The sequence below is a fragment of the Myotis daubentonii genome, chromosome 4, assembly GCF_963259705.1.
Source record: "Myotis daubentonii chromosome 4, mMyoDau2.1, whole genome shotgun sequence".
Taxonomy (NCBI): Eukaryota; Metazoa; Chordata; class Mammalia; order Chiroptera; family Vespertilionidae; genus Myotis; species Myotis daubentonii.
The window spans coordinates 28,188,085-28,322,401 of NC_081843.1; the positions used below are offsets into that span (position 1 = coordinate 28,188,085).

The following is a 134,317-nucleotide window of genomic DNA, read 5'->3' on the forward strand; positions in this document are numbered from 1 at the left end:
GCCATACTTGGGGACTGGGGATCCTTCGTTGATTCACCCTTGCTACCACATCTGCTTGCTCTCCAAGTCCTCTTTGGTTGTATCTTGGAACCATTTCTCCTTTCTGCCTTCTCCCCTTCATTCCCACTGTCATTGTTTCCTTCTAGCTGTGATCGTTTCTGGTCTAGAGCACTGCCATAGCTCTTAGTTGTAGTCTTTTAAACTCACTATTTGAATCAAAGTTAGAGCTCTCTTCAAAACAGCTAAATTTAGACACGTGCTAGTATTATCACACTGCCCTTCAAATACTCCAGGTTGCATTCTTGTATGTCTAAAATGTGTAAGCATTTAATTACCATATGTTCCAAAAAGGACACAATTTTATTCAAAATGTATTGCATATTAAATGTATATAGATTTTATCTGTCAATCATACCTTAATAAAGTAGAGGAGAGGAGGACACAACTTAAAAAAAACAAAACAAAATATGTAGGTAGGTACCTTTTTCATTAACTTTAATCATTATTCACTTACTTCAACCATGATCTCACTAGACCATAATGAAAATGATCCCTTGTTACTTACTGGATTTTCTTAGACCCAAAGCTATTGCTAATGCATTTGACTATATCTAGAAGTGGAAAATCATTTTTCATTTCCACTTTGCTTAAGTTGCTCCCTGGCACATCTAGTTAAGCCTTGTTCTGGTTCATCAGAACAAAGGCATCCTTGGCTGCCCCGCAGTGAATGTTTGCATTGTCTGACTTCATTGTGTTTATTCCCACAGGGAAAATTCCAGAAGTGATGGGGGAGCAGATTGTATTAGCTCACAGCCTTCCTCCCTAACTAATTACATGAGGAACAGGCATGGACTTAGAAATATGAGAGAGAGCCAAAATAGGGCTTGAAATCCTTTCTTATGCAAAGTAGAATTGGAGGGGAGAACAGTGAAGCAAGGGCTTGCCCTGCCCTTAACTTTCTTGGTGATTTCCCCAGTTTTTGCTCAAATCCACCTTCTTTTTCTCTCTCCTCCCCCTGTCTTTTCTCCTCTCCTTTTTTGGTATTCTGGGATCCATAGGGAAATAAATATTGATCTTGTTTCCAGGGGTAATATTTTAATGGAGGAGAGGCCAATAAACATCATTTCTGAAAGAAATACCTGATCAACTCTGAAAATGTCCTCTTCACCCTCTACTTTTCCCTTTCCTTATCTCTTAGTAATGAATTTCATTGAATGCCTCTGGATACAACTTTCCTCCTGGTGTTTTCAATATGCTATCTTGCATTTCCATGTTTTTTCTTTTATATCTGGGACTAAAAGTAGTTTCGTTTGGGATGAAGGAAAATACACAGAAAAGCAGGCAAATTATTTCAATCTCTACTAGCATTAACATCAAATATGTTTTTGGGTTTATCCCCTGCCATTTGACCAGTTGTGAAGTGTCATACAGAGTGTAATCACGCAACGCTTTCCTCAAGTTTAAATGCCTTTATTTTTCTTTCTTTCTTTCTTTCTTTTCTTTCTTTCTTTCTTTCTTTCTTTCTTTCTTTCTTTCTTTCTTTCTTTCTTTCTTTCTTTCTTTCTTTCTTTCTTTCTTTCTTTCTTTCTTTCTTTCTTTCTTTCTTTCTTTCTTTTTACTTCAAGAGTAAAGTAACTTTTACTCCTACTTGATGAGCCTGGTCTCTTCTCAACTAGGAAAAAAGAAAAAAAGAGTTGTTTTTTTTTTCCGGTCACCTTAGGCATCTGGGAAAGCAGGGCCAAACCATCCCAGCCTTTGCCCTCAATTGCAAACAGAGTGGAGTGTCTCTTAGTTCAGGAGTTTGTGCTGCTCAAGAGTTTGCACAAACATAGAGTTGAGAAATACTGCTTACTGGAGCGGATGCAAAAGCAAAGGACGAACTGGTTCTTTCCCGAGGTAGAGACATTACTGTGTCGGCTTTAGCTGCTCCATATTGGATCCCTTGTGGGAATGCCTGGCTTAAGAGTTGCTCTACTCTACTTGGTAAGTTACTTAGTTCCTTTGGAACCCAGCTGCCTCATTTTTTTTTTTTTTTTAAAGAATAGTGATAATTTTTTTGAAAATATATTTTTATTGATTTCAGAGAGGAAGGGAGAGGGAGAGAGAGATAGAAACTGGGGACTGATCCCGAATCCTGGGCATGTGCCCTTGACTGGACTCAAACCGGGGACCTTTCAGTATGCAGGCTAACTCTCTATCCACTGAACCAAACCAGCAAGGCCAGTTTCCTTATTTTTAAAATTAGGGGTAAGAATACATGTTCCCTAAGATCCTTTCATTTTGGCTGTTCTTTGAGTTAAGATTTGTTTCCCAATAAGCACACACCCAAAATAGTGCTGTAGTCCTCAAGGTAGACCATACATATATTTCTATAGTCTTGTACTCACCCCAAATGAGGGAGTATTTGAGGAATGGAGGGCCTTCCTGCCTTCCTTCCTTTTTCCCTCTTCCTTCCTTCCTACCTTCATTGCTTTTTTATAGCCTAAATTACCTTCTACAATCTTTGAGGGTAGCGTTGACTTTTATAAAAACAGCCATTTGAGCCAGGCCTGGTGAATAAGTGAGTGATCAAGCATGATACCACAGCTTTGATGCCAACAGTTACCCAGAGAGTGTGCTGTGAACTCTAAAATGCTGGCTGCCAGCACTGGGCCACAGTTCACACTTCTTGCCAAATTCACAATTGCATATGAAAAACATCCTAATATTAAAGGAGTAAAGTACTAGGGCCTTCCCTTTCTTTTAAATTGTTTTTCTTAGTTCTGGAATTTTTAACTGCTTAACTTTTAACTGATCTCTGGTTTTGGTTATACCAGACACTCCTACTACTCTTTTCTTTAGAACTTACTGATTTGTCTAGCTCTTTAGGGAGATCATTGGTGTTTTATATGTCAAAATATGTGGATGACTAATTGCAGAAACATTCTACATGTTCTAGGTTGCTTTAAAAATTAGACCAATTTTTTATTTACAAGTCACTTTTCAGTTTTCATCAAAGCAGTTAACCATTATTTAAGAGAATGGAATCTTCTGACTTTTTCAACACTTTCATAGGTCATAGGGTGCCTACATGGGCATGAGTAAATGTTACAGTCTGATGTTTTCTAGCCCAGTATAACTAGGGTAACATTTATAACCATGTCATTGTGCAGATAGAATGAAAATCTCTTGGGAGGGGGCTATTTCAAGAACACAGGCATAATGTGGGTGGCTAGATTTATAGGGCCTTTTCTTTTCAACCAGAAAATCCTACAATTTTATGATTCTGACCCTTTCCCTACCTTCTGCACACCATCTGTGATAAGCAGCTGGTTGACATGGCTCTCAATAACCCCGCCTTCTGGTATTCACTCCCTTGTATAACACATTCCTCTTAAGTGTGGGTTGGACCTGGTGACTTGCTTCTAAGGAATAAAATACAGCCATATGCCACTTAGCAACAGAAGTGCATCATTCAGTGATTTTTTCCATTGTGGGAGTATCATGGAGTGTCTTTACACAAACCTAGACAGTATAGTCTACTACACACCTAGGCTATGTGGTATAGACTATTGCTCCTAAGCTACAAGCATGTACAGCATGTTACTGTAAAGACAACGCAAGAGGAGATGATGTAATCAAGAAATGAGGTAAACGCCGAAACCGGTTTGGCTCAGTGGATAGAGCGTCGGCTTGCGGACTGAAAGGTCCCAGGTTCGATTCCGGTCAAGGGCATGTACCTGGGTTGCGGGCACATCCCCAGTAGGAGATGTGCAGGAGGCAGCTGATCGATGTTTCTCTCTCATCGATGTTTCTAACTCTCTATCTCTCTCCCTTCCTCTCTGTAAAAAAATCAATAAAATATATTAAAAAAAAAAAGAAATGAGGTAAACATGAGATGTATGAGGCTGTTGCTGGCATACTATTTTATAGTAATATTTTTTTTTTAAATTCTCACCCAAAGACATGCTTTTATAGATTCCAAAGAGAGAAAGAGGGAGGGAGGGAGGGAGGGAGGGGGAGAGAGAGAGAGAGAGAGAGAGAGAGAGAGAGAGAGAAACATCAATGTGAAAGAAAAACATGGATTGCTTCTTGCACATCCCTGATTGGGGATCGCACTGCAACCTGGGCACCTGTCCTGATTGGGAATCGAACCCAAGACCCCTTGATGCACAGGAAGACACTCCAACCAAGTGAGCCACACCTGCCAGGGCAAACTTTTTTTTTTTTTTTTTTTAACAAGTAGAAAGAGTACACTCTAAAATCATGATAAAGCCTTGGCTGGTGACTGCAGTTGCTGGCACAAGACTGACTGGCTGGCTGTGCAGAAGGCTGCTAGTGTAAGCAGACTCAGGGGCAGAGTGTGCAGCTGTGACCCCTACAAGCTCCCCAGCACCTCCTCACTCTCCCATTCTGGGTGAGCTCTGACTCAAATACAGTTTGTTCTTATTGTGGGTCCTATTGGGGCATTATTAAAGATACTTCTGGGGTTACTTTTTATTATTATTATTGATTTCAGAGAGGAAGGGAGAGGAAGAGAGAGAGAGAAACATCAGTGATGAGAGGGAACCATTAATTGGCTGCCTCCTGCACATTGGACCAAGCCTGCAACCCAGGCATGTGCCCTTGACCAGAATCAAACCTGGGACCCTTGGGTCCACAGGCCGATGTTCTATCCACTGAGCAAAACCAGTTAGGGCTGGGGTTACTTTCTTGTTTCTTTTTCAAGAACATTTGAATTTATGGTAAATAAATTCCATTTTTCTTTCAAGGTCATTGAGGCAAAGACAAGGTAAGTGGCCCACCCATGGCCAGACTCTGGACTCCTCCCTCCATATGCCAGGACATCCCTAACCTTGAAGTTCCTTCACTGGGAAATGAACTTTAGGCCTCCCTTCTAATGGTGATGATGCTACCAGCACACCCTGAATCCCTTGACTTGGACATTTCATAGCTGCTGACATTCTTTAGAGTTGTATGAAAGTGAGACTGTCAGCTTTAAACTATTTTCGGCCTTTGTTTTTCTTTCTATTTTCCCTATTTTCTGTCCCTTTCTTCCTCTCTTCTTACCACCTTCTTATATCACCTGCTATAGGTAAGGGCATTAAAAGAGATTTTAAAAAAAAGATTGATAGTCCTTAATTAAAAATTTGTAGAAAAAATTTCTGAAATCTTTCTTTCTCAGCTCCAGGCATTCTAACAAACTTTGATGGACCCCATTTTGAGGTTACAGTCTGTAGCCAGGGCCTGCCCAACAGGTTCTCTGGTATATAGTGGAAGTTGTTGTGGAGTAACTAGCTTCCTGAGGGTGCATGAGTAAATGGAAGGTCATGTCAATAGTCACGAAATTCCAAATGTTTCTGGCTCTCACCCTCTCCTTGCTATTACGGGATCTTCCACCCTTGAAGGGAATCTTCTACTGGTGTTCCTGAGAACTTGTAGGTGTGCCACCCCAGATCATGGGTCATATTCTTGCCCCTGCTCTGGCTTCTTTGGTTGACATCCATAGCCCCTTAGCAGGCCTTACCCCTGCTGGGCCAGCAGCATCCGTATAGATCGGCGGTTCTCAACCTGTGGGTCGCGACCCCTTTGGGGGTCGAACGACCCTTTCACAGGGGTCGCCTAAGACCATCGGAAAACATATATAATTACATATTGTTTTTGTGATTAATCACTATGCTTTAATTATGTTCAATTTGTAACAATGAAAATATATCCTGCATATCAGATATTTACATTACGATTCATAACAGTAGCAACATTACAGTTATGAAGTAGCAACGAAAATAATTTTATGGTTGGGGGTCACCACAACATGAGGAACTGTATTAAAGGGTCGCAGTATTAGGAAGGTTGGGAACCACTGTTATAGATACTGGTGTCCTTGCTGAAGGCACTGTGCTCTGAAGTTTCTGGAGTTAAAAAATGCTTCGTGTCAGTAAAGGTCCTATGGGCAAGCATCACAATCAACTCTGGCTAATTTAAAAAGAAGAAAAAAGTGTTAAAAGGATATTGGATAGGATAGCCCTAGCTGGTTTGGCTCAATGGATAGATCATCGGCCTGTGGACTGAAGGGTCACGGGTTTGATTTCAGCCAAGGGCACGTGCCTGGGTTGCAGGCTCGATCCCCACTAGGGGGCGTGCAGGAGGCAGCCAATCAATGATTCTCTCTCATCATTGATGTTTCTCTCCCTCTCTAAAATCAATGAAATATATATATTTTTTAAAAAGGATATTGGATAGCCCTGGCCTAGTAGCTCAGTTGGTTAGACTGTTAGAGCATTGTCCTGACACACCAAATATGCCAAGGTTGTGGGTTTGATCCTTGGTCAGGGCACATATAAGAATCAACTAATGAATGCATAAATAAGTGCAACAACAAATCTCTCTCTCTCAAAATCAATTTAATATATTTTTTAAAAAGTTATTGGATACTTTGTAAAATTCCTGGATGGTCAGGGAAAAGATGGGAAGCTCTGTAGACAGCAATCAAGGCCCAGATCCCATCTGGAAGCTGCTCTGGTTGACACCTCTCCCTAATCCCCTGGTTGGACACCCGGCCTTCCCCCACAGCCACCAGAAGCCTGTCACTGTCACCTTCAGAAACTAGACATAGATCCTGCCCTCCCTAACACAGGCCTGTGGGTCTCCCTACATTCTACCCCCAGCAGTGCTGGGAGAAGCAAGTGTCCGGTGTTTTCAGCTCTTTCAGTGGGAGGTGGGCTCTGCTCCTCAGGTGGAGATTGATCAAATGTAAAAGAGAACCAGATGTCCACTGCATGCCATCCATACTCTGAGCCCCCCCCCCCCCAAACCACACCAACACGCATGGTATGGGCCCCAGAGCTCACAGAAGTACTTGTGACAACTGCTCCTTCAGCCTCCAGCTGTGGTCCCTCCTTCCCCAGGGTCGAATCTGATTCTGGGTGAGCTAGCTTTTCATGCTCCTCCTCACCTCCTTCAAAACACCTACTGAAATCTGTTCCTGGTGGGGCCATCTCATCTGTCCAGGGTAACAGTTCTCCCACCATATCAGAAGTTAAGGAAATCATGAAAACTCCCTCCCAAATACATGGCCACCTCCTGAACAGGGAAGTGATTACGGGGGTTCTGGTAGGGATAACAGGGCATCCTGGCAGGCAGGAGCTGGAACTTAAACATTCAATGTCTGCGCCAAAATGGCTTCCTTTATCTTAAGTACCCATCAGCATCTACTGACCTAAATGCGGGGCTATGGGGGAAAACCAACTTCAACCCTGCCCACCATTTAGAACTATATGAATATGTAGGAAGGACTTGTCAGGACCCTGTGGAATCTACCATATTCCTAATGGCACCTGCTGTGCTAGCCAGATATCCAACCAGAGCCAGGGCGAGGAGAGAGAAGTAGGAGTACAGAGGGAAAGGCACCGATTCTGATGTCAGATCCCATCTGGAAGTGTCTTGGCTTCGGAAGAGAGACAGTAGAGAAAATGATTTTACTACACAATTCTTCATTTTGGGGCCCAGACAGCAGCCTCCACAACTGAGCATAATGCTGAGGGAGAGAGTTGTTAGCTTATTTGTTTGATTGTTTTCATAGACATTCATGGCTGGGGGAACCGGCAGGACCTTTGCCCTTCAGGGGTGAGGTAACAGCAGGATATGGGGGGAGGTCAGTTCAGAGGTGGCTCCTCTGTGGAAATGTTGGCTTGCCTGCCAGAGTTTGCACTTGGTAGCAATAATTATGCTGAGGCAAATGGCAGCAGGGGATTGCAAATAGTCAGTGTGGGATCTACTCACTGGCATCTCAGAGAAGCTGTGGGGACAAACAGCTGCAGCATCTTGGCTCAGACAGCAGGGACACTAGCGATGGTAGAAGATTTACAGACAGTGACTGTGATTCAGGGAAATAAAGGTCAGAGACAGTGGTGTACTTCAGCTCAGAGAGACATTTCTAAGGCCCTGTGGGGGCTGTGACTGCACAATCTTGGTTAAGTGAGCAATGAAAAGATTGATGATGATAATGGTGATAATAATAGCTAGTATTTATGGAGCATGCCAGGTACTATGTAAGTGCTTTCCGTGTGTTTATTCACTTAGTTATCACTGTAACCCTATTAGGTAGATATTATTATTAACCACCTTTTACAGATGAGAAACTTAGGTTTGGATAAGTTGTTATGTGGCAGATTGGTTTTTTTTTTAATATATATATTTTATTGATTTTTTTACAGAAAGAAAGGGAGAGGGATAAAGAGTCAGAAACATCGATGAGAGAGAAACATCAATCAGCTGCCTCTTGCACACCCCCTACTGGGGATGTGCCCACAACCAAGGTACATGCCCTTGACCAGAATTGAACCCGGGACCCTTCAGTCCGTAGGCCGACGCTCTATCCACTGAGCCAAACCGGTCAGGGCAGTGGCAGATTTTTTTTCCAGAGTTGGCTGCCATATCACCTAACTCACATGGTATTCTGCAACGTAACCTTGATCCTTCTACCACTGAGAGATGGCTCTATTCCTCTCCACTTGAATCTGTGCAGGCTTCTGGCTCTTTTGTAACCTATAGAATGCAGCAGAAATAAGGCAGTACGACTTTCAGGGTAGGCCAGAAAAGGAAATGCACTCTTCACCTGTTTACTGGGATACTTATCCTGGAGCCCTGAGTTGCCATGGAAGAAGTCTGACTGCCCTGAGGCAGTCATGCTGTGAGGAAGCTCAAACTAACCCACATGGAGTGACCACACAGGGAGGTTCTGAAACTACATGAAGTGGGAGAAAGAGATGCCCAGCCAGCCCAGCTGCTCCCATTCCCATGTTCTTGTTCCAACCGCTGTCTGATTTCAGCCACATGAGAGACACTGAACCAACCAAGCTCTTCCAAAACTCCCAACCCAAGGAAACCATGAGAAATAATAAAGTGACGTTTGCTGTTTTAAGCCACCAAGTTTTAGAATAATTTGTAATGCAGCAACAGGTAAGTAACAGGTAACTTGCCCATAGCTTGTCCATGGAAGAGCTGAGATTTGAACCATCAGTCTGGTGAACCAAAAGACAAATACATGCACACATGAAGACACTTTTTTTTTGAGATCTCCAGATACACCTGGGGAGAAAAACTAAATTCTTGCATAATCATCTGGTGTTTAAAATTCACAAGATTCAGTTATAACTTTAATGTGGTCTTGCTTGTACCTATAAGTTGGTGAGGTCTACATTCTAAAATTAGTTGATAAATGTTCTACTAATGTGTTTCATGGAGTTATTAGAATATAGATCCAAAATTAAATTTTAAATAGCATTTACCCAATATGATCATTTTAGTTTTCAAATAGCACTTTATTTTAATTAATTGCTTCTGGGAGAATTTGTTTTCATGAAATGCTGGTCTTTTCTTTTACCCAATTTTAAACAAAGATTGAGATAATAATTGTTAGCACTTATTGAACACTTACTCTGTGCCAGGCACCATGTATTTAATCCTCCCCAAACCCTCTGAGGCAGGTACTATTGCCATCCCCATTTTATAGATAAAGATACTGAAGCAGAGGGAGTTTAAGTATCTTTGCAGGCAAATGCAGCTAGTAAAGAGGTAGAGCTGCTTTCCAACCCATGTTCTAATCCAACGCAATACTCCTCTCTGCCCTTAGTCCAGACCAGTTCCTCGATACCTTCATGTAATATGTTTTTGTGAAATGTATCTCTTATATAAAAGATTAGGCTTAGCTTGTGCTGTGTACAACTCATGGCCAAAATGTTGCTAGATGATTCCTAACACACAGAAGCCTCTTCAACAAGATATTATCTATGCCAGCAAGGCATAGAAAAGGTTACTGCTAAATTATGAAGGAAGGCAAAGCCTTTTGTTAATTATTTTTGAATAATTTATTCTGGGTTTCCTGTGACTTGTTGAGGAGTTCATAGAGAGTCTTGGGAAGTCTCTAGGAAGTTTTAAAATAAAGAAAATGACACATTAATAGGAGTTATATTGGAAGACAACTGTTTTTAACACATAATCCCACTAGGAATTCAGCATTTTGGCAGGGGTTTATTTATTATATGTTTTTTTAAAAAATATATTTTATTGATTTTTTACAGAGAGGAAGGGAGAGAGATAGAGAGTTAGAAACATCGATGAGAGAGAAACATCGATCAGCTGCCTCCTGCACACTCCCTACTGGGGATGTGCCCACAACCCAGGTACATGCCCTTGACCGGAACCGAACCTGGGACCCTCAGGTCCGCAAGCCGACGCTCTATCCACTGAGTCAAACCGGTTTCCGCTATTATATGTTTTTACTTTAAACAGAAAGCATGCAATTGATTAGCTCAAAAGTGTTCTTGTCTTCACATAGTAAAGAAAATGCATGCAAGAAAAGCAAGAGTGGTCCTGGTCTGGTATCTCAGTTGGTTAGAGCATCATCCCGATAAACCAAGGTTGTGAATTTGATCCCCAGTCAGGGCACATACAAGAGTCAACTGATGGGTGGAGCAGTGGGTTGGTGTTTTTTTCTCTCTCTTATCAATACATTAAAAAAAAATTAAGAAAGGAAAGTGTGGTGTGTAGAGAAAGCCAGGCATAGCTGGTATTTGGCTTCACTGCTTGCTGGAGTGTAAACTGTGAGCAAATTAACTCACCTCTTTATAAGTGACATATGAGCCTCTGCAGAGAATCTCAAAAATTATTAGGGAGGGAACCCCATAAAGTCAGGACTTGTTGCAGTCACATCAACTGAGTATTTAATGTGATAGAATACAGGAGATACAGAGACATTTAGGTTACCCAAGCAGGATGAAAAATAGTCTGGAAATAGCCATGAAGAGCAGGGAGATGCCCTGGCCTGTCTCTTGTTGGGATATGGAGAAAACATTGGTTAAGGCACAACTGGCTTCCAGAGAGAGACTAGGTTTGGTGAGTAAGAAAACTAGAGAGCACCCTAGTCAGTTTGGCTCAGTAGATAGAGCGTCGGCCTGTGAACTGAAGGGTCCTGGGTCTAATTCCGATTGAGGGCATATGCCTCTGTTGCAAGGTCCTCCCCGGCCTGGGCCACATACAGGAGGCAACCAATTAATGTGTTTCTCTCACATCGATATTTCCCTCTAAAAATCAATGGAAAAATATCCTGATAGCTAACATTTATATAGTAAAAATAATAATAAAAATAAATAAATAATAAATCCTCCGGTAAGGATTAAAGCAAAAACAAAAACTAGAAGGAAAGAAGGGTGTTTTAGTTACTCTTGCTGCATAATGTATAACCCCAAAATTTTAGAGGCTTAAAACAACAATCTATTTTTCCTCCCATGATTCTGGGAGTTGACTGGATTCAGCTAGGTGGTTTTCACACAGGTCTCTTGTGCTGTTGCCAAGTCCGGGGCTGGAGTTACCTCAAAGGCTTCTTCAGTCCTACGACTGGCAACTGTTGTTGGCTGTCAGCTAAGACCTGGGGCTGTTGGCTGGAAGAGCTATATGCAGCCTCTCTGTGTGGTATGGGCTTCCTAGCAGCATGGTAGCTGGTTTCAAAGAGCAAGCATCCCAAGAAGACAGAGAAGTGATATTAACTTTTATGATACAGTCTTGGAAAGTACAGAGCATCATTTTTGCCACAGTCACAGACCCTCGTGGATTCAAGGGGAAGGAACATCGACCTGACCTTTACATAGGAGCAGAGGCCAACTTCACAATGCAGAAGAGCATGTAGGATGGGAGATCTTGTTGCAGCCATCTTGGAAAATGCAGTCTTCCATAGAGGGAAGTACAAAGAGCAGAAGATTAGAGTTTAAGATTTCAGAAATATGGCCCTTTAAAGAGGATCACAAGGGCCATTCCTGTGGGCAGCTTACGTGGAATGGAAGCAAAGGTCATCAGAGTTGAGGAAGATATGGGATGATGAGTCAGGGGAATTGCATGGCCATCGTATGGCACTGACTCCTCAGGAAAGCAGAAGACTTGAGAGAGGTGTGGTGAAGGTAGAGACGGCAACCGCTATTGTAAAACCTTTCTGAGTTTTTTGCCCTTTGTTCTGGGATGGTGAAAAAACTAATCTCTGTGAGTCCCCTTATCTTTTATTTGGGAAAAGATTTTTTTGTGGGCCTATTGTTTGTGTAAAGTATTATTAGTTAACATTTTCTTTTTAGTGTTCATTCATTAATTCACTTAAACTGTACTTACTCTGTGGTCAAGTTCTATTCTAGATGATGATGCAGTAGTTAACAAAGGAGGCAAAGATCTCTGCCCTTGTGGTGCTTAACTTCTGTGGGAAGGACAAACATAAAGGAGATTTTTTTAAAACTATTATAATACATATTATGGGTTTTATGTTAATTTGGATTTTCATGGGTTGTTTTTTTCTAATATATCCTCAGGAAATGCATTTTATTTTTATTTTTTTCAAATGGGAACTTTTTTATTTTAAGAAAAATGATTTTAAATATAATAATGTTACATGCAATAAACATTAATATCTCAAGAAAAACAATTTTAAATACAATGTTACATGCAGTAAACACCAATTATTCCAGAAAAACGATCTTAAATATAATATTACATGCACTAAACATGAATATTTTAAGAAAAAAAATGATTTTAAGTATAATAATATTACCAAAACTGTACTAACATAGTATGATATCACAAAAGTTGTAGGAAATATTAAAAATCTGCAAATAATAGGATTACTTCTATTATATTCTAAAATATTATTTTTTCCCTCTGGCTCTATTTTTGTTCATCAGTTTATGTTGTTCATTATATTCCACAAATGAGTGAGATCATGTGATATTTATCTTTCTCCGACTGGCTGATTTCGCTTAGCACAGTGGTTCTCAACCTTCCTAATGCCGCAACCCTTTAATACAGTTTTTCATGTGGTGGTGACCCCCAACCATAAAATTATTTTCGTTGCTACTTCATAACTGTAATTTTGCTAGGGTTACGAATCATAATGTAAATATCTGATATGCAGGATGTATTTAGGCGACCCCTGTGAAAGGGTCATTCGACCCCCAAAGGGGTTGCAACCCACAGATTGAGAACCGCCTTAGCATGATGCTCTCCAGGTCCATCCATGCTGTTGCAAATGGTAAGAGTTCCTTCTATTTTATAGCATTATAGTATTCCATTATATAGATGTACCACAGTCTTTTAACCCACTCATCTGCTGCTGGGCACTTAGGCCTTTTCCAGATCTTAGCTATTGTAAATTGTGCTGCTATGAACAGAGGGGTGCATATATCCTTTCTGATTGGCGTTTCTTATTTCTTTGGATGTATTCCTAAAAGTGGGATCACTGGGTCAAATGGGAGTTCCATTTTAGTTTTTTGAGGAAACTCCATATTGTTTTCCACAGTGGCCGCACCAGTCTGCATTCCCACCAGCAGTGCACTAGGGTTCCTTTTTCTTCACATCCTCGCTAGCACTTGTCGTTTGTTGATTTGTTGATGATAGCCATTCTGGCAGGTGTGAGATGGAACCTCATTGTCATTTTGATTTACATCTCTCAGATGATTAGTGACTTTGAGCATGTTTTCATGTATCTCTTGGCCTTCTTTATGTCCTCTTTTGAAAAGTGTCTGTTTAGGTACTATGCCCATTTTTTGATTGGATTATCTTCCTTTTGTTAAATTGTATGAGTTCCCTGTAAATGTTGATTAAACCCTTATTGGAGATAACATTGGCAAATAATGTTCTCCCATGCAGTGGGCTTTCTTGTTGTTCTGTTGATGGTTTCTTTTTCTGTGCTTCTAGAAGCTTTTTATTTTGATGTAGTCCCATTTTTTTATTTTCTCTTTAGTTTCCATTGCCCTAGGAGCTGTATCGGTAAAGATATTGCTATGACATATGTCTGATATTTTGCTGCCTATGCATTTTTCTAAGATTTTTATGGTTTCCCATCTTACGTTTAAGTCCTTTATCCATTTTGAGTTTATTTTTGTGTATGGTGTAAGTTGGTGATCTAGTTTCATTTTTTTGCATGTATCTGTCCAGTTTTCCCAACATCATTTATTGAAGTGACTGCCTTATCTCCATCATATGTTCTTGCCTCCTTTGTCAAATATTAATTCAGCATAATGGCTTGGGTCAATTTCTGGTTTCTCTGTTTGGTTCCATTGGTCTATATGTCTATTCTTGTTCCAATACCAGGCAGTTTTGAGAACAGTGGCTTTATAATATAGCTTGATATTTGGTATCGAGATCCTTCCAACTTTGTTCTTCTTTATCAGGATTGCTGCAGCTATTCCAGGTCTTATTTTTTTTTAATTAAATCTTTATTCAGATTATTACAGTTGTTCCTCTTCTTTCCCCCATAGTTCCCCTCCACCCCGTTCCCCCCCCCCACCCGCTGCCCTTACCCACCTCCCGTCCTCATCCATAGGTGTACGATTTTTGTCCAGTATCTTCCCGCACCCCCTACACCCCTTTTCCCCCCTGAAAATTGAGTGTCCACTCCCTTTCTATGCCCCTGATACTATAATATTCGCCAGTTTATTCTGTTCATCAGATTTTTTATTCACTTGATTTTTAGATTCACTTGTTGATAGATGTGTATTTGTTGTTCATAATTTGTATCTTTACCTTTTTCTTCTTCTTCCTCTTCTTAAAGGATGCCTTTCAGCATTTCATATAATACTGGTTTGGTGGTGATGAACTCCTTTAGCTTTTTCTTATCTGTGAAGCTCGTTATCTGACATTCAATCCTGAATGATAGCTTTGCTGGGTAAAGTAATCTTGGTTGTAGGTTCTTGCTATTTTTCACTTTGAATATTTCTTGCCACTCCCTTCTGGTTTGCATAGTTTCTGTTGAGAAATCAGCTGACAATCTTATGGGTACTCCCTTGTAGGTAACTGAGTTTCTTTCTCTTGCTGCTTTTAAGATTCTCTCTTTGTCTTTTGCTCTTGGCATTTTAATTATGATGTGTCTTGGTGTGGTCCTGTTTGGATTCCTTTTGTTTGGGGTTCTCTGCGCTTCCTGGACCTGTAAGTCTATTTCTTTCACCAGGTAGGGGAAGTTTTCTGTCATTATTTCTTCTAATAGGCTTTCAGTATCTTGCTCGCTCTCTTCTTCTGGCACCCTGATAATTTGGATGTTGGTACGTTTGAAGTTGTCCCAGAGGCTCCTTACACTATCTTCATATTTTTGGATTCTTTTTTCGTTTTGCTTTTCCGGATGGGCGTTTTTTGCTTATTCATATTTCAAATCATTGACTTGATTCTTGGGATCCTCTCGTCTGCTGTTGGATCTCTGTATATTATTCTTTATTTCAGTCAGTGTATGCTTAATTTCTGACTGGTCCTTTTCCATTTTTTTGGCATTCTCATTAAGATCCTTGAAGGTCTCACTAAGTTCCTTGGAGGTTCGTAGAAGATTCTTGAGTAGCCTTATAACTGTGGTTCTGAACTCTATGTCCTCCATTAGTTTGCTTTCCTCCATTTCTTTAATTTGTGACATGTTTCTTTGTCTTCGCATTTTTGGCTGACTGCGAGGACCCACTGTGTCTATAAGAAGAACTGCTGTGCTGGAGACACCCTTATAGGGCAGGACTTGCTTCAGTGGGGCTTTGGTGCTCACTGAGTCTGCCTCTTGAGTGTGTCCCTTATGGATGTGAGGAATTGAAATCTGGTATCTGACCAGGGGTACCTTGGCTCCTGGATCTCCAAGTCAACCACTGTGTGAGTCCACCCAGCAGGAGCTACAGCGATATCAGCAGGTTCTTGTCTTTGTTTGGGATTTGGAAGTTTTGGAGCTCTTTGGCCCAGCTGCAGTTAGATTAGGCTGCAAAAGCCAAGGTGATTCCTTTGCACCACTGAGCACAGCTTGGGAGGAGATGTAATTTGAAGGGGGCAGGGTCTCAGAGAATCACCATGGCGGAGCACACAGCAATGGCTGTCGTCAGCGTCTCCGTGACTCCTCGCGTCTCCACAACTCCGTGTCTCTGCAGTCCCGCGCCCCCACAGCAACAATGATCCCTGCAAGCAGCTCTGCGAGAAAGCCACCCTTACTTTCCAAACCGCTGCAAGACAGTCCAGTTTCTCCCTGTAGGAGTCTGGGACCTCAGAATCTCGCCTTAAACGAGCTCAGTGCATTTGAGAACTTGTATCTCCTTCCAATTGAAAAAAAACGCGCATCCAGGTGCAGCCCGTCTCATGCGCACCTTTGTACCTCTGTTCGTGGTGCCTCTGCACCTCCTACCCGGTCTCAATGCGCTTCTTTCTTTACTTCTAGTTGTAGAACTTCCACTCGGCCAGCTTTCCCGTGGTTCTGGATGATAGCTGTTTTGTCTTATAGTTGTAGTTTTGATGTTGTTGTGGGGGGCAGCACGCACAGGTTTATACCTTATGCCGCCATCTTGGTTCTCTACTTCAAATAGGTTTTCAATTTCTTTCTCTCTTCTTCTGGCACCCCCATAATTCAGATGTTAGTATGCTTGAAGTAGGCTCCTTACACTATCTTCATATTTTTGGATTCTTTTTTTGTTTTGCTTTTCCGGTTGGGTGTTTTTTGCTTCTTCGTATTTCAAATCTTTGACTTGATTCTTGCAATCCTCTAGTCTGCTGTTGGATCTCTGTATAATATTCTTTATTTCTGTCAGTGTATGCTTAATTTCTATTTAGTCCTTTTTCATGTCCTCGAGGGTCTCACTAGATTTATCAAGGGTCTCACTAAATTTATCGGCGGTTTCTAGAAAATTCTTGAAAAACCTTATAACCGAGGTTTTGAACTCTATATCCAGTAGTTTGCTTTCTTCCATTTCTGTCATTTGTGACCTGTTTCTTTGTCTCCACATTTTGGCTGCTTCCCTGTGTTGACAGAGTGGCTTTCTGTGTTAGGTGTCCTATAGGGCCCAGTGGCTCAGCCTCCCCAGTTATCTGAGGTGGACACTCTTGGTGCACCCCTTTGTGGCCTTTGTGCACAGTCTTGTTGTAGTTAAGCCTTGATTGTTGTTGGTGTCAGTGGGAGGAATTGACCTCCAGGCCAATTGGCTGTGAGAATCAGCTGTGTCTACGGTGGGAGAACTTCTGTGCTGGAGACACCCTTCTGGGGCAAGACTTGCTTCAGTGGGGCTTTGGTGCTCTCTGAGTCTGCCCCCTGAGTGTGTTCCTTATGGATCTGAGGAGTTGTATCTGGATGGTCCCACTCCAACACTGGCTCTTGGCTCTCTAAGGAGGTGCTAGTTTTACCTCTGCCTGAGGCTACCTAGCAGGAGCTACGGAGAGATCTGCAGAGTCCTCTTCTTTGTTTGGGATTTGGAGGTGCCCAGATGAGGCCCAGCTGTGAAGCAATGCAAGCTGCTGTGGGGCCTTGGGCCTTCTTTTGGAAGTTCTAGGTCTCTCCGACCCAGCTGCAGTTTTTTAGATAATTTTCAGATTGCAAAAGGCCAGGCAATTCATATGCAAAAGCCTCTGCACACAGTTTGGGTGGGGCAGGGTCTTAGAGAATCAACAGGGCGGAGTAAACAGCTATGGCTGATCCTCAGCCCTGCCCTAAGAGGCCCCAGGTCTCAGTGTCCCGGTAATCACTGCAAGCACCTCTGAGAGAAAGCAGCCCTCGAGTTCTGACCGATGCCAGACAGTCCAGTTTCTCCCTGTATGAGTCTGGGTCCCTAGAGACTCGCCCAGAACTGGAGTTCAGAGCAGTCGGGAGCTTGTGCCTCCCTCCCAATTGAAAAAGACAACCGCGTCCTCAGTTGCCAGCTCTTTCCACGTGCGCCTCCATACCTCTGCACTTTACTTCCACACCTCCTCTGAGTCTCAGTGTGCTTTTCTCTTTCCTTCTAGTTGTAGAATTTCCACTCAGCCAGCCTTCCTGTGGTTCTGGATGATGTCTGTTTCGTCTTTTATTTTTTTATTTTATTTTTTATTTTTATTTTTAAATTAAATCTTTATTGTTCAGATTATTACATTTGTTCCTCTTTTCCCCCCCCATAACTCCCCTCCTCCCAGTTCCCTCCCCACCCTCCGCCCTCACTCCCCACCCACTGTCCTCATCCATAGGTGCACGATTTTTTGTCCAGTCTCTTCCCGCATCTCCCACACCCCTTTCCCCCTCAAGAATAGTAAGTCCATTCCCTTTCTATGTCCCTGATTCTATTATGATCACCAGATTATTTATTCACTTGATTCTTAGATTCACTTGTTGATAGATGCATGTTTGTTGTTCATAATTTGTATCTTTACCTTTTTCTTCTTCTTCCTCTTCTTAAAGGATACCTTTCAGCATTTCATATAATACTGGTTTGGTGGTGATGAACTCCTTTAGCTTTTCCTTATCTGTGAAGCTCTTTATCTGACCTTCCGTTCTGAATGATAGCTTTGCTGGATAAAGTAATCTTGGTTGTAGGTTCTTGGTATTCATCACTTTGAATATTTCTTGCCATTCCCTTCTGGCCTGCCAAGTTTCCGTTGAGAAATCAGCTGACAGTCGTATGGGTATTCCCTTGTAGGTAACTTTTTCTCTTGCTGCTTTTAAGATTCTCTCTTTGTCTTTTGCTCTTGGCATTTTAATTATGATGTGTCTTGGTGTGGTCCTCTTTGGATTCCTTTTGTTTGGGGTTCTCTGCGCTTCCTGGACCTGTAAGTCTATTTCTTTCAGCAGGTGGGGGAAGTTTTCTGTCATTATTTCTTCAAATAGGTTTTCAATATCTTGCTCTCTCTCATCTTCTGGCACCCCTATAATTCTGATGTTGGTACGCTTGAAGCTGTCCCAGAGTCTCCTTACACTATCTTCGTATTTTTGGATTCTTTTTTCATTTTGCTTTTCCAGTTGGGTGTTTTTTGCTTCTTCAAGTTTTGAATCTTTGACTTGATTCTTGCGCTCCTCTGGTCTGCTGTTGGGTGTCTGTATAATATTCTTTATTTCAGTCAGTGTATTCTTTATTTCAGTCAGTGTATGCTTAATTTCTAGTTGGTTCTTTATCATAACATCGAGGGTCTCATTAGATTTCTTGAGGATCTCACTACATTTATCGGCGGTCTCACCAGTCTTTTTGAGGGCCTTACTAAGTTTATCGGCAGCTTCTAGACAGTTCTTGAAAGACCTTAAAAGTGTGGTTTTGAGCTCTATATCTTCCATTTCTGACATTTGCGTCCTGTTTCTTTGTCTCCGCATTTTTTTATCTTTTCTTGGTGCACCCCCTAGTGGTCTTTGTGCGCAGTCTTGTAGTTAAGCCTTGATTGTTGTCGGTAATACCAGGGGTGATTTAACCTCCAGGCTAACTGGCTATGAGAGTCCGCTGTGTCTGCAGTGGGAGAGCTTCTGTGCTGGATCTCTAGGGCGGTGCTAATCTAGCCTTTGCCTGAGGCTATCCGGCAAATGGCTCTATGCAGGGCTTGGGCGGGGCGGGTCCCCAGGGATCTACAGGGCGGGTCCGAGCAAGCAGTTATGGCTGCTCTCAGTTCCGTCCCTAGGTGCTCTGCCTCTCAGAGTCCCAGCAACAGCTGCAAGCCTCTGAGAGAAAGCTGCCTTCGAGTTACAACCGAAGCCAGACAGTCCCGCTTCTCCCGTTTGAGTCTGGGTCCCCAGAGACTCGCCCGGATCTGGAGCTCAGAGTCTGAAACTCCCTCCCGATTGAAAACAACAACAGCGCCCTCCGCCGCCATCCTGCTCCGTGCGCGCACTCCGCACCTGAGTATTTTACTTCAGCACTGCGCCTCCTCTGAGTCTGGGTATGATATTCTCTTTCCTCCTAGTTGTAGAATTTCCACTCAGCCAGCCTTCCTGTGGTTCTGGATGATGTCTGTTCTGTCCCTTAGTTATATCTCTGAAGTGGTTGTTTGAGGCAGCAATCTCCGGCGTTAACCTATGCCGCCATCTTGGTTTCCTCTATATCTACCCTCCTGATTTTTAACCGCCAGATGTGAGTGTGAGACCAGCCTGTTCTGCTACTCTTACTAGTCTCAAAGTGGCTTCTGTGTATTTATAGTTATAGGACTTCTGCTCAGCTAGATTTCAGGCAGTTCTCAATGATGGTTGTTCTGTAGTTTGGTTGTAAATTTAATGTGGCTGTGGGAGGATGCCAGCATTGCATTTACTTACTCTGTCATCTTGACCATAACTCTAATTCTATATGCATTTTAGCTCATATCACAGGAGTTAAGAGCATGGATCTCCAAACCAGACTGCTGGAGCTTAGATCCCAGTTCTGCAACTTATTAGTTACTAGAGGCCTGGTGCATGAAATTCATGCACTCGAGGAGGGGGAGGGCTCCCTCAGCCTAGCCTGTCCCCTCTTGCAGTCCAGGAGCCCTCAGGGAGCAGGCCTTAGCACTGCTGTGGAGGCGGAAGAGGCTCCCGCCACTGCTGCTGCTCTCGCCAGCCATGAGCCCAGCTTCTGGCTGAGCGGGGCTCCCCATGTGGGAGTGCACTGACCACCAGGGGGCAGCTCCTGCATTGAGCATCTTTCCCCTGGTGGTCAGTGTGCATCCCAGTAACTGGTCATTCTGCTGTTCGGTCAATGTTCATATTAGCCTTTTATTATATAGGGTGTGATTTCTGGCAGGTTACTTAGCCTCTCTGAACCTCAGTTTCCTTATCTGTAAAACACAGAAAATAATGGTTCTTTCAGCAAAAGTTATCAGGATTAAATGAGTTAATACAGGTAAAGAAGTTAGGACTTGAGGCCTGGTGGGGGAAGTCACGGGCTTCAGAGTTCCTACTGGAGCTTTGGGACTAAGCTTAGGTTAGTGAGTAATTCATTCATTACGTTTTGGGAACAAATGGAACATCCATGTCAAATTGAGGGGTGGTTTCTCGGAGGGAAGCTACATAGGCTGGTGTAAATAGGAGTCACACTTGAATAGCACAGGCCTGGATAATAAATGAAGATCTACCTCTTATGTAATTGGGCAAGTTACTTAATCCTCTGAGACTTACTTTTTTCTCATGAAAATTTCGGGTAATGATACCTATCTTGTACAGAGCTTATAAAATTTATATATAACATATCAAGAGGCTGACAGTGTCTGGTATGTAGATAGATGCTCATTTAATCACCTTTTCACTGGGTAAGTCAGCAGGTCATTTCTATACATAGAATGTTTACTGGTCTACTCATGCAGTGTTTAAAAGTGAGCATTTCCTCTGTACTCACAAGAATGAAATAATATCAGAATCCATTACCCATTGAATGAGAAAATGAGACATCCATTCCCTCTCAATAGGACATTCACTTTGAGTGGTGTTTTCCTGAAGGACCTTGGGAGGCCTGGGCTTTCACCGATTCTGCTATAGAAAAATTTCTGGCCAGCTACTGCCACACCTCAAGGATACTGCTGTATCTTGCTGTGACCTTTTCTAAAACTTTGGCAGAAAAATGTAGAGTATAGCATTCTAACCCAGCAAAGCAAGTCCGGGGTAATGAATGAGCTCATAGAAATCTTTTGTGTATGTTTCTGGCATGGTGGATTGAGCCAACACAGAAAATACAAATATAGAAATACAAGGTAAAATATTCTAAGGAAAAAAGCTTAAACACATACTTGAGCTTGGCTGGAAGAAAGGCTGGCTGTGGGGGTGAACTTAGAAAAGGATTCTCCAATCTTGAAATGCCTCCAGGCTTGCCAATACCTTGACTTGTAGTCTTGTGAGAGATCCTGAGCCAGAGTTACAGGGCACTCAAATTTCTGACCCACAGGAACTGTGAGAAAATAAGGGGTTTTGTTTTGTTTTGTGTTAAGCTGCTAAGTATGGGGTAATCTGTTACCCAACAATAGATAATCAAAGGACAGTGATTACTCAAAATCACTATATAAAGCTTCTGAAATATCTTTGAGAACTGTGACCAGGAAAAAGCTAACCATCTCCAAGAATGGTTTATTTCTTCTTAGAGACAGTGAGAATAACATACATGTTTTCCTTGTAGTTTTGGTCACCAGGACTATCAGAGCCAAATTTATAGCCCAGTTGTAATAATCATGAAAGACCCCATGGCCTATTTATGTGTGTTCTTACTCCTGGTCTTTTCTTTTATTCTGACTTGCTTGGTTCTTCATCCCAATTTGTTTTATTATTATTTTTAATCCTTTTTTTTAGTTCATTTTTATATTTTTCTATATCATATGAATTATGTTAAGCCATCTCAAATTCAGTTTACAGAGACGCAAGGCATTCAGAAATATTTTTTAAAAAATAGTTTAAGTTCACACCTGTTGAACAGGTGGTGTCTGGAGGCGGTGGTGGTGAAGATCAGGTAATGCAAGCGTGGCTCAAGAACGGGCATTTGGCCAGGGTTAATTTGGATTGAGTCAGAAAATAGCAAGTGATTATGAAAAAAAAAAGAAAAAGAAAAAAAAAGGATGGCAATTGATCACCACTCCCAGGGGGAGGGGCCAAGGGTTTACCAAGTCACACAGGATTTATTCATTGCCCGAGTCCCCAAGGCCCGCCCTCGACACCCCGCCCCCGTCCCCTCCCGGGGCCCCGCCCCCTTCCTCTGGCCCCTCCTCCGCCCTCGCCCTCTCGCTGCGCGCGCGCGCCGCGCCTTCTAGCTCCGCCGGGCGGCCAGGCCTCCGGGACGGTTGCGCGCTCCGCTCCTCCCTCCGAACGCGCGCGCCTGACCGCCTCGCTAGGCTCCCTCCTTTCGGGGCGGTTGGGCCGCGCGCCCGTGGGGGCGGGGCCTGGAGGAGATGGTGGAGCCAATGGGGCGCGGCGGCGGTGGCGGCGGCGGCGGCGGCCGCGGAGGCGGTGGCGGTAGTGGCGGTGGCTGGGTCGGGCCCCGACGGGCGGCGGCTGCTGAGGTGGAGGCGGAGGGAGGCGGCGGCGGCGGCGAAGGAGGCGGCGGCGGCGGCGGAGGGGGGAAGATGGCGGCGCCCGTCCTGCTGAGAGTGTCCGTGCCGCGGTGGGAGCGGGCGGCCCGGTATGCAGTGTGTGCCGCCGGGATCCTGCTTTCCATCTACGCCTACCACGTGGAGCGGGAGAAGGAGCGGGACCCCGAGCACCGGGCCCTCTGCGACCTAGGGCCCTGGGTGAAGTGCTCCGCCGCCCTTGCCTCTAGGTAGCCTGGCTGAGGGGAGCGAGCCGGGAACGGCCGAGTGGGGTGCGGGCGGGGGCCGGGGGTGGGGAGCGCGTGGCGGGAGCTCGGGCCTGGGGGTTGGTGGGGGCCGGGCCGCGGAGGGAACCCTCGGCGGGCCGGTGTGGGTAGGGGGCGGCGGCCTGGGGCTCGGGTCCCGGGGCGGCCCACGAGCAGGCCGCCGGGGCGGAGGTGGCGGGGCCGCGAGACCGGCGAGGAGGGATGAGGTGGCAGAGTGCAGCCGGGAGGCCGGCGCGGACCGGGGCAGCTGGGCCGGCGGGGGTCGGGTGGGAAGGAGCGAGAGGGGTTCGCGGAGAGGGGCTCCGGCGGGCTTGACAGATCTCCTCGTAGCCGCGGGAGGCGGGTCGGGGTGTCGGACCTGCCGCGGAGCCGTGAGGTCGGAGCCCACCGTGGTCTGGGGTCGCCGCAGCCGGGGCTGTGCGTCGGCAGCTCAGGGGCTGCATTGCCCGCTGTGGTCCCGGGGCCGGGACAGGTGTTTCCGCGGCCAGGCCTCTTTGTACTCGGTAGCGCTCAGGAGAATTGGCGCTTACCGAGCCGGTGACATTTGCGGGCAAACACGAATCTGACCCTACTCTGGAAGAAGACACCAGCACTTAACCTACCTGATTTTTTGGATTCCCCTCGTATAGTTCAGTGTTTAGGCATGGGGAAATGGTCCGAGTTTGGGTCTAGCTAGCTTAAGCTTAATATGAGTATGTCATGTGTAGTGCTGCTTTGGGCATTGGGGTGACTTTTTAACGTTGTTGGTTAGTATAATGGGATCGCCACAGAAGATTAAAAGTACATGCATTGCTAAACTGGAGGTATTGGCCAGCTTATTGGTTTGTTTTAAAAAATGATGTGGTTGATTTACCTATTACATTTTATTTTCTGCATTAGATTTACCTAGACAGATTACTTAATAAAAGAGGAATTTATATCTTAAAAGTGGTTGGTTGCTTTTTTTTTTTTAATTTAGGAAGATTCGTTTTAAAAAGTAGCCAAAGTGAAAGAAATGGTTTCAAAATTGATAGGTTACAATTTTAATAGAGACATACTATGCCTAATGTTAACTGTAGTTACCTTTGAACAGTTTCTTCCCCTCCTGTAAATTGCTAGGTAAACAATTGTATAAGCTTACCTGTTTTATTTTGACATACATATTAGTGACTACAGGAACAAGCTAGCATTGGAGTTAGTCTTGTAACTATTTACAAACTTCATCTATTTAATGGAGATACAGAAATTTATAAATTAAAGTGACGAGTCTGATTTATAGGCCAGTTTTCTTTTGGAATTGGGTAGAATAAACATCATTAAAAGTTTTTATTTTGCTGAAGCGAAAAAGGCTTTAAGTAAAAGCAGGTTATTGGAGACTGCAAGTAGTTTTAAAAATTCTACTTAAGTATTGATTGCCAGTTAGCAGTAGTAGTTAAAAACATGACTATTTTAGGAAAAGTAAGTTTGAGCTGAAGTTTGAGTAGAATTGAAGATAAAGGATGAGAAAAATTAACTGATGAAAGGAATCCTGAGGAAAGTGTTCTAGAATCCAGCGTTAATTCATGTGACTTGTTGAAACTCATGTTATTTTCATTTCATCAGTTCTTAAGTGTCCTAATTTAAATAGAATGAAGTAGAGATTGATGAGAATCATGAGTGTCTGTGTGTGAGTGTATATGTGTGTAAAGCCTTGTAGTGTTTTGGAAAGCAACACTAAGAGGATAGATCCCAGACTTTTGGATTTCAAAAGAAATATTTCCCCCCAAAATTGGGACACTGGAATAGAGTTGACAGTTTTTTGTCCTGCCAGGTATAGCCAATAAAAACAGCAATAATAACCCACCAGTATTTACTGCCACCGGAATTTCATTTTAAAAAAGGGGTATTTTGCCTGGAAAGCGTGACTTAGTGGTTGAGCACCGACCTAGGTCACGAATTCCGGTCAGAGCACATGCCTAGGGTGTGGGCTGGATCCCCAGTGTGGGGCATACAGGAGGCAGCCGATCAGTGATTCTCTCTTCATCTTTGATGTTTCTATCTCTCCCTCTCCTTTCCTCTCTGAAATCAATAAAAATACATATTTTTAAAAAATAAAAATAAAGGATATTTTAACTCAATTTGAAAGAACAATATCTCAGAATAAAAGCCCTTTAAATAGAATCATTTAATTTTATTAAAAATTTTGCTTTCTTTATTTGTCCTCATTTTAGTGTAAATTAGTAAAAACTGGCAAACCTGCACCAGCCTGCCAGCTGAAATTAAGTATCTCCTAATGTGGTCTCAAGCTAGTTATCTTCCTACAGCCTCCTTAGTTCATGTGTTAAATGGGAGTATTAAAACTTGCTTTACCAGATGAATGGTAGGGTTAAAGATGATACATGGTATCAAAACCTGGAATAAAGTATGTACTCAGGTATAGCTGAGTTATAGCTGCTAACTAGATTGGAGGTGTTTTTTTAGTGTCTGATAAACACCTTTAAGTAGTGTAAGTTCTTGTTTAAGGTCTAGTCATTTATGTATTTTAAATGTCAGTTGTCTTTGTGTTTATTGCTCACTCCATGACAGACTATAAAGACTTAAAATCTATTTAAAACTATTTTAAAAGTGTGGCAAGAGAAAATAATGTGCAGACTATTCCTTATAGGTATTTCCTTTAAATTATATTAGACCCCTTCTAAGAAAGGTTTCTATGTAAAAATAATACAAATGACCTCAAAAGATTAATAGACTTGACCATTCTACAGCTTAAATATATATATATATTGATTTCAGAGAGGAAAGGACAGGGAGAGATAGAAACATCAATAATGAGAGAGAATCATGGATTGGCTGCCTCCTGCACCCCCTCCACTGGGGGGAGAGCCCTCAACCGGGCATGTGTCCTGACTGGGAATTGAACCATGACCTCCTGGTTCATAGGTCAGTGTTCAACCACTGAGCTACACTTGCTGGGCCATACTACAGTTTGTAAGTGGTAGTAATAGTATTTGTCCTGTCTGGTTTGATTCAATGGCTAGAGCGGTGTCCTGTTGCCTGAAGGGTCGAGGGTTCTATTCCCGGTCAAGGGCACCTATGTACCTTGGTTGCAGGTTCCTTGGATCCCTGGCCCTTTTGTGGGAGGCAACCAGTCAAAGTGTCTCTCTCACGTTGCTGTTTTTTTTCTTTTCTTCTCTCTCTTTCCCTCCTCCCTCCCTTTTACTTGCTCTAAAAGTCAATGGGAAAAATATCCTTGGGTGAGGGTTAAAAAAACACACACACACAAACTCCCAACATTTAAATGGTAATAATAGTATTTGAAAACCATCAAGTCCTCAAAAAGCTGCCTTATTTTGCAAAATGTTGGACTAGTACCTCTCATCTGTCTTTAAAAAAAATTAATACCATATATTTACTAGCTCCCCTTCCCATTGAGATCATACATTTTTAGAATTTGTCCAGTTGCCCAAGGTAACACAGTTAGTGCCAGATTGGGGCTAAAAGTCTGGCTTCCAGAGTCTTGTTTAGGGTCTCCCTCTGCCTGCATTTTTTCAGTTAAAATTTTTTTTAAATATATTTTTATTGATTTTAGAGAGGAAGGGAGAGGTAGAGAGAGATAGAAACATCAATGATAAGAGAGAATCATTGATTGGCTGCCTCCTGCACACCCCCTACTGGGGTTGGAGCCTGCTCAGTTAAATTCTTGTATAAGTAATACAGTCATCGCTCCCAATTAAAAAAGATACTAAAGTATATATAGGGAACAGACTCCTTCATACCCATTCCCAAAAAAATGTAGTTCTCCCTCTTCATAAGCAGCCATGAAACTTTCCAGAGCTGTTTTATGCCTATACAAGTGTAAATATGGTCATATTCTCCCCATTTTATAAACATGAAATTACATATTCTGATCTGTACTTTATTTTTGCTAGCATTTCCATCACCACCATATTATTATTATTTTTACTATATTTTTATTGATTTTATTTATTGGTTTTTTGTCGGAGAGGGAGAGAGAGATAGAAACATCAGTGATGAGAGAAACATTGATTGGCTGCCTCCTGCACACCCCTCACTGGGGATCGAGCCTGCAACCCGGCATGTGCCCTTGACCACAATCGAACCTGGGACTGTTCAGTCCGCAGGCCAGTGCTCTATCCACTGAGCCAAACCGTAGGGCACCACCATATTATTAAGTGCTTATTACCTTCATATTTGGTGGAATGTTAATAACTGCTAGTATGTAAAAGAAAATTTGTTCTAGTAGGCTTTTTGTTGTTGTTAATCCTCACCTGAGGATGTTTTCGCATTGATTTTTAGAGTGGAAGAAAAGGGGAGAGACAGAGAGAAACATTGATGTGAGAGACACATTGATTGGTTGCCTCCCACATGCGCCCCAACCAGGGCCAAGGATCCAGCCTGCAAATGAGGTACGTGCCCTTGACCAGGATTGAACCTGGAACCCTTTAGTCTGCAGGCTGATGCTCTATCCACTGAGCCAAACCATCTAGGGCTGTTCTAGTCGTTTTTTTAATAATTAAATTTTTAAAAAATTACAGTTGACCTGCAATATTATATTAGTTTCAGGTGTACACCATATTATTAGTCACTTATATAACTTATGACCTGGTCACCCCGATAAGTCTAGTACTCATCTGACACCATACATAGCTATTATAATATTGTTGACTGACTATATTCCTATGCTGTATTTTACATCCCCATGTTTTGTTTTGTTTTTGTAACTGGAAATTTGTACTTAATCACTACCCTTTTTTCACTTAACCCTTCAATCCCCCTCCCTTCTTGCAACCATCAGTTTGTTTTCTGTATCTATGAGTCTGTTTCTGTTCTGCTTGTTCATTTCTTTTGTTTTTTAGATCCTACATATAAGTGAAATCATATGGTATTTGTCCTTCTCTGACATTTCACTAAGCATAATTCCCTCTAGGTCCATTCATGTTGTTGCAGATGGCAAGATTTCATTCTTTTTTATGGCTGAGTTATCCGTTATATATACAAAGTGGGGCAAAAGGAGGTTTACAGTTGTGAGTATGCAAAACACAGAGTTTATTCTTTTATTATTATTTATTACTAGAGGACTGGTGCATGAAATTCGTGCTGGGGTGTGGGGGGGTGTCCCTCAGCCCAGCCTGCACCCTCTCCAATCTGGGACCCCTTGGGGGATGTCTGACTGCTGGTTTAGGCCCGATCCCTGTGGACATCCGGCAGTCGGACATCCCTCTCACAATCCGGGACTACTGGCTCCTAACCCCTTGCCTGCCTGCCTGCCTGATTGCCCCTAACCACTCTGCCTGCCAGCCTGATACCCCCCTAAATCACTCCCCTGCCAGCCTGATTGATGCCCAACTGCTTCCCCGCCGGCATAATTGTCCCCAACTGCCCTTCCTTGCTGGCCCGATAGCCTCCAACTGCTGGCCCTATCGCCCCCAACTGCCTTCCCCTGTGGGGCTGAGGGGACTGGGAGACTAAGGCTAGATGAGGTGGGGCTGAGGGGACTGGGGACTCTGTCTGGTTGAGGCAGGGCTGAGGGGACTGGGCGCTGCCATCTTGTGAGGGCATGACAGTTAATTAGCATATTCCCTCTTTATTAGATAGGATTGTATTATTTTCTATTTGAATAGTTGTAAACCTCCTTTTGCCCCACCCTGTATGTACCACATCTTTACCCATTTGTTTGTCAATGGACACTTGGTTGCTTTCATATCTTGGCTATTGTAAGTAATGTTACAATGAACACAGGGAGTGGACACATCATTTTGGATTCGTGTTTTGGATTTCTTCAGATAAATACCCAGAAGTGGAATTTCTGGGTCATATGGTAGTTCTGTTTCTAATTTTTTGAGGAACTTTCATACTGCTTTCCATGGGGGCTACACCAGTGTACAATCCTACTAACAGTGCACGCAGGTTTCCTTTTCTCCACATCCTCACCAAAACTTTTTTATTTGTTGACTAGAGGCTTGATGCACAACATTCGTGCAAGAGTAGGCCTTTCTTCCCCTGGCTATTGGCACTGGCTTCCCTCTGGCACCCAGGACCCAGGCTTCCCTCCACCTGCTGGCACCTGGGACCCGGGCTTGCCTCACAGCCCTGATTTCATCCAGAAGGTTGTCCGGAAGGATGCCCGGTCTAATTAGCATATTACAATTTTATTATTATAGACTAGAGGCCCAGTGCATGAAATTTGTGCATGGGGGGAGGGGGTCTCCTCAGCCCAGCCTGCTCTCTCTCTAATCTGGGACCCTTTAGGGGATGTCCAACTGCTGGTTTAGGCCTCTCACAATCTGGGACTGCTGGCTCCTAACAGCTCACCTGCCTGCCTGCCTGATTGCCCCTAACTGGCCCCCCACCCCCTGCCGGCCTGGTCACCCCTTACTGCCCCCCCCCCCACCGGCCTGGTCACCCCCAACTGCCCCCCCTGCTGGCTTGGTCACCCCATGCAGCCTGCCGTTCAATCGTTTGGTCGTCCCTCACTAACCCCCCTGCTGGCCTGGTTGCCCCACACAGCCTGCTGTTTGTCATTACTGTGACAGCATCCCAGACAATTTGCATATTTCTCTATTATTAGTATAGACTAGAGGCCCACTGCATGGATTCGTGCACATTGAAAGGAAATTAATTAGAAGGTGGCCGGCGGGGTGGGACTGGGCGAGACGGGTCAGACACACCCCGGAGCCAACCTCCCATGGTCCCTCCCGTGGTCCCTCCCTGGGCGGTTGCACCTGGGGTGGCAGTGGGGTTCGAAGGGCATCTGCGGAGTGAGTGGGGTCCCTCCAGCAGATGGTGTTCCTCGGCCTGGCCTGCGGGGTTGGGGCCGGCAGTTCGACATCCCCCGAGAGGTCCCGGAGTGCGAGAGGGCACTCTGCAAAGTTGCTGTTGCTTGGCAGCTCCTGCGTTGAGTGTCTGCCCCCTGGTAGTCAGTGGGTATCATACCTGCCTGTCGGTCAGCCAGTCACTTAGCCTTTTATATAGATAAAATGTGAGGTAATATCTCACTGTGGTTTTAATCTGCATTTCCCTGATGATTGGTGATGTTGAGCATCTTTTCACATATCTACTAGCTATCTGTATGTACTCTTTGGAGAAATGTCTATTTAGGTCCTCTGCCCACTTTTAAGTTGGATTGATTGATTATTTATTTAGTTAGTTAGTTATTTTGGTGTTAAGTTGTATGAGTTGGCCCTGGCTGGTGTGGCTCAGTTGGTTGGGCATCATCCCAAACAACAAAAAGTTTTGGGTTCAATTCCCAGTTATAGCATATGCTTGGGTTGCGGATTTGGTCCCTGGTGGGTCGGGGTGTGTGCACGAGGCAACTGATCGATGTTTCTCTCTCACATTGATGTTTCTCCCTCTTCCACTCTCTCTTCCTCTCTCTCTAGAATTAACAAAAACCAATTTAAAAAAAGTTGTATGAGTTGCCTGTATGTTTGGAATATTAGTCCCGTTATCAGATATATCATTGGCAAACGTCTTCTTCCATTCAGTAGGTTGTCTTTTTTGTTGTTGTGTTAATCCTTACTCGATATTTTTCCATTGATTTCTAAAGAGAGTGGAAGGGAGGGGGAGAGACATAGAGAAACGTCAATTGGTTGCCTCCCACATGAGCCCCAACCAGGGCGGGGGATCGAGCCTGTAATCGAGGTATGTACCCTTAACTGGAATTGAACCTGGGAGCCTGCAGTCCACAGGCCGACACTCTCTCCACTGAACCAAACCAACTAGGGCAGTAGAATGTCTTCATTTTGTTGATGGTTTCCTTCACTGTGCAAAAACCCTTTAGTTAGATATAGTCCCATTTGTTTATATTTTCTTTTGTTTCCCATGCCTGAGGAAACATTCACAAAAATATTACTAAGAGTGATGTCGGAGAGTTTTCTGATAGTTAGTTTTGAGTAAGAAGAATTGAATAAATAAAGTATGCTTATGTTATCATTAGTTCTTGGTATGGAAATTTCAGAAGCAGTATGAACTCAAAAAGATCAGGAGGAATAGCGATGACAAAGAGGCGAATCTGGGCTGCCATGTATTAAAGATAACTTAATATTTAAATAATGCTTACTGTGTTCTAAATTCTTTACATATATTATTTTTCCCACAATGGTCCTTTTTATAACCATTTTACAGATGACAAAACTGAGTAACAGAATGTAAATGAAATACTCACTACGTAATATGTATAGGTAATCTGGCTCAAGAATCCAAGCTCTATAGATTCTATTTAGGTCTAATATTGATACAGTGATACCCACATTTTTAAAAATTTGACAAATATTGCCCTAGCTGGTGTTGTTAAGTGGTTAGAGCATAGGCTTGCTCACTGAAGGATTGTGGGTTTGATTCCCTGTCAAGGGCACATTCCTGGGTTGTAGGTTTGATCCCTGGCCCTGACCTGGGAGTGTGCAAGAGGCAACCAACTGATGTGTCTCACATTGATGCTGCTCCCTCCCCCCCTCCCTCCTTTCCACTCTCTAAAACTCAATGGAGCCGAGGCCAGTTTGGCTCAGTGGATAGAGCTGCGGACTGAGGGGTCCCGGGTTCGATTCTGGTCGGGGGCATGTGCCTGGGTTGCGGGCACATCCCCAGTGGGGGATGTGTGGGAGGCGACTGATCGATGTTTCTCTCTCGTCAATGTTTCTGGCTCTCTAGCTCTCTCCCTTCCTCTCTCTGGAAAATCAATAAAATATATTAAAAAAAAAAACTCAATGGAAAAAATATACCCTGATGAGGATTAACAAAAAAAATTAAAAATGCAAACATTGGTGCCATTTATTATTATTTTTTACTTCTGTTTGCCAAAACACTGAGTTTGTATTATAGTTTTTATGTGTTTAGAGCAATTTTATTTGATTTATATTTTTAAAATATATTTTTATTGATTTCAGAGAGGAAGGGAGAGGTAGAGAGAGAAACATCAATGGTGAGAGAGAATCACTGATCAGATGCCCCCTGCATGCCCCACCGGCACTGAGGATCGAGCCTGCAACCCGGGCATGTGCCCTGACTGGGAGTCGAACTGTGACCTCTTGGTTCATAGGTCGATGCTCAACCACCAAGCTACCCCGACTGGGCTTTAGAGTGATTTTAAAGCAAGGACATTATTGTGAAGGGATGGTGTTCAGGAAGTAAGTTCCTGAAGTATTTACCTTCTAAGCCTTAACTTAGGGAGATACGGCATTTGTAACACCTAGTTAGAGAACAGATATATAGTAGAGTGAATTATCAGGAAGACTTATCAGAAAAGCCAAGAGAAGAAAAATAAAGTGGATCTAGCATATGAAGTAGAGGGGGGGGGAGGAAAAAATTAGTTAGTTTGAACATGTACTAGGGTGGTGTAGCCCTTTCTGTGAGAGGTGTTGAGTCATATGGACCCACTGCACAGAGATAGGAGAGTTAGACCTACGGTGTGGTGCTGGCTACACATTATTCAGAACTAGGAATTTAAGAGGGATTCATTTCCTTGATCATTCAAAAGAACTCTAGGGAACAGCATGAGGAAAAGCAGAAAAGAGTGGCCATTTGGGGGAATATCAGGTGATCATATTTGAATGTAACACAGATCCATCTGGGTTGGGAAAGGACTGGAATCTATAGTTTGCCCAGAAAAATGAACTAGCTATTTTTACAAATCACATGTTCTTTAAAACACAGATAAGAGTTATAAGCACTGAGCCTTGGGTTTCTTTTCTATATAGTATTTGTACTAGATTGCGCTAGACTTGTAGTAAGTTACCAGTTTTTAAGGTTTGTTCCCCAAAGTCCTAGCTCTGTGGTGATATAACAGGGATTTCATAAGCATTTGATTCACATTTTAACATTTTATTTTACAAGATATATTTTTACTGATTTCAGAGAGAATCACTGATTGGTTGCCTCCCGCACACCTCACACAGAACCAAGCCTGCAACCCGAACATGTGCCCTGACTGGAACTGAACCATGACCTCCCGGTTCATAGGTTGACACTCAACCACTGAGCCACGCTGGCCAGGTGTGATTCACATTTTAATATTTTAAACTTAAAACACTATAAACACAGATTAGTGGTCACCAGGAGTTAGGAATGGGGGAAGAGGGAATGTGGTTATGGAGATAGTATGAGGGAACCTTGTGTGGAGGGAATAGTTTTGCACTTCAGTTGTGGTTGCTCGAGACTACAAAGATTTTGTAGAACTACTCACATGTGCACATGGATGCACGAACACACACACATACACAGTGCATGTAAAATTGGTGAAATTGGAGTAAACTCTGGATTGTACACTGTCAGTTTTTGGTTGTGATATTATTGTACTAGACTTAATGGAAGATGTTACCACTGGGGAAGGTTAGGTGAATGGTGCTTAGGTAATTATTTTATTTATTTATTTATTTATTTATATGTATATATTTTTTGTTAATCCTCACACAAGGATATTTTTCCATTGATTTTTAGAGAGAGTGGAAGGGAGTGGGAGAGACAGAGAGAAACATTGATGTGAGACACATTGATTGGTTGCCTCCTGCATGTGCCCTGACCAGGGCTTAGGCTGGGAAGGAGCTTGCAACCGAGATATGTGCCATTGACCGGAATTGAACCCAGGACCCTTTGGTCTATAGTTCGATGCTCTACCCACTGAGCAAAACCGACTAGCGCTGTAATTATCTACACTAATAAAAGAGAAAGATGCAAATTAACCATCAATCAGCCACTCCCACAAGCCATGCCCACCAGCCAATCAGGAGTGCATATGCAAATTAACCCAACTACGATGGCGGTGGCCACGGAGCTGGAGCAAGCAGGAGGGTTGGATTGCCCCCAGCTTCCCGCCTGCCCTGGCTAGCCCTGGGCTCTGCTCAAGGCTACAGAGTTTCAATTATAGAAGATAAATAAACCCCAGATACCTGCTTCCAGCCAGCTATGGCCTCTGCTCAAGGAGGCACTGAAAAAAAAGAAAAAAGAAAAAAAGGAGAGGCTGGGAGCTTGGGTTGCCGGGGGGCGTGGCCAGCCTGAAAACAGCCATTAACCCCTCACCCAGGCTGGCCAGGCACCCCAGTGGGGACCTCCACCCTGAAGGGGGTGTGGCCAGCCTGCAAACAGCCATCAGCCCCTCACCCATGCTGGGCAGGCACCCCAGCAGGACCCCACCCTGATCCGGGATACCCTTCAGGGAAAACCAACCGGCCCCCACCTGTGCACCAGGCCTCTCTCCTATATAATAAAAGGGTAATTTCAAATTGACCCTAATAGCAGAGTGACTGGGAATGACTGGTCACTATGACACACACTGACCACCAGGGGGCAGACGCTTAATGCAGGAGCTGCCCCCTGGTGGTCAGTGCACTCCCACAGGGGGAGCTCTGCTCAGCCACAAGCCAGGCTGATGGCTGCCAGCACAGTGGTGGTGGTGGGAGCCTCTCCTGCCTCAGCAGCGCTAAGGATATCTGACTGCAGCTTAGGCCTGCTCCTGGCTGGCAAGTGGACATCCCCCGAGGGCTCCCGGGCTGCCAGAGGGATGTCTCACAGCCAGCTTAGGCCCCATCTCCCAGGGAGCGGGCCTAAGCCAGCAGGTGGACATCCCCCGAGGGGGTCCCAGACTGAGAGAGAGCACAGGCCTGGCTGAAGGACCCCCCAAGTGCACAAATTTTTGTGCATCGGGCCTCTAGTTTTAAAATAAAAAGTCAAAAGGCAAAAAAAAGACAAAACAATAAAATGTAGTTAGAATATTGGAGGGAAATTGAGCAAAACTAAAAGTTAAAATTATCCATAATGCCAACACCCAGGATGACAATCCTTGTAATAGGGCAGTGGTTCTCAACCTTCCTAATGCTGCGACCCTTTAATACAGTTCCTCGCCCTAGCTGGTTTGGCTCAGTGGATAGAGCGTTGGCCTGCAGACTGAAGGTTCCCAGGTTCAATTCCGGCAAGAGCACATGCCCAGATTGTGGGCTCCATCCCCAGTGTGGGGCATGCAGGAGGCAGCCAATCAATGATTCTCATCATTGATGTTTCTGTCTCTCCCTCTCCCTTCCTCTCTAAAATCAATAAAAATATATTTTAAAAAAATACAGTTCCTCATGTTGTGGTGACCCCCAATTTCATTGTTACAAATTGAACATAATTAAAGCATAGTGATTAATCACAAAAAAATATGTAATTATATACGTGTTTTCTGATAGTCTTAGGCAACCCCTGTGAAAGGGTCATTTGACCCACAAAGGGGTCGCGACCCACAGGTTGAGAACTGCTGTAATAGAGTTTCTTGCTTTTTTTGTGCATGTACTTGAATTTTAAACAATTCTATTGATTAGAAGGATTGTAGCTTTATATTGGTATTTTAAAAATTCAGGCTAGTACTTGTTTGCCAATGTAAAAGTATATAAGCAAATTCACTGCTGTAGAGCACACACTACATTATGTAATAACATGTGATTGCCTTATGCATAATATCCTGATGTCATAGTGTCTTTAAGATTTTTATTATTATTAAAATATATTGTTATTTATTTAAGGGAGAGGGAGAGAGAGATAGAAACATCAGTGATGAGAGAGAATAATCGATTGGCTGCCTCCTACATGCCCCCTACTAGGAATCAAGCCCACAACCCAGACATGTGCCCTGATCAGGAATCGAACCAGGAATTGATCTGATGACCTCCTGGTTCATAGGTCAATCAATGCTCAATCACTGAGCCATACCAACTGGTCATGATTTTTCATTTCCCCCCAAAATATTTGTGTATTACCAAGTATTCTCATTTCTTAATTTTATTAGAGATTTAACTTAGAATTGTTCTACTTTATTATACCTTGAGAGGTATAATAAAATTATTAGCTATCATTAATATACTATTTAAAACAAACAAAAAACCCTTGTATTTGCCACTGCTAATATCTGTGAATCAGGTTTTTCTTGATATTGTGCAATCAAAACAAAACTAATTTGACTGCCCCAGTCTTCCATGATTTAAAGTTTGTGTTCATCAGAAGAGCTTCATTGTAAATGTTATGAATTTGAACTTTTAAAATACATTAATAGAATAAAATGCTGCTTTAATCTGTTTCTCATTGCAGATTTACATAAAATTTTATTTAGAAAAATGTTCTTTTGCTAAAAAAGTATTTTAAGCTATGTATTATGATCTATAACATTTCTTTAACAACAAAAAAAAAATGTCAAGGATGCTGTTGTTGCTGTTTGACTGTTGACCTTTTCAAAAACAATCATTGTATTTGAGAAGTAAAATAGTGGAAGATTAATGAAGTTGAGTATACTCAACCCCACACTGTGTTTTAAGAGTTTTATTTATTTCTTCCTGTGCATCGTGCTAAGAGTTAAGATCACAGACTGTAGAGCAAAAATACCTTGGGTTGAAATCTTGGCTCTATAACTTGATCTCTTTTGTTTTAGTTTCCTCCATAAAATGAGGAAAATAATAGTGTCTAACTTAGGATTACTATGAATATAAAGTGCACCATTGTACCAGTCCCTGTAAACAATTTAGCACAGTGCCTGTCACAAAAGTAAGTGCTCATAAAACTTATTATTTTAAAGCAAGGCTGAGCCCAGCTGTAGTGGCTTAGTTAGTTGAGTGTTGTCCTGTGCACAGAAAGGATGCCGGTAGGATCTTAGTCAGGGGACGTACGTGGGTTGCGGGTTTGATCTCCAGTTGGAGCTTATGTGGAAGGCAACCTATCAGTGTTTCTCACATTGATGTTTTTCTCTCTCCCTTCCTCTCTCTAAACATGTCGTTTGTGAGGATTAAAAAAACCCCAATGGTTGCGATTATATCTTTCCCCCTCACTTAACATGTTACAGCTGCCCAGGTGGCGTGGCTCAGTGATTGAGTGTTGACCTATGAAACAGGAGGTCGTGGTTCAATTCCTGGTCAGGGTACATGCCCAGGTTGCACGCTCAGTAGGGGGCATGCAGGAGGCAGCCGATCAGTGATTCTCATCATTGAAGTTTCTATCTCCCTCTTCCTTCCTCTCTGAAATCAATAAAAATATCTTAAAAAACACACGTCACAACTATTTTCTTACGTCATGACTCTACCATTAATGTAACTATGTCAAGTGTCCTGTATCTTTGCCACTATTGGGCATGCTCATTGTTTTAGACCTTTATCAATTTGATACATGAAAATGTCATCTCATTGTTTTCTTGTGCATTTTCTCTCCAACCATAAGCAAGGTTTAATGGTTTTCACATTTTTAACTGTTTGCATTTCTTCTCTTGAGTCTTGCCTGCATATATCTTAGAATTTTTTATGTTGATATAGATAAATGCTTTATATCTTAAAGGATAGGAATATCTTATATTTGATGCTAATATTTTTGCAATTTTAGTTCTGTTTTATTAATTTTTGTAGTGTATACTTTAAGTATATAAAAATTTATTTTCTTTGTAATTTTTTAATATGTTTTAAGTTTACAAGAGCGTTTCCAATTCTGATATCAGATGAATGTGTATTTCTAATTTCTTTTAGTTTTGAAAAAAATTCCTTAATCATCTAGAACAGTGATGGCGAACCTATGACACACGTGTCAGAGGTGACATGCGAACTCATTTTTTTGGTTGATTTTTCTTTGTTAAATGGCATTTAAATATATAAAATAAATATCAAAAATATAAATCTTTGTTTTACTATGGTTGCAAATATCAAAAAATTTCCATATGTGACACGGCACCAGAGTCAAGTTAGGGTTTTTCAAAATGCTGATACGCTGAGCTCAAAAGGTTCACCATCACTGATCTAGAATTTAGTGTATCTCTACATTAGATCAGTCTGTAACCTAATTTTTGTACAGATCTATGTTTAATGAATTTTTGTATTCTGGATATTACCTGTTTATACCTTCATGTTTTCTGCCTTCTGGGTTGTCTTTTTTTACCTTATTGGTAGCAGGAGGATTTTATTTTATTTTAAAATCTTTATTGTTGAGAGTATTACAGATGTACAGTAAAACAGCTTGGGTGGGGTGGGGTCTCAGAGAATCACTAAGGCCAGGTGAACAGTGTGAGCCAGGTTGATGGAAACTCAGAGATATGGTGTCTATCAGTTGTTTTTTTGGTGAGGAAGTTCTCAGCATAGGACAGTGACATTTGCCAGCACTTTTGTCTGGAAGAAAGATGCCCCCCACCCCCACCATAACCTAGTTCTTGTCCTGATTCTCCCCTCCAATTGCGCCCCTCCACACGGATCCCGCCCAACCCCAGGCCTTCACCATCCCATTGTCTATTTCCATGGGTTGTGATTCAATTGTTGATAGATATGTATTTATTGCATTTTATTGTTTGTTTGTTTTTTCTTCTTAAAGAAGACCTTTTAACATTTCATGTAATACTGGTTTGGTGGTAATGAACTCCTTTAGCTTTTGCTTGTCTGTGTGCTCTTTATCTGACCTTCATTTCTAAATGATAGCTTTGCTGGGTAGAGTAATGTTGGTTGTAGGTCCCGCCTTTTCTTTCTTCTTTTTTTTTAAAATCTTTAAATTCTTTATTCGTTAAGGAATTACAAATGTGCCCTCATCCCCCCCCCCATTAACCCCCTCCCCCACCCCCCACACTTGTGCTCTCATCCCTCTGTTGTCCATGTCCATTGGTTTGGCTTATATGCATGCATACAAGTCCTTTGGTTGATCTCTAGGTCCTGCTTTTTCATCACTTTGAATATTTCTTGCCACCTTCTTATTTGGCCTGCAAAGTTTCTGTTGAGAAATGAGTCGACAGTCCTATGGGTGCCCTTCTCTAGGTAACTAACTGCGTTTCTCTTGTTACTTATAAGATTCTCTCTTTGCCTTTAACCTTTTGCGTTTTAATTATATGTCTTGGTGTGGGACTCTTTTTTTGAGTTTCTCTTGTTTGGGACTCTCTGTGCTCCCTGGACTTGTATGTCTATTTCTTCCACCAGGTAAGGGAAGTTTTCTGTCATTATTTCTTCAAATAGGTTTTTAATTTCTTGCTCCCTGTCTTCTTCTGGCACCCCTATGATGCAAATGTTGGTATGCTTGAAGTTGCCCCAGAGGCTCCTTACACTTTTCTTTTTGCTGTTTGGGTGGGGTTTTTTTGCTTCCTCATATTCCAAATTGCTGATTTGATTCTTTGTGTCCTCTACTCTACTGTTGATACCCTGTAAATTATTCTTCATTTCAGATAGTCTATACTTCATTTCTGACTGGTCCTTTTTTATGTCATTGATGTTCTCTCTAAGTTCCTTGGTGTTGTCATTAAGTTCCTTGAAAATGTTACTAAATTCCTTGAAGCTTGAGCATCCTTATAACTATTGTTTTAATCTCTGTATTTTGTAGTTTGCTTGTTTTCATTTCACTTAGTTCTTTTTCTGGAGATTTCTTCTGTTCTTCCGTTTGGCACATTTTTCTTTGTCTCCACATTTTGGTTGTTCCCTGTGTTTATTTCTATGTATTAGGTAGAGCTGCTATGTCTCCTGGAATTGGTAGAGTGGCCTTGTGTAGTAGGTGTGCTGTACGGCCTTCCCAGTGGCTCAGCCTCCCCAGTCACCTGAGCTGGGCACTCTAGGTGCACTCCTGTGTGTATTCTCCCACTGTAGTTTACCCTTGCTTGCTGTTGGCCTCACTGGGAGGGATTGACCCCCAGGACAGTTGGCTGTGTGGACCAGCAGCTACTACAGTGGGAGAGTTGCGGGCTCAATCCCCAGTGGGGGGCATGCAGGAAACATCTCTCTCATCATTGATGTTTCTCTCCCCCCCTCTCCTTTCCTCTGTAAAATCAATAAAATATATTTTAAAAACAACAACTGTATTATGGGATGAGTAAAATACAGAATGATCTAAGACAGTGGTCGGCAAACTGCGGCTCGCAAGCCACATGCGGCTCTTTGGCCCCTTGAGTGTGGCTCTTCCACAAAATACCACGTGCGGGCTCACACGTACAGTGCGATTGAAACTTCGTGGCCCATGCGCAGAAGTCGGTATTTTGTGGAAGAGCCACACCCAAGGGTCCAAAGAGCCGCATACGGCTCGAGAGCCGCAGTTTGCCGACCACTGGTCTAAGACATAAAAACAAGACAAAACTTACCCAGCATGAATGCCCTAGTGACAAATGGAAATAAAATTAAGACTCACACTCCTTCATGTAGTACTCCAAGAAATGGAAACATGATACTTTTGGCACAGGTAAATGCTTCACAATAAAGTCTTACCTTGATAAGTCTTATTACATAGTATTGTTTATAATTGTGATTGTTTAGGATTGCTCTTAGAGGCTAATGTTTATGCTGATTTCAAAAAATAAGTCATGGTAAAAGGGTATAGACTTTTTTACCAATGAAAATATGTAGATACTGATCTGGTCTTATCATTTAGACCGATTACTAAAATAGTAAATGCATGAAAATAATTTAAAACAAAAACATAATTGCCATGTGACTATCTGACTTACAAAATTATAAATCTTCCTAAAGTCAGACTGTATTGCTCCTTGATAGTTACTGTAAATTTTGAATTTTTCATAGCCAAGACAATATAGACAAAATATTTAACCAAAGAGTTCAAAATAAATTCATCCCAATTACCTATTTATCACTTTATATGTAGTAATTACTTTTTTAAATTCTTTAAGTTTTATCTAGGAGGATAATCACTCTCCGAGCATCATAACTAAGTCACAAGGAACTTCAAAAGTTAAAAAAAAAATCATCCCTGCCCTGACTGGTTTGGCTCAGTGGATAGAGCGTTGGCCTGCAGACTGAAGGGCCCCAGGTTCGATTCCAATCAAGGGCACCAGAAAAAAAAAATTAAAGAATAAAAGATGCAGCCACTATGGAAGACAGTATGGAGTTTCCTCAAAAAACTGAAAATGGAACTCCCATTTGACCCAGTGATCCCACTTCTAGGAATATATCCCAAAAAACCAGAAATACCAATCAGAAAGGATATATGCACCCCTATGTTCATAGCAGCACAATTCACCATAGCTAAGATCTGGAAACAGCCTAAGTGCCCATCAGTAGATGAATGGATTAGAAAACTGTGGTACATCTACACGATGGAATACTATGCTGCTGTAAAAAGGAAGGAACTCTTACCATTTGCAACATCATGGATGGAACTGGAGAGCATTATGCTAAGTGAAATAAGCCAGTCAATGAAGGAAAAATACCACATGATCTCACTCATTCATGGATAATAGAGACCATTATAAACTTTTGAACAATAATAGATACAGAGGCAGAGCTGCCTCAGACAGATTGTCAAACTGCAGCGGGAAGGCCGGGGAGGGTTGGGGGGCAGGAGGGAGGGGGGTAAGAGATCAACCGAAGGACTTGTATGCATGCATATAAGCATAACCAATGGACATAAGACACTGGGGGATAGGGGAGGCTAGGGGACTGTTGGGGTGGGGGAGGGAAGGACACATGTAATAAATACCCTTTGTAATACTTTAATCAATAAAATTAAAAAAAAAGAATAAAAGAAAAAAGAAGAAAAGATCATCCCTGAGAAGTGAGAGAAAAAGCTCTAAAAACACAGAAGTGACAGTCCTGCACCCTTTGAACAATCTTTACAATAGCACAAACTTTTATTAACAGCAATCAAATGTATTCCAATCCTGGATAATTGCTGCCTCTGATGATCTGATCTTTTTATAATGAAACTATAAGTGCAACATTTTTAAGAATCAGATAAATAGGGACTCTGGTTTTATTATCATATTTACATTTTTTTCAAGTCCAGGGACAGCCAGCTAAGATATGTATATTCCAATAAAGATCAAAGTAATAACTTCTGCTGGCAGCTCTTCTGAGTCTTCATTTCCTCCATTGACCTTCACCTAAATAGTAAAAGCAATACAATTGCAACTGAGTTTACTATTACCAATGGCACTCATTAGGGTTCTTACAGATCGAATAAGGTTCATTAGCTGATATTTAATTCTTGGCTCCTCTCCAAACCCGCCAATTCCCTGGTCTGTTCCCCAGCCAATGTTCTTGAGGAAACGCTCCTCCTGCAGCCGGCGATGGTGTTGACTCAGAGCAGGGCCACCTGCAGCAGCGAGTACAAGGTGAAGGCCATGATCACCAGGAACCACCCAAAGGCCTAGCGGATTCCTCCGCAGCCACCTCAGGGAACGTGGGCAGCGTGTGGGAAGCTCTTTATCTGTCCTATTCTAAGTGATAGCTTTGCTAGGTAGAGTAATATTGGTTGTAGGTCCTTGCTTTTCATCACTTTGAATAGTTTTTTAAAAATACATTTTTATTGATTTCAGAGAGGGAGGGGCAGAGAGAGAGAGAGAGAGAGAGAGAGAGAGAGAGAAACATCAGTGATGAGAGAGAATCATTGATCGGCTGCCTTCAGCACATTCCTCCACACCCCCACTCCCCAATGGGGATCGAGCCTGCAACCCAGTGCCCTGACAGGAAATCAAACCAAGACCTGGTTCATGGGTTGATGCTCAATCACTGAGCCATTCTGGTCATGCTCATCACTTTGAATATTTCTTGCCACACCCTTCTGGCCTGCAAAGTTTCTGTTGAGAAGTCAGCTGACAGTCTTATGGGAGTTTCCTTGTAAGTAACTGTTTTTTCTCTTGCTACTTATAAGAGTCTCTCTTTGTCTTTAACCTTTTGCATTTTTATTATGATGGGCCTCTTTGGGTTTCTCTTGTTTGGGACTCTGTACTTCTTGGGCTTGTATGTCAATTTCTTTCACCAGGTAAGGGAAGTTTTCTGTCATTATTTCTTCAAGTAGATTTTTAGTTTTTCTTTCTCTCTTCTCCTTGTACCCACATGATGCGAATGTTGTATGCTTGAAGTTGTCCCAGAGGCCTCTTACATTATCTTTATATTTTTGGATACTTTTTTCATTTTGCAGTTCTGGTTGGGTGTTTTTTGCTTCCTTATATTCCAAATTTCCAATTTGATTCTTAGCTTCATCTACTCTACTGTTGATTCCTTATAAATTATTCTTAATTTCAATTAGTGTAACCTTCATTCTGACTGATTTTTTTTATGCTGTTGAAGTTCTCACTAAGTTCCTTGAGCATCCTTATAGCGATTGTTTTGAATTCTGTATCTGGTATTTTGCGTGCTTCTATTTCATTTAGTTCTTTTCCTGGAAATTTCTCCTGTTCTTTCCTTTGAGACCTGTTTCTTTGCCTCCACATTTCTGTGCTTCTATGTTTTAGGTAGTGCTGCTGTTTCCCAGACTAGGTAGAGTGGCCTTATGTAGTAGGTCTCTTGTATGACCCAGTGGTACAGTCTCCCCAGTCACCTAAGCTGGGCACTCCTGGTGTACTCCTGTGTGAGCTGTGTGCCCTGACCTGTTGTAGTTAAGCTTTAATTGCTTTTGGTGTCACTATGAGGGATTGTCCCCAGGCTAATTGGTTGCAAGAATCTGCTGCGACTACAGCACAGGAGTTGCTGTACAGGGACTGACCCTACGGAGTAGGACTTTCTTCAGTGGGGCTTTGGTGCTCACTGAGCCCACCCATTGAGTGTGTTGCTCTTGTAGGTGTTAGGGTTGTGATCAAGCATGGTCTGAAGCTGTGCTGGTTCTGGGGTCTCCTGGGAGTTGCAAGGTCAGCCACCACCTGTGCCTTGCCTGGGGCTACTGGACTTGAGTTATAGAGATATCTGCAGATGGCTACTCCTTGTGCTGGGTTTGGAGGTGCCCAGGAGAGGCCATGCTACGAACCAAGTATGGCTGCTGCTAGTGTCAGGCCTGGAGTCACTTAGCAAGAGGTATGGGGTATACAGAGGCCAAATACTGCTTATTTGAGAGATTTTAGGAAAGTTCAAGGCATGAGGCGAGAGAGGTCATTTGTATGGAAAAGATACTGAAAACAGCTTGGGTGGGCCCCCAAGTTGGGTGGGGCAGTCTCAGGGAATCACTAGGGTGGTATGAACAGTGTGAGCCAGGTTGATGGAGACTCAGATATGGAGCCAGCCTGCTGGCGGGGATGGGATCTCAGGAAAGGAATAATGGCTTCTGCCAGCACTTTTTCTGGCTTAAAGCTGTGCCCCCAGCTCTCTGATGGCAGACAATTCAGTTTCCCCCCATATGTGTCTGGTTCCTTTCAAGCTGCTGAGCCAGTGCTGGAGCTCCCACGGAGTGAGTCTTAAGTCCTTGCACGGGCCCTTTAAGAACTGACTGGGATGCCAGCAGCCCTCAGCCTCAGTCAGAATTTCTGCTGGTTTTTATAGTCAGAAGTTATGGGGACTTCTCTTACTGGTTCTAGATCTCCGGGTGGGGAGGCCTGGTATGGAGCTGGGAACTCTGGCTTCTTTCTCAGGGGGGACCTCCACAGCTAAGATATCGCTCTCAATTTTAAACTGCCACACGTGGGTGTGGGACCAGCTGGTTTCTGTCTCTGACTCTACCAGTCTCGATGTGGCTTCTTTAAATCCTTAGTTGTAGGACTTCCATTCAGCTAGATTTCAGGTGGCTCTGAATAATGGTTCTGTAGTTGTAATTTTGATGTGCTTATGAGAAGACTCGAGTACCTTACTTATCTACACCACCATTTTGACCCCATATAGTTTAAACATTATGTGATTCTATCTTTGATTTATTTGTAGCTTTTGGGGGTGTGTGTGTGTTTAATCTTGTGCAAAACATACCATTCCAAATATTGTTTTAAAGGTATTAAAATTTGTTTTCATATCTCTTTTAATTTGTGTGGAATTTACTTTGTATCTAGTGTGAGGTAGGGATCTTGTTTTTTTTTCCTAAATTGATAGGTTTTTGCCTATTTCCATTTGTTGACTTGGCCATATTTGAAATGCCATAAGCATTTCCTTATATACCTAGGGCCTCTTGCTGGATTATCAGTTCTGTTCCACTGATAATTATGTTTCCATACAATTCCATGACCACCGTCTCCTTCTCCCCTGTGGCTTTATATAGTAAGTTTGATATCGGATAGGGCAAATATTCTCATTTTCAAAAATTCCCTGGCAATTTTCATGTATTTACTGTTTCGGGAGAATTTTAAAATTTATTTTAATGAGTTCTGAAAAACCCCCATGAGATTTTCATTAGAATTGTACTGAATGTATAAATGAATTTTGGAAGGAGTTACTCTTCACCTAAATCTTCCCTTTAAGAAACAAAAATATTGTATATTTCTATTTATTTTGGAGTTGCTAATCTGATGCAATTTTAATCTGTATGCCAATTGTGGTTTTATTTTGCATGTGATTATGTAGTGCTAGAAATTGAGAAATTTTATGATGGTATTTGTTGGGGATCCGAGGAATATTAGAAGTCTCTTCCGTCAACAGCCACATATTTTCAATTCTGTAGGGTCCCTGAGAGAGAGATTTGTATTTAAAATTGTACTGACAAATGAAAACCCCAAATGCTTTGCATTTTATTCTTAATTAGGTCTTGGGTACCAAACTCTTTTAAGATGAAGGCTAGAATGAGCCCAGTTGCTCATGTGGAGATGCTCTTTTTAAAATGTAGTGAAGCTTAATTTGTTTCTAACTGTAACAGGCTATAAGATGGGACCCCTACAGCTCCCCAATTCTCAAACAGCTAGATCTTTCCTTGTGATGTGAACAACGCCTGCTCTAATTAATTTCTATCAGTGCTCAGGGCCATGTAACCAGAGAGAACCCATTTGATCTGGCTGACTGCTGATCTGGCCTTGGCCACCTGCCTCAGGCCTTTTCTGTCCAAGTAGTAGGTTTGGCCCTGGCTCTTGAAAAGCCCTCTCTTGAAGGCTTCTCATACCACTTCAGTCACAGGAAAGGAGCAGAAAAGTGAGCCTGGGCCTGTGTGCTAACCTTTTAGTGATGATTCTACCCAGTAGCACACAGATCCAATAAGTCCTCTCAAATCTGTCCTCTTCTGGAGTTTTGATTTCTCACTTCTCAAGACTACAAAAAGTTTCAGCCATTCTCAGAAGTATTCTCTCTTGGGTTGTTGCTTGTCTCAAATTAACCAGAAAGAGGTGGAGTAAAAACTGGCTTGTTGAGTATTGCACATAACCCATATTTTTTCTTAACTATGCATAACCCTGCAGTGAATAACTTATTACTCGTGAGACAATTCTTCCCTTGCTTAATGGTTCATGACAAGTTCTTAATTTTCGTCTTACCACTTTGTTCCTTCTCAGTTTTCTTTACTGGCTTATCCTCCTGTACCTGCCCATTAAATGTTGATGTACTCGGAATCAGCCCTACACTCTTGACAGTCTTCTTTCCTAGTCACATTCACATTGATGGATTCACTTATGGATGAATTAAAAATTTATATTCAAGCCTGGATGTCTTTTAGCTCTAGTTCTGCGTATCTAATTGCCATCCAGACATTTCTATTTGGGTGTCTCAAAAGTACTATAAATTTAACATATCCAAGATGTTTTCTATCTCAAGTGAAAAGCATAATCACCCAAGCAATTGTGCAAGTCAGACACTTGGGAGTTGTCCTTGGTTGTTTCTTAACCCTCCCCTACCCCCACCAAATCCAATCAGTCACCAGTTCCAATAGATTTTTTTTTACCTTTTTTGTTGTGATTTGTAACACACATACAGAAAAATCATTGAGCTTTGCATATGTGTGTGTGTGTGTGTGTGTGTACACACACACACACACATTTTTTAAATTTTTGCTGAAATAATTACAAAGCATAACCCTTGCAACCAACATTCAGGTCATCAAATAGGTGATTGTCAGGACTCCAGAAAGCCCTCCTTAAATTCCCTTCTCCTTTTTAAGAGTAACCTGTGTCCTGAATTTTATGATACATAACTTACTTTCTTATTTTTCTACCTAAGGTTGCATCCAAATTTGTTAGTTTAATTTTGCCTACTTTTTCAACTTTATATAAATGGAACCCTATAGTTTATATCCTTTACTCTGGCTCCTTTCACTCAACATTATTTTGTGAAATTTATTCATGTTTTATGGAGCTGTAGTTTGTCATTGCTGAATATTCTATTATATGAGTATATCAATTCATTCTTTTTTTTTTCAGATGGACATTTAACTTGTTTTCACTTTGCAGCAATTATGAATAATGCTACTCTGAACATTTTTGTGTAATTTCAATTTTTGTTGGTAATGCCAGACTGTTTTCCAAAGTGGTTGCACTAGTTTAGATTCCTGCTAGCAATGTACTATAAGAATTCCTGCTTTTCTGCCTCATTGCCAAGCATTAGAATTGTCAATCTGTCAAATTTAATAATCTCCTGATTTTATATATACATATATATGTAATGGATTTTTATGTGTAATTGGGGTATATTTTTATATATAATACAGTGCAAAAATCTTAAAATATATATGTTGATGACTTTTTTACATATACATTACTTTTACCCAGATGAAGATAGAGAACATTGCCATCATCCCAGAAAGTTCACTCATACTTCTTTCTAATCAGAAATTGTTATTCTGGCATACTCTCTTGTTGTTGTTGTTAATCCTCACCTGAGGATATTTTTTCTATTGATTATTGATTTTTTTTTTTTTTTTTTTAGAGTGGAAAGGAGGTTGGGAGGGGGGAAAGGAGAGAGTGAAAAACATCAGTGTGAGATTGAGATATCAATTGGTTGCCTCCACACATGCCCTGAGTGCCCCAGGAATGAACCTGCAACTCAGGTATGCCTTGACTGGGAATCAAACATGCAATTCTTTGGTGCAAGGACCAATGCTGTACCACTGAGCCACACCAGTCAGGGCTTGACATACTATTTTGACTTCCACCTCTATAAATTTGTTTTACCTATTCTTGGACTTCATGAAAATGGGCTCATAAGAACGTGTGCTCTTTTGTGTCTGGCTCTTTTTGCTCAGCATAATGGTTTTGTTTGTTTTTGCAGTGCATTCAAGTTATTGGTTTTATCAGTTATTCTTTCATTTAGTTTTTAAAATGTTATTTTTTTATTTTTTATTTTCTGTAGAGAGAGAGGAAGGGAGATGGAAACACCGATGAGGGAGGAACATCATTATTTGGCTGTATCCTGCATGCACCCCCACTGGGGATTGAGCCGTAGCCAGGCATGTGCCTTGACCAGGAATTGAACCAGCAAGCTCCTGGTTCCTGGGCCGATGCTCAACTGCTGAGCCACACCGGCCTGGCAATTACTTTATCATTGCTTAGTTCCATTGTGTGGTTGTCATTTTCTTTTGAGTATTTCTAGGTTTTGGCTATTATGATTTAAGCTGCTTTAAATAATGTCATGCAAATATGTGTGTGTAGCTATAGACATATACTAGTGGCCCAGTGCACGAAATTAGTGCACGGTGTGTGTGTGTGTGGGGGTGTCCCTCAGTGCGGCTTGCACCCTCTCGCAATCCGGGACAGCTGGCTCCTGACCACTCGCCTGCCTGCCTACCTGATCACCCCTAACCACTCTGCCTACCAGCCTGCTTGCCCCCAACTGCCCCGCCCGCCAGCCTGATCACCCCCTAACTGCACCCCTGCCGGTCTGATCATCCCCAACTGCCCCCTTGCCAGCCTGATTGCCCCCAATTGCCCCCTCTGCTGGCCTGCCTGCCTTAAACTGGTCACCCCCCCGCTGGCCTGCTCACCCTCAACTCCCCCTGCCCCTGGCCGGCCTTATCACCCCCAACTGCCCTTCTTTCCTGGCCTGATCGCCCCTAACCTCCTCTGCCTCAGCCCCGCTACCACGGCTTTGTCCAGAAGGATGTCTGGCAGATCTCCCAGCCTAATTAGCATATTACCTTTTTATTAGTATAGATGTGTGTGTGTGTGTGTGTGTGTGTGTGTGTATATACTCAGTTCTCTTGGGTATATATTGAGGAGTGGTTTTTTAGGTCATAGGTTAGGCGTTTAATTTTATTTGTAACTACAGAACAGTTTCCCAAAAATGGATGTACTATTTAACATTCCTCTTTGTGTTTTTTGTTTGTTTGTTTTTTAATATATTTTATTGATTTTTTACAGAGAATAAGGGAGAGGGATAGAGAGTTAGAAACAAAGATGAGAGAGATCGATCAGCTGCCTCCTGCACGCCCCCCACCGGGGATGTGTCCGCAACCAAGGCACATGCCCTTGACCGGAATCGAACCCGGGACCCTTCAGTCCACAGGCCGACGCTCTATCCACTGAGCCAAACCGGTTCGGCTCCTCTTTGTTTTTAATTTGCATTTCCTGTTTACTGGTGGTGTTGAGCTGCATGTCATATATTTATTAGCCTTTGAAAGGTTTATTAAAGTCTTATGAAAATCTTTTGCCCATTTTTCTACCTGGTGTTCTGTCTTTGTCTTATTCATTTGTAGTACAGACATCCTTTTCCACTGTGGCTTGCCTTGCCTTTCATTTTCTTGAATGTATCTTTTGATTAACAGAAATTCTTAATTTTAATGAAGGAAAATATGTCATATCATTTTCTTTATAATTAGAACATTTTGTATCCTGGTGATAAAGATATATCCTATGTGGAATTTTAATGGTGTGAGACGGGTCAATTTAATTGTTTTCTTATATGACTATCCAGTTATTTTGGCACCACCACTTATTGAAAAGACCATTCTCCTTTTCTCTGTAGAGTCACTTTAGTTATATATCAGCTGATTGTATATATACAAGGATTTGTCTGGGCTCCCTGTTCCATTCTTCTGTTTGACCATCCATGTGCCAATGTGCCACTGTCTTAAATTCTCTATTCCAGTAGTTCTCCAGAGATCCTTTTAGAGGTTTTTTGAGGTCAAAACTATTTTCATACTAATAAGATGTTATTTGCCTTATTTACTCTCATTCTTTCATGAGTGAGCAATAGGTTTTCCAGAGGCTGCATGATATGTGATACTGAAACAGATTGACTCCAGAAGCAAATATGAGAACCCAGCTATCTACTATTAAGCCAGATATTTAAAAGATTTACAAAAATGTAAAATAGTTCTTTATATGTATGGGTCTTTTTTTTTTATTTATTCCTTCAGTCACCCTATGTAATAGGATTGGAGTATTCATTTAAAGTAATTATTGATAGGTAAGTAGTTATTGCCATTTAATTTTTACTTTTGATCTTTTTCTTTTTAAAGAAGTCCCTTTAACATTTCTTATAATACTGGTTTTGTGGTTATGAACTAGTTTAGCATTTTCTTGTGTGGAAAGCTCTTTATCCTTTGATTCTAAATGATAACTTTGCTGGTAGAGTAATCTTGGTTACAGGTCCTTTCTTTTATCACTTGGAATGTTTCATGCCAATCCCTTCTAGCCTGTAAAGTTTCTGTTGAGAAATCAGCTGATAGTTTTATGGGAATTCCCTTGTAGGTAACTAATTGCTTTCCTTTTGCTGTTTATAGGATTCTCTCTTTGTCTTTAACTTTTTGCAGTTTAATTATGATGTGTCTTGATGTGGACCTCTTTGGGTTCATCTTGTTTGGGATTCTCTGTGCTTCCTGGGCTTGTATGTTTATAGATTTAAAAATATATATATTTTATTGATTTTTTACAGAGAGGAAGGGAGAGGGATAGTTAGAAACATCAATGAGAGAGAAACATCAATCAGCTGCCTCCTGCACACCGCCTACTGGGGATGTGCCTGCAACCAAGGTACATCCCCTTGACCGGAATCAAACCTGGGACCCTTCAGTCTGTAGGCCGTCGCTCTAGCCACTGAGCCAAACCAGTTAGGGCTATGATGTTTTTAATGTATTGCTGAATGCGGTTTGCCGATTTTTTTTTATGTGTGTGTGTGGTAGAAAGGTGTATTTGCATGAAATTATATCCCTTGGTTTCCAAAGTCCCATTTCCCTTAAATCAATCCTGGAAAATATGCAGCTGGGGCTTCAGCAGAACTAAAAGCAAAGCCAGTGTCCAGAGTTTCCATTCCATGGTGGAACTGAGTACTGCATAGCATCAGGCTAATAGTAGATTTTGCTGATACTTTGTTGAGAACTTTTGCATCTGAGTTCATCAGGGATATTGGTCTATCGTTTTCTTTCTTTGTAATGTCTTTGTCTGGTTTTGGAATTAGAATAAAGCTGGTCTTATAAAATGAGTTTGGGTATCTTCCCTTCTTTTGAATTTTGTGGAGTAGTTTGAGAAGTATAGGTGTTAATTTTTCTTTGAATGTTTGGTAAAATTAACCTGTGAAGTCATCTGGTCTAGGACTTGTTTGTTGGGAGTTTTTTTAATTTGCTGCTTCGATTTTGTTGATTGTAATTAGTATTTCAGATTTTGTTTCTTCTTGATTCAGTTTTAGAAGATTGTATGTTTCTAGGAATTTATCCATTCTAGGTTGTCCAATTTGTTGGCATATAGTTGTTCATAATATTTTATTGTAACCCTTTGTATTTCTGTGGTATCAGTTGTTATTTCTCCTTTTTCATGTCTTATTTACTTGAGTCCTCTCTCTCTTTATGAGTCGGTTAAATGTTTATCAATCTTGTTTATCTTTTTAAAGAACCAACTCTTGGTTTCATTGATCTTTTGCTTTGTTATTTTATTACTAGAGGCCCTGTACATGAAATTCGTGCACTGGAGGTAAGGGGGTCCTTCAGCCCGGCCTGCGCCCTCTCGTAGTCCAGGAGCCCTCAGGGGATGTCCGACTGCCGGCTTAGGACAGTCGGACATTCCTCTCGCAATCTGGGATCCCTTGCTCCTTACCGCCCACCTGCTCAGTCCTTACTGCTCCTTAGCGGCAGGTTCCTTACCACCGCTCAGCTCGGCTCAGCGCGCTGCTGCGGATGCAGGGGAGGCTTCCGCCACTACCGCCGTGCTCACCAGTGTGAGCCCAGCTTCTGGCTGAGCAGTGCTCCCCCTGTGGGAGTGCAGTGGCCACCAGGGGGCAGCTCCTGCGTTGAACATCTGCCCCCTGGTGGTCAGTGTGCATCATAGCGACCAGTTGTTCTGATCATTCTTCCATAACGGTCGCTTAGGCTTTTATTATATAGATTTTTTAAAAAATTGATTTCAGAGAGGAAGGGAGAGGGAGAGAGATCATTGATCAGCTGCGTCCTGCATACCCCCTACTGGGGATCAAGCCTGCAACCCAGGCATGTGCCCTGGACTGGAATCAAATTAGGGACCCTTCAGTCTGCAGATTAGGGCTTTTTTTTTTTTTTTAAGACACTATTTTGTTTATTTCCACTGATCTTTATTTCCTTCTTTCTACAGTAAAACCTTGATATAGCAGACTAATTCAGGTGAGAGGTTGTCTGTTAAAGCCAAAAGTTCATTATAGAATAAAGTAGGTTTTCCAAATGCGTATGATAAAAATTCGATAAATTAGTTAACTTGTTTTTGTAGACACACTTGTGTAATTAAAATTAAGCATATGTGAAAAGTTTAATTTCACAGAAATGTTTTCTATACGTATTACTGTAATTTTTAATTCATATTGAATAGATCGAAATGTGTTCCTTCACCAGTCACCATGAGTAAACAAATGCACACGGGTGGAGTGTGACATAGTGCTCATTGAAACATCAACCACAGCAGAGCTCTAGCTGGTTTGGCTTAGAGTGTTGGCCTGTGGACTGAAGGGTCTCAGTTTTGTTCCAAAGGCGGTTGCAGGTTCCATCCCCAGCACTGGTGGTCAGGGTATATGCGGAGGCAACCAATTCATGTGTCTCTCTCATATCTATCTTTCTCTCTGTCTCTTCCCCTCCCTTCCACTCTCTCTAAAAGAACAAAACAAAACAGCAACAAAAAACTGCTGCAGAAAGTTACACCATGGGACAACAGAACTAATTACCGTGCATGATACAGTGTGATCACATTCTAATCATTCGCCAAATGTTATTTATGAACAGTGACTCTTGAATTTAAATATGTAGACTATAGTTGTAGATAATGTAATATTTATGTCGATGAAAAGACTACAGTGTTTTTTCTAGCATTATGGTTTATTTGCTAAAATTTAAAATTAACAGTGAATTAATACCAAAAAAAAACCCTGTTCATTAATTGTAAGCAAATCTTGGTTAAAAGCATTTAAAAGTTAACAGGGTGTTATTTTTCACATATGACATACAGACTGGAAAATTTGTCCATTATATCTGAAATTTGTTAAATCAGTGTCTGTAAAATCAAGGATTTACTGTACTCACTTTGGTCTTTGTTCTTTTTCTCATTAAGTGAAAGGTTAAATTGTTTATTTGAGATTTTTCTTGTTTCTTAAGGTAGGCCTGTAAGGCTATGAATTTTCCTCTTAGGACTACTTTTGCTATGTCCCATAGACTTTTTGTTGTATTTTTAGTAAATTTTTGAGATATTACAGCTCAATCCTAGACCATGGCAAATGCACCAAGCTAAAATGGGGCGGGGGGTGGGGGTGGGGCTGGGAGGTAATGTGGCTTGGGGCTTAGTCTTTATCCTCTGTTAATCTGGACACTCTGTCTTTACATCCTGTGACTGCATACCCTTTATCAATAGTGTCCTTATTCTGGTTAGATACAGGTGTTGGCTGACTTTTTCTTAAAGGGCTAGATACCAAATATTTTAGTTTTGCAGGCCATATGATCTCTGTCCCAACTAACTTGGCAATACTATTATAGTATGGCAGCAGCCAGAAACAGTGTGAATGAGAGTGGCCATGCTCCAATTAAACTTTATTTATAGAAACAGACAGTGAGCGGAATTTGCTACATGGATTGTATTTTATCAACCTCTGGTCAAATAAAACCTCCAGAGTATTTTTCACTGGAATTGCCAGACTTTGACAATGTTCTTCATAGTAAATTTTTTGTGTGCCACATAATCTTCACATTTTGTGTAAATCTGTCTAGCATTTTTTGCAAATGTTATAACAGACAAACATTCAAATGCTTAGTTTTATTTATGAATTTTGTAGGTGGTTACTGACAGCTATGCCTAGCCATTCTTTTAAGTCATGGTTTCTCGCTAGCATAATTGCCAAATTTAGGAAGTACTTTTTATACTCTGTATTTTACTTACCTATTCCTTAGGATTTGATATTGAATATTGTGTTTTTCCTTAAATTGTGTTTTCCTCATGTCTTCCTATTATTATACCCTCTCCTGGTTCTCCTACTGCTCTAGGTCATTTTTAGTCCCTTCATGGAATCCTTCTCTGTAATCATTTTTCAGAATACTTGCCCTGAGTTTTTATTCATGACCATAGTTTTTTTTTTTTTTTTAAATATATTTTATTGATTTTTTACAGAGAGGAAGGGAGAGAGATAGAGAGGCAGAAACATCGGTGAGAGAGAAACATCGATCAGCCGCCTCCCGCACATCCCCCACCGGGGATGCGCCCGCAACCCAGGCACATGCCCCCGACCGGAATCGAACCTGGGACCCCTCAGTCCGCAGGCCGACGCTCTATCCACTGAGCCAAACCGGCCCCGGCATGACCATAGTTTTTAGAACCATACTTCTAAATTCACATTATAGACCCATTTATAAACCTTCAGATTTTAATTTTTGGCTGCTTTGTAATACCTTAACTAATAAAAAATAATAATAGCCGAAACCGGTTTGGCTCAGTGGATAGAGCATCAGCCTGTAGACTGAGGGGTCCCAGGTTCGATTCTGGTCAAGGGCATGTACCTGGGTTGCGGGCACAACCCCAGTGGGAGATGTGCAGGAGGCAGCTGATCGATGTTTCCCTCTCATTGATGTTTCTAACTCTCTATCTCTCTTCCTTCCTCTCTGTAAAAAAATCAATAAAATATATTAAAAAAATGATAATAATAAAAATACTTTGAATTAATTTTTGGCTGCTTATTAAACATAATTATCTGTGTGGCTCAGATATATGTGAAAATTCAACATGTCAAAAGTAAGCTCAATCATCTATTGTTTCTTCCATGTTCTTTGTCCCATGTATTGCCTCACCATCTACTCAGTCATTCTAGTAACCTGGGAGTCAGTCATCCTTCCTTCATTATTCAGTCACTTATCAAATCTGTCTATTTCTCATTTTTTTAAGGAACCTCCCTACTATTTTCCTTAGTAACTGCACCAGTTTGCAGTCCCACCTAAATTCCCTTTTCTCCACACTCTGCCAACACTTTCTTGTAGATTTATTGATGACAGCCATGCTGATGATATCTAATTGTGTATGATCTTTTTAATGTATAGCTGAATTTGGTTTGCTAATATTTTGTTGAGAATTTTTGCATCTTTTCTCACCACTAATAATGACCTGAAATTTTGGGGGGTAATTTCTTTGTCTTGTTTTGGAATCAGAGTAATACTGGCCTTGTAAAATCAGCTTGGAGCCTTCAAGTCTCTTGACTTTTTTGGAATAGTTTGAGAAAAAAAGGTATTAATTATTTGAACCTTTGGTAAAATTCACCTGTGAAGCCATCTGATCCAGGACTTTTGTTTGTTGGGACTCTTTTTAAGAATAATTTTTAATTTTTCAATTACTGTTGACATACAATATTATATTAGTTTCAGGTTTACAATCCAGTGTTTAGACATTTATATAACTAATGAAGTGATCACCCCAATAATTCAAGTACCATTATAACACTATGTATAGTTATTACAATGTTATTGACTATATTTCCTATGCTGTACTCTACATTCCCATGATTATTCTGTAACTACCAATTTGTACTTATTAATCCCTTCACCTTTTTAACACATTTCCTGAACACCTCTCCCATCTGGCAACCATCAAAATGGTCATTATATCTATAAGCCTGTTTCTGCCCTACCTGTTTGTTTATTTTGAATTTTAGATTCCACATAAAGTGAAATCATAAGGCATTTGTTTTCTCTGTCTCGCTTATTTTACTCAGCATAATATTTTCTAGGTCCACCCATGTTGTTGCATATGGCAAGGTATCTTTTTTTGTTGTTGTTAATCCTCACCTGAGGATATTTTTTCCATTGATTTTTCAGAGAGAGTGGAAGGGAGGGAGAAAGGAGAGAGAAGAGAAGAGAGAGGAAAGACACATACAGAGAGATACACAAATCAATAGGTTGCCTCCTGCATTTACCCCTACTTGGGCTACACATCATACCTGCAACCCAGGTACATGCCCTTGACTGGGAATTGAACCCATGATCCTGCAGTGAGTAAGCTGATGCGCTAACCGCTGAACTATGCTGGCCAGGGCAAGGTTTCTTTTCTTTTTTATGGTTGAATCACACATTTCATTGTAAATTGCTGGGTCTTCATTGTCTCTTGTTATCGCCTTTGCTTTAAAGTTACCATTCTATTCCCAATCAGGTTGTGGGCTCGATTCCCAGTAAAGGGTGTGCAGGAGTCAACCGAGCGATGCCTCTCTCTCTTTCTCTCTCTCTCTCTCTCTCTCTCTCTCTCTCTCTCTCTCTGTCTCTCTGTCTCTCTGTCTCTCCTTTCATCTCTCCCTCTAAAATCAATAAAAACTTAAAAAAGAAAAGATAAGTGTTGTATGATTCAACTTATGAGAGGTATCTAAAATAAAGTAGTCAAATTCATAGAAACAGAAAATTATGAAAAGGTGCTTATCAGGGGATGGACACCAGGAGAAAAGGGAAGTGTTTTGTTTTTTTTCAAATCCTTACCCAAGGATATGTTTTTCACTGATTCAAGAGAGAGAGAGAAACATCAATCGGTTGACTCATGCACCCACTCTGACTGTAGATAGAACCTGGGTAATTGTCCTGACCAGAAATCAAACTAGCAACCCTTGGGTGCACAGAATGATGCTCTAACCAGCGAGCCACACTGGCCAGGACAGAAGTTTTTTAAAATGGGTATAGAGTTTCAGTTTTGCAAAGTGAGAGGTTCTGGAGACCTGTTTCACAACAATACAATACAATACATTTAATATTCTTGAACTGTACACTTAAAAATGGTTAACATGATAAATTTTATGTATTTTAACCACACTTAAAAAAAAGTTTACTTAAGGGTGCAGCTTTATTTAGGCAGATAGATCCCAAAGAAGGACTAAAGAAGGGTCTTATCCACAAATGCTCAGTTCCTTCTTGTAAATTGATTAACCAAGTAAGTTTTTGCTATTGGCCTAGCGAGGAGTAAGTGAATGGAAAGAAAAAGAGGCTAGGGATATTGTTCAAAGGGAGGTCTCTCCACATGAAAATTTGAGGAATAGGGAATACTATCACACACAAAATTTAAATATCTGTGTATATAGAAAATTTTTAAATTGTTATCAAAGACTAAATATTGATAATGTTAAAATATAATAGTAAAAGGAGGATAACTATACATTTATTGGTAAAAACTGTGTGAGCCACGTCCCATGTGGTTCATAGTTCGGGATCTGGAGAAGAGCTGCGTGCAAATGACAGAGATGAGACAAGAAATAATATTTGGAAATATTGGGGGCCAGGCGGGAATCCCAGTGTAAGGGGAAGGACTTCCACTGGTGCCCAGGCCTTGCCCACCTTTTATTCAATTTTGAATACACATATAGCCCTTAGGCAGGCAATTCGGTAACAGACAGACTATCTTAAAGGTCAGTAAAGATTTATTCTGAGACTCTTTGGTCAGGAAATTGCTTGAGCTACCATTGTCTCGAGTAAACAATCGATGCATAGCTCTGGCCCTTGCTAGGGCTCAAGGTTCACCAGCATTCCGGGCTCCTTGTTTACACTTCTCTGATAGTGAAGACAATGGGTAGCTTCCAACAGTAAAAGTAAGATAACTATACATTTATTGGTAACAAAAACTGAAATGCCAAAGGCAAAAAGCATGTGATTTCCAAAATATAAATAAAAAATAAGGTAATCAGAATTTAAACTTATGAACATAGCCCTAGCTGGTTTGGTTCAGCGGATAGAGTGTCAGCCTGCAGACTGAAGGTTCCTGGATTCGATTCTGGTCAAGGGCACATGCCCGGGTTGTGAGCTCAGTCCCTGGTAGGGGGCATGTAGGAGTAGTTGATCAATGATTATCTCTCATCATTGATGTTTCTTCTATCTCTCCCTCTTCCTTCCTCTCTGAAATCAAAACTATATTAAAAATAAAATTGTGAGTATATTTTTCTATTTAAGTGTAAAAGCAGGTTTACCATTTGTTAGGTAGCTATATTGTTAAAGAAGACATTTCAGGGACTGATAATAGAAAAAAATTGGTATAACTTTTTGCACAATAACAATAGTTTTTAAGATGATTATGACAGAGAAAACCAAGATGGCGGCATAGGTAAACACCAGAGTTCGCTGCCTCGAACAACCACTTCAAAAATACAACTAAAAGACGGAACGGACATCATCCAGAACCACAGGAAGGCTGGCTGAGTGGAAATTCTACAACTAGAAGGAAAGAGAAAAGCATACCAAGACTCAGAGGAGGCACAGTGCGAAAGTAAAATACTAAGGTACAGAGGCGCACACGGAGTGGGCGGGCAGCAGAGGGCGCGGTTGTCATTTTCAATTGGGAGGGAGTCTCAGGCTCTGAGCTCCAGTTCCAGGCGAATCTCTGGGGACCCAGACTCATACGGGAGAAGCGGGACTGTCTGGCATCGGTCAGAACTCAAGGGCAGCTTTCTCTCGGAGGGGCTTGCAGTGATTGCCGAAACACTGAGAAGCTGGGCCGCTGAGAGCTGCCATAACTGCTAGCCCCGTCCTGTTGATCCCATGGGACCCGCCCCCACCCAAGCCCTGCAGGGAGGCTTTTGGTGGATAGCCTCAGGCAGAGGCTAGATTGGCACCTCCCTAGAGATCCAGGAGCTAGTGTACCCAGAGGTCAGAGTGGGATCATCCAGTTTGCAGCTCCGTGGAACCATAAAGGACACACTCAGGGGGCAGACTCAGTGAGCACCAAAGACCCATTGAGACAAGTCTTGCCCCAGAGGGGTGTCTCCAGCACAGAAGTTCTCCCACTGCAGACACAGCTGATTCTCACAGCCAGTTGGCCTGGAAGTCAATTCCTCCCAGTGATACCTACAACAATCAAGGCTTAACTACAACAAGACTGTGCACAAAGACCACAAGGGGGTCCACCAAGAGTGTCCTCCTCAGGTAATTGGAGAGGCTGAACCACTGGGCCCTAGAGGACACTTAGCACAGAAAACCACTTTATCAACACAGGGAAGCATAAAAAATGCGGAGACAAAGAAAAAGGACACAAATGACAGAAATGGAGGAAAGCAAACTACTGGATATAGAGTTCAAAACCACACTTTTAAGGTTTTTCAAGAATTTTCTAGAAACTGCTGATAAACTTAATGAGACCTACAAGAAATCTAATGAGACCCTCGAGGTTGTGATAAAGGACCAACTAGAAATTAAGCATACACTGACTGAAATAAAGAATATTATACAGACTCCCAACAGCAGACTAGAGGATGGCAAGAATCAAGTCAAAGATTTGAAATATGAAGAAGCAAAAAACACCCAACCGGAAAAGCAAAATGAAAAAAGAATCCAAAAATACAAAGATAGTGTAAGGAGCCTCTGGGACAGCTTCAAGTGTACCAACATCCGAATTATAGGGGTGCCAGAAGAAGAGAGAGAGCAAGATATTGAAAACCTATTTGAAGAAATAATGACAGAAAACTTCCCCTACCTGGTGAAAGAAATAGACTTACAAGTCCAGGAAGTGCAGAGAACCCCAAACAAAAGGAATCCAAAGAGGACCACACCAAGACACATCATAATTAAAATGCCAAGAGTAAAAGACAAAGAGAGAATCTTTTTTTCTTAAAATATATTTTATTGATTTTTTACAGAGAGGAAGGGAGAGGGATAGAGAGTTAGAAACATCGATGAGAGAGAAACATCGATCAGCTGCCTCCTGCACACTCCCCACTGGGGATGTGCCCACAACCAAGGTACATGCCCTTGACCGGAATCGAACCCAGGACCCCTGAGTCCGCAGGCCAACTCTCTATCCACTGAGCCAAACCAGCTAGGGCCAAAGAGAGAATTTTAAAAGCAGCAAGAGAAAGAAAGTCAGTTACCTACAAGGGAACACCCATACAACTGTCAGCTGATTTCTCAACAGAAACTTTGCAGGCCACAAGGGAGTGGCAAGAAATATTCAAAGTGATGAATGCCAAGAACCTACAACCAAGATTGATTTATCCAGCAAAGCTATCATTCAGAATTGAAGGTCAGATAAACAGCTTCACAGATAAGAAAAAGCTAAAGGAGTTCACCACCACCAAACCAGTATTATATGAAATGCTGAAAGGTATCCTATAAGAAGAGGAAGAAGAAGAAAAAGGTAAAGATACAAATTATGAACAACAAATACACATTTATCAACAAGTGAATCTGAAAATCAAGTGAATAAGCTGATGAACAGAATGAACTGTTGATTATAATAGAATCAGGGGCATAGAAAGGGAGTAGACTGACTATTATTGGGGGAGAAAGGGGTGAGGGGGATATGGGAAGAGACTGGACGAAAATCGTGTACCTATGAATGAGGACAGTTGGTGGGGAGTGAGGGAGGAGGGTGGGGTGGGAACTGGGTGGAGGGGAGTTATGGGGGGGGGGAAGAGGAACAAATGTAATAATCTGAACAATAAAGATTTAATTAATTTAAAAAAAGTTAAAAAAAAAGACGATTGGGACAGTTGAGCAGGTCATTTCTCTTTTTCTAGTGCATCTTATGGGAATAATGTAATATGCAAGCAGACTTTTGCACACTATGTTCATTTAATGCTTTATTACGGGTTGGGGACGTACAGCTCATGGGCTGTATGAGGCCTGTGAAATCATTGATTCTGGCCCTGCCAAGGCATTAGAGGTGAGTTAATTAAATGTTTGACCAAATATAGCAGACTACGTTAATTTAATAATTTTGTATGACCCATGATTGATAAATATCCAAATGGCTCTTGACAGAAAAAAGGTTTCCCACACCTACTTTATAATCATGAGAAATAGAAATAACCTAATATTCACCAACAATATCTTCAGTTAGTTATAGTATTTTTATGAAATATAAAGCGTAATACAACATTTAGGATCAAATTTAAAATATATATAATAAAAGCATAAGCGACCATCATGGCTGAACGATGGTCACTATGATGCGCACTGACCACCAGGGGCAGAAGCTCAATGCAAGAGCTGCCCCCTGGTGGTCAATGCGCTCCCACAGGGGGAGTGCCGCTCAGCTAGAAGCCGGTCTCATGGCTGGTGAGTGCAGTGGCAGTGGTGGGAGCCTCTCTCTCCTCCAAGGCAGCGCTAAGGAGCAGCGAGCAGGCGGGTGGTAAGGAGCGAGGGGTCCTGGACTGCAAGAGGGATGTCTGACTGCTGGCTATCCCCTGAGGGGTCCCGGACTGTGAGAGGGCACAGGCTGGGCTGAGTGACACAACCCCCCGCCCCCGGCCCCAGTGTACGAATTTCATGCACCAGGACTCTAGTGTTTTTATAAAGTGTACAAATGTTTGTGAAAGAAAAAAAAAGCTTTATATAAAGGTATGCTATTTCATAACCATTGGGCCTTGGAGAATGCCAGATAGCCAGTCTTGTGTATACATGCTACTTATATTTTTATATTAAATCACTACATTATTCTTAACAATGATTTCTCACAACACTACTGTGAATTAGGTGCCATAATCATCTCCATTTTACAAATGAGAGGATTCATAATTCCAGATCAAGTCACACAGCCTGTTAATAACAGAACTAAGATTGTCTGACTCTAAGCCCATACCACTTCTAGCACTGGGGTTTCTGTATGTCAGGAAACTATGGTCCATGGTGGGTAGCCATTTCCTGTGTGTAATTTGCATGGTTAGTATTTTTCTTGAAGATGTCCAACTTTTTGTCATATCTAGTAGGCCTCTTTAAAATGCCCCAACAAACTTTTGAAGCCAACTGGATCTTTATTTGTATTGCAGTTTACTTAGGTGTGTTTGCTTATTCAGTAAAATGGACTCCACAGAATTTTATAATCATCAAACACAATTTGATTTAAAGTAATGTTTGAATAATTTATTATATCAGTAGGCCATTACAAAATGCTCATCCCAAATTAGAAAATTATAGGCCAAATGTATTTTCTTGACCAAACTTGAACTTAACAGGGGGGGAAAAAAAGAGAGAATCAATAATCCAACAGTCTTACATGTATTTGTAAGTGAGAAGAATATTTGTAAGTGGTATATATGAGCCAACATCCCAATAAATTTTTCCTTCGAGTAGGAAAATATCAAGAGAACTCTATTATTATTAACTTGTCTTCACTAATATTGTATTACTGAATGTTTTAGTCATGATATTAGGGCCGTAGTAGCTTCCCATGAGGAAACAGATTGCAGTGAAATTTAAATTTGGTTGAGGGGGAAGAGAGTTGAGTTGGGAAAACATTAAGGGTCATTATTCATTAATTTCAACTGATTGATGAACTTGATAAGGCATTCTTTTTTGCTGCTGTAATTATAAAAAGAAAATTTACAAAATATAACAAAGAAAACTCTTAGCCACCATTCAGAAAATAGTGATATTTTGTAGTATTTATTTTCTTTAGTTTATTCTTTTTTTCTGATTATTTAGTTACACATGTGTTTTGTAGAAAATTAAGAAAATACATAAAAGTTCAATAATGAAAATAAAAATTACCTGTTCTCCCACTACACAAATTCTTTTCTTAAATTTGTTAGAAAACTAAACATTTTAAAGTATACATTCAGTGCCATTTAGTAGTACACTTGCAGTGTCTTGCAACCATTGTTGCTCTGTGTATTTCCAAAGTATTTGCATTACCCCCAAACGTGATACTGTACCCACTAAGCAATCACTCCTCACTCCCCCTCCATAGCCCCTGGCAACCACTAATCTACTTTCTGTCTCTGGGTTTGCCTCTTACGACATTTCATATCAATGGAATCATACGATGTGTGACCTTTTGTGTCTGGCTTATTTCAGCATAATGTTTTCAAGGTTCAGTCATGTATCAGTACTTCATTTTTATGGCTGAGTAATATTGCATTGTATTGGTGTATGACATTTTATTAATCCATTCTTCAGTTGATGGATACTGAGTTGTTTTCATCTTTTGCCTATTGTGAATTGTGTTGCTGTGAACGAGTACTTGTACTTGCTTGAATACCTGCTTTCAGCTCTTTTGGGCACACACCAAGGAGCGCAATTGCTGGGTCATATGGTAATTCTATGTTTAACTTTTTGAGAAACCACTAAATTGTTTTCCGCAGCAATGCACCATTTTACCCATCAACAATGTACAAGGGTTCCAATATCTCCACATCCTCACCAGCTTTTGTTATTCTGTGTTCTTTTAAAAAAAATATTACAGTCATGAAAACTTTTAAAAATATAACATTATAACACATATGTGTTAATTATTTTTAAAAGTTCTGCCTACTTTATCCCTCCCCAATATTTAAAAGTGGTTGGATGTGTTCTTTGGGGGCAAATTGGTTGAAAGCAGTGATTTTCAAACTTTTGGATCTCAGGACCCCTTTATACTTTTAATATTTCTAGAGGAACAAACTGTAGGAACAAATACTATAAAAGTTTGTATTTATGTGTGTTATATCTTTGGTATTTACTGTACTAGAAATTAAAAACAGAAATATGAAAAATAACTTTTCCCAAACACATACACATACAAAATAATGAAAAGGGTGAATAATTTTCTCTTTGCACAAATCTCTTTAACTTCCGCCATAATAGAAGGCTGTTGGATTCTCACATCAGATCCTTATTATCACATGTCATCCATGTAGCCTTTGGGAAACTTCCTTATGCACTTATGAGAGAATAAGAGTGAAAGAGGCAAATAACGTCTTAGATTTATTCTCTGGGACCTAGGAGATCAGAGTTGGAGAAATGTTGGTTTTTTTTATTTGTTTCTGGCAAAATTAGGAGTGAACTTTCAACAATTTCTCATTCATACCTTAGGGAAGTGGGGTTGGTTGTTTATGCCCCCAAATACAAAATATTTAAGGAAAGTACTATTTGGGTCAAAGATGAGCCTTTTCTAAGAATCAAAGATGAAAAGGAAATTCTTTTGTATAATCACTTCATTGCTGTCACTATACTGAAACAAAATGAACATCTATATAACGCCAATTTTAAGAAAACATTTCTTTTTGCTCAATTGGTTAATACAGATGGGACAAGAAGAAAATGGTTAGAAACTAAGATAAAGCCAGGCATAAAGGTAGCACATAAAATCCTATCTAATAAAAGGTTAATATGCAAATTAACTGTCATTCTGTCACAAAGATGGTGGTGCCCATAGCCACAAGATGGCAGTGTCCGTCCTTTCAGCCCTGCCGGAGTCCCCAAGTCCTGGGAGGGGGCGGGGGGTGGCCACTGAGAGTGGACAGCGTGAGCGGCCTGACGGAATGCTTCCACCCCAGTGGCTGCTGAGGAGGCAGGAGAGGCTCCCACCACCACCACTGTCTGGAAGCCATCAGCCTGGCTTGTGGCTGAGCAGAGCTCCTCCCATGTGGGAGCTCACTGACCACCAGAGGGCAGCTCCTGCATTGAGCATCTGCCCCTTGGTGGTCAGTGTGTGTCATAGTGACCAGTCATTCCCAGTCTTTCTGCTGTTAGGGTCAGTTTGCATATTATCCTTTTACTATATAGGATAGAGGCCTGGTGCACGGGTTGGGGCCGGCTAATTTGCCCTGAAGGGTGTCCCGCTTGGGTGCCTGGCCAGCATGGGTGAGGGGCTGAGGGCTGTTTTCAGGCTGCCCGCACCCACTTTTGGCTGGGGGTCCCCACTGGGGTGCCTGGCCAGCCTGGGTGAGGGGCTGAGAGCTGTTTTCAGGCTGGCTGCACCCACTTCAGGGTGGGGGTCCCCATTGGGGTGCCTGGCCAGCCTGGATGAGGGGCTGAGGGCTGTTTGAAGCTGGTCACACACCCTTCAGGGTGGGGGTCCTCACTGGGGTTCCTGGCCAGCCTGGATGAAGAGCTGAGGGCTGTTTTCAGGCAGGCCAAGCCTGCAACTGAAGCTCCCAGTCTCTCCTTTTTTTCTTTTCTTTTTATTCTGGGATTTATTTGCCTTCTGTAATTGAAACTTTGTTGCAGCTCCAGCTCCTAGGCCGGCTGGCTGAAAGCAGGTTTCTGTGGTTTGTTTAGCTTCTATAATTGCAACATTGTTGCTTAGAGTGCAGCTCAGAGGCCAGCAGCAGCAGGCGGAGAACCTTGGCTTCCTCCATCACTGGAACAAGCAAGCCTCCTGTTTGCGTCAGCTGCCTGGCTGCTGGCCGCCATCTTGGTTGGCAGTTAATTTGCATATCGCCCTGATTAGCCAAAGGGAAGCGTAGCGGAGGTATGGTTAATTACCATGTTTGTCTATTATTAGATAGGACTGGAGTCCCAGTGCACAAAAATTTGTGCACTCGGGGGTGTAGGGGGGTCCCTCAGCCCGGCCTGTCCCCTCTCGCAGTCTGGGACCCCTCAGGGGATGACCACCTGCTTGCTTAGGCCAACTCCCCGGGGGATTGGGCCTAAGATGGCAATCAGACATCCCTCTGGCAGCCCAGCAGCCCTCGGGGGATGTCCACTTGCCAGCGGGGAGCAGGCCTAAACTGCAGTCGGACATCCCTAGCGCTGCTGAGGAGGCAGGAGAGGCTCCCACCACCACCACTGTACTGGCAGCCATCAGCCTGGCTTGTGGCTGAGCAGAGCTCCTCCCATGTGAGAGCGCCCTGACCACCAGAGGGCAGCTCCTGCATTGAGCATCTGCCCCCTGGTGGTCAGTGTGTGTCATAGTGACCAGTCATTCCCAGTCGTTCTGCTGTTAGGGTCAGTTTGCATATTACCCTTTTACTATATAGGATAGAGGCTTGGTGCACGGGTGGGGGCCGGCTAGTTTGCCCTGAAGGGTGTCCTGGATCAGGGTGGGGGTCCCACTTGGGTGCCTGGCCAGCCTGGATGAGGGGATGATGGCTGTTTGCAGCTAGTCACACCCCCTTCAGGGTGGGTGTCCCCACTGGGGTGCCTGGCCAGTCTCTGCAGTTTCTTTGGACAGGCAGCAGGTACCACAGCATTTTGCTAGCTCTGCACTCTTTCTGCCATACCCGCTGGCTCAATCTGGGTAGTGGGGCCCCTTGTATGAATGCTCCATTGCCCTCCTGTTTTGCTGGAGCTAGCTCTGGGAGAGCTTGCTGGGTACCTGCCAAGACAGCCCTGCAGGTTGGCCAGAGAACCTGGATAGAGTTCCCACCTGCTGTCCACGTGCAAGGGAAAGTAAACAATGGCTCTCACAGCTTCTCTGTTCCTGGAGGGTTCCTGCAACTTCTGAAGAGCTCTTGTGTTTCCCCAACCTTCTCCACGTGGTCTCTGTTGTTTGTGGTGCAGAAGCTGTTCTGTTGTCTCTCAGGAGGAATTGCCCTAAATATAGGTGTACATTGGATGTGTTCTTGCGAGGGGCAAGCTCAGCATCCTCCTATGCCACCATTTTGGATCTGCTTCTCTGTCTACATACTTTGAATGAACAAATAGGACAACTTACATTAATGGCTTTCAGTTGGGGGATATTTTGCTCCAGAGGACATTTGGCCATGGTTGCTAAGCACCCTGTGATGCACTGAACTGCCCCTACCACAAAGAATTAGCCCAAAATGTCAATGGTGCCACTGCTAAGAAACCCTAGCTGAATTTGAGAGAGCTGGGCCCTGATCGAGTAGCTCAGTTTGTTAGAGTGTCATCCAAAATGCCAAGGTTGCAGGGTTCCATCCCTGGTTATGACACAAGAATCAGCCAATGTGCATAAATAAGTGAACATCAATGTGTCACTGTCTCTCAAATCAATAAATAAAAACAATTTTTTGAGAGAGTCCTTCTGTAAATACTAATGCCATCAGAAAAAGAATACTTTGTGTCCTACCTTTTAGAAAAGAAGCTATATAGAAACTGGCAATTTAGAGATTCGGATGGGTATATTGGCATAACATTCTCAAATAATTTTACACTTTTTAAAATAGGAAAATTCAAATACAGGGTTACTGGTTTTCCTTATTTTACAGATGGGGCCGAGGATTTGGTCTTTTGGGTTCCATTTTTGGAAAGGATGGTGCGTTGAACCAGCCAAACAGTGTCTTTGGACTTATATTTTATATACTACAGTTATTACTTGGTAAGTATTATACAGCAATACAAAAATAAGTTTTTTATTATATTCCACTTAGTACTTTGTGTCTTTGCTCTGATGTGTGTGTCTTTATCTTAAATAAAAGCATATGTTAATGATAGAACCTATAGTTTGTTTTACAATTTTGTTTTGTGAGACTTGCTTCACTATGATTTTGATGAAACTAATGCTGAACTTGGTATCTGTTGGTATTTAGTCAGGGATAGTGACATTCCATGATGTCAGTAAAAACTAGTACTATTTAGAGAAATTATTACTCCAGCCTTCCCTCTAAACCTTTCTCCTTACTATTTTATATACTTGTTAGCTACTTTTAAATCTATGCTTTGGGAAAACATTGATGGTTAATGATATTCATAATTCCACCACCTTACCCACTATTTTCCATTGTCTTCTGATTTTTTCACTTATTTTTATACAAACTCTTATATTGTCTACCCTCTTAAATGTTTTGTTATTGTTGACATCAGGTTTCAAAGTTTTTGATGTCTAAATAACACAGATCAACTTTAAGTCCCATTCCCCCTGCCTTCCCTCCCCACCCCACCCCACCCCCGCCACACACACACACACACACACACACACACACACACACTACCTTCCTTCTTTGAATTGTTTCCATGGATAAATTTCCAAATGTGGGATGAATGAGTCAAAAACAAGATTTTTAAATGGAGTTTAATAGGTATTAACAAACTGCTTTTCCCTCAATTGTCAGGTTTCCCAGAAGCTCCATCACCTTCATTTTAAGAAACTGTTTTCTGTAAAATACCTAATATAAGTTACATATTAGTAGCTATTATTTTTATTTTACTATATTTTAACTTTCTATTATTTTCAATTTAGTTATTGGGATCCTGATTATAGCCCATTTTCATAGTTGTTACAAATATTTAACCTGTTCTTTATCCTTTTTTATCTTAGCTTTGTGAATTTTGAGTGTATAAAAGTTTTCATACTTTTAAAGTTAAATTCCTTTATTTTTGCCTTTGCATTTCAATTGTTATTATTTCATCCTATTATCTGCCAGCTCTTCTGTGCTCTTCTAACTCAAGTTGATTTGTTATGAGGCAAATTGTGAATCTAAAGTTTTCTCAATGTCCTAGTAAGTTTTTCAATTCCATACTTATATATCCTGTAGAAATAGAAAAACATGCACAAGAATATTCATTGGTGCCCTAACAGGTTTGGCTCAGTGGATAGAGCGTCAGCCTGCAGACTCAGGGGTCCCAGGTTTGATTCCAGTCAGGGGCATGTACCTTGGTTACGGGCACATCCCCAATGGGGAGGTGCGGGGGGTGCAGGAGGAAGCTGATCGATGTTTCTCTCTCATCGATGCTTCTAACTCTCTATCCTTTCCCTTCCTCTCTGTAAAAAAATCAATAAAATATATTTTTTAAAAAAGAATATTCATTGCAGTATAGTTTAAAATAGCAAAGAATTGGAAGCAGCTTAGCAAAACATAATGGTTGAATAAATTAAGTTACATCCATACTAGAAAAGTGTAACCATTAAAAGAGAAAGTAGGTCTGTATGTGAAAAGATAAAGGCATAGTTTAGTGAAAAAAGCAAATTGATATAATGTTTATACACACACACACACGTAAATGCATAAGGGTCAGGGGTGAGACTTTCACTTTTTATTCCATTTATTGGTTTTGTTTGGATTTCTAAGCCCAAATTAAAATAGCCTAAGAAATGTTTTTGGAGAAAGAGGTGGAACACATTTCTATTTATTATATTTAATGTCATTATGTATAGATATTTCAAATCATGTATTATATGTATTTTTTTCTATTCACATTTTATGTTTGTTTGTTTGTTTAATCCTCACCCAAGGATATTTTTCCCATTGATTTTTAGTGAGAGTGGAAGGGGAGGAATGGAAGGGGAGGAGGGAAAGAGATGGGGAGGGAGGGAGAGAGACATATCGATGTAAAAGACACAATGATTTGTTGCCTCTCGCACACACCCCAACCAGGGCCTGGGAATGAACCTGTAACACAGGTAAATGCCCTTGACCAGGAATCAAACCTGCCACGTTACGGTGCGGGACCGACACTAACCATTTAGCAGCACCGGCCAGGACAACATTTTATGCATTTTAAATGTCAGGGTCTTTACCATTGGAGGCACATGTGAACTCATCTACAGTTGCCAGAGCACATCATTTTCACTTCTAAATTGTTTGAGATACAACATTTTAAATTTAATTTATTCATAGGCAATCACATGGTTCAAAAGTTTTTTAAAAAATGTATAAAATTCACTTCCCACTGCCTCTCATCCCTGACTGTAGCTTCTTGTTGCGGTTGTTAAAGAATTTCTTTAGGCATATGGTACAAGAAAATACAGATATATAATCTTAATTTTCTTTTTAAAAGGCAAATGCTATACACACTGTTTTACATACTTTTTGTTTTGCTTGACTGACATATCACGGTGATCTTTCCATAGCAGAACATTAAATCTTCATTGTTTGTCACAGCTGCAGAATATTCCATTGCTTGATCCTCTGTTTACAGCACATTTTAATTCCACTGGGAGTTTATCCCAAACCACCGTTACATTACATTAGAACAAGTTTGGTACAATAGTATTTAACTAATAGCTAGTGTTTATAACGAATTCTAAGTATTTATACTTATTAGCTCTTTTAATCTGCACAGTGGTATTAGGAAGTAGTCATGATTATTATCCCAATTTTACAGGTAAGGAAACGATTGGCATGGAGAAAATAACTTGTCCATGTTATTTGAAACTAACTTCCTTAGGTTAAAATTAAGTGGCAGCATAATTTTTAAAAATATATATATTTTATTGATTTTTTACAGAGAGAAAGGGAGAGAGATAGAGAGTTAGAAACATCGATGAGAGAGAAACATCGATTAGCTGCCTCTTGCACATCTCCTACTGGGGATGTGCCCGCAACCCAGGTACATGCCCTTGACCGGAATCGAACCTGGGACCCTTCAGTCCGCAGGCCGATGCTCTATCCACTGAGCCAAATCGGTTTCGGCAGGCAGCATAATTTTTGAAGTTTTAGATGTTTAGCATAGATGAGATACCAAACTCTTTTAGCATAGAGCTGGAAGAAAATAATTGAGGCGCCTTGCCCATGTCGCTCAGTGGTTGAGCATTGACCCATGAACCAGGAGATCTTGAAATGATTCTCAGAGAGGGCTATGGCTGGATTGTGGGCTTGATCCCCAGTAGGGGATGTGCAGGGGGCAGCCAATTGATGATTCTCTCTCATCATTGATGTTTTTCTCTCTCTCTCCTTCTCCCTTCTTCCCTCTGAAATAAATAAAAACATTAAAAAAGAAAATAATTGAGGCTTTGCTAACTGTCACAACTACTCAACTCAGCCACTGTAGTGTGAAAGCAGCAATAGGCATTACATAAATCAATTAGTGTAGTTGGGTTCCAGTAAATCTTTATTTACAAAATCCAGTGGCCAGTCAGATTTTCTAGTCCCTGGCATAAATAATCCAACAGCATCTTGGTCCTGAAAGCTTCCCTTATTTTATTTTTTTAAAATATATTTCTATTGATTTCAGGGAGGAAAGTAGAGAGAGAGATCAAAACATCAATGATGAGAGAGAATCATTGATTGGCTGCCTCCTGAACACCCGAGCATGTGCCCTTGACTGGAATGAAACTGGGTACCCTTCAGTCTGCAGGCTAACTCTCTATCCACTGAGCCAAACCAGCTAGGGCAAGCTTCCCCTTAAAAAAAAAAAAAAAATGCTTACCCAAGGTTGTTTATTGATTTTAGAGAGAAAGATTGAACTGTTGCCTCCCGTACATGCTCTGACCAGGGATTGAACTCACAACCTTTTTGGTATATGTGACAATGCTCCAAATATATATATTTGCATATAAAATCAATATATATATATATATTATTGATTTTAGAGAAACACTGATTGCTTCTCGTGCACCCACCCCGACTGGGGATTGAGCCTGCAACCTGGGCATGTACCTTGACCAGGAATCTACCCAGCGCCCTTTCAGTGCACAGGACAATGCTCAACCAACTGAACCACCCCGGCCAGGGCTTGAAGAGCCTTCTTCAAGTGTCATATTTTAGTACTAACTGGTGGCATGCGCAAGTCAGGCCCCTGTGGCTAGGCTGCGTTCCACAGGCCACTTCGCTTTAACAGGCAGCATGGATTTTAGCTCCTTAACTAACTTCTTCAAACCTACCACCACTTTTTTTGTTTTTTCTGTTGCTGTTATTCTGACTCATTAGTTGTTGGGTAAGAGGGTAGTTTAATATTCGGTGCTATTTCTTTAAAAATAAATGCACATGTTCTCAGTACTGTTGGATACAGGAAATTACAAAATAGTACATGTAAAGATGTCTGATGGCATCAAGAATTCAGGCAAGGTTTTGTCAGGGGGGCCCCAGCCTAGCACACATAACTGCCTTTTTTCTTGATCTGGTTTGACCCACATGTGGTCAACTGGCCAAATGTGGTTTCCTTATCCTCTGGGTTGAGCCTTTTCTGCATGTTTTATTTTTTTCCTTCTTCAGCATGCTGGTGTAATCATCTCCCATTATGGATTTTTTATAAATTTGGTCTAAACATGGGAAAGCAAATTTTATTTCCCACGTATGAGGAGCCTGTAGTGAGAAGGCCAGGGAAAATGTGTCCTGCTAGGGAGAAAGGTTGTGGTCCTAAGGTGGCCTTATTCATTAAGAAAGGTGGCACTGTGGTTTCACACGTCAGCTTCATTGCATGTGATTGCAAGATTACATATTTTCTTTGTGTGCCATAACTAAGGCTTATTTATGAAATAGTAACATGTCATCTAGAACAGCGGTCGCCAACTGGCAGTCCACTGGTGGTCTGTGAGGTCCAAAAGGTTGGCAACCGTTGATCTAGAATATTGACAAGTCAAAAACATTGCAGCTATAAAACTGCTATCATGTTATGCAAAGTCAACCTGCATGATCTTAACAAAATAGGCTGGTAGTGTTCTCAAATTTCATAGTGTTTTTCTGTAAGATCAATATTTTCAACAGTAGCAAATCACAAAAGATTACCTTTTAACTCAGAACCTTTCTCTCCATTGTCAAGGTCTGATTGAGCCAAGGGTCTCTCTCTCTTGCAGGCATGACAGCAAGTGCAGTTGCAGCTTTAATCCTCATGACATCCTCCATCGTGTCTGTAGTAGGGTCTTTGTACCTGGCCTACATTCTGTACTTTGTGCTGAAGGAGTTTTGCATCATCTGCGTCATCACATACGTGCTGAACTTCATTCTTCTTATCATCAATTACAAACGACTAGTTTACTTGAACGAGGCCTGGAAACGGCAACTGCAGCCCAAGCAGGACTGACAGCCTGATGAACTCTTACCTGACAGTCCCAAGTCCCTTTTTCCATTAAGTTAATTTCGCAGCATTTTTTTTATTCTTCACAACAGACACTTTCCCTAAGAATCTTAAACTGATTTTTAAAATCTTGTAAATTAGAAGGGTATTTTCTGTGTCAATCTTCATTTTAAATATGGATACAAAAAAAAGCATACGCCGAGCCAATCAAAGACAAGCTTTAACTTTACTTTGAAGATGTTTCTGAAATAATTAAATGTAGCCCTCCGTTGTAAAGTGAGCAACCATTGCTAATAACTCTACAATGTGTATAAATTCAATTTCAGGTATAACAGATGTGATCATGACATGAAAATATTTTAGAATAGATACTGTATTAAGTATTGCCATGTTTACAATATGTACTATGTTTTTAGCCAATGGATTTAAACATGTAGATTCAACTAGAATTCATTTCTGTGATATTTGTAAATAAAGGTAGAAATATTGGATCCATCCCTGCAGAACTTGCTGTACAGTTGAGTTGAAGTGTAACAACGAAGAGTTGTCAGCTCAACAATGACTGAAGAAAAAGTGAAAATAGTTAAGTGCATACAGAGTCTTGTGAAAAGTACTGAGAGCTGTGGGTCCAGGATTGACAGCAAAAATAATAGGGTAGTTGGTTCCCTTTTATCTCCTTCCTCTTCAAGGAAGAAACTCCTTGGACATTCAAGTCAAACTTGTGTCTAGTCATAAAACTGGATCAGTTCTACCTTACAGAGTGAGTCATGTGACCAAACCATCAAGTCCAAGGCCTTCAGGACACTAAAGATGGGAAAATGGGTACATTTCTTTGGAGAAAAGCTGGAAATATATGGAATTTTAAGGTAAAGTCTCTTACAACAGTAGAATTTTATTTAGATCTTTTTCCTTAACATTGGTGCCAACCAAACAGTATTATGGCTTTGAAATAATCAGTATAAGCTCAGTCGTTCCAGAGTAGGATTGCTCTTGGGTAGCTCTGTGTGTTTCCTGTTCCTTTCTGCACTAACTAATTGGATTTCTAAGTTAATTGTTTTAGAGTAAAATATTGGATATGTAAACTTTAGGGCTGATATGCTGCTCAGTTTGCTTAATCGGGAGTACTTCAGGTAGAAATACCTGAAGGTGAAATACTAATGTTGTCACTACTCTTTCTAATAACTATACAAGGGCAGAATTTTTTAAAGTGATTTGAATAAACCCAAATAAAATTGTGACAGTATGCTTCTAAGGTTAACATATCAAAATGTTAAAAGTGCCTTCTGTCTTAAATCGCAAACCAAATACTTTCTGTTGAACTTGGGCAGAAGTGTCCTTCCTTCCTTTCTTAGCATGAAATAGATAACTTGCATTCGATATACAGGTTCTGTATGATCAATTTAGTCCTTAGATTGAGAATTTGTAGCAATAATTTTGCTTTCAATTTGATTAATCATTATATTAAAAATAGACCGGTAATTTAAGTGCTGTATTTGCCTTTTTGAAGGAGGGGACAGGCTCTGCTCTGTAAACGTATGTGTAGAGTCAGCAACTGTTTCCAACTAACTGTCATAATTGATGCAATGTATTCTTCTGGTCCAAGGCAGGTATAAAATCTGAATTGTAATGAACTATTGAATTTAAACCAGTTTTGTAAAAAGAGAGCTTAATTCAGATTTCATCCAGGCTGATGTTTTCCCATGAATGTGAATATTTCAATGCCTGTTTTATTATGTATGTATTGTTCTTATTTCTGTAGTTAAAGAACTCTAGAAAGCATTGATTAGATGCCTCGTGTGGATGGAGAAACAAGTCCTGATATTGAAATGAACTGTACAATGAGGTCACGTCACAGTGCTTCCAGTTCTACGAGCCGTTTACTGCTTCTCTTTTCCCAGCTACAGTGGCAATGGCTCAACGGTTAAGACTTCTGTGGTATATACAACACGTCGTGCTAAAGTTCCTCGTGTCCCAATTTAAAATGTGGTGGGGTTTTTTACCGTCATATTTTGTATTGATCAGCAGAGTATAGTTAAAGCTTGTCTTGATATTGCCCTCTTGAAAATATTTGTCTTCAACTCAAAGAGAAAATGTAAAAATGTTCAGCCAGACCCTTCAAGTTTTTCCTTTGTTGTCCTAAGCCTGGGGGGAAACACCACTGGTTCAGTTGTATTAAAAAATGGCCACATTCCTATGACCCAGAACTAATCACTTTTTGTCACTGAGCGATACACACGTGCTGCCTGCACTACAGCTCATAACGCCTGCCGACATCTCAGTAAGCAGCAGGGCCCTGCTGGGTGCTATTGGGTACTTGTGCCCTGGAAGAGTGTGGGCTCCCTCTACATCCTCTATGTCACCCCGGAAGAGGCGGAAGATACCATGTTTTAAAATTCCAGTATTGTTATGACTATTTTAAAATTACTAGCCACCAACATTGAAGAACAGATTAGAGGAAAAAACTGAATTCCTGTTTTTGGCTTCTTGATTTTTGAAATGATTTGTAAATGCAGCCTCTTACTAACTTGACAGTCACATCATTTGAAGAAATAAGAGAAGAAGTGGTTAGATGATACATTTTAGGGAAGCTAGGTGGTTTGGAGAACCTCATTTGGTGTTTCATTACAGCTAGGTGCTGTCACTAAGGGTAAACTTATGGTGAAATGACTCAGGTTTAACTAGCTGTGTGCCAGGGATTACTTTTACTTGATGTATGTAGCCTCTCCTGAAATCCGTTACTTTTAAAGAGGTGAAAGCAGTGACTATTTGCATTCTAAGCAACAAAGATCTTTTGGCACAAAGTTCTTTGGACCAACGAGGTAGGATAGAGGACCAAGACTACAGTGAAATGAAAATGATTTGTTGCCTTTAGTTTGCTTATATTTCCTTTTAAGACTATCAGCAAAAGTGCAAGGGTACCTTCAGCACTTCATAACTTAGATTGGTATCTCTACCTGACACCAGGGAATGCTGACAGATCTTGAAAATCAGTATTAAACAGATGCCAATAAGAAACCCACTACCTTTTTTGGTAACCTATTTGGGAAGGAGCACCTAATATGCAAACACTGGAAAAATCTCTCGCTACTCAGACATGTTAGGCAGCACTATGACTCCTCATCTGTGAGAACTACCCTTCAATAAAAAAGGGGTGTGGTGTGGTGGGAGCCCAGGCCAGTTGGGTAAACATGTTTTTGACAAATTAGCCCAGAAAAGATGAAATGTTTTCTTATGAAACTATTAAGCATGGCCGAAGTATGAGGTATATGATCTGTATAGTATGTCCCATCAAAAATATTTATTACTAGTGCTTTAAACTCCAGAGTAAACATTCATTTAAAATGGAGTTCACTGGGCAGATATCCCCTTTAATATTAGATAGGAATATTCTTTATCAGAGATTTAGGACAGTTTTGTTAACTGGTAAAAAAAAAATGTAAATATGTAAGAATGTTTATTTGTTGCACATAACTCTTTTGGTATAAAATAAATGTAGAAGTTACCTGTGGAAGTTGTGCTGCCATCATTCTTATGCTGCAGTATTACAGGTCAAAAAAGAAGCAGAAACGAATCCACTCATAAACTACTCTTAAAGTAACCTCATACTGGAACCTCACATGTACAGGTGTACTGAGTTGATTTTTTCTCTCTTAAATGATATGTAACTTACAGAATATAAAAGCAGAATTCTTAGAGATTCTAGTTCCTAGAATGTCTGTAGGTTTATAATTTATGTGGTTAAGAATGAATACGGTGTTACAGCCAAGTGGTAGTTCTTGCTTTACCAGGTAAACCGGCTCTTTCCCAGATACTATGGCTTCTCAGCTGGTGGGTGTACCCTGTCTCATTAGCAAGTTCCAGAAGCACAAAGAATGTATGAGCCAACTGTTTCCCACTGCTCTACTTTAGTTCACTTTGAATACTCCATTTTTACAATTATCTAAAAGTCACAACTGCAAGAAAGACGAATCAATTTGAAATACAGTTTAGCCATATTTTATTGACTAGGACAGTGGTCGGCAAACCGCGGCTCTTTGGCCCCTTGAGTGTGGCTCTTCCACAAAATACCGGCTCTTCCACAAAATACAGACTTCTGCGCATGGGCCACGAAGTTTCAATTGCACGGTACATGCGCGCCCGCACGTGGTACTTTTGTGGAAGAGCCACACTCAAGGGCCAAAGAGCCGCATGTGGCTTGCGAGCCGCGGTTTGCTGACCATGGGTCACTAGAATAAATGCTTTCTGTGGTAGAACCTTAGGACTTAAGAAATGGGCCTGACAGACACATCATTTGTGTTGATCATTGAAATGTTCTTTGTGAGGATACATTCCCTTCTACATGAAAGGCAGTGTGGGAATTATAGTCTGAAAACCAGAACCATCTTTTCAAATGTACCCGTTTCCTTTGACCCAATTTGGATATTCATTTCAGAAAATACAAAATAAAGGATGACTAAAAGCCTCAAAGTAAAATGAGCCTTAAAACTCTGATTAGAAGTGATGGTGATGAGGCATCAAAAGTGAATGGGACACCTAGCTTGGGAAGATAAAAATACTTTGGTCCAAGAATTGAAGTATATCAAGAATTTACCTAAATGTAATGATCTGCCTGCAGGAAAACAAAAAATGGCATGCCCTATCTGTAATCTGGAGGCATCCTTGAATGAAAATAATGTTCTACCAGGTGTATGAGGAAGTGGACACTAAACAATAGGGATAACATGGGAAGAATTTGCAGTGAATGGCAGTGCTAAAGGACAAAAGTAAAAGGGTAATGGTCTGTTTTGGCTTTTAGAAAACAAAAAGATTTAAAGATCTAATTCACTACTTTGCCTTTGTTTTTGTTAAGGACAGAAAAATCCCTGATAGGCAACAAATATCAGGTTTGCAATTTTATTCCTTTGGTACAAAACGGTGGAGTACCAGGCTGGCAAAGCAGCCAGGCATTCATTTACGATTAAACGTTTTTTACCAAGAAGGCACTGTGCTGGGTATTGTAACCCCACCATAACTAGGTAGGTATTTCTTCCACTGTAAATGATTGGGGGTTTGGTACAAAGCTGTTTTATGTGTTAGCCTCTTGCCCCGATCTGAGCAGTCCTGGGGGAGGTCACCCCTGAAATTCCAGAGCCATAATTTTCTACCAGGGTGTTATATTTGAGGGGAAGAAAGATGGAGATCAAAGTTAGCCACCTCGCTAGTGTTGTTAAAAAAAAAACAAAAAACCTCGACAGGATGGAGCAATGTCCTGGAAGAGCTGGTTACCTCTAAGCTCCCTTCCAATTCTGACATTCCTTAACTCTTACCTGTGGCAACTAGTACGCGTGTTCATTATTCCAGCATATCACTTGCTATAAATCTGTCAGGATTGCAGCTCACCTGTGGAGTTTTACAGGGTGAGCAGGGCGGCCCTAAGGCAGGGGAGCTACTCCTGCAAAGCAGTCTGTAACCAACAACTCTGAACTTGTGTGAGTGTTGAAGCGAAGGTTTCTCAAAAGTCTGTACCCAGTTAAGGCTATGTAAACAGCTTGACACAAAAATAACTTCAGATGCTTTTCAGCAGTACAGATCATCTTCAATTTATGGAATAGTCACTTCTGAGCCAACTCTAAATTCCAGTATTACAAAATCCTTTATTTTCACTTCTAATGTTCCCTTCTAGCAAACTAGAGGCCCGGTGCACAAAAACTTGTGCACTCGGGGGGGAAAGGGGGGTCCCTCAGCCCGGCCTGTGCCCTCTCGCAGTCTGGGACCCCTCGGGAGATAACGACCTGCTGGCTTAGGCCTGCTCCCGGGTGGCAGAGGGCAGGCCCAATCCCTAGGTGCAGCCCCTGGTCGGGCTCAGAGCAGGGCCGATTGGGGGGTTGGGGCACCACCCCGTCACACTCAAGGCAGGGTCGATGGGGAGGTTGCGGCGCGACCCCGTCACGCACAGAGCAGGGCCAATCAGGGGGGTTGGGGCTCTGTACCCTGTCATGCACAGAGCAGGGCCCATCAGGGGGTTGGGGAGCTCCCCCCTGTCACTCACAGAGTAGGTCCGATAGGGGAGTTGGGGCACTGTCCCCTGTCACCCACAGAGCAGGGCCAATCAGGGGATTGGGGCGCCGCCACTGTCACACTCAGGGCAGGGCTGATGGGGAGGTTATGGCTCTACCCCGTCACACACAGAGCAGGGCCCGTGGGGGGGGGGGGGGCGGGGGTTGGGGTGCCGCACCCTGTCACACAAGCAGGGCGGATCAGGGTGTTTGGGCGCTGCCCCCTGTCATGCTGATCCCGGTGCCGGGAGCATATTACCCTTCTACTATATAGGGTAGAGGCCTGGTGCATGGGTGGGGGCCGGCTGGTTTGCCCTGAAGGGTGTCCTGGATCAGGGTGGGGGTCCCCACTGGGGTGCCTGGCCAGTCTGGGTGAGGGGCTGAGGGCTGTTTTCAGGCTGGGGGTGACTGAACTCCCAACCTCTCCTTTTTTCCTTTTTTTTTTTTTTATTCTGGGCCAGCTTTAGCTTGAGGCTTGGCTCCAGCTCTTAGGCTTCTGCTCCTGAAAGTAGGTTTCTGGCCTTTGCATACAATGTTGCGAATCTGCTGGCTGACGTCCGGTGGTATTTGTTACAGTGTTTGAAACTGCAGGCTCAGAGGCTTGCAGCCGCAGGCGGGGAACGTTGGTTGGTTTCCTCCGTCACTGAGGCAAGCAAGCCTCATGTTAGTTTCAAGCTGCCTGGCTGCCAGCCGCCATCTTGGCTGACAGTTAATTTGCATATCTTGCTGATTAGCCAATGAAAAGGGTAGCGATCGTACGCCGATTACCATGTTTCTCTTTTATTAGTGTAGATGACTACAAAATCCAGACCAGAAACTCCTGTCTGCCACACACAGGCCAGGAGGCACTTTGTCTGTCGGCGGTAGCCACTGCCCTCACCTGGGAAGGGGGGGCTGACAGCTGGTGTCAGCCAAGAGAGAGTTCTTGCTTTACCAGGTAAACGGGCTCTTTACCAGATACGGTGGCTTCCCAGCTGCCGGGTGGTACCCAGTCTCGTTGGCAAATTTCCAGTATCTCTCTCGCAAGAGGAATGCTGCACCTTTTGGTTGTCTCTGGCGAGTGAAGATCCCCTTTTTATTTCCTATTACTCTCTGCGGTGCTAAAAACAAGCAAGAGATGATTCAGATGACTCCAATGGGCCAAGCTGGAGCCCAATTGGGCACTAAGAAATAGCCTTATAGTTCAGGGTTGTTTGGTCTGATGTGGCCTCTTAATGGGCTAGAGATTTACTACTGCTCCCCAAAATACCTTGGCTTACCGGTGTCAATTTTTCATCTGTTAGGGGAAACCATCCAAAATTGTTTATCTTTTACTTGCAAACTAAGGTCTAAAACATTAAGGTACCCAGCTGCCTGGAAACTGGAGGGAGCTGAGATGAAAAGTTACTCTTCCCTAGTGGGAGCCAGAGTCCTGACCAGCCTCAGGTGCCTAGGTGGGACCTCCTAGCAGATGTCCTCCAGGCGCCTTCCAGCTGGGCTCCCTCTCCTGGTGGCTGGTCTGCCAGAGCTGAAGCTGGGAAGGGAGTGGAGCTGGCGAGAGCCGTCGGGGCTGCGCTCTCAGCACACCTCCTCTCCACTCCTTGTGAAACCAGTTTCCGTAAAACCAAAGTAGATCTTTCCCACCAAGAAGTTCAAACAACAGGGATCTCTTCCACAGTAAGCAAATGGCAGGCACTGTACCAAGCATGTCATCAAATGGCTCCCTACATCAACCTGCAAGGTGGTGGGCACTGACCCACGGTACAGGTTTATGAAACTAGGTCACTTGTCCAAGGTCACTAACTCTCCCCACACGAAGCCGGGGCACCTGCTCAGGAAACTCGACTGCCACGCAGGGTATTTCCAGAAGCCGTTCATCTCATCAGCCAAGCAGAGTAGAGGCTCATGTTCTCATTCTTCTGTTTGCCTCTTTCCATTCTAACTTTTAATTAAACTTTAACCTTCCAAAGACCTGTCTTTCCCCTTAAGTAATGCACACTAATTCCCACTACCACCAAACCCTTTCCACCCCCAAACTGCCATCCTAAGTTTATGGTCTGGAGCAGCCCTATGTGTCCCACTTGTGAAAGGAGTACAGATGTATTCTCTGGAAGACGTTTGAACACTCCCACACTCAAAGTGCTTGGACATGCCCGGCCGGTGTGGCTCAGTGGTTGAGCGTCGACCTATGAACCAGGAAGTCACAGTTCAATTCCCAGTCAGGGCACATGCCAGCTGTGGGCTCAATCCCAGTGTGGGGCGTGCAGAAGGCAGCTGATCGATGATTCACTTTCATCATTGATGTTTCTATCCCTCTCTCCCTCTCCTTTCATCTCTGAAATCAATAAGAATATATTTTTTAAAAAATGCTTGGACCCTTCCCTGTATTTGGCGAACCTGCCTCATACAAGTGAATAATATCTTACATTTCTCAGGCATTGTACCGTACTCCGGAATAATGAATGTATCCCACAATGCCCACTTTTCCTCATACTGTTCTGAAATAGACATGGCAAGTTAGCCATTCGACCTCAAGAGAGTAGGCTCTCCCATTTGCTTTTTTACTGTAAAATGGGGAAGCAAGCAAGCGATTATTGCTCCCTAAAGGCAACTTACTTTTCCTAGGAAATGCTCTGTGAAGCCTCCATGGATTAGACCCGCTTTCCCCCTCTCGTTTCCAGTGTTCCTACCACCAAATGTCCTGAACTGAAAGGCAGTATGTTCCATAAACCCAATTGCCACCTACTTTGGTCAGTCATAAAATCGGCAAAATTCCAGATGAGCTCTCCAATCACATATTCTTTGCGTTTTTGATCCAGAACCAAATGATACTGCTCGAGCACACTTTTCTGGTACTCTTCACTGAACATCAGAGGTGGATCCTGGAATTCAAGGCAAAGAGAGAACTTAAGAATCGGAACTGGCAGAATTGTAAATGTCAGATAAAAATAAAGATCCATGTGATGATGACCAAAATATCTGTCCTCAGGGTGGGCCGCTGGTGGTGTAGACAGCCAGGGTATGATGAGCCCAGAGTAAAAAGAGATTTAAAAAAAAAACCCACACAAAAACAACCCTTAATCAGTAACCACTTTATTTATCAACAGGATTTGATACTTGCTTTATCTTTTCCATCTCTATTCACCAGCTGAACTACACTGGAATTAAAAATGTCTTTGACTAATTTAAAGCTCAAGTCTTCAGCAGCTGCATCGTATAATTTGAGAACTAGTGTGACTCACTCAGGTTTACTCACCTCAGGCTCACCTTTATCTCGTCTGGGTAAGTAGCCGCTGTTTAGCACATTCATCCGTTCAACAAATAATCATTTAGTATCTGCTTATATGGCAGGCATTGGAGATAAAGTGATAAGCAAGAAAGATAAGCGGCCTCGCCCTCACAGGCTTTCCAATCCAGCAAGAAAGACACAGGGAAACGTAAGGAGGTGAGCGAGCGGGGAGAGCAAAGGAGCTGGGGATGTTTGGCTGAAGGGGCTAATGGACTCGGGGGCCACAGAGAGCTCCCTGAGGAACACTGAAGCCAAGACCTGCCAGGTGAGGAGAAGGCCATGGCCACAGACCCATCCAACCTTGGTGAAGAGCTCCTGTGTGTCCCGCACTAAGATAGAGATCTTTCAGACGTTCCTGGGTCTGAGTTTTCATCTCATGGGAACCCAGGCCGGTGGGGAGTCGGGGCGGGGGTGGGAGGCTCTAGTCTTACTGGTAGATGCTGAGGGATGCGGAGACCAGTCATTTGTGAGAGAACAAAGCCCTGTTGGCTTTGCCTTTCTTTTCCAGTGAGAAGGATTAAAATGCTGTAGAAGCAGCACTGAAAATAAAACGGTACAATTGAGGCACAGTTTTGTTTCAGGTCCAAAGTTGAATTTGAGGGCAGGGCAAGATGTAGATTTTCTTACTTTGCTTTAATGGAAATGACCTTGCATTGTCCAGTACTACTCACACGTGGCCATTTAAATTTAAATCTAAATTAAACCAAATCAACTTGGGCAAATTAGTCACATTTCAGGTCCTCAAAGGCCAGGTGTGGCTATGGCTGCCCTTGTGAGCAGTGCAGATACAGAACACTTCCATCGCTGTAAAGGCTCTAGCAGACAGTGCTAACCTAGGCTGAGTTTCCTAAAAATTCAGAGTTGGCACCTTTTCAAAGAGGGAGGACAAATGTGCATAGACACTGTCTTCATGAGCTAGTTCCCTCCTTTGCCAGTTTGCAGAAGTGGAATTCTGTGTAAGCAAGATGAATTTAAGGGTGTGAACAGAATAATACAGTTCATATGAGTAGCTGTTTGACACACCATGAATCAGCCTACGAAGGATTGTGTGGCAACAGATCCCAGTAGCTGTGATGGCAGTGTGAGGTGGCTGGGGTGGAGACGAAGGGCTGGCTGTGGTTCAAGAATCCCTATGAAGAAAGTCACCACAAGATAAAGCAGCATATCTCTGGTGAGGAAATGGACTAAACAATGAGAAAAGAGCTAGTGATAAAAACTTGCTCCAAGATTTCATGCATTCCCTTAACAAACATTGGTTAGCACCGATGGCGTGCTGACCACTGCTTAGTGCTGGCAAAGCAACAATGAATAGGGTTCAGCCTCCCTCCTAGAGCTCACAGTCTGGTCAAGGCAGAGCCAAAGAAATAATGATAGTGCCAGTGAGAGACAGCAAGACAGACACCAGCCTGGCAGATGGGGTACAGGCCACTGAAGAGGGAACATCTCAGCTGAGACCTGAACATAGGGTAAGAATGCACTGGTTGGCGATTGTGATGCTAACAAGGGCATTCCGGGCAGAAGGAGGCCAATAGCTTTAAAGAGGCTGCCTCTGAGGACCAAGTGAGGGAGGCCTGCGTGGTGGGCAGTGTGCGTGCCGTGCGGAGGGGCAGGCTGGGTGAGGCTAGAGAACTGCAGGGAGGTCGTCGGGACAGGTGAGGGCGGGAAGAAGATGCATTTCTAACCTGGGGCAATGAGTGACATCACTGCCCAAGACAGAGAAGAAGGAACAGAATGTTCTGCACTACTTACATGGTGAAGCCCTGTGATGGCATCCGCCCCATACTCGCTCTGAATAATCGGCTTCTGATACGTCCTGTACCAGTTCTCAAACTGGGTGGCCAGCTGCACCTGAATCACCTCCAGGTGCCCGTAGTCATGATACCAGGACAAGTAGCTGTTCACACAGATGACATCCACGTACGGTGCCTAGGACAAGAGCATGAAAGCTAGTCGCTGCACCAGAAGATGGTGGAATAGTCAGGACTCTCCTACTCAGGGGCCATTCTGACAGAGCAGGTAAAAAGGGGACATGGAAAATGAGCTGGATGCTTACATGTGTAGTCAAGGAGTGACCCCAATGGACAAGTCTACACTCCTGGACGGACGCTCCTGACCTGGCTAAGGTTCTGGCGAGGGCTGAGGCTGATCAGGCGCCCAGGGAGCTGCCCTCAGTGGAAGCCCAGGAACCATCCAACTGGATTCTGTTCCTCTCTAGCTAGTGCTCCTGTCACTAGTCCTCCCCCATCTGGCCCTGCAGAAATGTTCCCAACAGATGCCGTTTCCCCGTACTGTTTCTGCGCTTGTACTGTGGGCCTTAAAGTGGTTAGAAGACTCCCTCCTAGCAGGGTAGCCAAGATGACGGAGCGAAACAGCCTGGAGTCTAATCAACACAGAGCTCAGGAGTCAGCAGCAAAGACTAGACAGCCCGCCCTCGCCGGTTTGGCTCAGTGGATAGAGCATCGGCCTGCGGACTCAAGGGTCCCGGGTTCGATTCCAGTCAAGGGCATGTGCCTTGGTTGTGGGCAAATCCCAAGTAGGGAGTGTGCAGGAGGCAGCTGATCAATGTTTCTCTCTCATCGATGTTTCTAACTCTCTATCCCTCTCCCTTCCTCTCTGTAAAAAATCAATAAAATATATATATATTTTTTTAAAAAAAGACTAGACAGCCCATTGTCGAGTCTCTAATGCCCAGCTCACCTCCGGACCCTGCATCGGGACTGGTATGGCCTGTTTTTCCCACGTGACCGTGGCCTCTTTCCAAACTGTGGTGGTGGGAAATGCAGAGGAAGAGGAAGCTGGGGGGACCTCTGGGTGGACACATGTACAAGGATCACACATCCCGCCAGATGAGTCTGGCAGCCTGAGGAGGCCTGCGGGTGCTTCGCCATCTTTATGCTTCTCGGAAGGGGGTTGTCTCGACAGATGGCAGGGGAGCACCAGGGCTCTGAGCTTCTTTCCACCGGTGATCACAATCGATATTTCTGTAGAGTGTTTTCCCATCCATTCTTTCTTTAGATGATTTCTCTTTCTATAGCACTTCCCTCCTAAGTACTGGCCTTCAGCTCTCCAGGGGAGCATTTTCTTTGTGGCCGGGCACAGTGAGGGAGGCCACTGGGCCAGCCAGCTGTGGGAGCCTGCCCTTCGATCCTCAATCTAGATCTAGCTAATCGTTCCCAAAGCTGGCTGATGACCGGAGTTCACTGCAGAGCTTTTTACAACTCAGATTCCCACCTTGGACTGACTCAATCACAATCTCAACATCCAGACACCTTAGTGGTTCTGATGATCAGCCAGGTTTGAGAAACAATTGACAATGATGACTTTAGGTTCCCTTAAACCTTTGCCGTTGTATGAGCACAGTGAACTGAGGTGCATACAATTAAACTGAGGCACCTAGAATCTGGACTGAGAACAAATTAATTCTCCCTGTGCCCAGCCTCCTTGGACGTAGGAAGCCACACTGCCCAGTGAATAGCAGGTAGTTATCTCTGACCTACAGCCCGTCTATGAAAATGCTGGACTGGCGGCTCATGGTTCTTCCGCTCACGTGGCCCAGAAGCCCCCTCCAACCTCAAGGATTCTCCTGTACACAGTGTTCCCCTAATGACCTGGGCCCACATCAGGGGGAAGGACTAGAGGACAGGACAGAGGAGACGAGAGGTGTGGGGAACCCCCAGACTCACCCCGAGGTCTGTGTCATACTTGGAGTTGGTCACAAAGGTCACAGGCCGGGAGGGGTCCAAGGCTTTGGTGTGAGCAATCAGCGTCCTGTCGTGGAGGGCAGAAGACAGGGCTGCTGTCAACTGGGAAGGGCTATCAGCCACCTCTCAACCCCTCCCTCCCATCCCCTGCCCCGCCAAACCCACCGCTCCCCTCCTTCCTCTAAGTGTATTTTAGGTACGCAAACATGTTCCTCTAGTCTGAGATCATGTTCCCTGACATCATTCCTTCTCCCTCCCCAAATCCAAGCTTCCCCTCCTCCAAAGAGGCCACCTCGCAGGGAGAGCTGGGTCCTTGGGCTGGGCACTGCCACAAACTGGGTTTGCAATCTCTGAAAAAGCTCTTGACAACAGGGCTGGATGGGGTGTTGATTAGAATGGCTGTTAATTTAACAAATAATTAGGGAGTGGCGCTAGGACACAGGGCGTGTGCTGTGTGCGGGGCACTCACAGAGACCTCACAGCTGTGCCACCGCTTTACGGAGCAGTGGGAGAGGGGCACTTGCAGGTGTGAGAAATTGCAACTACAAGCGGTAGCAGGAAAGAGGGCTAGGAGACAATCCCAGGGCACACACTGACGGGGGGGAGTCAGTGTTGGCCTATCTGAAGAAATGGCATTAATGCTGAATCGCATTAACCGAGGAGGGATGGCAAGGAGAGGCTTCCCAACAGAGGAACCTGTCAGGTCTCCCAGGGCAGGTCACCTGCCCTCACTGTTTAAGCCTATGTTCCCCTACTCTTTCCTCACAGCTTTTCTTTGCTTTACACCCTCTCCCCATAACTGCTTTTCTCATTCTGAGGCTGTGGTTTCCACAGGCCAGAACTGTACCCCTTATCCTCAAGCCTCAAATCCACACTCCGAAATGGCCTGTTTGTCACCTGGGAAGGTTCAAAGCCTAGCTGAGCTCCTCCAGCTCAGGCAGCTCTATCCACACCCTGCCCCATCCTGCTGCTCCAAAAATCATGCATCTCCCTCTTCCCACTTCCAAAAAAGCCCATCTGGAACTTCAGGCACCCGTTCCTGGGAGCCTATCCTTTCACACTCACAACAAAAATTCTGTCCACCAGCCCTGCCTCAACACACCACGGGGCCCCATGCACTCTGGGGCTGGGTGTTCAGAGCTGTGGGTCATTTTGCCCAGGTGGGTCACTCCTCAGAGCCTTCTACAGTGTGGCTCAGCTGAGAGCACTCCATGAAACTGGCATGCAGTGTGCCTCAGGGAGTGTCTGATAGCCTCTTGCAGCAAGTGAAATAATTTTCCTGTGCAGGCAAAGTTGTGACGGGCAGGAATGTAAGAAAGAGGAGGAACCCAAGTCCTGGCACTAGCATCAGCCTGCCTTGCTTCACAGCTGGGCCTCGCCTGGGCACTTCACCAGCCCAATACAAGTAGCAACCATCTACAGATCTCTCTGTAGCTCCTGCCAGGTGGCCCCAGGCAGTGGCTAACTTTGCACCTCCTGGGAGTCTCCAGAGCCAGTGCACCAGGTAGGTGAACAGCTTCAGGCTATACCAGATTACAATTCTGCACATTCACAAGCGACACACTCAAGGGGAGACTCAGCACCAAAGCCCCACTGAAGCAAGTCTTGCTTCCTAGGGAAATCTCCTGCTCAGCTGTTCTTCCACTGTAGTCGTAGCTGGTCTTCATGGCCAATTGGGCTGGAGGTCAAGTCCTCCCAGTGACACCAATAGCAATCAGGGCTCACCTAGAGTGCCCAGCTCAGGTGACTGGGGAGGCTGAGCCACAGGGCCCTACAGGACACCTACTACACAAGGCCACTCTACCAATTCCAGGAGACATAGCGGCTCTACCAAATACATAGAAATAAACACAGGGAAGCAGCGAAAATGTGGAAACAAACATGTCAGAAATGGAAGCAAGCAAACTACTGGATACAGAGTTTAAAACCATGGTTTTAAGGTTACTCAGCATCTTAATGAAACCTTCAAGGGACTTAAAGAGTACTTCCAGGGACTTAGTGAGACTTTTAAGTATCTTAATGAGAATGTTGAAGACATGAAAAAGGACCGGTCAGAAGTTAAGCCTATACTAACTGAAATAAAGAATAATTTACAGGGATTCAACAGTAGAGTAGAGGATTTTGAGAATCAAATCAATGATTTGGAATATGAGGAAGCAAAACACACCTAATCAAAAGAACAGAAGAGTGGGGCTGAAGGTGGGGGGTAAGAGATCAACCGAAGGACTTGTATAAGCATAATCAATGGACATAAAACACTGGGGTGTAGGGGAGGCAGGGGAATGTCAAGGGGGGGAGGAAGGAGACATATGTAATACTCTTTGTAATACTCTAAGCAATAAAACAAAATTAAAAAGAACAGAAGAAAAAAAATCCAAAAATATGAAGATTGTGTAAGCCTCTGGGATGATGTCAAGTATACCAACATTTGCATTATGGGGGTGCCAGAAGAAGAGAGAAAGGAAGATATTGAAAACCTATTTGAAGAAATAATGACAGAAAACTTCTACCTGGTGAAAGAAATAGACTTACAAGTTCAGGAAGTACAGAGTCCCAGACAAGAGGAACCCAGAGGCCCACACCAAGACACATCATAATTAAAATGTGAAAGACATGCCGAGACCGGTTTGGCTCAGTGGATAGAGCATCGGCCTGTGGACTGAAAGGTCCCAGGTTCGATTCCGGTCAAGGGCATGTACCTGGGTTGCGGGCACATCCCCAGTGGGAGATGTGCAGGAGGCAGCTGATCGATGTTTCTCTCTCATCGATGTTTCTAACTATCTCTCTCCCTTCCTCTCTGTAAAAAATCAATAAAATATATATTAAAAATAAATAAATAAATAAAATGTGAAAGACAAAGAGAGAATCTTAAAAGCAGCAAGAGAAAAGCAGTTACCTACCTACAAGGGAGCACCCATACAACTGTCAACTGATTTCTCAACAGAAACTTTGCAGGCCAGAGGAAGTGGCAAGAAATATTCAGAGTGATGAATAGCAAGGAGCTACTCTATACAGCAAAGCTATTCTATATCATAAAAGCCTAATATGCTAAGTGTCCAGTCCGTTGAACCAAAGTGTAATATGCTAATGATATGCTAAGGCTGCTCAACAACTCACTATGACGTGCACTGACCACCAGGGGGCAGACACTCCAACTGATAGCTTAGCTTGCTGCTGGGGTCTGGCCAATTGGGGCTGAGCAAGATGGGCTGGACATGCCCTGGAGCCCTCTTGCGGTCCCTCCCCAGCTAGCCAACTTCCAGCATCTCTCCCCGGCATTGTCGTACACCGGTGGAGTCCCTTGGCCTGGCCTGCACCCTCTCACAATCTGAGACTCCTCGGGGGATGTCGGAGAGCCGGTTTCAGCCCAATTCCGCAGGTCAGGCTGAGGGACCACACTGGTGTACGAATTTGTGCACCGAGCCTCTAGTCATTTAGAACTGAAGGTCAGATATAGAGCTTCACATACAAGAAAAAGCTAAATGAGTTCATCACCCACCAAACCAGTATTACATGAAATTTATGAAGAGGAAGAATAAGAAAAAAAGATAAAAAATATGAATAATCAAATGGCAATAAATACATATCTATCAATAATTTAATCTAAAAGTCAAAATAAATGAACAAGAAATCTAATGAACAAAATAAACTGGTGAATAAAATAGAATCAGAGGCACGGAAACATGGAACAAACTGACAAATCTGAGGGAAGCTGGGGGGTGGGCAGGGAGGGGCAGGGGGGAGGAGATTAGCCAAAGATCTTACATGCATATATTCATTACCTATGGACAAAGACAATAGGGCGGTGAAGGTCTGGGATGGGGTGGGAACCGGGTGGAAGGTGACAATGGGAAAAAAGGGGGACATCTATAATACCCTCAACAATAAAGATTAAAAAGAGAGAGAGACAGAACCAAGGAACACAGGGAAAGGAGGACCCCTCCCACTGTGGAAACACTGCCCCCAAGTGGTGGTTCTTTCCATTGCAATGCAGTGAGAGGGGAGCAGGGAGGGAGGAGCTACTGGAACCATGAACTTCAGATGGCCTGGTCCTATCCAAATGTAACTTTAGAATACTCAGAATATGCATGTTGTTGAAAAGCCTGTTTATAATTATGTGGGCAGATAAGCTGGTTTAATGAAGCCTAGCTTCGCTTTATAGATGAACCCAAAGTATCACAAAGTGGATGGGGTTTTTTTTGGAGTTTCAACACACACCAAATTTCCCAGGAATGGAGACACCTTTAAAAGTGAGGGTAGATTGATGAGAAACCAAGATGGCGGCATAGGTAAACACCGGAGATTGCTGCCTTGCACAACAACTTCAAGAATACAACTAAAAGACAGAACGGGCATCATCCAGAACCATAGGAAGGCTGGCTGAGTGGAAATACTACAACTACAAGAAAATGAAAAAGCATACCGAGACTCAGAGGAGCTGCGGTGCGGAAGTTAAGTGCACAGGTATGGAGGCGGACGCGGAAAGGGCTGGCAGCTGAGGACACGGTTGGCTTTTTCAATCGAGAGGGTGTCTCAAGCTCCCGACTCCTCTGAACTCCAGTTCTGGGTGAGTCTCTGGGGACCCAGACTGATACGGGGAGAGGCTAGACTGTCTGGCATCGTTCGCATCTTGAGGGCAGCTTTCTCTCAGAGGTGCTTGCAGCGATTGCCCGGACACTGAGACTCGGGGTCCCTTAGGGAAGGACTGACGATCAGCCATAGCTGTTTGCTCTGCCCTATTGATCCCCTGGGGCCCCGCCCCGCCCAAGCTGTGCACGGAGGCTTTTGCAATCTGAAAATTACCTAACAAACTTGCAGCTGGCCCAAGGCCCCAGGGCAACTTGCATTCCTTCACAGCTGAGCTCCTGCTGAGTAGCCTCAGGCAAAGGCTAGATTAGCACCTCCTGAGAGATCCAGGAGCCTGTGTACCTGGTGGTCAGTGTAGGACCATCCAGATCACAACTCCTCAGATCCATAAGGGACACACTCAGGGGGCAGACTCAGTGAGCACCAAAGCCCCACTGAAGCAAGTCTTGCCCCAGAAGGGTGTCTCCAGCACAGAAGTTCTCCCACGGCAGACACAGCTGATTCTCACAGCCAATTGGCCTGGAGGTCAATTCCTCCCAGTGATAACTACAACAATCAAGGCTTAACTACAACAAGACTGTGCACAAAGACCACAAGGGGGTGCACCAAGAGTGTCCTCCTCAGGTAATTGGGGAGGCTGAGCCACTGGGCCCTATAGGACACCTAACACACAAAGCCACTCTATCAACACAGAGAAGCATAAAAAATGCAGAGACAAAGAAACAGGACACAAATGACAGAAATGGAGGAAAACAAACTACTGGATATAGAGTTCAAAACCACACTTTTAAGGTTTTTCAAGAATTTTCTAGAAACCGCCGATGAATAGTGAGACGCTGGAGGATATGAAAAAAGACCAACTAGAAATTAAGCATATACTGACTGAAATAAAAAATAATATAACAGAGATACAACAGCAGACAAGAGTATCCCAAGAATCAAGTCAAAGATTTGAAATACGAAGAAGCAAAAAATACCCAACCAGAAAAGCAAAAAGAAAAAAGAATCCAAAAATATGAAGATAGTATAAGGAGCCTCTGGGACAACTTCAAGCGCACCAACATCCAAATTATAGGGGTGCCAGAAGAAGAGAGAGAGCAAGATATTGAAAACCTATTTGAAGAAATAATGACAGAAAACTTCCCCTACCTAGTGAAAGAAATAGACTTACAAGTCCAGGAAGCACAGAGAACCCCAAACAAAAGAATCCACAGAGGACCACACCAAGAGACACCATAATTAAAATGCCAAGAGCAAAAGACAAAGAGAAAATCTTAAAAGCAGCAAGAGAAAAACAGTTAGTTACCTACAAGGAGTACCCATACGACTGTTAGCTGATTTCTCAACAGAAACTTTGCAGGCCAGAAGGGAGTGGCAAGAAATATTCAAAGTGATGAATACCAAGAACCTACAACCAAGATTACTTTATCCAGCAAAGCTATCATTCAGAATTGAAGGTCAGATAAAGAGCTTCACAGATAAGAAAAAGCTAAAGGAGTTCATCACCACCAAACCAGTATTATATGAAATGCTGAAAGGTATCCTTTAAGAAGAGGAAGAAGAAGAAAAAGGTAAAGATACAAATTATGAACAACAAATACACATCTATCAACAAGTGAATCTAAAAATCAATTGGCCGAAACCGGTTTGGCTCAGTGGATAGAGCGTCGGCCTGCAGACTGAGAGGTCCCAGGTTCGATTCCGGTCAAGGGCATGTACCTGGGTTGCGGGCATATCCCCAGTAGGAGATGTGCAGGAGGCAGCTGATCGATGATTCTCTCTCATCGATGTTTCTTACTCTCTATCTCTCTCCCTTCCTCTCTGTAAAAAATCAATAAAATATATATATTAAAAAAAAATTAAAAAAAATAAAAATAAAAATCAATTGAATAAATAATCCGATGAACAGAATAAACTGGTGATTATAATAGAATCAGGGGTATAGAAAGGGAGTGGACTGACTAATCTCGGGGGCGGGGGAGGAAGGGGTGCGGGAGATACGGGAAGAGACTGGACAAATATCGTGCACCTATGGATGAGGACAGTGTGTGTGTGTGGGGGGGGAAGGCAGAGGGTAGGGTGGGAACTGGGTGGAGGGGAGCTATGGAGGGAAAAAAGGAACAAGTGTAATAATCTGAACAATAAAGATTTAATTTAAAAAAAAAAAAAGTGAGGGTAGATTAGCCCTAGCCTGTTTGGACAGCATCGGCCTGTGGACTGAAGGGTCCCCCGTTCGATTCCGGTCAAGGGCATATGCCTGGGGTTGTGGGCTCGATCCCCAGTGTTGGGCTTTCAGGAGGCAGCCAAGCAATGATTCTCTCTCATTGCTGATGTTTTTATTTCTCCTTTCCTCTCAGAAATCAATTGTATATATATATATATATATATATATATATATATTTTTTTTTTTTTTTTTTTTTCCTAAAGTGAGGGAAGATTATACTTGGTTTTGTGTGTAACTTTACCTAGAGTGGTTCACCATTTTGGAAATGCGTGGCACCGAAGGGAACTCCTCGCGGTACCAGTGCCAACATGGCACCACTGCTGTTAGCTTTTGGAGTTAAGCTTTCAGGGGGTTCTGTATGCAGGAGTAAGCATTGACCCTTCACTGGGTCTTCTGGGGAGTCAGGCCCGTGTATTCATGTATTATTTTATAAACGACTCTCCTTGATATCACAGTCAGGCCATGCCACTATTTTTTTTTAACTTGAAGGTATATGTATAAGTAGGTTAAGTTACCTCTGGATTTCATTTCAGGTGTGAAAAGCAGACTCTGAGTCTCACTGGGTTGAAATTACAACAGGCAGGTATGGATCTGGTCCCCTGAACTAACCAAGTCTGGATGCACTCAAGTCTGGGCTGGGAGCTGGAAGGCAGGGTCTCTTCTCCGGCCCAGGCCAGGGCAGAGGAGGGCACTCACTTGAAGTAGTAACCTGCAGGTTCCAGGAAGGAAGTGGGCTCATTGGCCACAGACCACATCACGACGGCTGGGTGGTTCTTGTCCCTGCGCACCAGCTCCTCCATCACCTCAAGGTGGTGCTGCAGAGAATGGTTGCTGTAGCTCTGGCTATGGGTGGGGAGAAAAGGGAGTGTGTCATCACCTGACAGGCTGGGCAGCATGGGCAGCATGGGCAGTGGGCACTCACCTTAGCTTGATGCCCACGCCAGGGCTCTCATCAATGACCACGATCCCATACTGGTCACAGAGCTGCATCACCTCCTCCGCATAGGGGTAGTGGCTGGTACGGAAGGCGTTGGCACCAAGCCAGAGAAGCAAGTTGAAGTCCTTCATCAGCAGTGGCCAGTCGAAGCCCCTCCCTCGGATCTAGGGGACAGCAGACTAGAGTGACCCCTGCCCCCCGTCCCCGATGCACTTCCTTCTAGAGCTGGACCCATCAGCCCTCTATCCAGCCAAGCACGGACCCCATCAGGCAGCAGTTTTGAGCAGTTTGCTTAACTGCTCTGAGCTGCCCGCAACCACTGTGGGGGCAGGGGGAAGGGAAGGACGAGAAACAGCCCCCACAGGGACCCAGGAGCCCCAACTCACGTCTGAATCCTCATGCTTGTTGACCCCATGGAAATAGAAAGGTTTCCCATTAATGAGGAACTGGTTCTTTGTGACAGCCACGGTGCGAATCCCCACCGGGAGAGTGTAGAAGTCAGACATGGATCCAGCTGCCGTCTGAACAGTCAGCCTCACCTAGGAAAGCCAAGCACTGGAGTGAGGCATCCTTAATGGCCTGAGTCCCACACAGCCGCCCAGCAGCAGGACGGCCCCGTGTAAACCACAGCAGCCCACCCCTGGGACACAAGGTGGAGAGATTGAGAAATTACAGGCTTCTGCCATTAGCAAGGAAGAACCTTTCCCCACCCTGCTCCTCGAGCCTACTCTTCAAATCTGGGCTGCCCCACCCAGCCCAGAAAAACTCAGGCTGGGAATGCTTCAATCCAATTGACTAGGAAGCTCAGACGCCCATGCCTGCCTGTCCACCTGCTAAAGCCAGGGAGGGTTGCTGGAAGGGGGCAAAAGGCCTCCCACAGCCCCAGTCTTAACCACCATTACCTCCAATGAGTACAGGTAGGCAGGGTGCTCATGCATCAGGTATGGCCACCAGAGGTGGGCATTGGGCACCTGCAGCTGGCCGCGGCCTCCAGTCCCCCGGGCCACAATGTTGCCTTCCTCATCCTGAAGGTACACTTCCAGCTGGAAGTGTTCACTGCCCTGGATGGAAATCTGGTAATGCACCAGCCCTGTGGGAGACAAGAGATCAGAGAAGAGAGAAGGAAGGATGTGACCTGGGTCACACAGATGAGAGGACCCTGAAGCCACCACTGAGGAGTCCACTCAGGCCCTGAGACTCCAGCCAACAACTGTTTATTTTTTGAGATTAACCTGCAGTGAGGAGATTGAGGGCAGCACAGTGCGGAAGGGACATGGGATCCCCATGTATCCTGAGTGATGTGATTTTAGACAAGCCCCATTTCTCATTGGGCTCTATATCCTCATGAAAGGAGGTCAGACCAGATGGGTATTTCAGAAGCCCTTCCCAGCTTACACAGGCTGGATTTTAGCTCCTCAGGTAAATGGGAACCTGTGAGGGTTAAGAAATGCTGGGAGAACCTTTCTCCTGGAGCATCTTTCAAAACTGGGAACAGAGCCACTTGGGGCCTGGCGGAGGGGAGATCCTGCCAAGAGCCCTCACCAGTGTTTTGGTCCACGCTGGTGGTGACGTCGATGTCATCAATGTAGGTGGTGGGCGTGGTATAGAGGACCACCGGCCGGTGCAGTCCCGCGTAGTTGAAGAAGTCAAAGCTTGTGTCCTGGACAAAGTAACCGTTGGGGTACCTAGAGAGGGAGGACAGTGGCCAACTGGGGTCTTGCCCTGCGGCCTTCACCTCACCGCTGCTAAGGCAGGTGGGAAGACCCTGGGCAGGGTGGGGACTGGAATGGGGGAGCAGGTTCTGCTCACATGGAGGTATCTGTCCGGTAGAGGATGGTCCCTGGCGGCAGGGTGTGGGGGGCGAGTGTGTTGTTGACGGCGATGGTGATGCGGCAGGAGGACAGGGGCCCGCTCTGGACCAGCTTGCTGATGTCAGCCTCGAACGGAAGGTGGCCCCCCTCATGCTCTGCCACATGGACCCCATTCACCCACTGCAGACACAGGAAAATACGGGGAGGGGGCCAGAGCATGAGGAAGGGCCACTGCCATCTCAGGTACTCCCTCACACAGAGGTGCCCTGCCAGCTTCTACCTGCCTCACCAGCCTGATGGGAGGAATGGAGCTCCACGGAGATTAGACAGCCCTCCCCAGTGTGGGGCATGAGCGCTTCCCCCCACCCACCCCAGAGGGCAGGCTGTCAGGTGACAGCTGGGAGCCAGGCACCCCAAGGAAGACCCATGCGTGCTCAGCAGCCGCACCTGCCCGCTCGCCCTGCCTGCTGCTCGCTGTACTGACCACAATGGCATAGTAGTGGGCGCTGCCAATCCTCAGCACCACTCTTGTGTTCAGGTCCTGGGTCCATCGCTGGGGCAGCGTTGCCTCTCGTTCATACCACACCCAGCCGACAAAGCCACGCAGCTGCCCATCCTGGCCCACATCATTGAAGCTGGAGGGAACAGGCATGTCCAGGGTGGGACCCGACTGGGGAAAGAAGGGCCAGGATCAGGTCCAGACCACCTGGGAATCTAAGACCAGGGCCCAGGCAGCCCCCTTCCCCAGAGGCCAGGTACCCCTGCAACCCTGCCTTCAGGAAGCCTTCGCCAGACCCTGGAGGTCTAGGCCACCTCCCCATTGTAATTCTTTGCCAGCAACTGGCCAGTCTATGGAGCTCGTTTAATTCTCACAACTCCGTGATGTAGACATCAGTCACTCACTCGTTCACTGGACAGTGCAGGGAACACCCGCAATGTTGTTCTGGGCACGAGGAGTAGACGCTGAACAGGTCTCTGTGCCGACAGGGGCAGGGGACTATCTCAGGAGTCAGGGAAGGGCTTTGGGGGCCAGGGCCATGGGATGCTGCCTCAGCACAACCTGGCAGAACTGGGTGAACCTGAGCCGGGCAGGGAATCCCTTGAACACCTCAGGTCCAAGGCAGGGCAGGGGTGAGGCAGAGCGCTCAGCGAACCTGGACGGGGAGGTGGCACCTCTAAGGAGGGGATTTCCTCTGTCCTTCACAGCTCTATCCCCAGGGTCTGACACAAGCCCTGGAACCCAATAAATACTGGCTGAATGGATGGATAACTTGCAGATGAGGGGTCGACTGCTAGGATGGTTTATGTCCAAGGACTGGCGGGGCCAGTTTTCTCAAGGCAACCAGCCCAGGGTCTCCGCACCAGGGAAAGAGGTGAGCCCAGGGAGGGCCACAGGCAGCCTGAATGAAAGGAGGAGGGGACGATCGGCAGAGCCCCGAGACTAAGGAAGATAGTGGCCGGGCCGCCCCAGGAGGAAGGCGGGCCATGCAGGGGCTGCTTGGCCGGGGAAACTGTGAGTCTGGCACATGCCCAGAACCCAGCACCCCGCCACCACCACTTCCTTTTTTCCTCCCCTGCTGACTGCTGGGCAACAACCCCCCAAATAGCATCTGGGAGAGGCGAGCGGCGCATGGCACACAGGCCCATCCCAGCCCCGGCTCCAGGCAGAGGGGAGACCTGGGGGTCCCTGGCTGGGCCTCGACCTGAACCGGGGACCCACGGTCCTGCCTGCCAGGGCAGAGCTGGCCCCGAGGGGTCCGCCGCCCGCCCTCCTCCCGCTCCTGCCCGGCTGGGCCCACCCACGGACCCGGCTCCACCAGGGCCCTTCCCCCGCCCGGGAGGGTGGGCGCCCCCCCAACCCCCGACACACACAGACTTTCGGTTCCCGATCCGCCCTCCGCTTGGCAGCTCCTTCCGCGACGGCAGAGCCCCCTACGCCGCCAAGCCGGTCACCTTCAACCCCTCGGGGCTCCTAGGGACTTGCCGCCCAGGCCCCTCCCGCCCCGCGGCTCCCGCACCTCTCGCAGCGGCGACCGGTACCACTGCTGCTCGAAGCCCCGGAGCCGATTTTCGGAGAAGTCGGCGCGGAACTTCCAGAGGCCATCGAGGTCCTTGCGCTCCCGCGACGCGCTCTCCCGGGGGTACAGCATCCCGCCCTGCAGCGCCAGCCCGCAGCCCCAGAGGAGCGCGCCCAGCACGGCCCCGGGGACCGCCCGTCCCGCCATGGTCTCAGCGCCCGCCAGCCGCTCGCCGGTGGCTTTAGGGGCCGCTGCGCGGGAGGCGGGGCCGGGGCCGGGTGGGCGGGGCCACGGGTCCCGCCCTCAGCCTCCGGCGGGGTTTTGGCTTAAGGCGGTGCCCGGCCTGGAGGAGACCGGCGGGCGGGCCGCTGCGTGGGAGGCGGGGCGGGAAGGGGGCGGGGCCTGTGGGGGCGGGGGCGGGGCCTGTGGGGGCGGGGGCACGGGTCCCGCCTGCAGTCTCCGGCGGGGTTTTGGCTTAGTGCCCGGCCTGGAGGAGACCGGCGGGCGGGCCGCTGCGGTGAACTCGCCCCGTCTGCCCGAGGGCTGCGGGGACCCCGAGGCTGGACTCCAGGGAAGAGGGACCCCGAGCCTCCAACCCCGAAGGGTGCCCGTCCCGCACCCCCCACCCCTCCCCACCTTCCCGGGCACACTGCCTGCCCCCCCCCCCCGCCCTCCCGGACTGCTCCGCCCCGGGTGTCCACACCCGGTCCAGGGCGGCAGGCCAGAGCGAGACCCCGGAAAAGGGCGGGGTTCCGCCAACTCCCACCGGACCTGTTTCTTCAGAGGCCGGCCTGCGACGCCATTGCTTCTGCCTGCTCACTGGACACCAGTGGGCCCAGACGAAGTCTTCGTTGTGCCAGGTGGGGTCCCGCCTCCGGGACACCAGTCCCGGGAACTAGGCCTACCCTGGGGGCCCAGGCTGCAAGGATAGGGGACTGATGGCCCCAGGAGCCCAGTCTGGATATCATTGCTCCTACAATTACCTGACTTTTTAAAAAAATATTTTTCATTTTTGCTCTGATTTCATGCTTACCTAAGATTCTGATAGTGGACCTTGATACTAGAAATGGAATCCCAGTGAAGTAAAAGTAAAATATATTCTAGGAACTGCCAAGATGTAAAGGCTTTCCCCCAAATGCTTACAATATAAAAATAAGAGAAAGTAGGATGCAAAAGTATATGCAGCATGGTCCCCACACAAATACAGATGTGAAGTGTTATTATCGGTTATTATTGAAGTTGTATAGGTTATTTCCATATTGTTCTTCATACTTTCCTGATTTCTTAAAATCTGTAATGAACATGCATCATCATCATCATCATTATTGATTTCAGAGAGAGGAAGGAAGAGAGGGAGAGAGGGATAGAAACATCATTGATGAGGGAATCATTGATTGGCTGCCTCCTGTGAACCCCCGACTAGGGATCAAGCCCGCAACCTGGGCATGTGCCCTGACTGGGAATCAAACTGTGACCTCCTGGTTCATAGGTCGATGCTCAACCGCTGAGCCACGCCAGCTGGGCTATTATTATTTTGAGAGAACGTTTATTAAAGCTGGGGACAGTGAAACAAGGAATACAGGACAGGGCGTAGGACAGGAGAAGCAACAGGAAAGAGGCTTGGGGGGCTGCTTGGGCTCACTGAGAAACGTCACAGAGAAAGAAGCGAGCCAAGGCTGGGCTGCTGTCAGCTCACTGGAAAGTCAGAGAAAAGGGGGCCCTGAAGACAGGCTCAGGGGGTTAGTCCCGGAGAGCTGCCACTTCCCATTGCTCCCCTGGTTGCAAGTCTCTTGGGGTGCCTTGGAGTTTAGGGGATCCACGCCTGTGGGGGAAAAGGATCTGGGAGGAAAAAGCCAGGGCACGCTCCCAGGAGAGAGAATGCACCTAACATGCATTATTTTCACAATCAGAATCAAGCCAATAGGTATTTAAAAACCACAAATAGGCAAAATAAAGAAACCAATAAAGGTCTACCTGTCCCTATATATTAATAAATTAATTTTTCATTTACCCATAAGCCTTTATAGATTTAGTTTATACAAGCTGATTTTATTTTGTTGTTGTTGATCTTTTAGAGAGAGTAGAAGGGAGGGGGAGAAACACAGAGAGAGAGAAGCATAAATTGGTTGCATCTGCACACACCTCAACTGGGGCCAGGGAAAGAGCCTGCAACTGAGGTACATGCCCTTGACCAGAGCAGAACCTGTGACGACACTCCAGTCCACAAGCCGACACTCCACCCACTGAGCCAAACCAGCCAGGGCTGTGCAAGATGATTTTTAAACTAGCCTGGGAACTTAAACGTTTGAACTTTCCAGTCCTGTCAATGCCTGGATGTACAGAAGACCTCCAGGTAGCTCTCTGATTACCCCTGGACTAAGGAACGAGTATTCACATATGCAGACCACCTGATACCCAGGATCCAGACCAATCTGGAGGCTAAGAATGAAGGACTGATTCTTCTCAAGAATGTACTTTTTATTATAAGAACTCTTGGTTCGTCTTTCTTCTTCAAAGCACTATGGGTATTGCCTAGTTGTGTTTCTGGTTTGCAAACCCTAAACCCTTGAAAATTCGTTATCATTTATTTCAAGCCTAAGCCTCCAGACTCTTTTTGAGTTCGTTCCACACTACTGCCTAATAGGGAGGAGGAGAATAGAGCACTGATATAATAGTTTCCAAAATTATGAACCTGAAAACCAGACCCTGGTGGGTAAAGTCCATCAGCCAGTTTCCTTCCCCACCTGAGTTTGCAGCTGTGTACAAATATGTGCGTCTGGAGATGTAAATGTAGGAGTTGTCAGCATTGAGAATGGATGAAAGAAGGAAGGCAAGTAGACAATGGATGAAAATGTCACCCGCGAAGGGGTTCTTGCTCCTCCTCAAGATAGAAATCAAGAGAGGAGGTGAAACAGATTCAAAAGCAGGAAATATTAGCAATATCATTGCTAGCATTAACACAGGAGACACAGCTGTTGTGTTTGAAAGATCAGACGGAGGCCTAAAAACCAGGACTACAGGCTTTATTAGAGGAGAAGCACCTGCCGGGCTGCCTCACAAGGGGAAACAGCAACACGTGCAGGGTGGGCACGCCTTTTGAGGGGCAGAATGGGAAGGGGTGGGGGGCTTAGTGTACTCGGTGCACACTGATTGGTGGCTTACTGTATTGTCCATATAGGACAAGGGCTTAGGGTATTTGGCAGGTGTGGATTAGTGGTCCAATGTATAGTCCATATAAGGTACCTGGTTAGTCACTCAGGTATTTCTGGGCTGCAGGTTACGTCATACCCCGCCCACCAGTTGGGGGAAGGGAGGATCTATCAGTGTTTTCCACAGATTTCTGATAGGACAGTCGTGACTGTCTGGTTGGGGGGCACCGAAGTCACGTTCGGGGCCAGGGTGGAGTTCTGAGCCATGATCAGCACCCACAGCGCGACCAGGCAGGTGGCGGCCCAGAGCAGGCGGGAGAGTCCCGACCTCAACGCTGGGGTTGCGGCAACAGCTGCAGCGCAAGACACTCCCTGGCTCCCTCCGCCTTGGGTCTTCTTTTGGATGCTCTGGGTCTCTCCGACCCAGCTGCAGTTTGTTAGGTAATTTTCAGATTGCAAAGGGCCAGGTCATTCATATGCAAAAGCCTCTGGGCACAGCTTGGGTGGGGCAGGGTCTCAGGGAATCAACAGGGCAGAGCAAACAGCTATGGCTGATCCTCAGCCCAGCCCTAAGAGGCCCCAGGTCTGTGTCCCTCGGTAATCGCTGCAAGCACCTCTGAGAGAAAGCCGCCCTCTAGTTCTGGCTGATGCCAGACAGTCCAGTTTCTCCCCGTATGAGTCTGGGTCCCCAGAGACTCGCCCAGAACTGGAGTTCAGAGCGGGAGCATGTGTCTCCCTCCCGATTGAAAAAGACAACCGCATCCTCAGTTGCCAGCCCTTTCCGCGCACCTCTATACCTCTGCACTTTACTTCCGCGCCTCCTCTGAGTCTCAGTGCTTTTCTCTTTTCTTCTAGTTGTAGAATTTCCACTCAGCCAGCCTTCCTGTGGTTCTGGATGATGTCCGTTTTGTCTTTTAGTTGTATTTTTGAAGTGGTTGTGCTAGGCAGCAATTTCGGGTGTTTACCTATGCTGCCATCTTGGTTTCTGACTCCAGCCTTTTTCATCTTCATTCTAGTTTGTCTCAGTGAGGCAATTGACACAGGATCTCTTAAAACCCAGCAACATCCCAATAAAGCCCATGACAAGACCTATGCTTCCTGACTGCCCTGCACCCCACCCATGGGACTCCTGAGGGCTGCGCAGGAAGTACTGACAGAGACCCTGAGACTCATCCAGAGTGGCAGGGGACCAGGGGAGGAGGACAAACTCCTGTGTGTAGAACTGACTTGAGGGAAGCATTCTTCCTCAATCATTCCTTCCGGGACAAATGTGAGCTCCCTGCAGAGGTAGATTAATCCTCAAGCTAAAAATTTAAGCGTTAGAGTCCCTCACTCACCAGAGCTTCTTCTAAGGCCCTTCAAGAGGTGCCAGGAAATGTTCACCTGGTGTCGTGGGTACCTCTGGCGCCCTACGTCCCATGTCTTCAGCAACCTCTGATTTCAGCCAGAGCTGAGTTCCCTGGAAGCTCAGGCTCAGCCCCTGCTAACAGCATCCCATCCCAGCAGGCTCTAAATGGCTAAATCCCGCTTCTTCCGTGGAAGTGAGAAGTGGGGGGTGAAATGGGTATTAATAACCTGGATACACCTCATCCAAAGGCACACAGGAACCACTGGAGGAATGGCAACTCTGGGAAGACGTGTATGGTCAAGGGGTGACCTTGATAATGTGTGACTTTGATATTGGCTTTTCCTTCTTCGTTTTACTCTTCCTGCTACCATATTCCTGGGATCACTTCCTGTGTCTAATGGGTCGTTGTCTTAGGCTCTGCATTCGAGAGAACCCAACTGGAAGCGTCTCTAGAAAGTCATCCCTCAGGATGGGATTCTGGAACTAGTCAACCTTCCAGTTAGTCACCAACAGGGACCTGATTGTTCGGTGAGTACATATAGGGTGATGGTTCTTGGGGTACTGTTGAATTATAATTACTAAAATTACTTATTACCTGGTGTGAATTGAGATAAGATACAGGTGGAAGGGGCAACACTAGGTTATGCCATATAACTTGAATGGAATGTGAGTAAAGGTAAATATAAGGAATTTGGAGTTAACTATTTTTGCTATGTGCCCAGAGAACCTCGAAGAAAAAGAATCACAGGCTCCATTCAGCCAACTAACAATATATGGCAAAGTGTCAAAGCCAGAAGCCTCTTTGGACTGGTTTTGTTTTCTGTCTTTTTTTTTTTTTTAATAAATTTTTATTGATTTCAGAGAGGAAGGGAGAAGGAGAGAGAGATAGAAACATCAATGATGAGAGAGAATTATTGATCGGCTGCCTCCTGCATGTCCTCCACTGGGGATCGAGCCCACAACCCCGGCCATGTGCCCTTGACCGGAATCGAACCTGGGACCCTTGAGTCCACAGGCCGATGCTCTATCCACTGAGCCAAAAAGGCTAGAGTTGTCTGTTTTTTTTTAAAATCAGAACATTTATTGCAGGACTAATCATTGAAATCCTTAAGATGAACTGGGTGATGCAACAGCTGCCCATGGGTTTAGGTGTTGTTCATTCCTGGAATCCATGCCCGAATCTGCGGTGTGCAATTATTAGGTGCCTCATTTGACCAGTCCTGGTGGTATGTCATCTCTACCCTTGGCACTCATAGGTTGTAGGAAAATCAAAAGCATCTAAGGTCATGGAAGCCTAGGGGAGTGTTGAAATGAACAACCAGATCCAAAGGCTATACTTTCTCTTCTGTTTGGCAGGGTAGCCACCTTGGCACAGGGAGATTCCTGAAGCGGGTAGGTGTTAGGGCCACAGCAGGGCACAACACAGGTATCTTATTGCGATGCTTTCTGAATGATGATGATCCCTATCTTATCTCACTTCTGCAGCCGAAACCAAACAGCTCCTTGGCACTGTGTAGAGAGATTCATATCCTGCAGTTGCAGGAGGACATATTGAAAATGGGGTCAAGTACTCTGACCATAAGGTGCCAGTGCCGCTAGAGTGGAGGTCTAGGAACTGGGATGTGGACATTTGGAGGGTTCTACCAGAAAACTTTGAACTCCCAGATTTACCTGAATCCTCTGATGTGTTAAAGAAGCTCTACCTCCTTGGAAGTAGCCTCCTTTTGACAGAAACCACAGGTGAAGATGTCACCTGAGGACGCTGGCTCACAAAGATGTCCTCCTCCAGATCCAAGAGCCTCCTCACCTCTCCTCCAGATTGAAAATTGGGCCAGGACCCCTCTGAGGAAACAGCTCCCTCAATGAAAGAACTGCAGGGTCTGCATAACCTGCACTGACAGGAAGGGGAAAACATGCGGATTGAGTGTGTCAGACCAGGCTAGGGAACAGAAAGGTGGGTAAGATGTTTATTGTCTTGGGGTGGGGTCACCTGGAATTTAATGTCCTGGGAAGGATATTTAGAATCGATCATATTACATACACACCTGGAAGTTTCCTCAACTCTCTTTTTTAATTAAATATTCAATTACTGTTGATATACACTACTGTATTAGTTTCAGGTGTACACCCACTGATTAGACATTTTAATACTAAGTGATCATCCTGATAAATCTCACACCCGTTTGATGCCATACCGAATTATTAGAATAGTATTGACTATATTCCCCATGCGGTACTTTACATCCCCCTGACTATCCTGTGAAAACCAACTTATATTTTTTAATATATATATATATATATATATATATATATATATATATATATATTGATTGATTGATTGATTTTATTGATAGAGAGCTAGAAACATCGATGAGAGAGAAACATGGATCAGCTGCCTCCTGCACACCCCCCACTAGGGATGTGCACGCAACCAAGGTACATGCCCTTGACTGGAATCGAACCTGGGATCCTTCAGTCCGCAGGCCGACGCTCTATCCACTGAGCCAAACCGGTCAGGGCCAATTTGTACTTCCTAATCCCTTCACCTTTACATCCATCTCCCAATTCCCCCTCCTATCTGGAAGCCGTCAAAATATTCTCCATAACGTTGAGTCTGTTTCTGTTCTGCTTGTTCTTTTATTTTGTTTTTTAGATTCAATTGTTGATAGATATGTACTTATTGCCATTTTATTGTTAATATTTCTTATCTTCCTTTTATATATTTTTTATTTTAAAAAAACATACTTTTTTGATTTTTACAGAGAGGAAGGGAGAGGGATAGAGAGTTAGAAACATCAATGAGAGAGTAACATTGATCAGCTGCCTACTGGGGATGTGCCCGCAACCAAGGTACATGCCCCTGACCTGAATCAAACCTGGGACCTTTCAGTTCGCAGACCGACACTCTATCCACTGAGCAAAACCAGTTAGGGCTCTTCTTTATTTTAATCATTTTTGCTTTTATTTATTTATTTTAAGAGACAGTAGGAGGGGGGAGAGAGAGAGAGAGAGAGAGAGAGAGAGAGAGATTGAGAGAGAGAGAGAAACACTGATTTGCTTTTCCACCTATCCATGCATTCAGTGGTTGAACCCTGCTGTCCCCACAACAGGGATCGAACCCACAACTTAGGTTTATCAGACCGGCGCTGCAACCAACTGAACTACCTGGCCAGGGCAGGCCTTCTTCTTCTAAAAATGACACTTTAGCCAAAATCGGTTTGGCTCAGTGGATAGAGCATCAGCCTGTGGACTGAAAGGTCCCAGGTTCGATTCCGGTCAAGGGCATGTACCTGGGTTGCGGGCACATCCCCAGTAGGAGATGTGCAGGAGGCAGCTGATTGATGTTTCTCTCTCATCGATGTTTCTAACTCTCTATCTCTCTCCCTTTCTCTCTGTAAAAAATCAATAAAATATACTTAAGAAAAAAATAAAAAAATAAAAATGACACTTTAAAATTTCCTATAATACTTGTTTGATGGTGATGAACTTCTTTAGCTTTTTTTCTTTTTTTTGTCTGGGAAGCTTTTTATCTGTCCTTTGATTGTAATGGTAGCTTTGCTGGATAGAGTGATCTTGGTTGTTAGTCCTGCCTTTTCATCAGTTTGAATATTTATTGCCAATCGCTTCTGGCCTGCAAAGTTTCTGTTTAGAAATCAGCTGACAGTGTTATGGAAACTCCCTTGTAGGTAACTATTTGCTTTTCTCTCTTTTTTAAAAATATTTATTTATTGTCTAAAGTTTTACATATGTACCCTTTTTCCCATTTGACCACGCCCCACCCCCGCTTCCCCCAACCATTCCCACCCCGGGCAAGCTCCCACTGTCCCAGTGTCTGTGTCCATTGGTTATGCTAATATGCATGCATACAAGTCCTTTGGTTGCTCTTTAACAGGCCCCTCCCCTGCCATTTGTCTCTGGATCTATCCTTTTTTTTTTTTTTTAATATATTTTATTGATTTTTTACAGAGAGGAAGGGAGAGAGATAGAGAGTTAGAAACATCGATGAGAGAGAAACATCGATCAGCCGCCTCCTGCACACCTGCTACTGGGGATGTGCCCGCAACCCAGGTACATGCCCTTGACCGGAATCGAACCCGGGACCTTTCAGTCCACAGGCCGACGCTCTATCCACTGAGCCAAACCGGATTCGGCTGGATCTATTCTTATTCATCAAATTATGGTGATCAGAGAACCAAGATGGCGGCATAGGTTAACGCCGGAGTTTGCTGCTTTGAACAACTACTTCAAAAGTGAAACTAAAACACGGAAGGGACATCACCCAGAACCACAAGAACGCTGGCTGAGTGGAAGTCCTACAACTAGGAGGAAAGAGAAACGCATACGGACACTCAGAGGAGGCGCAGTGCTGAAGTCAAATTCTGAGGTGCGGAGTGCGCGGAGCGGGCTGGCGGCGGAGGGCGCGGTTGGCGTTTTCAATCCTGAGGGAGTCGCAGACTCTGAGCTCCAGATCCGGGTGAGTCTTTAGGGACCCAGACTCAAACGGGAGAAGCGGGACTGTCTGGCTTCGGTCAGAGCGAGTGCAGCTTTCTCTCCCAGCTTTGCAGCGGGTGCTGGGACTCAGAGAGGCAGAGCCCCTGGGGACAGGACTGAGAGCCGCCATAACTGCTCTCTCCAGCCCACCCTGTTGATCCTGTGCGACCCGCCCCGCCCAAGCCCTGCACAGAGGCATTTGCCAGATAGCCTCAGGCAAAGGCTAGATTAGCACCTCCCTAGAGGACAGAAGTTCTCTCACTGCTGACACAGCTGATTCTCATAGCCACTTGGCCTGGAGGTCAAACCCTCCCTGGAATTAGCTACAACAATCAAGATTTATCTATAAGACTGCGAACAAAGACCACTAGGGGGTGCACCAAGGAAGCATAACAAAATGCGGAGACAAAGAAACAGGACAAAATTGTCAATGGAAGAAATAGAGTTCAGAACCACACTTTTAAGGTCTCTCAAGAACTGTTTAGAAGCTGCCGATAAACTTAATGAGATTTACACGAAAACTAATAAGACCCTCGATCTTATATTGGGGAACCAACTAGAAATTAAGCACACACGGACTGAAATAACGAATATTATGCAGACGCCCGACAGCAGACCAGAGGCGCGCAAGAATCAAGTCAATGATTTGAAATGCGAGGAAGCAAAAAACATCCAACTGGAAAAGCAAAATGAAAAAAGAATCCAAAAATGCGAGGATAGTGTAAGGAGCCTCTGGGACAGCTTCAAGCGTACCAACATCAGAATTATAGGGGTGCCAGAAGATGAGAGAGAGCAAGATATTGAAAACCTATTTGAAGAAATAATGACAGAAAACTTCCCCCACCTGGTGAAAGAAATGGACTTACAGGTCCAAGAAGCGCGGAGAACCCCAAACAAAAGGAATCCAAAGAGGACCACACCAAGACACATCATCATTAAAATGCCAAGAGCAAAAGATAAAGAGAGAATCTTAAAAACAGCAAGAGAAAGAAACTCAGTTATCTACAAGGGAATACCCATACGACTGTCAGCTGATTTCTCAACAGAAACTTTGCAGGCCAGAAGGGAGTGGCAAGAAATATTCAAAGTGATGAATACCAAGAACCTACAACCAAGATTACTTTATCCAGCAAAGCTATCATTCAGAATTGAAGGTCAGATAAAGAGCTTCACAGATAAGGAAAAGCTAAAGGAGTTCATCACCACCAAACCAGGATTATATGAAATGCTGAAAGGTATCCTTCAAGAAGAGGAAGAGGAAGAAAAAGGTAAAGATACAAATTATGAACAACAAATATGCATCTATCAACAAGTGAATCTAAGAATCAAGTGAATAAATAATCTGATGAACAGAATGAACTGTTGATTATAATAGAATCAGGGACATAGAAAGGGAATGGACTGACTATTCTTGAGGGGGAAAGGGGTGTGGGAAATGTGGGAAGAGACTGGACAAAAATCGTGCACCTATGGATGAGGACAGTGGGTGGGGAGTGAGGGCGGAGGGTGGGGCGGGAACTGGGAGGAGGGGAGTTATGGGGGGGGGGGAAAAAAGAGGAACAAATGTAATAATCTGAACAATAAAGATTTAATTAAAAAAAAATTATGGTGATCATTATATCCCACATATGAGTGAGATCATGTGATATTTATCTTTCTCCAACTGGCTTATTTCACTTAGCATAATGCTCTCCAGTTCCATCCATGCTGTTCCAAATGGTAAAAGTTCCTTCTTGTTTTATTGTGGTGTAGTATTCCATTGTGTAGATGTACCATAGTTTTTAATCCAATCATCTGCTGATGGGCACTTAGGTTGTTTCCAAATCTTAGCTATTATAAATGGTGCTGCTATGAACATAGGGGTGCATATATCCTTTCTGATTGTTGTTTCTGGTGTCTTGGGATATAGTTCTAGAAGTGGGATCACTGGGTCTAATGGGAGTTCCATTTTTAACTTTTTGAGGAAATTCCATACTGTTTTCCACGGTGGCTGCACCAGTCTGCATTCCCACCAACAGTGCAAGAGGGTTCCTTTTATTCCACATCCTTGCCAGCACTTGTCATTTGTTTTTGTCTTTTGTTTTTTTAATTGTTTTATTGCTTGAAGTATTACAAAGAGTATTACATATGTCTCCTTTTCCCCCCGCCCTTGACAATCCCCTGGCCTCCCCTACCCCCCAGTGTCTTATGTCCATTGGTTATGCTTATATGCATGCATACAAGTCCTTCGGTTGATCTCTTACCCCCCGCCCCTCCTGCCCCCCAACCCTCCCTGGCCTTCCCACTATAGTTTGACTGTCTGTTTGAGGCTGCTCTGCCTCTGTATTTATTTTTGTTTATAATGGTCTTTATGATCCATAAATGAGTGAGATCATGTGGTATTTTTTCTTCATTGACTGGCTTATTTCACTTAGCATAATGCTCTCCAGTTGCATCCACGCTGTTGCAAATGGTAAGAATTCCTTCTTTGTTACAGCAGCATAGTATTGCATCGTGTAGATGTACCACAGTCTTCTAATCCATTCATCTACTGATGGGTACTTAGGCTGTTTCCAGATCTTAGCTATGGTGGATGTGCTGCTATGAACATAGGGGTGCATATATCCTTTGTGACTGGTGTTTCTGTTTTCTTGAGATATATTCCTACAAGTGGGATCACGGGGTCAAATGGGAGTTCCATTTTTAGTTTTTTGATGAAACTCCATACTGTCTTCCATAGTGGCTGCACCAGTCTGCATTCCCACCAGCAGTGCAGGAGTGTTCCTTTTTCTCCACATCCCCTCCAGCACTTGTTGTTTCTTGATTTGTTGATGATAGCCATTCTGACAGATGTGAGTTGGTATCTCATTGTTGTTTTGATTTGCATCTCTCAGATGGTTAGTGACTTTGAGCATGTTTTCATATGCCTCTCAGCCTTCTGTATGTCATCTTTCGAAGAGTGTCTATTTAGGTCCTTTGCCCACTTTCTGATTTGGTCACTTATCTTCCTTTTGTTAAGTTGTATGAGTTCTCTGTAATTTGTGGGGATTAAACCCTTATCTGAATTATGCACCCCTATGTTCATAGCAGCACAATGTATAATAGCTAAGATTTGGCAACAACCTAAGTGCCCATCAGAGGATGAATGGATTAAAAAACTGTGGTACATCTACACAATGGAATACTACGCCACAATAAAAAAAGAAGGAACATTTACCATTTGCAAAAGCATGGATGGAACTGGAGAGCATTATGCTAAGCGACATTCCAGGTGTGTATATAATATGATCAATTCTAAGTATCCCTCCCAGGACATTAAATTCCAGGGATAGAGAGTTAGAAACATCGATGAGAGAGAAACATCGATCAGCTGCCTCCTGCACACTCCCTACTGGGGTTGTGCTCGCAACCAAGGTACATGCCCTTGACCGGAATCAAACCTGGGACCCTTGAGTCCACAGGCCGATGCTGTATCCACTGAGCCAAAAAGGCTAGAGTTTTCTGTTCGGTTTTTATAATCAGAACATTTATTGCAGGACTAATCATTGAAATCCTTAAGATGAACTGGATGATGCAACAGCTGCCCATGGGTTTAGGTGTTGTTCCTTCCTGGAATCCATGCCCGAATCTGCGGTGTGCAATTATTAGGTGCCTCATTTGACCAGTCCTGGTGGTATGTCATCTCTAGCCTTGGCACTCATAAGGTTGTAGGAAAATCAAAAGCATCTAAGGTCATGGAAGCCTAGGGGAGTGTTGAAATGAACAACCAGATCGAAAGGCTATACTTTCTCTTCTGTTTGGCAGGGTAGCCACTTTGGCACAGGGAGATTTCTGAAGGGGGTAGGTGTTAGGGCCACAGCAGGGCACAACACAGGTATCTTATTGCGATGCTTTCTGAATGATGATGGTCCCTATCTTATCTCACTTCTGCAGCCGAAACCAAACAGCTCCTTGGCACTGTGTAGAGAGATTCATATCCTGCAGTTGCAGGAGGACATATTGAAAATGGGGTCAAGTACTCTGACCATAAGGTGCCAGTGCCGCTAGAGTGGAGGTCTAGGAACTGGGATGTGGACATTTGGAGGGTTCTACCGGAAAACTTTGAACTCCCAGATTTACCTGAATCCTCTGATGTGTTAAAGAAGCTCTACCTCCTTGGAAGTAGCCTCCTTTTGACAGAAACCACAGGTGAAGATGTCACCTGAGGACGCTGGCTCACAAAGATGTCCTCCTCCAGATCCAAGAGCCTCCTCACCTCTCCTCCGGATTGAAAACTGGGCCAGGACCCCTCTGAGGAAACAGCTCCCTCAATGAAAGAACTGCAGGGTCTGCATAACCTGCACTGGCAGGAAGGGGAAAACATGCGGATTGAGTGTGTCAGACCAGGCTGGGGAACAGAAAGGTGGGTAAGATGTTTATTGTCTTGGGGTGGGGTCACCTGGAATTTAATGTCCTGGGAAGGATATTTAGAATCGATCATATTACATACACACCTGGAAGTTTCCTCAACTCTCTTTTTTAATTAAATATTCAATTACTGTTGATATACACTACTGTATTAGTTTCAGGTGTACACCCACTGATTAGACATTTTAATACTAAGTGATCATCCTGATAAATCTCATACCCGTTTGATGCCATACCGAATTATTAGAATAGTATTGACTATATTCCCCATGCGGTACTTTACATCGCCCTGACTATCCTGTGAAAACCAACTTATATTTTTAAAAAAAAAAAAATATATATATATATATATATATATATATATATATATATATATATACATATATATATATATATATATATTATTGATAGAGAGCTAGAAACATCGATGAGAGAGAAACATGGATCAGCTGCCGCCTGCACACCCCCCACTAGGGATGTGCACGCAACCAAGGTACATGCCCTTGACTGGAATCGAACCTGGGATCCTTCAGTCCGCAGGCCGACGCTCTATCCACTGAGCCAAACCGGTCAGGCCAATTTGTACTTCCTAATCCCTTCACCTTTACATCCATCTCCCAATTCCCCCTCCTATCTGGAAGCCGTCAAAATATTCTCCATAACGTTGAGTCTGTTTCTGTTCTGCTTGTTCTTTTATTTTGTTTTTTAGATTCAATTGTTGATAGATATGTACTTATTGCCATTTTATTGTTAATATTTCTTATCTTTTATATATTTTTTATTTTAAAAAAATATACTTTTTTGATTTTTACAGAGAGGAAGGGAGAGGGATAGAGAGTTAGAAACATCAATGAGAGAGTAACATCGATCAGCTGCCTACTGGGGATGTGCCCGCAACCAAGGTACATGCCCCTGACCTGAATCAAACCTGGGACCTTTCAGTTCGCAGACCGACACTCTATCCACTGAGCAAAACCAGTTAGGGCTCTTCTTTATTTTAATCATTTTTGCTTTTATTTATTTATTTTAAGAGACAGTAGGAGGGGAGAGAGAGAGAGAGAGAGAGAGAGAGAGAGAGAGAGAGAGAGAGAGAAACACTGATTTGTTTTTCCACCTATCCATGCATTCAGTGGTTGAACCCTGCTGTCCCCACAAAAGGGATCGAACCCACAACTTTGGTTTATCAGACCGGCACTGCAACCAACTGAACTACCTGGCCAGGGCAGGCCTTCTTCTTCTAAAAATGACACTTTAGCCGAAACCGGTTTGGCTCACTGGATAGAGCATCAGCCTGCGGACTGAAAGGTCCCAGGTTCGATTCCGGTCAAGGGCATGTACCTGGGTTGCGGGCACATCCCCAGTAGGAGATGTGCAGGAGGCAGCTGATCGATGTTTCTCTCTCATCGATGTTTCTAACTCTCTATCTCTCTCCCTTTCTCTCTGTAAAAAATCAATAAAATATATTTAAGAAAAAAATAAAAAAATAAAAATGACACTTTAAAATTTCATATAATACTGGTTTGATGGTGATGAACTTCTTTAGCTTTTTTTCATTTTTTTTTTCTGGGAAGCTTTTTATCTGTCCTTTGATTGTAATGGTAGCTTTGCTGGATAGAGTGATCTTGGTTGTTGGTCCTGCCTTTTCATCAGTTTGAATATTTATTGCCAATCCCTTCTGGCCTGCAAAGTTTCTGTTTAGAAATCAGCTGACAGTGGTATGGAAACTCCCTTGTAGGTAACTATTTGCTTTTCTCTCTTTTTTAAAAATATTTATTTATTGTCTAAAGTTTTACATATGTATCCTTTTTCCCATTTGACCACGCCCCACCCCCACTTCCCCCAACCATTCCCACCCCGGGCAAGCTCCCACTGTCCCAGTGTCTGTGTCCATTGGTTATGCTAATATGCATGCATACAAGTCCTTTGGTTGCTCTTTAACAGGCCCCTCCCCTGCCATTTGTCTCTGGATATATCCTTTTTTTTTTAAAATATATTTTATTGATTTTTTACAGAGAGGAAGGGAGAGAGATAGAGAGTTAGAAACATCGATGAGAGAGAAACATCGATCAGCCGCCGCCTGCACACCTCCTACTGGGGATGTGCCCGCAACCCAGGTACATGCCCTTGACCGGTATCGAACCCGGGACCTTTCAGTCCACAGGCCGACGCTCTATCCACTGAGCCAAACCGGATTCGGCTGGATCTATTCTTATTCATCAAATTATGGTGATCATTATATCCCACATATGAGTGAGATCATGTGATATTTATCTTTCTCCAACTGGCTCATTTCACTTAGCATAATGCTCTCCAGGTCCATCCATGCTGTTCCAAATGGTAAAACTTCCTTCTTGTTTTATTGTGGCGTAGTGTTCCATTTTGTAGATGTACCATAGTTTTTTATCCAATCATCTGCTGATGGGCACTTAGGTTGTTTCCAAATCTTAGCTATTATAAATGGTGCTGCTATGAACATAGGGGTGCATATATCCTTTCTGATTGGTGTTTCTGGTGTCTTGAGATATAGTTCTAGAAGTGGGATCACTGGGTCTAATGGGAGTTCCATTTTTAAGTTTTTGAGGAAATTCCATACTGTTTTCCATGGTGGCTGTACCAGTCTGCATTCCCACTAACAGTGCAAGAGGGTTCCTTTTATTCCACATCCTTGCCAGCACTTGTCATTTGTTTTGTCTTTTGTTTTTTAATTGTTTTATTGCTTGAAGTATTACAAAGAGTATTACATATGTCTCCTTATCCCCCGCCCTTGACAATCCCCTGGCCTCCCCTACCCCCCAGTGTCTTATGTCCATTGGTTATGCTTATATGCATGCATACAAGTCCTTCGGTTGATATCTTACCACCCGCCCCTCCTGCCCCCCAACCCTCCCTGGCCTTCCCACTATAGTTTGACTGTCTGTTTGAGGCTGCTCTGCCTCTGTATTTATTTTTGTTTATAATGGTCTTTATTATCCATAAATGAGTGAGATCATGTGGTATTTTTTCTTCATTGACTGGCTTATTTCACTTAGCATAATGCTCTCCAGTTGCACCCATGCTGTTGCAAATGGTAAGAATTCCTTCTTTGTTACAGCAGCATAGTATTCCATCATGTAGATGTACCACAGTCTTCTAATCCATTCATCTACTGATGGGTACTTGGGCTGTTTCCAGATCTTAGCTATGGTGGATGTGCTGCTATGAACATAGGGGTGCATATATCCTTTGTGATTGGTGTTTCTGTTTTCTTGGGATATATTCCTACAAGTGGGATCACGGGGTCAAATGGGAGTTCCATTTTTAGTTTTTTGATGAAACTCCATACTGTCTTCCATAGTGGCCGCACCAGTCTGCATTCCCACCAGCAGTGCAGGAGTGTTCTTTTTTCTCCCCACCCCTCCAGCACTTGTTGTTTCTTGATTTGTTGATGATAGCCATTCTGACAGATGTGAGTTGGTATCTCGTTGTTTTGATTTGCATCTCTCAGATGGTTAGTGACTTTGAGCATGTTTTCATATGCCTCTCAGCCTTCTGTATGTCATCTTTCGAAAAGTGTCTATTTAGGTCCTTTGCCCACTTTCTGATTTGGTCACTTATCTTCCTTTTGTTAAGTTGTATGAGTTCTCTGTAATTTGTGGGGATTAAACCCTTATCTGAATTATGCACCCCTATGTTCATAGCAGCACAATGTATAATAGCTAAGATTTGGCAACAACCTAAGTGCCCATCAGAGGATGAATGGATTAAAAAACTGTGGTACATCTACACAATGGAATACTACTCCACAATAAAAAAAGAAGGAACATTTACCATTTGCAATAGCATGGATGGAACTGGAGAGCATTATGCTAAGCGAAATTCCAGGTGTGTATATAATATGATCAATTCTAAGTATCCCTCCCAGGACATTAAATTCCAGGGATAGAGAGTAAGAAACATCGATGAGAGAGAAACATCGATCAGCTGCCTCCTGCACACTCCCTACTGGGATTGTGCTCGCAACCAAGGTACATGCCCTTGACCGGAATCAAACCTGGGACCCTTGAGTCCACAGGCCAATGCTCTATCCACTAAGCCAAAAAGGCTAGAGTTGTCTGTGTTTTTTTTTAAATCAGAACATTTATTGCAGGACTAATCATTGAAATCCTTAAGATGAACTGGATGATGCAACAGCTGCCCATGGGTTTAGGTGTTGTTCCTTCCTGGAATCCATGCCCGAATCTGCGGTGTGCAATTATTAGGTGCCTCATTTGACCAGTCCAGTTGGTATGTCATCTCTAGCCTTGGCACTCATAAGGTTGTAGGAAAATCAAAAGCATCTAAGGTCATGGAAGCCTAGGGGAGTGTTGAAATGAACAACCAGATCGAAAGGCTATACTTTCTCTTCTGTTTGGCAGGGTAGCCACTTTGGCACAGGGAGATTTCTGAAGGGGGTAGGTGTTAGGGCCACAGCAGGGCACAACACAGGTATCTTATTGCGATGCTTTCTGAATGATGATGGTCCCTATCTTATCTCACTTCTGCAGCCGAAACCAAACAGCTCCTTGGCACTGTGTAGAGAGATTCATATCCTGCAGTTGCAGGAGGACATATTGAAAATGGGGTCAAGTACTCTGACCATAAGGTGCCAGTGCCGCTAGAGTGGAGGTCTAGGAACTGGGATGTGGACATTTGGAGGGTTCTACCGGAAAACTTTGAACTCCCAGATTTACCTGAATCCTCTGATGTGTTAAAGAAGCTCTACCTCCTTGGAAGTAGCCTCCTTTTGACAGAAACCACAGGTGAAGATGTCACCTGAGGACGCTGGCTCACAAAGATGTCCTCCTCCAGATCCAAGAGCCTCCTCACCTCTCCTCCGGATTGAAAACTGGGCCAGGACCCCTCTGAGGAAACAGCTCCCTCAATGAAAGAACTGCAGGGTCTGCATAACCTGCACTGGCAGGAAGGGGAAAACATGCGGATTGAGTGTGTCAGACCAGGCTGGGGAACAGAAAGGTGGGTAAGATGTTTATTGTCTTGGGGTGGGGTCACCTGGAATTTAATGTCCTGGGAAGGATATTTAGAATCGATCATATTACATACACACCTGGAAGTTTCCTCAACTCTCTTTTTTAATTAAATATTCAATTACTGTTGATATACACTACTGTATTAGTTTCAGGTGTACACCCACTGATTAGACATTTTAATACTAAGTGATCATCCTGATAAATCTCATACCCGTTTGATGCCATACCGAATTATTAGAATAGTATTGACTATATTCCCCATGCGGTACTTTACATCGCCCTGACTATCCTGTGAAAACCAACTTATATTTTTAAAAAAAAAAAAATATATATATATATATATATATATATATATATACATATATATATATATATATATATTATTGATAGAGAGCTAGAAACATCGATGAGAGAGAAACATGGATCAGCTGCCGCCTGCACACCCCCCACTAGGGATGTGCACGCAACCAAGGTACATGCCCTTGACTGGAATCGAACCTGGGATCCTTCAGTCCGCAGGCCGACGCTCTATCCACTGAGCCAAACCGGTCAGGCCAATTTGTACTTCCTAATCCCTTCACCTTTACATCCATCTCCCAATTCCCCCTCCTATCTGGAAGCCGTCAAAATATTCTCCATAACGTTGAGTCTGTTTCTGTTCTGCTTGTTCTTTTATTTTGTTTTTTAGATTCAATTGTTGATAGATATGTACTTATTGCCATTTTATTGTTAATATTTCTTATCTTTTATATATTTTTTATTTTAAAAAAATATACTTTTTTGATTTTTACAGAGAGGAAGGGAGAGGGATAGAGAGTTAGAAACATCAATGAGAGAGTAACATCGATCAGCTGCCTACTGGGGATGTGCCCGCAACCAAGGTACATGCCCCTGACCTGAATCAAACCTGGGACCTTTCAGTTCGCAGACCGACACTCTATCCACTGAGCAAAACCAGTTAGGGCTCTTCTTTATTTTAATCATTTTTGCTTTTATTTATTTATTTTAAGAGACAGTAGGAGGGGAGAGAGAGAGAGAGAGAGAGAGAGAGAGAGAGAGAGAGAGAGAGAGAGAAACACTGATTTGTTTTTCCACCTATCCATGCATTCAGTGGTTGAACCCTGCTGTCCCCACAAAAGGGATCGAACCCACAACTTTGGTTTATCAGACCGGCACTGCAACCAACTGAACTACCTGGCCAGGGCAGGCCTTCTTCTTCTAAAAATGACACTTTAGCCGAAACCGGTTTGGCTCACTGGATAGAGCATCAGCCTGCGGACTGAAAGGTCCCAGGTTCGATTCCGGTCAAGGGCATGTACCTGGGTTGCGGGCACATCCCCAGTAGGAGATGTGCAGGAGGCAGCTGATCGATGTTTCTCTCTCATCGATGTTTCTAACTCTCTATCTCTCTCCCTTTCTCTCTGTAAAAAATCAATAAAATATATTTAAGAAAAAAATAAAAAAATAAAAATGACACTTTAAAATTTCATATAATACTGGTTTGATGGTGATGAACTTCTTTAGCTTTTTTTCATTTTTTTTTTCTGGGAAGCTTTTTATCTGTCCTTTGATTGTAATGGTAGCTTTGCTGGATAGAGTGATCTTGGTTGTTGGTCCTGCCTTTTCATCAGTTTGAATATTTATTGCCAATCCCTTCTGGCCTGCAAAGTTTCTGTTTAGAAATCAGCTGACAGTGGTATGGAAACTCCCTTGTAGGTAACTATTTGCTTTTCTCTCTTTTTTAAAAATATTTATTTATTGTCTAAAGTTTTACATATGTATCCTTTTTCCCATTTGACCACGCCCCACCCCCACTTCCCCCAACCATTCCCACCCCGGGCAAGCTCCCACTGTCCCAGTGTCTGTGTCCATTGGTTATGCTAATATGCATGCATACAAGTCCTTTGGTTGCTCTTTAACAGGCCCCTCCCCTGCCATTTGTCTCTGGATATATCCTTTTTTTTTTAAAATATATTTTATTGATTTTTTACAGAGAGGAAGGGAGAGAGATAGAGAGTTAGAAACATCGATGAGAGAGAAACATCGATCAGCCGCCGCCTGCACACCTCCTACTGGGGATGTGCCCGCAACCCAGGTACATGCCCTTGACCGGTATCGAACCCGGGACCTTTCAGTCCACAGGCCGACGCTCTATCCACTGAGCCAAACCGGATTCGGCTGGATCTATTCTTATTCATCAAATTATGGTGATCATTATATCCCACATATGAGTGAGATCATGTGATATTTATCTTTCTCCAACTGGCTCATTTCACTTAGCATAATGCTCTCCAGGTCCATCCATGCTGTTCCAAATGGTAAAACTTCCTTCTTGTTTTATTGTGGCGTAGTGTTCCATTTTGTAGATGTACCATAGTTTTTTATCCAATCATCTGCTGATGGGCACTTAGGTTGTTTCCAAATCTTAGCTATTATAAATGGTGCTGCTATGAACATAGGGGTGCATATATCCTTTCTGATTGGTGTTTCTGGTGTCTTGAGATATAGTTCTAGAAGTGGGATCACTGGGTCTAATGGGAGTTCCATTTTTAAGTTTTTGAGGAAATTCCATACTGTTTTCCATGGTGGCTGTACCAGTCTGCATTCCCACTAACAGTGCAAGAGGGTTCCTTTTATTCCACATCCTTGCCAGCACTTGTCATTTGTTTTGTCTTTTGTTTTTTAATTGTTTTATTGCTTGAAGTATTACAAAGAGTATTACATATGTCTCCTTATCCCCCGCCCTTGACAATCCCCTGGCCTCCCCTACCCCCCAGTGTCTTATGTCCATTGGTTATGCTTATATGCATGCATACAAGTCCTTCGGTTGATATCTTACCACCCGCCCCTCCTGCCCCCCAACCCTCCCTGGCCTTCCCACTATAGTTTGACTGTCTGTTTGAGGCTGCTCTGCCTCTGTATTTATTTTTGTTTATAATGGTCTTTATTATCCATAAATGAGTGAGATCATGTGGTATTTTTTCTTCATTGACTGGCTTATTTCACTTAGCATAATGCTCTCCAGTTGCACCCATGCTGTTGCAAATGGTAAGAATTCCTTCTTTGTTACAGCAGCATAGTATTCCATCATGTAGATGTACCACAGTCTTCTAATCCATTCATCTACTGATGGGTACTTGGGCTGTTTCCAGATCTTAGCTATGGTGGATGTGCTGCTATGAACATAGGGGTGCATATATCCTTTGTGATTGGTGTTTCTGTTTTCTTGGGATATATTCCTACAAGTGGGATCACGGGGTCAAATGGGAGTTCCATTTTTAGTTTTTTGATGAAACTCCATACTGTCTTCCATAGTGGCCGCACCAGTCTGCATTCCCACCAGCAGTGCAGGAGTGTTCTTTTTTCTCCCCACCCCTCCAGCACTTGTTGTTTCTTGATTTGTTGATGATAGCCATTCTGACAGATGTGAGTTGGTATCTCGTTGTTTTGATTTGCATCTCTCAGATGGTTAGTGACTTTGAGCATGTTTTCATATGCCTCTCAGCCTTCTGTATGTCATCTTTCGAAAAGTGTCTATTTAGGTCCTTTGCCCACTTTCTGATTTGGTCACTTATCTTCCTTTTGTTAAGTTGTATGAGTTCTCTGTAATTTGTGGGGATTAAACCCTTATCTGAATTATGCACCCCTATGTTCATAGCAGCACAATGTATAATAGCTAAGATTTGGCAACAACCTAAGTGCCCATCAGAGGATGAATGGATTAAAAAACTGTGGTACATCTACACAATGGAATACTACTCCACAATAAAAAAAGAAGGAACATTTACCATTTGCAATAGCATGGATGGAACTGGAGAGCATTATGCTAAGCGAAATTCCAGGTGTGTATATAATATGATCAATTCTAAGTATCCCTCCCAGGACATTAAATTCCAGGGATAGAGAGTAAGAAACATCGATGAGAGAGAAACATCGATCAGCTGCCTCCTGCACACTCCCTACTGGGATTGTGCTCGCAACCAAGGTACATGCCCTTGACCGGAATCAAACCTGGGACCCTTGAGTCCACAGGCCAATGCTCTATCCACTAAGCCAAAAAGGCTAGAGTTGTCTGTGTTTTTTTTTAAATCAGAACATTTATTGCAGGACTAATCATTGAAATCCTTAAGATGAACTGGATGATGCAACAGCTGCCCATGGGTTTAGGTGTTGTTCCTTCCTGGAATCCATGCCCGAATCTGCGGTGTGCAATTATTAGGTGCCTCATTTGACCAAGTCCTGGTGGTATGTCATCTCTAGCCTTGGCACTCATAGGTTGTAGGAAAATCAAAAGCATCTAAGGTCATGGAAGCCTAGGGGAGTGTTGAAATGAACAACCAGATCGAAAGGCTATACTTTCTCTTCTGTTTGGCAGGGTAGCCACTTTGGCACAGGGAGATTTCTGAAGGGGGTAGGTGTTAGGGCCACAGCAGGGCACAACACAGGTATCTTATTGCGATGCTTTCTGAATGATGATGGTCCCTATCTTATCTCACTTCTGCAGCCGAAACCAAACAGCTCCTTGGCACTGTTTAAAGAGATTCATATCCTGCAGTTGCAGGAGGACATATTGAAAATGGGGTCAAGTACTCTGACCATAAGGTGCCAGTGCCGCTAGAGTGGAGGTCTAGGAACTGGGATGTGGACATTTGGAGGGTTCTACCGGAAAACTTTGAACTCCCAGATTTACCTGAATCCTCTGATGTGTTAAAGAAGCTCTACCTCCTTGGAAGTAGCCTCCTTTTGACAGAAACCACAGGTGAAGATGTCACCTGAGGACGCTGGCTCACAAAGATGTCCTCCTCCAGATCCAAGAGCCTCCTCACCTCTCCTCCAGATTGAAAACTGGGCCAGGACCCCTCTGAGGAAACAGCTCCCTCAATGAAAGAACTGCAGGGTCTGCATAACCTGCACTGACAGGAAGGGGAAAACATGCGGATTGAGTGTGTCAGACCAGGCTGGGGAACAGAAAGGTGGGTAAGATGTTTATTGTCTTGGGGTGGGGTCACCTGGAATTTAATGTCCTGGGAAGGATATTTAGAATCGATCATATTACATACACACCTGGAAGTTTCCTCAACTCTCTTTTTTAATTAAATATTCAATTACTGTTGATATACACTACTGTATTAGTTTCAGGTGTACACCCACTGATTAGACATTTTAATACTAAGTGATCATCCTGATAAATCTCACACCCGTTTGATGCCATACCGAATTATTAGAATAGTATTGACTATATTCCCCATGCGGTACTTTACATCCCCCTGACTATCCTGTGACAACCAATTTGTATATTTAAAAAATATATATATATATATATATATTATTGATTTTATTGATAGAGAGCTAGAAACATCGATGAGAGAGAAACATGGATCAGCTGCCTCCTGCACACCCCCCACTAGGGATGTGCACGCAACCAAGGTACATGCCCTTGACTGGAATCAAACCTGGGATCCTTCAGTCCGCAGGCCGAGCTCTATCCACTGAGCCAAACCGGTCAGGGCCAATTTGTACTTCCTAATCCCGTCACCTTTACATCCATCTCCCAATTCCCCCTCCCATCCAGCAGCCTCTAAATATTCTCCATAACGTTGAGTCTGTTTCTGTTCTGCTTGTTCTTTTATTTTGTTTTTTAGATTCAATTGTTGATAGATATGTACTTATTGCCATTTTATTGTTAATATTTCTTATCTTCTTTGTATATATTTTTTATTTTAAAAAAATATACTTTTTTGATTTTTACAGAGAGGAAGGGAGAGGGATAGAGAGTTAGAAACATCAATGAGAGAGTAACATTGATCAGCTGCCTACTGGGGATGTGCCCGCAACCAAGGTACATGCCCCTGACCTGAATCAAACCTGGGACCTTTCAGTTCACCGACCCACACTCTATCCACTGAGCAAAACCAGTTAGAGCTCTTCTTTATTTTAATCATTTTTGCTTTTATTTATTTATTTTTAGAGACAGTGGAAGGGGGGAGAGAGAGAGAGAGAGAGAGAGAGAGAGAGAGAGAGAGAGAGAGAGAAACACTGATTTGTTTTTCCACCTATCCATGCATTTAGTGGTTGAACCCTGCTGTCCCCACATCAGGGATCGAACCCACAACTTTGGTTTATCAGACCGGTGCTGAAACCAACTGAACTACCGGGCCAGGGTGGGCCTTCTTCATCTAAAAATGACACTTTAATATTTCATATGATACTGGTTTGATGGTGATGAACTTCTTTAGCTTTTTTTCTTTTTTTGTCTGGGAAGCTTTTTATCTGTCTTTTGATTGTAATGGTAGCTTTGCTGGATAGAGTGATCTTGGTCTTTGGTCCTGCCTTTTCATCACTTTGAATATTTATTGCCAATCCCTTCTGGCCTGCAAAGTTTCTGTTGAGAAATCAGCTGAGAGTGTTATGGAAACTCCCTTGTAGGTAACTATTTGCTTTTCTTCCTTTTTTTAAAAAATTTATTTATTGTCTAAAGTTTTACATATGTGTCCTTTTTCCCCTTTGACCACGCCCCGCCCCCACTTCCCCCAACCATTCCCACCCCGGGCAAGCTCCCACTGCCCCAGTGTCTGTGTCCATTGGTTATGCTAATATGCATGCATACAAGTCCTGTGGTTGCTCTTTAACAGGCCCCTCCCCTGCCATTTGTCTCTGGATCTATTCTTATTTATCAAATTACTAGAGGCCCGGTGCACAAAAGTTTGTGCACTCGGGGGCGGGGGGGTCCCTCAGCCTGGCCTGTGCCCTCTCACAGTCTGGGACCCCTCGGGAGATAACACCCTGCTGGCTTAGGCCTGCTCCCGGGTGGCAGAGAGCAGGCCCAATCCCTAGGTGCAGCCCCTGGTCGGGCTCAGAGCAGGGCCGATTGGGGAGTTGGGGCATGACCCCTTGTCATGCACAGAGCAGGGTGGATCAGGAAGTTGCGATGGCACCCCCAGTCACGCTCAGGGTAGGGCCGATTGGGGGGTTGGGGCACCGCCCCCTGTCACACTCAAGGCAGGGTCGATGGGGAGGTTGCGGTGCCAACCCCTGTCATGCACAGAGCAGGGCCCATCAGGGGATTGAGGAGCTCCCCCCCCACCCCCCCCACCCCCGTCACTCAGAGAGTAGGGCCGATAGGAGAGTTGGGGCACCGCCCCCTGTCACACAGAGCAGGGCGGATCAGGGGGTTGGGGCGCCGCCCTCTATCACCCACAGAGCAGGGCTGATCAGGGGGTTGGGGCGCTGCCACTGTCACACTCAGGGCAGGGCCGATGGGGAGTTTATGGCTCTACCCCATCACACACAGAGCAGGGCCCGTGGGGGCGGTGGGGGGGGGGGGTTGCGGTGCCACACCCTGTCACACACAGAGCCGCAGGGCGATCAGAGGTTGGGGAGCTCCCCCGTATCAGGCACAGAGCAGGGCTGATCAGGAGGTTGGGGCGCCTTCCCCTGTCACGAACAGTGCAGGGCAGATAGGGAGGTTGTGGCCCCGCCCCCTGTCACACACAGAGGTGCAGGGTGATCAGGGGGTTTGGGCGCTGCCCCCTGTCACGCTGATCCCGGTGCCAGGAGGCCTCGGGGGTCCGCTGATCCCGGTGATGGGAGGCATATTACCCTTTTACTATATAGGACAGAGGCCTGGTGCATGGGTGGGGCTGGCTGGTTTGCCCTGAAGGGTGTCCTGGATCAGGGTGAGGGTCGTCACTGGGGTGCCTGGCCAGTCTGGGTGAGGGGCTGAGTGCTGTTTTCAGGCTGGCGGGTGACGGAAGCTCCCAACCGCTCCTTTTTTTCTTTTTTAATTCTGGGCCAGCTTTAGCTCTGAGGCTCCAGCTCTTAGGCCTCCACTGCTGAAAGTAGGTAATCGAAACAATGTATAACTCCAGCTCTGACTCCAGCTCTGAGATCCCAGCTAGCTGAAAGCAGGTTTCTGGTGTTTTTTTTAGCTTCTATATGTTACTATGTTTCAAACTGCCCGCTCAGAGGCCTGCAGCGGCAGGCGGGGAACGTTGGAGTCCTCCGTCACTGAAGCAAGCAAGCCTCATGTTCAGTTTAAGCTGCCTGGCTGCCGGCCGCCATCTTGGCTGACAGTTAATTTGCATGTCTCGCTGATTAGCCAATGGGAAGGGTAGCGGTCGTACGCCAATTACCATGTTTCTCTTTTATTAGTGTAGATGTTGATCGTTATATCCCACATATGAGTGAGATCATGTGATATTTATCTTTCTCCAACTGGCTTATTTCACTTAGCATAATGCTCTCCAGTTCCATCCATGCTGTTCCAAATGGTAAAAGTTCCTTCTTGTTTTATTGTGGTGTAGTATTCCATTGTGTAGTTGTACCATAGTTTTTAATCCAATCATCTGCTGATGGGCACTTAGGTTGTTTCCAAATCTTAGCTATTATAAATGGTGCTGCTATGAACATAGGGGTGCATATATCCTTTCTGATTGGTGTTTCTGGTGTCTTGGGATATAGTCCTAGAATTGGGATCACTGGGTCAAATGGTATTTCCATTTTTAACTTTTTGAGGAAATTCCATACTGTTTTCCACAGTGGCTGCACCAGTCTGCATTCCCACCAGCATTGCAAAAGGGTTCCTTTTATTCCACATCCTTGCCAGCACTTGTCATTTGTTGATTTGTTGATGATAGCCATTCTGACAGATGTGAGATGTTATGTCATTGTTGTTTTGAGTTACATCTCTCAGATGATTAGTGACTTTGAGCATGTTTTCATATGTCTCTCTGCCTTCTGTATGTCCTCTTTCCAAAAGTGTCTACTTAGGTCCTTTGCCCACTTTTTGATTTGGTCATTTATCTTTCTTTTGTTAAGTTGTATGAGCTCTCTGTAAATTTTGGAGATTAAACCCTTTTCTGAAATATCATTGGCATATATGTTTTCCTACGCAGTGGCTTTCTTGTCGTTTTGTTGATATTTTCTTTTTCTGTGCAGAAGCTTTTAATTTTAATGTAGTCCCATTTGTTTATTTTCCTTTTAGTTTCCATTGCCCTAGGAGCTGTGTCAGTAAAGATATTGCAATGACATATGTCTGCTATTTTGCTGCCTATGGAGTCTTGTAGGATTTTTATGGTTTCCTATCTTACATTTAAGTCCTTTAGCCATTTTAAGTTTGTTTTTGTGTATGGTGTAAGTTGGTGACCTAGTTTCTTTTCTTTCTTCTTTTTTTTTTGTTGCATGTGTCTGACCAAATTTCCCAGCACCATTTATTGAAGAGACTGTCTAGACTCCACTGTATGCTCTCGCCTCCTTTGTCAAATATTAATTGAGCATAATGGGTTGGGTCCATTTCTGGGTTTTCTGTACTTTTCCATTGGTGTATGTGACTGTTCTTATGCCAGTACCAGGCAATTTTGAGAACCGTGGCTTGGTAATATAGCTTGATATATGGTATTGTGATCCCTCTAATTTTGTTCTTCTTTCTCAGGATTGCTGTGGCTATTCCAGATGAATTTTAGGAGAGTTTGTTCTAGATCTTCGAAGTATGCCATTGGTATTTTAGTGGGGATTGCATTGAATCTGTAGATTGCTCTGGGTAGTATGGACATTTTAATAATGTTGATTCTACCAATTCATGAACATGGTATGTTCTTCCATTTGTTTATGTCGTCCTCCATGTCTTTTTTCAATGTCATGTAGTTTTCCGAATACAGTTCTTTTACCTCCTTAGTTAAGTTTATTCCTAGGTAGCTTAATATTTTTGGTGCAATGGTAGATGGGATTGTTTTTTCCATTTCTCTTTCTGTGAGTTCATTATTGGTGTATAAAAAGGCCATAGATTTCTGGGTGTTAATTTTGTATCCTGCTACATTGCTGAATTCATTTATTAGGTCTAGTAGTTTTTTGATGGAGTCTTTGGGGTTTCCTATGTATAGTATCATGTCATCTGCAAATAAGGACAGTTTTACTTCTTTTCCAATTTGTGTGATGACCCACGTCCCGCGTGGTTCAGGGTTCGGTCTCTGGAGAAGGGCCATGCGCAAATGACAGAGATGAGACAAGAAATAATAAGTTGAAAATTGGGGGGCCAGGCGGGAGCCCAGTGCAAGAAGAAGGACTCCACTTGTGCTCAGGCCTTGCCATCCTTTTATTCAGTTTGAGATACACCTATAGCCCTTAGGCAGGCAATTTCCAGTAACAGACTATTTTATCAGTAAGGATTTACATGACTATCTGGTTGGGAAATTGCTTCAGCTGCCATTGTCTTGACTAAACAGTGTATAGCTCTGACCTTTGCCAGGGCTCAAGGTTCACCAGGATTCCGGGCTCCTTGTCCACACCTCTCTGCTAGTAAGACAATGGGCTGCTTCCCACAAAATTGTATGCCTTTTATTTCTTCTTCTTGTCTGATTGCTATGGCTAGCACTTCTAGTACTGTATCGAACAGGAGTGGTGAAAGTGGGAATCCCTGTCTTGTTCCCGTTCTCAAGGGAACTAAGTTTAGTTTTTGCCCATTGAGTATGTTGTTGGCTGTAGGTTTGTCACATAAGGCTTTTATAATGCTGAGGTATGATCCCTCTATTCTCACTTTGCTGAGTTTTTATGAAGAAAGGATGTTGGATTTTTTCAGATGCTTTTTCTGCATCAATTGGTATGATTACTATCTGCTTTTCTCTTGCTGCTTTTAAGATTCTCTCTTTGTCTTTAACCATTTGCATTTTAATTATGATGTGTCTTGGTTTGGGTCTCTTTCAGTTCATCTTGTTTGAGACTCTCTGTGCTTTCTGGACTTGTATGTCCATTTCCTTCACCAAGTTAGGGAAGTTTTCCGCCATTATTTTTTTCAAATAGGTTTTTCAAATTTTTGCTCTCTCTCTCTCTCCTCTTTCTGGCACCCCCATGATGTGCATGTTGAGATGCTTAAAATTGTCCCAGAGGCTCCTTACACTACCATCATTTTTTAAAATATTTTTTCTCTTCGGTGTTCTGATTGGGTGTTTCTTGCTTTCTTATATTCCAAATCACTGTTTTGATTCTCAGCTTCATCTATCGACTCTATTGTTGATTTCCTGTAACATATTCTTCATTTCAGTTAACGTATCCTTCATTTTTTACTGAAATTTTTTTTTAAATAGGTAATGTCCACTTATTTATTTATTCATTTATTTGAGAGACAACCATCAATTTGTTGTTCCACTTATTTATACATTCATTGGTTGATTCTTGCATGTGTCCTTATTGGGATCGAAACTGCAACCATGGCACCTCTGGATGATACTCTAACCAAGTGAGCCGCTCGGTCAGGGCCAGAAGAATTTTCTATGTTCATTGTCACTAGATTCTTTTATTATATTTACTTTCTTTTTTTTTTAATATATTTTATTGATTTTTTACAGAGAGGAAGGGAGAGAGATAGAGAGTTAGAAACATCGATGAGAGAGAAACATCGATTGGCTGCCTCCTGCACATCTCCCACTGGGGATATGCCCGCAACCCAGGTACATGCCCTTGACCGGAATCGAACCTGGGACCCTTCAGTCCACAGGCTGACGCTCTATCCACTGAGCCAAACCGGTTTCGGCTATTATATTTACTTTCAACCTACTCCAATTAGGTTTAACACGCCATGGAACTGCTCTTGGTATAATTACCAATTACTTTTGTCTTGTAGGTCCAAACTACTTTGTAGTCTTCTTACTCTCAGTAACCTTGGATTTGGTTGTTCATTTCAACACTCCCCTAGGCATCCATGAACTTACATGCTTTTGATTTTCCTCCCACTTCACTGGTCATTTCTTCAGCCTCCTCTGGTGAAATCTCCTTTGCCTTATCTTCCAATATTGTAGTGTCTTAGGGTTCTATATCTATATTTTTCGCTTTCTCACAAGTTATCTCACCTATTCCAATAGCTTTATATATTATTTGCAGGCTCATAGAATCTTCTGAGATTCATGCCCTTGTGTACTCCTTCCATATCATATCAGGGTTGGCCTGTGTGACCAAAAGAAGTGATAATATTTGCTTCTAAAACTAGGTCATAGTGTGGTTTTTGCCTTTTGATCTCTCTTGGATTGCTTGCTCTGGAGGAAGCTAACTATCCTTAGGACACCCAAGCAGCCTACAGAGTGGCATGGGGTGAGAAAATGATGCCTCTTTCCAATAGCCATGTAGGTGAGCCATCTTGGAAGTGGATTCTTACACCCCAGTCAGATGACTGCAGCCCCAGCTGACATCTTTTTTAAAAAATATGTTTTTATTTTTTGAGAGAGAGAGGAAGGGAGAGGGAGAGGGAGAGAAACATCGATCGGTTGACTCCTGCACACACCCTGACAGGAGATCCAGCCCGCAACCCGGGCATGTGCAAGGATAACCATTACCTACTAGTTCAAAGGTTGATGCTCAACCACTGAGCAACACCAGCTAGGTGTCACTTGATATTTTAGCAGCTATTTTACTTTATTTTATTTTGCAAGTTCAGGTCTTTATTTCAAGGTGCCACCTGAATAAGTTATGAGGGTAATACCGCACAATAAAGGAGACTGCCAGCTCTCCTAAAAGGATTTAAAAAGCAGAAATTACCATGATTTGGACTGTGAAAAGAGAGAGACAAGCTAATTTATTCTGGAATTAAAATCAGGCTGTTGCTATTTTAATATCAATACCAGGGCAAGAAAGAGGAAGCACAGAAACCAAAAGAACGAAAGATATTTTAGAAGTTAATGTTTTTGTTTTGTTTGTTATGTAAATAAAGTTTTATGGGAATGGAGTTTTATTCATCAAAATATTGTTTTTTTGTTAATCCTCGCCTAAGGATATTTTTTACATTGACTTTTAGATAGTGGAAGGCAGGGGGAGAGACACAGAGAGAGAAACATCGATGTGAGAGGGACACATCGATGGTTGCCTTCTGCATTCGCCCCTGACCAGGGCTGGGGATTGAGCCTGCAACCAAGGTACATGCCTTTGACTGGAATTGAACCCAGGATCCTTAAATCTGAGGGCTGACGCTCTATTCACTGAGTCAAACCAGCTAGGGTCATCGAAGTATTTTATATATATACTAGGGGCCCGGTGCACGAAATTCGTGCACTGTGTGTGTGGGGGGGGGAGTGTCCCTCAGCCCAGCCTGCCCCCTCTCACATACTGGGAGCCCTCAGGTGTTGACCCCCATCACCCTCCAATCGCAGGATCGGCCCCTTGCCCAGGCCTGACGCCTCTGGCCTAGGCGTCCGGCCCAGGCAGCGGGGACCTGCAGCTGCAGCGGCCCCACGATCGTGGGCTTCACTTTAGGCCCAGGCAAGGGACCCCTAGCTCCTGGGACTGCCAGCTTCAACCGTGCCCAGCTCCCATCGCTGGCTCCACCCCTACTTCCTGCTATCACTGACCAGGGCGGCAAAGGCGCCTGATTCTCCGATCATGGCTGGGCGGCAGGGCAAAGGCGGCCCCAGGGCCGCCTCTGCCCTGCCCCCCAGCTCTTAGCCACCCCCTGGGTTTCTGATCACTGTCAGTGGCAGGGGGCTTCTTCCTGCTTTCCCTTTCGCCTCCCTGCATTGTGCCTACATATGCAAATTAACCGCCATCTTGTTGGCAGTTAACTGCCAATCTTAGTTGGCAGTTAATTTGCATATAGCCCTGATTAGCCAATGAAAAGGGTAGCTCGTACGCCAATTACCATTTTTCTCTTTTATTAGTGTTGATATATATTAGAGGCCCAGTGCACAAATTCATGCATGGGTGGGGGCCGATTGGGGTGGGCCAGCCGGGAAGAGGGGCTTGGGCAGTTGGCGGGTGGACCCTGCCCCCTGGTCGAACTCTGGTCAAACTCCTGGTTGAGGGGACAATTTGCATATTACCCTTTTATTATATAGGATATATATATATATATATATACACACATATATATATATATTTACTTATTTATTTATTTCAGGAAGGAAGGGAGAGGGAGAGAAAGATAGAAACATCAATGATGAGAGAGAATCATCAATCAGTTGCCTCCTGTACAACCCCTACTAGGGATTGAGCCCACAACCCAGGCATATGCCCTGACCTGAATTGAACCGTGACCTCCTGGTTCATGGATCAATGCTCACCCACTGAACCAGACCAGCTTGTTTTCTTGACAAGATCTAAAAATAATCTCTAAAGTCTGAGTGTTTTAAAAAACCCTCCCCACCTTCTAGAAATACTTCTAAGGATAGTTTTTTTTTTATTGTTTAAAACAGTGGTTCTCAACCTTGGCTGCACATTAGAATCACCTGGGAATCTTTTTAAAATCCTGATTTCCGGGCCTCATCCAGAGAACCACTGGTTTAAAACACGCTCTCTTGCCCTAGCCGGTTTGGCTCAGTGGATAGAATGTTGATCTGCAGACTAAAGGGTTCCGTTTTTGATTCCTGTCAAGGGCATATACCTTGCTTTAGGCTCAATCCCTGGCCCTGGTCAGGGCCTGTGTGGGAGGCACCCAACCGATATGTCTCTCTCACATCAATGTTTCTCTCTCTGTGTCTCTCCCTCTTTCTTCTACCCTCTCTAAGACATCAATGGAAAAATATCCTTGGGTGAGGATTAACAAAAAAGCACACAACAAGCTCTCTTGAGGTATAGTTTACATATAATAAAATGCACACTCATTCTAAGTGTACAGTTTGATAATGCTTGGCAAATGTATACACCTAAGTACCTACCACTATTACCAAAATATTACAGAATTTTCCCAATACTCTGGGCCAGGGGTCCTCAAACTTTTTAAAAAGGGGGCCAGTTCACTGTCCCTCAGACCGTTGGAGGGCCAGACTATAGTTTAAAAAAAAAACTATGAACAAATTCCTATGCACACTGCACATATCTTATTTTGAAGTAAAAAAACAAAACTTCAAAAAAAAAGGCTCTCCTAACTTAAAAAAAAAAGGCCCTACTAACTGCAAAATAAAATAAAAAAATAGACCTCCTAACTTAAAAAAAAAAAATCCTAACTTGTTCTTACCTCGGTCCTCAGGCAGCAGCAGGCTCTGCACAAGCAAGCTCGTGACTCGTCCGATCACACCCAAGACTGAGTGGAGGAGTCAGAGAGAAGGAGGGGATTCCGCGAGTGCTGCGCACATTCCACACATGCGCACTGCGGGCCCGGGATGAGTCGGCTGCTAAGCAACAGGCAGCGGCGACAAAAACACCTGGCAGACCAGATAAATATTTTCGGGGGGCCACATGTGGCCCACAGGCCATAGTTTGAGGACCCCTGCTTTGGGCAGTTCCCTCCTGATCCTTACCAGTCAATCCTACCTCACTTCTGACCCCAGGCAACCACTGTTCTGCTTTGTGTCCAGTTTCTTTCTTTCTTTTTTTTTCTTTTCTTAATAATATTTTTATTGATTTCAGAGAGGAAGGGAGAGGAAGAGAGAGATAGAAACATCAATGATGAGAGACAATCATTGATCGGCTGCTTCCTGCCTGTCCCCCACTAGGGATCTAGTATGCAACCCAGGCTTGTGCCCTTGACCAAATCGAACCTGGGACTCTTCACTCTGCAGGCCTATGCTCTATCCACTGAGCAAAACCGGCCAGGGCTGTGCCTAGTTTCTTTCACTCAGCATAATAATTTTGAGAATCTCCATGTTGCTGCGAGTATTGGTATTTCATTTCCAAGACCTGTTTTTAGTAACAAAAATAGAACAAGTTTCAATTCTGAACAGAATTGTCATAAATATTCTCTATTTCATTCAGATAAGATTCTTTGAATCAGTTTTACAACATGGAATGGTATCCACACCTCTGAAGCTGCTGGAAAGAGGAGCATTTCCTTCTGAAATAAGCTAGTCAGAGAAAGACAAGTATCACATGTGACTCTAATGAACAAAATAAACTGATGACAAATAGAGACATGGAAGCATGGAACAGACTGATGAATCTCAGAGGGAAGCGGGGTGGGGACCGAGGAAAGAGATTAACCAAAGACTTATATGCATACCAGTGGCCTGGTACATGGATTCATGCACATTGAAAGGAAATTAATTAGAAGAAATATTTTAATATCGCTATTCGCCCTTTCTCTATAATAGAAGTGTCAACCAAATTCATGATTGACAATGACAGATCTAAACACACGCGTGGGATTGGCACCAGTGAGAGCTTTATATGTATCGCGCATGCATGAGTCAATGTAGCCTTTTATATATATAGAGTAAACTTGCCTAATTAGACCTGCTTTCTGATGTAGCTAAACTTTTTCCAGCCCAGTGAAGGGTTGGGAAAATTCTTTCAGGTAATTGTCAGCAACACAACAGTAAATATCAACACGAAGCAGATTATTATTGTAGATCACGCAAGGAGAACAAAGGGTAAAATATTTAACTGTAGCAGTGTTTGACTATATTCTGTGCAGTGAGAATACCTGAAGTGATTTTCAAGTTCCACCATTTCTTACTTCTTTTCAGTCAGGTCAAGTTTCTAAGCTTTCTAAATCTTCATTTTCCAGCTAATGAAAAGAAAATAGGATTCCACTGAGTCTCCAATCTACCTACTCCAGGACTTCTGTGATAATCAAATGAGATGAGGCATGGGAAAATGCTTCACAGACATTTGGTTAAAGTGTAAAATGTTTCCACCTGGCTATAAAGCAAGTCATATTCCTGGGCTGTAGAAACTCCAAGGAGGTAGTCACTAGGGAGAGGAAGCCAAGTGTTGCTATGTGACATCATTACCCGGTGTCCACAGCCACCATGTCCAGGCTGGACTGAGCTGTGGGCCACAGTTTGCACCATGGGATCTTGGCAGCGTCAGCTGCAATTTAGTGGGCTGTCGCTCCAGGGTGGTGGCGGGGCCTTTGTACCACTTGGGGGAAGCTGAATGTTGCTTTGTGGGCCAGTGCATGTCATGGCAGCTCCTGTGTTGAGTGTCTGCCCCCTGGTGGTCAGTGTGCATCATAGCGGAAGGTTGGACACAGCATATTAGCCTTTTATATAGAGAGATTTATATAGAGAGATTTGAAGGATGGAATCACTTTGCTGCTATTTGACTCTAAATAAGTGTGGATGGAAACAAGGTTCTATGGGAAGTAACCTCACAAAGTGATCTGATCATAAATTCCTAACTACCCAGGTCATGGTGGGTAGTCACACCCCAGGCATGCAACTTTTAATAAAAGGTTCATCTTTGCCTTAAGCAAGCCCTGTCCATTGTTTTGTGCATGTAGGTTAACACACCTTTGAAATAAGTATAACCACCCTCAAGAGAGCACATAATTGTTAATTATCCTGTCATCCAATCTCTTTCTTGCCTTCTCCCACCTTCATGTAATTTTTTTTACATTCCATCCTTAATTTCAAATGCATAGAAGAAACTGCAAAACTGTCATTCTCTGGAGCTTTGGGGATCTTGCTTCCTGCAATTGTCATCAGTTTTGGTTCAAATTCTCTACAGGTTTGGATGTTCTTAATGTCAATATAAGTCTATCTTAAGCTACTTTTCTGTATACCTTCCCCATCCCTCAGTGGGGTTCTAACTGGCGCACCTGCTCCTCTGGCCCAGGAATACTTTCCCAGGCTTATCTTGGAGGCGGCCGTGCTCTTTCTCCCGTTCTCTGAGCCATCTTTCTGAGCTTAGTGCAGATGCCAGCTCTTTGTTTCCTCAGTCAGAAGGAACCTCTCCCTTCTCCATCCTCCTGGTTCAGCAGCTGTGACTACATTTGTAGCAGGGGCCTGAGCTGGAGTCCTGGCTGCCTGGCCTGAGCCAAACTGTGACTCTCTGGCATCGGATCTGCCTCCTTGTTCTCTAACCACAATGATGTGGGCCCTCACCCCACAGGGCATCACTTGGGTAAAGGTGATCTGGGGCATGTGGATGCGCCAACTGGATTTCTACTGCTTGATGACAATAATAACAGTAGCCCGCATTAGCTAGGGATTCTTACAGCTCCAAAAGACTATACAATGGAGTTATAGATGAGGAAACTTAGAGAGGTGGAGGGACTTGCCTAAGGTAACACATGCAAAACTACATTTACCGTTGTTGATGGCACATCACTCCTTCTCCCAGATTGCTCTGCATTCAAAGGACCTTCTGATGTCTAGGACAGGAAATAATAGACTATGCTCCCCCTGGTGGAGGGATGTAGCAACACACAATGTCCCTGCAAAGATGAGAGGGTTACTGCCTTGAGCACCACAAGCAAGTCACAGGACGCTCAGCTGATCGGAAGACGAGTTTAGACTTCCTTTTACACTTTCCCCCCAGTAGATAAATGTTACTGCATTTTCAAAATATGACAAGTAGGTTTTGAGGGTCATCTACCATCTTCTTTGTAGCTAGACAACTCTTAGATCTTACACATGGGCTAGCTGATAGGTTTTTTTTTCAGAGACATAGATAACACCTAACATTTTTCTGATATCCTTGTGTTTAACTGCTGTGGCTTGCTGAATCTAAGCAGCTGAGTTTGATATAAGTTCAATGCCACTAACTGCGCTAACTTTCTGGACTTGAGATATTGAACGAACAATGCTTGGCCCCATATGAACACTACAGGTAGATTTTTTTTTCCAGATAGATTTTTTTTTTAATACAAAAATGATCAGGCTCCAGTAAGAGCCCCACTCTCCTGAACAGAGACGTTGATAGGGAAGTGAGCATTCACTGACCTCATCCTGTAAAGGAGGCCCAGTGGAGCACCCTCAGCCATGTGCCATGACTCCAGACTGTGTGAACTATGGCCAGTTTCTTTCTCTTCCCCACTGTTTGTCAACTCGGAGCCTCTTCCTTTTACTTCCAAGGAGGCGGAGTTCTACATTGACGAAGTCCCTTGCAGAATGATCTCATCAAGAAACTCTGTACCCGCCCAAGCCGGTTGCTCAGTGGTTAGAGCACCAACCCTTGGAGGGCTGAGGGTTTGATTCCCAGTCAAGGGCATGTACGTACCTCAGACCTCAGTTGCAGGTTCCATCCTGGGCCCTGGTCAGGGCACAAGCGGGAGGAAACCAACAATGTTTCTTTCTCCCCCCGCCTCTCCTTCCCTTCCACTCTACAAAAATCAATGAAAAAAATATTCTCACTCCTCAATAAGGATAAAAACAAAAACACTCTGTACCTATTAGCTATCTATCTTTCTATCCCTCACACCCAGCCCTAAGCAACCTTTAATCTTTTTGTCTGCATAAATTTGCCATTTATGGATGTTTCACATATATAAATTATATATGTGGTCTCTTACATA

At 43.7% G+C, this 134,317-nt stretch overlaps 2 protein-coding genes and 1 pseudogene across 5 annotated transcripts; 1 reads left to right on the forward strand and 2 right to left on the reverse strand.

Moving 5' to 3' along the window:
* Positions 1–22,464: 22,464 nt before the first annotated feature.
* On the forward strand, positions 22,465–75,717 carry VKORC1L1 (vitamin K epoxide reductase complex subunit 1 like 1). Of its 3 annotated transcripts, XR_009452566.1 has the most exons (4): positions 22,531–22,952; positions 66,740–66,849; positions 71,986–73,072; positions 73,966–75,717. XR_009452566.1 is itself a non-coding variant. In XM_059693358.1 (3 exons), the coding sequence occupies exons 1-3, from the start codon at positions 22,585–22,587 to the stop codon at positions 72,210–72,212; spliced, it is 705 nt and encodes a 234-aa protein (XP_059549341.1). In that variant the 5' UTR covers positions 22,531–22,584; the 3' UTR covers positions 72,213–75,717. The 3 variants fall into 3 exon arrangements, 2 of the variants coding, with proteins under 2 accessions (XP_059549342.1, XP_059549341.1); XM_059693358.1 differs by having other exon boundaries at positions 71,986–75,717; XM_059693359.1 differs by lacking the exon at positions 66,740–66,849 and having other exon boundaries at positions 22,465–22,952; positions 71,986–75,717.
* On the reverse strand, positions 41,390–41,999 carry LOC132233143 (immediate early response 3-interacting protein 1-like; annotated as a pseudogene).
* A 3,317-nt stretch (positions 75,718–79,034) lies between the features above and the next one.
* GUSB (glucuronidase beta) lies at positions 79,035–97,091 on the reverse strand. 2 transcript variants are annotated; one of them, XM_059693343.1, is made up of 12 exons: positions 96,788–97,091; positions 95,254–95,439; positions 94,768–94,949; positions 94,501–94,643; positions 93,861–94,048; positions 93,345–93,497; positions 92,944–93,122; positions 92,718–92,864; positions 85,193–85,277; positions 83,259–83,435; positions 80,967–81,102; positions 79,035–79,341 (listed from the first exon to the last, which is right to left on the reverse strand). In XM_059693343.1, exons 1-12 carry the CDS (start codon positions 96,992–96,994, stop codon positions 79,172–79,174), a joined length of 1,953 nt encoding a protein of 650 aa, XP_059549326.1. In that variant the 5' UTR covers positions 96,995–97,091; the 3' UTR covers positions 79,035–79,171. The 2 variants fall into 2 exon arrangements, with proteins under 2 accessions (XP_059549326.1, XP_059549328.1); XM_059693345.1 differs by lacking the exons at positions 94,501–94,643; positions 94,768–94,949; positions 96,788–97,091 and having other exon boundaries at positions 95,254–95,320.
* Between the last annotated feature and the right edge of the window lie 37,226 nt (positions 97,092–134,317).

Excerpts from the sequence above, each read along its gene's own strand:
- VKORC1L1 (XM_059693358.1), top strand. The coding sequence starts at position 22,585 with ATGGTGGAGCCAATGGGGCGCGGCGGCGGTGGCGGCGGCGGCGGCGGC. Across the intron at positions 22,953-66,739 it reads TCCGCCGCCCTTGCCTCTAG|ATGGGGCCGAGGATTTGGTC; the intron begins GTAGCCTGGCTG and ends CTTATTTTACAG. Across the intron at positions 66,850-71,985 it reads TATACTACAGTTATTACTTG|GCATGACAGCAAGTGCAGTT; the intron begins GTAAGTATTATA and ends TCTCTCTTGCAG.
- GUSB (XM_059693343.1), bottom strand. The coding sequence starts at position 96,994 with ATGGCGGGACGGGCGGTCCCCGGGGCCGTGCTGGGCGCGCTCCTCTGG. Across the intron at positions 94,950-95,253 it reads CCCACTACTATGCCATTGTG|TGGGTGAATGGGGTCCATGT; the intron begins GTCAGTACAGCG and ends CTGTGTCTGCAG. Across the intron at positions 85,278-92,717 it reads CCTGCAGGTTACTACTTCAA|GACGCTGATTGCTCACACCA; the intron begins GTGAGTGCCCTC and ends CCTCCACGACAG.